Source organism: Sceloporus occidentalis, unplaced genomic scaffold (assembly GCF_023333645.1).
Source record: "Sceloporus occidentalis isolate IW3139 unplaced genomic scaffold, rSceOcc1.0.p SCAF_1, whole genome shotgun sequence".
Taxonomy (NCBI): domain Eukaryota; kingdom Metazoa; phylum Chordata; class Lepidosauria; order Squamata; family Phrynosomatidae; genus Sceloporus; species Sceloporus occidentalis.
The window spans coordinates 187,751,015-187,872,250 of record NW_028316981.1 but is presented as its reverse complement, the minus strand read 5'-3'; the positions used below and the strand labels follow the sequence as shown (position 1 = coordinate 187,872,250).

At 41.4% G+C, this 121,236-nt stretch overlaps 2 protein-coding genes across 4 annotated transcripts; both read right to left on the bottom strand.

The window, feature by feature from the left end:
• Positions 1-4,279: 4,279 nt before the first annotated feature.
• Positions 4,280-67,019, bottom strand: TYK2 (tyrosine kinase 2). Of its 3 annotated transcripts, none has more exons than XR_016272393.1 (25): positions 66,965-67,019; positions 54,181-54,389; positions 52,981-53,104; positions 42,888-43,041; positions 41,909-42,072; positions 40,039-40,423; positions 35,696-35,890; positions 35,239-35,396; positions 34,992-35,109; positions 31,760-31,952; positions 30,249-30,355; positions 29,265-29,441; positions 25,918-26,005; positions 25,360-25,487; positions 21,857-21,992; positions 17,568-17,719; positions 16,428-16,578; positions 15,717-15,814; positions 13,867-14,059; positions 10,760-10,878; positions 10,284-10,456; positions 9,435-9,552; positions 8,861-8,971; positions 6,801-8,049; positions 4,280-4,723 (listed from the first exon to the last, which is right to left on the bottom strand). XR_016272393.1 is itself a non-coding variant. In XM_089487154.1 (24 exons), exons 2-24 carry the CDS (start codon positions 54,362-54,364, stop codon positions 7,915-7,917), a joined length of 3,561 nt encoding a protein of 1,186 aa, XP_089343280.1. In that variant the 5' UTR covers positions 54,365-54,389; positions 66,965-67,019; the 3' UTR covers positions 4,280-7,914. The 3 variants fall into 3 exon arrangements, 1 of the variants encoding a protein (XP_089343280.1); XR_016272394.1 differs by having other exon boundaries at positions 7,672-8,049; XM_089487154.1 differs by having other exon boundaries at positions 4,280-8,049.
• A 4,137-nt stretch (positions 67,020-71,156) lies between these two features.
• Positions 71,157-90,435, bottom strand: CDC37 (cell division cycle 37, HSP90 cochaperone). Its single transcript, XM_089487141.1, has 8 exons — positions 90,078-90,435; positions 83,747-84,028; positions 80,819-80,927; positions 77,654-77,769; positions 74,928-75,050; positions 74,403-74,585; positions 73,378-73,449; positions 71,157-72,456 (listed from the first exon to the last, which is right to left on the bottom strand). The coding sequence occupies exons 1-8, from the start codon at positions 90,177-90,179 to the stop codon at positions 72,304-72,306; spliced, it is 1,140 nt and encodes a 379-aa protein (XP_089343267.1). The 5' UTR covers positions 90,180-90,435; the 3' UTR covers positions 71,157-72,303.
• Positions 90,436-121,236: the final 30,801 nt, after the last annotated feature.

The following is a 121,236-nucleotide window of genomic DNA, read 5'->3' as shown; positions in this document are numbered from 1 at the left end:
TTAGATAATAATTTATATAATTTTTAATAATAATAATAATTTATAAAGCGCTGCAGGTTTACACAGAGCTGTACATAAAATAGAAAATGAATAAATTAAAATAGAACAAAATGAAATACAGTAGAACATAAAATGGTGTACATTCTAGAAAATGGAATATAATCCAGTTTGAGGCAGCTTTAACTGCCCTGGCTCAATGCTAGGGAATCTTAGGAATTGTAGTTTATTCTAGCACCAAAGCTCTCTTGACAGAGAATGCCTCACAAAACTGCACTTCCCAGAGAGCGCTCTGGTGCCACAATGAACTACAATTCCCAGGATTCCATAGCACTGAGCCAGAGCAATTAAAACAGCCTCAAACGGGGTTATTTCTGCAGTGTGTTTTGGACCATAGTTACCAATCCCAGAATTGCTCCATAACATGCAATGGTTTTGAAAGCGGTGTCAAACTGAATTATTTTTGCAGTGCGGATGCACCTTTGTCTAGTTTCAAGTCGTGATATTTGGGAAGATTTGTTCAGAAGGGGTTTGCCATGGCCATCCTCTGAGGCTGAGAGAGTGTGACTTGCCCATGGTCACCCAGTGGGTTTATATGGCCTAGCAGGGATTCAAACCCTGGTCTCCAGAGTCATACTCCAACACCCAAACCACTAAGGCCATGCTGCCCCTGTACTGAGATTTTATTTTATAGCACGATAGTACTCCGAAAGTAAGGGGCAGTGTGGTGTAGTGGTTTGAATGCTGGACTACGACTCTGGCAGACCAGGGTTCGAATCCCCGCTCGAGCAGAAAAACTCACTGGGTGACACACTCTCACACAAGTCACACTCTCTCCGCCTGAGACAAGGTGACAAGGTAACAGCAAAGGAGGACAAGGTGCCACAACATGTAAGCCTTTCAAGAACAATGTAGAACAGAAACACTCATATAAATTCATTTCTTATGGTTCATTTATAGCTATATGGCATAGCTAGACCCAAAACACACTTCAGAAATAATCCAGTTTGCGATCACTTTAACTGCCCTGGCTCAATGCTAGGGAATTCTGGGAACTGTAGTTTTGTGAGACATTTAGCCTTCTCTGTCAGAGAGCGAGCTCTGGTGCCACAATAAACCACAATTCCCAGGATTCCCTAGCACTGAGCCAGGGCAGTTAAAGCAGTCTCAAACTAGATTATTTCCGCAGTGTATTGTGGACCATAAAGGAATCTTGAGCTCTGGGGGCGAATCATGTTTGCTGCTGCTCTGAGGAAAAACATATGTATTTCGAAAGATCCAGACTGTGCCTCTATTTGTTGTGAAGACGGCAATTTCTCCAAAGGGAACAGAAATCGTGGCGCTACTTAATGGGCTTCTTGGTCATGCTCAAAATGGTGGAAATTTTGGAATTCCTCCGACCTGGACAGAAGGCTGAAATTGAGGACATGGCCTGGAAAAGGAGGACCTCTTTGATTCCCAGCTCAGCCAGGGAAACTTCTCTCTCTCTGAATTTAATCTGTGTATAGTATTCACTGTAATTGTGTAGAATTTAAGCCTTAGCCCTTTCTGCAGATGTAGAAAGGAAAACATGCCAGCAGCATGCTACTCAGCCACTAGGCTGACTGACAAGTGACAGCATTTTAATGTTAACCAAAATTATGTAACGCCAATGAGCCATGCTGGCCTGTATTTATTTTGGTGCATGCTATTTCCTGCTGATTCATAATGCACACTCCTCCCATTTTTAAAAAAACTGTAATTCTGTTATATCCCGTGGCTACTGTGCTTGGATAGTTTCCTAAATGTTTTGTTGTTGTTAACTGCCCTTGAGTTGACTTCAACTGATGGCAGCCCTGTGGATGAGAGATCTCCAAGACCCCATTCTCCACTGCTCTGCTTAGTTCTTATAAACCCATAGCCGTCACCTCCCTAATAAGAGTCGATCAATTTAGCATGCTGTCTTCCTCGCTTTCTACTTCCCTCCACGTTTCCTAGCATTACTTTTTCCAATGAGTCCTGCCTTCTTATGATGTGTCTGAAGTACGACAGCCTCAGCTTGGTCATCTTGGCTTCCAGGGAAATGTCTGGCTTGACCTAGGACCCTTTTGTTTGTCTTTTTGTCCATGGGATCCTCAGCACCTTTCTCCAGCACATCTCAAATGAATTGATTTTCTTCCTGTCTTCTTTCCTAACTGTCCAGCTCTCACATCCTTACATGATGTTTTTATCCACTGATATTTTTATCCATGGTAATAGGGAAATCAATGACTTATACGATTCTAACTTTTGTGTTCAGTTGTATGGTCAGCCCTCCATAGCCATGGATTTTTCTTATCCACAGATTCAAGCATCTACGGCTTGAGAATATTTTAGAAAGATATAAATTCCAAAAAGCAAACCTTGATTTTGCCATTTTAATAAGCGATACCATTTTACTATGCCACTATATATAATGGTATTTGAGCATCCAAGGATTTTGGTATCCACAGAGGGTCCTGGAACCAAATCTCAGCGGATACCAAAGGCCCACTGCATATCTTAGCATTTTTGGATCTTTTCTAGTTCTTTCATAGTCACTCTTCCCAGTCAAATCTTCTTCTGATTTCCTGGCTGCAGTCCCTGTTTCTATCAATGTTTGATTCCAGGTATGAGAACTCTTTTACTACTTCTGATGCTTAACGTTTAAAATATGCCTTGTGCAGGAGCCATTTTCTTCTTAGTAAGGAAGGGGTATAATGTTAATAGTGTTAATAGCAGCTTTCTTGGATGAGACCAAAAAAGACACATCTACTCCAGCACCTCATTTCCTGCATTGGCTAGCCTTTTGGAAGCCCAAATGGTGAAACCTTAAGGGGAAAAAAACCCCAAGCAGCTGGACAACCCCTCAGTGCTTCACAATGCAGCTCTTCCTCCTCCCATCCTTCAGTTGACACACTTTCCATATTACCTTCCCTTTCCCCAGACATTCTCTTAGCATTTCTATCCCTTTCTGACCTGGCATCTTTTTTATACAGTTCTCTTCCTTGTAATTCTTCCCTCCCAGCTGATTTGCCATTCCATCCTAAAGGTTCAGGGAGCTTAAGACCCCTTCCTTGTTAGTCTGGGGTTCCCATCAGCCCTAGCCAACACAGCCAATAGTGTGGGATGTTGAGATTTGCAAAACATTTGAAGGATTCCATGTTTCCCATCCCCGCTTTATCTACATTTTCCAATTCAGTCTGGCTGTCAAGAAACATTTGCCTTATCTAAAACTGCAGAAGCTGTTCAGGTGGAAACTTCATTTTCTGACTGATGACATATCTTAATATGTTTAAACCAAAAGCATTAGTTCCATAAGTAAAAGCTGGCCATTCTAGGCAGTTTCAGACACTTACCAAAGATACATAAATTACAAATGACATCTTATGACAACTTAAAAGCCTAATGGATTTATTATGGCACAAGCTTTCTTAGATTAGAGTCCACGTCACTGAGATCTAATGAATTAGATATATAGCCACTGAAAGCTTAAGCTATAATAAATCTGCTAGTCTTTCAGGTGCTACAAAATCTGGAAGACTACAAGTTTAAATATTTTAACAACATAAATGAGCTCATGTACAAGCTCTTGCAATGGAGGATACCACTTTTGGCTGTACATTCTACAAGGCAGAATTCAAAGATATATTAGTCTGTAGAATCAGTATGTAGAGCAATCTTGCAGCATCTTTGAGATTAACTGAAAGAAGTTGGCAGCATGAGCTTTCGTAGACTCAGTCTACTTCCGAAGTCTACGAAAACTCATGCTGCCAACTTCTTTATTTCAGTTAGTCTCAAAGGTGCTACAAGATCGCTCTACATACTGATTCTACAGGGCAGAATTCAAAGCCATAACTGTGTTAATCTGGAAAATCAGTACGCGAAAAGCATCTTTGACACAAAGATCAATATCACACTACACTGTTATAGCACTACTGTACTATTCTACTCTAACTGCTGTGGCTGCCTTCTCTGGGATTCTGGGTTTTATAGTTTAGTGAGGCCTAATAGCTCTCTGGCTGAGCATTTTAAATGCTCCCCACTAAACTGCAAATCCCACAATTCCACAGGAGACAGCCATAGTGGTCAAAATGGAATAATGCCACTCTAACAATGTAGTGCGATACTGTTCTAACTTCTTCCGAAATCTCTGAAAGCTCATGCTACCAGCTTCTTTCTTTCAATTTATTTCAAAGTTGCTACAAGATCCCATTGCATTCTACAAGGCAGTTTTCTAGCACCAGTAGAAATAGCTGGCAATCCACAAAACTCCACAGAGCCATGAAAAGTTACATGGTGTTTATTTAAAGAAAATTTATAGAATATTAGCACAGTATTGTATTACACATAGTTGACTCTAGCTACTGCTAGACTAGAACAGAGTACATTCACATTACAGGTTTCCATGAATGAATTTCCTCAAACACATTCTCACACATGTATAGACTCACTCCCTCTCTCTCTCTTGCACATGCACACAGACACGCACACAGCAGCTTTGGACACAAGATAAAGCAAGGGAGGCTGAGCTGAAGCTTGCCCATGCTTCTGGGGAGGGAGGAGTCCTTGCCTCCATTCTTCAGTGCAGTTCCAGATACAAAAAGGCACAATGCTGTGAAGTTTTCCAGCTTAGCTCTGTAGGCCAGAAGTAACTTGGCAGCTAAGACAGGTGGCACTGTTCCATACTCCAGAGACAGGGCTAGTAGTGCAGGCTCGGGATGCCATTCTGTACCCAGAAATAAAATGTACAGGGGAGGGGAAGAGAAGACTAGTTGAAAGAAATATACCTACAGGTGGTCATGCAGTCCTCCAAAAGAATAAATGTGATTAACACCAAGAACTTTGTAAACATCTATTCATCTTTTATATCAACTGTTTCAATAGACTTGCAAAACTGAAAGAAGTCTTTCTAGAATTAACAGTCCATGTAACAACCACCTTTTTATGTTTTAGTACAAAAACCTCAAAGGTTAACATGCAAAGAGAGCTTGGGTTTGTCCCTACACAAAGTATTTGTCTCCTTTAAACACTGATCCACACCAAACCCATTGCAAACTGCTACCTGCCAAGAACCATGGGGATAGTGGAGGGCACTGCTGCTCAACATAAACAGCTCTTAAGACTGCCCTCTTATGAACACATAGTTACAGAAAACCCTAAAAAATGAGTTAAGCAAGCAGGCATAAGATGTGCAGGATGGCTTTCTTTTGGTGCTTACAAAATTAGTTTTATAGGTCTGGATTCTGGTGTGTGTTGGCCAGGAAGGGGTGGGAGCTGAAATGGTAGCAAACCACTATTAGATGCTATTGATTGACTTTACTAAGGTCTTGGGGCAAAATACATTCAAAACATAAGTGTCCCACTTGCAGTTTATGTACTATTCTAATATGTATTTTGACTCTCAACCCTGAAGAGTTTCAAAGCTATGTTTATGCAGTCAAGCTATATCGAGTGAGAGAGGTAGCGATCCTACAGTTTTTTCTGATAGTTTGTATGCAGCGTTGCCAGGTGCCCTTCTTAAAAATCCAAGCAGTACTACAAGTTCCCTTACCATATTTAGTAGGCATTAAACATCATATCCAGAGAATAAATATGCAACCTCTCCCTCTAATTCTTTCATTTGGTACTCAAGAGCTGCATGTCAGCACATATACCAACCAAGAGTTCAAAGGATTAAACTGTTTGGGTAAAAATGGGCAATAAGCTCAAGACGACTCCTAGCTTTTCATGCGTTCCCTTTCTTAAACTCAAGTGGCCCTCAACCAAGTGGACACTTGGAAACAATACCAAGCCTCTGAAGAACTGAAGCATACAACTGGCATTCACAGCACAATTAACGCATGTGCAATTTTTAACCACCTGTGTTTGTCATTCCTTAATATTTGATCAATCTTCTCAGAAAAAGAACAGAAAAGAAACACTAAGTGAATTCTTACAGTACCCTTTAGTGACATAATGAGCCTTTTGTGGGAGATATTTCTCAAAAACTAACCTTCTCCAAGGAAAAACAGTCTAGGACAAAGCTCATCAATTGCCTGCCATTTCAAATTCACAAAAAAAGAAGTCAAGACCAATCCTCAGTTATGGAGAGGAGATAAGTGACCAAGACTCAGGTTAATAGGGATGCATCTGCACTGCAGAAATAATCCAGTTTGACACCATTTTAACTGTCAGTGTTAGGGAATTCTGGGTCTTGTAGTTTGTTGTGACACCTAAGCTCACAAAATGTCTCACAAATGTTTCACAAAACTACAGTTCCCAGGGTTCCATAGCACTGAGTCATGGCAGTTAAAGTAGTGTCAAACTGGATTATTTCTACAGTGCAGACGCAGCCAAAGGCAGGAAACAGTACTGAAGGTGTACTGGTTGGGGGGGGGGGAGGCAACAAAATCTAGAACCTGCAACAATTTGCTGAGATTTCAAAAACTGAGCTAGCTGTATTCAAAGCAGGCTTGACAAAAAATGAAGTACCGAGGTACTTGGAACAAGTGGAATGAAAACAAGAGCTCCTGGGACTTAGGAAGCAAGAAAACATTTAAAAAACAGAATAGATAAAAGACAATCATGATCAATCTGAGCTGTAGATGGCACCTGTTTTTTCCAAAATGCTGGCTTACCAGCTGGATCAATACTTACAGACAAGTCAAAACTTGATTACATTTTGCTACATAAAATATGGTTATTGGGCAACAGCAACTAAGTCTTTGGCCAAAGGCATTATCATTACTTATGTTCATTTTCAATATGATTTAAGGCTTGTAGCTTTCTTTCCCCCACCCACTTCAACTTCAAAAGACACACACCTCAAAGTTTCTGGATGGCAAGAGCACGGTATAGGAAGGTGCTGAAGAGTTTTGGTATTGGTTGGTGATTCCAGACCAACAACACGATGGAGAATGGTTTGTACAAAACAAAACAAAAAGAGCAAGTCCATTTATGTCATCTAAAAAGCAGTGAGCTCTGAGAAAGTTCATAGAGAAGGAGGAAACTGATGCCTGGGGTGAATTCTCCTAAGTGGAGAGGTATTTCTGAACAAAGCAGAGTATCTTCTTCAGCCGTCATGGGGTAGCATTTTGCAGTGAATCCATAACTGCAATATGGGGATAAAAGTTACAATCAGATATTCACCTCTCTAGCATCGAATCAGCTGAGAGCACCTCTGGTTCCACAGCAGACATCTAATAGATAGACAAATGTCTACTCCAAAGGCAAAGTGCAAAGATGGCTATACCATGGGTGGAGGATGGTGGCATCTCAGAGATTTAAGAGCTCTGAAATACCTAAAAACTAGGTGCAAAAGCTAGTTCATACGTTTTTGTGAGTCCAAAGCATTTCCTTTGAATGAAAGGATTAAAGGCAAGTCTCAGAAAAGCACCTTTCCTTGGAAAACAGATTCAAGGAAAGGGACAGATAGTCTCATGATTATTAAACAGAGGCAGCACTAAATATTCTGCTTGCTACATATCCAGTCCAAGAGAGGAATCTTCTGTAACAAGTTATATCCAGGCTCTCTTCTCAATGACCTTTTCATCCAAGCTGCATATCTTCTGCAGCAAACCATAAAACTGTTTGAAGAAGCTGAGGTATTCACTCACTTTCCTGCACTCGGACATCTGGACCACTAAGACTAAGGGTGGGTAGAGTAGCAGAGATTGTTTCATAAGCACAAGCTACCTGTGTTCAGGAAGAAAAACTGGATGGGTGTTCCCATGAACTTCATCACATTTGAGGATGTGTGAGAGGCAAAGCCTGACAAAGCAGGAGCGTTCTTCACTGGCTCTAGACAGCAAAATGACATTAAGTCAGAATTGCAAGGCATGTCAATACTTGGAAGCAGCTTCCATGGCACTGTGGCTTTCCAGGCACACATAGTGCATATCAGAGTATGGTCTTTGGTTGAGAACCTCAGCATCTTGCTCAACACACATTGAAAACAGATGGGGCCTGGGCCCTGTACTTTTCATGGAAGGCTTTCAAGATGGGTACAAGGTTTGTGAAGGATGGGCGGAATGAAGACTCCAGTTCCCAACAGTTCTTCATCAGACGGTAAATCTGTGGAAGCAAGCACAGGTTTAGAATAGAACCGTTACATGGAATAAAGAAGAGAAAGCTAGCATAGAAAGAATAGTCTGTAGGCCCACAATGCAATTGTGTTGCTGAAACAAAGGAGCTTGGCCCCATCAGTCGTATGGATGGCACCTTACAAAATATTCAAAGCTACTTGGAGGATAGGACATTTACACATCCTAACAATTACATTAAGGAATAAATGACAATCGAACCATTCCACGGTCAACATTCTTGCAGCCATAAGAACTGGGCAACAATCAGACAATGTAATTCTAATATATCTCCATTTCAGGATTCCTACAGTATTAACTGCAACAGGGCTAAATAAGTACATTTAATTGTTACATGCCACATACAGAAAACCACAACTCAGATATAATGTTCAAGCCTTCATTCTTAAAAGCCAACATTTCCAGCATTTTCTGTTCATATCAAGGAAGCAGCTTGTGACAAACTGGGAACATATTGAGATTTTTGCCCATATTTTGCCCATATACAAAGAGAACCTGTAGCATCTTTGTCCTGTTAGTCTAAAATATCAGGATGCAAAGGGATCTTGTAGTATCTTTGAGACTAAGCTAAACAAGTTTCAAGAGCATTTATGGGAAGATTTCACTACTTCAGATAAAGTAGGCTCCTCCCTAAAATGCTTCAGTCGTATTAGCCAGTTAGCTATCAATGCAACACAGAACTGTTATCTTGCTTATTGCTACAGAGTAACAACCTTTGAAACATATACTGTATCCTGTTCTGTAGTTGATATAATAAAGACAGAAAACAGAACCAGACTCACCTCACCAGGACAGTCTTTTGGCATGGGAAGCCTTTTCCCTCTATCCAGCAACTCTATAAGTCTCAGTACTGTCATTTGACCGTGGATTGTTCCAATCATCTCAATGAATTTCTAATGCAAGACGGAGAAATCTATAGTAAGTGCTTGGAAAGAAGGCATAAAGATACCACATGTTACGTGTACCTTGTTTTTCAAGGGTTATGAAAATGCATATAGCACAAGCTTTCTTTCTTCCAGGCATCAATACTAATCGAGACTGTAGGAAACAAACTAGGATAAGGTAGGTATTTTTTAACCCTTGAACAAATTGGTGTATATTGTAAAAAACAAAAACAAAAAAACAGCCAGCACATGTATGGTGTATGTGCCAATCATAGTTGGCTAAACAACGAGCACTGTATGAAGCACATTGGGCAACTAAACTACAGTTGAAGGAGCACATCCAATGCCTTGGAGTACAGTTATCCAGAGAGATGCACTTAGGACTCAGAAACATACTAAGATCACTTCACAACCCTTGGCATTGTTAAGCAAACATTTATCACCCTCTTGTATCCCCAGTGATTGTACTCACCGCTGGAGGGCTCTGACTAGAATCACACCGTGTCAGGAGTTCATATAATGTTACACCGAAGGACCAGACATCAGAGGTGTAGTAGAATTTACAGTCCTTCAGGCACTCCACAGCATACCTGCAGCACATAGAAAAGAGCCAAAGAGCACAGATGAATTGCTAATAAAAAGCCATAAAAGCTGCCTTGCTGGATCAGAGCAAAGTCCATCTAGTCTGGAAATCTGTCTCCAACAGCAACCAATCAGGTGTTTCTGAAAACCTCACAGAGCAGCATAGTCATCAGGCCCTTCTGTTTATCCCTGGTGGGACACACCACAGCACTGCATCATCTCTGGAAAACAGGCATTCCATGTAATAGTCATAGCTTATAAAAACATGAATATTGCCTTGCTGAACTAGACCAAGTTCTACATAGTCTAGCCAAGACAGATTCTTTGGAAAGCATCTGCATTTTATCTGTGTTTGTACGCTGTAAGCCTAGAGCCCTTCTTTTTCAAGGCATAAGCCACAGAAGCTTGAAACTGTTGCCACTCACGTTAGAAGAATATCAATCATTTCCAGACAAGCTGGCAACATTCAGTCAGAGGAAAGGGTAATAAGGGTTATCTGAGTATATAAAGGCATATAGTTCCTAAAGACCTTACTTTTTGCTCTTACGTTTCATAGCTCAAGATGTTTCCTTATCATTCAGAATATTTTGCCGCTCTTCCCACTGAAGCTTTCCAAATGCAGAACACATTGTGAACTTTGCCTCTGTTTTCAACATACGACATTGTCTAAATGAATGGGTTACAATGCAGTCTTCATACTCTTCAAATGTCTGTTAAGATTTTGTGACAGCTTACTTACCAAAATACAGGACTATCTCCATCTTCACAGACACGGTAATAGTCATGTCCCTCAGGGATAGCTTTGGCAAGCCCAAAGTCTCCTATCTTCACTACATTCTCATTCTCCAAAAGGACATTTCTGGCTGCAAGATCCCTATGGATGTAGCGCAAGGAATGGAGATAAGCCATCCCCTAAACAAACAAACAAACAATTTAAAACGGGTTACCTTCCTAACTCTGCAATTAAGAAGGCCAAAAAATCAGAAACTGGGATAAAATCAAAACAAGGAATCCTGAATCTCAGCACATGTTCTTCCAGTTGGGAGGAAAGTCCTCTCCCAGAGCCAAAGAACCATTTTTTATGCAGACCCCTACCCTTGTTTACCCATTAAGAGTCCTTTCAATCCCACACCAGGATACATGATCCCAAATATATTGTATTTTCTGGGTCTGTGCCCAAATTAATTTTTACATCTGCCGGCTGAGAGACATTACCTCACAAATCTGTTGGGCAAAGAGGAGAATGTGGGCCAGGCTGACATTGTGCTTGGGTAGGTAATCCCGCAGGCTCCCCAAAGGCACATATTCCATGATAAGTTGCACAACTTTTTCTCCTAGAATCAAACATTTTAGAAAATTATTTCTCTTGCTCCCAAAGAAGCACTGTTACTTGTCATGTACTTTATGTCATCTATCTTTTAAACCCCAAAATATATTATTATAGCGCACAAAAATATATTATGCTAGGGCCCATGCACCCACTGAGTGCCCCAGCCACCCTTCAAAGCCTTCTCATCCTGCATGTCATTTCTCCCCTCATGTCTTCAGCATGGCGTCTTACATATTTATTTATTTATTGTATTTATACCCTGATATTCAGCCAGAAAGGCTCTCAAGAAAGGCTTACAGATAGTTAATTAGACAGTTCCCTGCCCTCAGGTTTACAATCTAAAAAGATAGGACACAAAAGGAGAAGGGAAAGGCAGTGAGAAGGGGAATAAGTCCAGCTGTTCTTCTTTCCCTCTGAGGCCTGGACCATGGCAGGTGGACTAGAGGGAGGGCGTGTCTTCTTACTTGATGGATCTTGATGGATCTAGCTGGCCTTTCTCTCCCTCTGAGGCTGGATGAGATCAGATGGCAGAGAGGGAGGGATCTTCTTACTTACTTACTGGGGCTACCAATTTATCAATATGCCCTAGGGGCCTATAAGGAACAGCTGAAATTATCCCTCTGAGTATGCATGTCAGCATTTCATCTAGCACAGTGGTTTCCAAACTTGGATTTCCAGAGGTTAGTTTACTACTTTACTAATTTCTTGCCTGCATGGCCTATGATTAACAATTATGGGAGCTTCAGGGTTTGGCAACTACAATCAGAGAGCTAATGGGGATAGAGGGAGGCTATCACTTGGTACTCTATATAACATAGTCTGTTGTAGGGCTGCTGTATCCATTGTTTCTGTTCTTTGGGAGAATGTTTTTCTGAAAGGATTATAAGAACCCACGAGGCTGTGGTGAAGGTCCTGCCCCTTTGTTGCTGTTGTGTGTGCCTTCAAGTCGTTTCTGACTTATAGTGACCCTAAGGCAAACCTATCACTGAGTTTTCTTGGCTAGTTTCTTCAGAGGGGAGTTGCCATTGCCATCCTCTGAGGCTGAGAGAGTATGACATATCCAAGGTCACCCAGTGAATTTACATGACTGAGCCGACAGTGGAACACACTTTCTCAGAGAGTGGTTGAGTCTCCTTCCTTGGAGGTCTTTAAACAGAGGCTGGATGGCCATCTGTCGAGGATGCTTTGATTTAGATTTCCTGTATGGCAGGGCGTTGGACTGAATGGCCCTCTTCCAACTCTATGATTCTGTGAGCCAGGATTCAAACCCTGTTCCCCAGAGTCCTAGTCTAATGTTCAGTTCGCTACACCATGCAGGTTCTTCCCCTTTTCCCTTATTCCATCACTTTTCCCAACTAGATGTAATGTTCTGCCTAAATCTCCCCTGCACCACAAGTGATGACGAATTCCACAAATTCCACTGCTGCTACCAAGACTGAGGCTTTCCCTCATCCACAACTCTGCCACCAATGTAAGGACTGCCTCCTGTCACACTGCTGTGGTCACCAACTGTGGAAATCTATTAGATATCCTGAAGGTTGCTATGTAGGTTATTATGCAACTTCTCTACCCCCATTGGACATCGACTTTCTCTGTGCACTGCTGTCATCACAGGCACCATGTCTGAACCCAATCTTTGCTTCATTAACAGAAGCTGAACATAACAAAATAGATTAATACATCAATACATTTAAAACAAGTACTGTAGTTCACTTTCACTCTTCTTCTAGTTAATGCTGCTTCTTAATTGTTTTAAGTTTTTTAAAACAATTTTATCTTTTAAATTGTTTTTTATTCCTTTAATAAGCAATCTATTGTAATATTGTAACAATTTAATTCTATTTTAATGTACCACTTTTCTATGTTTTAATTGTACTGTTTGTTCTTTTAATATTGTGAGCTGCTCTGGGTCCCAGTTCTGGGGAAAGAGCAGGATACTACTACTATTACTACTACTACTACTACTAATAATAATAATAATACCCCACTCATTAATTCCTAAACTCTCAACACTCATCCTCATTAATTCACTCCACACTCCACTCTACAATCTCCCAAAATAACTGCCTATCACCAACCTTCTTCAAGTCCCTTCAGACTCTCAACATTCTCTCAACATTCCCCTCCTACCATCTCCTTACCTGATTACTTCTGTAGCACAATACATACACAACTAAATTACTTAATTCATAGAACAACATTTTTCACCAAAAGTCCATGACATTGCCCGCCTTGAATCCCATTGTGGAGAAAGGTGGAATATAAATCCTGGAAATCACAGGTAGTAAAAGGATAAGTGGGGAGGATGGGAGCTACAGTGGAAAAGACAGGTGGGCTGTTGGCAGGATTCCAGGAAGGGAGGTGCACAATGGATGTCACAATCGATGCTTGTGTTCAGGGGAGTAGGTGAGACAGAGAATGAATGGAAGAGAAAATTGATGGTTGACAGATGAGGGAAGGAAAGGAGGTGAGAGGAAAGGGGGTACCTTCCTACTTTTATTTTTTGCACTGCAAGATACCACTTACATAAATGTGGTAAGTTCCCTACAATTCATGGTATGCCATTTGTGACTCCCAAAAGGTTGCATGCCACCTCTCTTAGTGGGAATGGTGCCTGACAGCTAGCTACTAGATCAAAGGCATACATTATGGCTAAGCCTGAGCTGGCTATAAAAATCAAGGATTCTTGGAGTTCCAAGTCCAGTCACATACAGATGCAAGAATTCCTAAAAAACATTTCAAGCAGTTGTTCCCTGGACAGAAACAATGAATTACAAATACTGGAAGGGGAGCAGTACTGGGGAAGAGGTAAAAAAAAGATATGTTGCCCGATCTTCTGTTAAAGATAAACAGACCCTGTGAATTCTGGTAATAATTGAAAATGGAGTAGAAGAGAAGGTGTTTCCTCTGTAATCTTCCCTGCCTGAAAGCACCTCTATGCTAAGCCCCCTGACACCCAGGCCTTAAGGTGCCAACTCAGCAGAGCTCATACCTTGCTCACTGCAGCAGCCCTTGTACTTGACAATGTTCTCATGGTAGAGGGTTTTCAGGATCTCAATTTCCTTTTTCCAGCTAGTCAGCAGCTGTTGGCTGCAGCCTGATTTCAATGACTTCACTGCCACCATCTCCCCTGTGCCATCATTGGTGGGATCATAGCAATACAAGCTCACTTTGCCAAAGTGACCCTAGACAAATGAGAAAGAAGGAAACAACAAAGAGATGTGATATTTCAAAAGACAAACATTTTACTTTTATTTATGTTGGAGAGTTCACTGCTTGAATGGTTGTAATGGAAAAAGAAATGATCTCAAGAATGTTCCCATGTAGAAACAATCCTCTGCCACAGGCCAGTACAGAAATTAATCTGATGAAAAGATCACTTTTGCCCAGCATCCCAATCAGCACTAATGTAAGCCAAATAATAGATTTCACAGACAAGTATGAACTGAGAACATTTCACAGTAATAATGACAGAAGACCACTGCACATGTTTCCAACCCAGTGAAGAAATCCCTTAATAAACAGTAGGCATATAATTTATTATGGTAAAATAAACTTGATTAAACAAACATGGCAGTATTGCATTGGTGTTATCACCAAGTATTTTTAAGAATAAAGTTCCCTCAATAAAGAGCTTATCAGAACACACTGAAAATCATATCTACTTGTACCCTTTTTTGTTGTTGTTGTTCTGTTTTTCTACAGCTGACAGTGATTATATTTGTAATCACACTTCATAGCCCATACAACCTATTGCAATGTCTAGCACATTCAATCAATAAGATAATCAACACAATTTACCAAACAGATCGTACTACAGGGGCAGGATTGAGGGGAAGTTGACAGTGGGGAGAACACCTATAAAGTCATGTTGGGCAGCCATTCTCAGCCATGATGATTAATGGACACACAAACTTACCAATTATTCGGTGTGACACATGAACTGATAAATCAATGGTTTGTAATCAGCTAGCCAGAAAGAATAAAAACCAGCAAACCATAATTGGATATGATGTAAATACAAACTACTGTGAAATCTGCTGCTGCTCAGCCTCTGGAGACTACTGCCACTGATAGATTGGAATAATAAACTAGACCAAAAACTAAAGCATCCAAAACAGTTATAAATCATGGTTTGCCCAACAGTCTGGATGGTGAAATCAAAGTTTGCTTCTAATAGGTTCATTAGTATTGAAAAATACACATCTTCTCATCTTTTCACTCTCACTGTACAGATGATCAGACCTTGTCTACCTAATCAATCCAGTAAATACATGAGGCAGAAGCAGAAATACACCTGCTCTGCACATCCCCAAATGTCAACATGATCTCCTAGTGGCTGGACATTCAGCGTTACTCAAATGTAGGAATCCATGTGCATACATCTATACTGCACAGAGGTCTTCATACAAACTACAAGCATGCAACCACTTTGGCAAGGGCAAAACTAGTCAGGAATGGGATCCCATTCATAATTCATGTATTTATATGACTGATTGAATATCTCTTATGAAAGTCAAAACAACATGTCACACTCTCATCTATAACATGTTGAGTTGCAGGTGGACAAGGACTAAATGTTTGAATGCTTCCATATATAACATTCTCTGTAGGCATACAAACCAAGCATCTCCAAAGAATGTTCTGTGCTAGCTATTTCCTGACACACTAATTTTATATGTGCATCAATTTTAACAAGTGTGGAGCAGATTCAAATATTGGTAGAATGAAATCGCACAACATAGAAACAGATTAATCATGAAGGGCTTTTATCTCAATTCTACTTGGTATGAATTGCAGAAACTAGCAATGCTTTATTTTATAAAAACAAAGGCAATTTACCTCACCCAGATCTCTGATCTTCTTCAGGTAGCGCTTCTGGAATACAGTAGGGTCAGATACAGGAAATTCAGGATTCACAGAGGTGATATCAAGAGGGTCTGAAAAATAAGAGGATAGACTTGGGGACCAACCAGTGAGATGTACAAGACATAGAGGAAAACAAAATGAAACTTCAAAACATACAAGGCAAACTTATGAAATCTATAATATTGTGATAGGGAAAGGGTAACAGCATTGTGCATACCACACAACGAATAAGTAACCCTTATTAGAATCCAATAATGGAAGAGAATAACATTTAGTAGCTTTAAAGCTTTTCTATTCCCCATTTAAGCCAACTATCACCTTACCCTAAGCAGTTAATTATTTACACTTTCTTTATATTGTCCTACTAGATCTTATCATTCTGCATTACATTTAATTCTCACTTTTTTGTGTTTGAACTTTTCTGTCTCGCTACTCTGCATTCAACATTATATTGTACTTTATATTTTGATCTCTACACCCTCAGCTCATTCATAAACCAATTTAGCAAACTGTGATTAGGTTGCAAGCACAGCCAGTTAACTGTTACCACATTTTTAATCAGCCTGGTTTACAGTTGTCCTCTTGTAGGGACTGAGTGGCTCAGAGTTAGTAAATAACGAGAATAAGTACATTGTTTCATAGGTTTATGGAACTGTTGCTATCAGCATACTCTAAGATCCTTACTATGTGGTTGCAGCTGGGTAAGATCTCTCAGAATGGTCCGGAAGGAAGGCCGCTCTCCAGGTGCATAGTTCAGGCACTGACTGATTAAAGTAGCTAATTCTTTAAAAGATGGTTCTGGAAGGCGATGTTTTTTCTCATAGAAACGCTCTTTCTGCAGGAAGAATAGTTTTATGGATAAATGTGTATTTCACAAACTAAGTCAAACTTCGCACAAAGAATCTCCAAACATTTATTTTGTTATAAACTCTCTTGTCCTCATCAGCAGTTAATCGTGTTTTAAAATAAAGCATGTGTAACCAAGGCTTCGGTACCCCACTGGTGGCTACTTTCTTATGGTCATTGAGAGACTTATAATAACCATTCCAGGGATTCATCCCTAGCTCCCCATTAATCTAGACCATGCACAAAATGTCTTATATCACGAGAAAAATGCTGTAAGAAGCCAATCTCAACTAAATTTACAACCAGAAAATAGAATGTGAATCAAGCAGTTTTAGACCTCCACTAAAAAAGTACTGAAAGAGCAAATTAGGTTGGAATCTGGTTCCAAACTACCTAGCAATAAACTCCACTGAATTGAATGGGACATACATCTGAGCAGACACATGTAATATTGCACAATTCATAGATAATGAAGATGATGTCCTTTAGCCTCAATAATCCTTATAAGGTAGAATAGTACTACCATCCCCCTAATACAGATGAGACTGAGACAACAGTAGCTTGCCTACAGTTACCCAGTAAGTCTGTATCTGTGGATTTTCCTAGCTCACAACAATTAGCTTCATGGATAATTTCATTTGTATATTGTAGTCAGAGAATATGTTAAGTTCTTTAGTGTAAAATTCTAGATAACACATGTAAGACAAGTAAGCCAGAGTCAACAGCAGACCAGCACCACCATTATTTCCTGCACAACCTTCTCTTCCTCCCAGAGGTGGTCCATGGTTTGAGCAATGAAGACAGCAAAAAAGTGACAAGAGGTGGTGTCAGTACTTCCTTTGCAGCAGATGTATCCCCAAATGTGGCTAGGATGTGGATTAGGACAACCACTTTCTACAGGGCCCCCGTTCTCAATCCTGCAACAAGAGATGCACACATAGGTATTCACAGGCAAAAAAGGAACACAGCAAATGTTACCTCAGAAGGGGTGCGTTCTTTTAGAGGTACATCTGCATCGAAGCATATTTCCAACAATGTGGTACCAAAGCTCCACTTGTCAGCTGCTGTACTGAGGTTGCTCACATCTCTGACACACTCTGGAGCAATCCAGGGGATCCGATCCACTCGCTCTTTGCAAGGAGAGAAATAAATAAAAAATGAGAACCTGTCTAACCACGAACATACAGATGAATGTGCAAGTGACAAGCAGTATGTGTCATACATGTTGTGGATTTCATCAAGGAAGTGGGGAAAACTATTCATAGTTTTCACAAGGCTCTCCAGAGTGGTGTTGGTACTACACATGAACATCTTTGTATGTAGGTTACTTGATTCATGCAATTCCTCACCTAAAAGATACACACTTGTTCCTCCACCATGCAATGATGATTATATATGCTGTTTTGACAATGCCTGTAAAGTGCCATACAAATATATGGTGCTATATAAACAAACATTAAATAATAATAATAATAATAATAATAATAATAATAATAAGGCTTACATTTGGAAACTAAGGCCTGTTACAGACTGCCAAAATAAAGCTGCTTCGGGTCTCTTTGGAGGTATGCTATTTAAATGATGCATGGGTCCTAAGAGTCTGGAGGTTGCACCAAAGCCACATTCTATTCCTAAGCACCGGAGTGCAGCTTTTGGTGCAGCTTCCAGATTCTTAGGATGCATGCATCATTTAAACAGCATAGCTCCAAAGAGACCCGAAGCAGCTTTATTTTGGCAGTCTGTAACAGGCCTCTATTTGGTTCTTAGAAGATACTAAGTTGGTCAAATAACACCTATAAAATTCACTACATTTTCCACATAAGACTGAAGGGAAGGCAATGGCTTGGAAAGCTAGAAAAGGGGCAGCTATAAAATCAAAGAAAAAAGAATACCAAAAAAGTAGATATTTCTCATGCTCAAAAAAATGCTGCTAATTCTCCAGTGCTGAATTGGTTTTAAAGGAAGCTGTCCTGCTGTTGGTTTTAATGTTATCTTATTGCTTTTAGTGTTATTTTAGATGTCACTTGGAGTGTTTTAATGAAGGCAAACAGAACTTTTAAGTCTGATAAATAAAATGAATTAATCCAAAAAGACTATCAAGGAATAGTTTACGATATTGTGTGCAGCTTCCCAACTGTGTAAGGTGGCCTCCCCCCAACTTAAGGACTTTGGCCTAGTTTTCACCAAGGCATTAAACCCAGTTTGAGCTGTACCATTTCAGCTGGGGTGTGTTGTGAGTCACTTGATGAAAACCTCCTGCATGGAAAACAATTGCTTCTTCCTGGAAAACCAGCATGCCAGGGACAAGGCCTGGCTAGAACAGGAATTGGCAACTATCCTGGGGGTGAGGTCCATTTTTCACACACCCTCCAACCCCAGTGGCTCACACTGCCATGCCAAATAAAACCAAAAATAAGATCATATCATTTCCACTTTCAATTCAGATTTTTTATGGTAGGAATGGTGGAAGCATTTGGAGTGGGGATTTTTTTTTTGGCCATTTGGTAGGCAAAGATAACCCTTTAAAAAAAAGGGGGGGGGGAGGTTTGGGGATGTTCTAGTCAGAATTTAAAGGACAACAAAGAATAGGATGCAGCCACATGTGGCCCATGGGCAACACTTTGCTGATTCCCAGACTAGAAATCCTTTTCTCTGGCATAATGTATGACAAGGAATGCTTTGTATAATTTTATAATGCATTGTAACACCCTCCCTGAAATTCTTCAGCCCAGCCACAGATTACCACTTCACTGAGAACAAGGACTACTTGCCTTTCCCACCCCCACCTTAAGGGGGAGGGCAAGATGCTCTAGTAGATCTGATCACCAAACACAGGAAAATTCTCCTGCATAATATGCTTCATGACTGAGAATCTCAGACTAAATGTTTCACCTCTGCTTGGTCAGCAATTGCTCCTTAGAATTTGGTCTGAGGTGTGGCCGTCACTATCTGAGTTGTCTCATCTTATCCTACTGCTGTATTGTTAGTATTTAGCAGCACTGGGTTGTTTCTTTTCAGACAGAAGGTGTATTGCATTCCCTCTGACAGGTGATGTGGATGTGATGGTCAAACCAGGTCCTTTCCTCCTCCCCCTCCCCCTTACCACCCTCTTCTACTATTGTTTTACTGTTGTTGCTTGCTTGGATCTGGTCTGATCACTTGCAGAGCTTTTGAAAGTTAAGACAAAGGCCACAAGAAATCAGGCTGAAGGCTACAGCTAGCATATTCTGCAAAGTTTCAGTTCTGCAGAGGAAGCAGGCATCTTCCCTCATTTACAGATTTGCTGCACTGTAGCAGCCGAAGAAAATTCATGTACAAATCGTGAAATTCACATCTAACAAAACCAACTGGCAGATTATTTCAGGACAAGAGAAAAAAATCACTACCTCAGATAGCATATGATCAGCTTGTGGAATTCACAAAGTGTGATGGGCGACAATGATTATTACAAAGAGTCAGACAATTTCAAATAAAAGATCTATCAATGACCTGTTCTCCAGAGATCTAAATGGAATCTTCATGAGCCAAACTAGATATGAAAGAGGGCAAAATTTATGTCTTCAGTTTTCAAACAAAGAGTAATACAACAACTCTTTTCCTAGCCATTCTTTCCTTTACCATTCACAGCTCAACTCCAATAATGGCAGTGGATTGGCTAGGGGGAAAAGTACCTGATGCAATAAAGGGTTGAAAAGGTGGGATAAGGAAGAGTTGAATTCCCCCTTCCATATGCTTATTTCCTGTAAACAACAGATCCAACTTCTATTCATCCCCAACTTTATATATGAATAGAGCTGATGTGAGAAAGCACATTTTGCTCCTCTCACATCTTGCTTGGCTGTGTGTCTATACACAATATAGTTGTCAGGAACAATGTTGGGAGCAAACAGCATGTGGCACTTCCTAATTATGCTCTGCTCATGTGCTTTTCTAGAACATCTGGCCAATCGCTTGTTAAGACAGAGCCCTCTGGTCTGGTCTGGTCTTAGCTGGGGACACTGTATTTAGTAAGGCTTCATAGCATGAAAACCATATGCCAACTGCCCAGGAGAAAGATCCAAGAGAATCCTGTTTCTCTTCAAAGGTGCTATAGAATCTAGAAGTGTTTTAATGCTTGCATTTATTTTAGGAAGTAGACAAGTAGCAAGGTTGCTTCTGAAATCACACTTGCTTTTACAGGAGCAAATCTGAATCACAACTGGAAAAGGAACGTTAATCCAAAAAAACCAACAAACCATGAGACATACAGGGAAAAGTATTTCCACACAGAGGTAATACAGTGGGACCTTCTAGGAGCCCTGTGAAAGTGAAACAACTGTAAATAAAAAACAACACTTTACCTGAGAGAACACCTCTCTAGGAATCTCTTCCAGCATTTGTAGTGCAATTCTGTGATCAGTGCCTGCCAGATGTTGGCCATGGCCAACATCTGGCAGGCACTGATCACAGAATTGCACTACAAATGCTTAAAGAAGTGTTTTCTCTAGTGTAACTTTATGGCCAACCTTGGGCAGAGTTGGGCTAGAGGATTTACAGATTCCTGGAGAGCATATATTAACTACAGAGCTTAGGTCCAGACTATTTGAGAGATCGTATCTCCCCATACGAACCACCTAGAGCTCTAAGATCCTCTGGATAAAGCTTTCTCTTGGTCCCACCACCATCCCAGGCTCATTTGGTGAGGCTATGAGAGATAGCCTTTTCAGTGGCTACTCCCACCGTGTGGAACTCCTTTCCACGGGATGCTAGGCTGGCCCCCTCCTTGCTGACCTTTCACCATCAAACAAAAACATTTTTATTCCAGCAAACTTTTTAAAATCATGCAGGCCTGATTTTATTGGAGGTGGTGGTGGTTTAGATTATTTTTTAACCTTTGTATGTTTAAATTTCATGTTTTTTTAAAAATTAACTTTTTACTGCTTTAATTAGGCTATTTTAATTGGTTTTAAAAATGTTGTTTTAATGTGTTTTTATACTGTGAAAGCCGCCTTGGGTCCCTTTTTGGGAGAAAGGCGGGATAAAATAAATAAATAAATAAATAAATAAAATCTGCAAATAATCAAATCTGCAACAGTCAAAACCGCAAATTGGAGAACCAACTGTATACTATTTGGGGAAGTAACCTTTGACACAAATGCAAAAGACTGCCACCTTTTAATGCTGTGTAACTTGTAATTATGTGTCAAAATTAATCCCACCAAGCTACATGCATCAAAAGTATCTACGACAAGAAAACAAGCTTCCCAGTATTAAAAGTGATGACCTACCTTCCCGGGAGAGCACAGTGAAGCTGACTCCAGGATCGCTGAGCTTAATGAAAGGCAGCAAGCCATCTTCCAAGCCTTTCCTGGCCAACAGGATGTTTTTGGCACATACATTGCCGTGTACCAGATTTTTGCCTTCCTGTTTCAACAAACATATAAAGGCAATCTGTGAAAAGATCCATCTCTGACATCTGTCACATATATTCCAGAAGGAAGACTTCTGCTCAACAGCAGGAAATGGAGGAAAGCATCACCCCAAATTCTGTGTTAGCAGCTTGGTTGTTCTACTGTTCTAATGTGTCTCAGTTTCCTCATGGGACAGTTAAGCACTAAATAGGAAGCTTCTTGACTACAAAGAAGGACCTACAAATGCCTAGAGAATCTTTTCTCTAAGAATCTCTAGTAAGTAACTAGTTTACTATCCGTGGCTCAGTGTCCTTTCATTACATCAGGTAAAATAAGTCTGCCTTTAAAAACTACACCATTTCCAAGTCAACACAGGCTCAGAAGAGCGTCAAAGAGGGATGTCAGTTCACATCTGTGTCTCAAGTTAGGATCACCATGTCCATACAGTTTTGCAATGAATAGGCATCTCCAGTCCTGTGATGCTCTAATTTATTTGGCTGTGGAACTTATAGGTGCTCCAGTCATATAATTCTGCTACTCCAAGAACATATAAGAATAAGACAGTTTTAGACTGGTTTAACAGTGATTCTTCTCCCCAGGGATAATAAGAAAGGAAAGTTCTAACAGTGACAAAGTACAACTCCAAGAATTCTTTGGGAAATGCTTTGGCAAGTTAAAAGTGGTATAAGACAGAAAAGCGTTTATAAGGGAGATCAAGCCCAAATGATCCAAACACTCCCAGGAAGTCAGTGGCAGCATGACTGGGAGAGGTAGGGTAGAGGGCACAGAACAATAAGTGCAGGAGATCACAATTTGCGCAGCCAAGGTAATGACATATTAAATGGAAAGGAACACTAGGACAAAATAGATCAGAGATCCTTTGGAAACAGATGGTTTTATATCAGAAGCAATCCTCCATTGAACAGAATAAGACCAACCTTTTGCAATGGGAGAAAGAATGGTTTTCAACAGATCTTAAATCTGATCCATCGCACTATTGCCACTGTAAATAACAAATTGTAACAAGCAAAATGCTAGGCCAGAAAAGCAGTCTTCTGTTCCAACCATGGTTCTTTACACTTGCCAACATACAGGTTCCTTCGTGGCCCCTCTTTCCATCAGTACTAGACATCTTCTGTCACTTTCAGGCAGATTCTCCTTGCCTTTCAAGATCTCTCCCTAACATTATCAACTGTTTAGTCTCAGAGTTCTTTCTCTGTTGCCTTCTCTTCTGAGTTCTCCAATTGCCACTGCATCCAGAACTAGTCAATATCATGCTTTTCAACTTAGTCAATTTATAAGTTGGTCAATCTTTACACACACAAAAATCACCAAATCATATCTTTACCTATTTTACTGAGTGCTAGTGACTGATAAAAGTTTTAAATACAGTCCTCCCTCCATTTTCACGGGGGGATCTGTTCTGGAACCCCTACCCCCACGAAAATGGAAAACCGCACATATTCAAGCCCCATTGGCTTGAATGGAGGCGCGCTCCCCCAGGGGCATGCATGCACACCATGGGCATGCACACCATTTTAATTCCCTCCATTCGTCCCCTGTGGATAATCAAGGGGCGCAGATCCTAAGTCTGCAAGAATGGAGGGAGGACTATAGATCCTTCTCAATGCACTTCATTTATGTATATAAACTACACAGCACTGGCATCAAATCATAACTCATGCCAACGGCCTGCGGTGCAAGAATAATGGATCCAGCACTTCATGTTCCACTGTAATAAAACACAGATTCAAGTAATAGAGCTTTATGGTTTTTACACGGAGGACTCCATCGCCAATCTGCTGTCAAATTGCAACATAGTTCCAGCTTCATGGTTTCCAACTTACAAATCAGAGACCATTGCTTTGTGATACCACTATGGCACAAAATTGTTGACCTAGTTCTGGGAATGGCAAATTGCAGTGTTAATGGTCTGTTCTGGTTATTAACAGCAGATATTTTATGCCAGTTACATATACAGTTCTCCTCCATGTTCACAGCATAAAGTATAAAGATGTCTAATTAACAATGGCATTACTGTGGGACTAAAACTTATATGTGCAGGTGAAGGTAACCAATAAGAAGTAAAAAGATCTATGAAAGGAGAAAGAGAAATAGAAAAAGCCATTTCCAAACACAGGCCCTCCTCACACAGTGATCCCTTTCACTTTTAAGACAAATCTTTACTATTCTAAGTGTTTATGATAATGATCATCATTTTGAGACTGTAGACCACAACACAAGACTGCATGTTTTTCTCTCTTCTCCATTCCCTCTCACTATCTTATAATTAATCATGCAGTCTTAAAAACACTTTTGCAGAACTAAGTTCCACCAAAGTCAATAGCTTTTTGTTGAGGACTACCCTCTAAATTGGAAATCTTAAAACTCTTCTATTGGCAGATATTCCTCTCATGCAGTCTCTTGCACACTTAGAAACAGACTGGAATCGAAGCTCTTTTTAGATGCTGTTTGTATTAAAAACGTTTAAAGGACGGCAGAGCAATAGAAGGCACAGGAGCTGCTGCTTTTCTGTAGAGGAATTATTTTTCAATAAAAAAGATGGCAAGGAGATTTTAATTTAGTTGTTAAAATACTTTTGGCTGCTTCTCTTTATCATTTTTGATTAAGATAGGACTCACTTTTCCCCTTCAGTCCATTGCCCTAAAATAGCAGGCTGCTTAGAGTCCTCATGAAATTTCACAAACTCTTCATATTTGTCATAAAGAATAAGAATGGACTTGAATGAAGCTACATTAAGAGAGATCCATTTCTCCTTGGAGTAAGGAAGGAGAATGGGGAGAGAAAGATAAAAGCCGTCAGGATTTCCAAGCAATTATATTAGTTTATTGTAAAAAGTTGTTTTAAAAAAGGGAGGGAGGAAGAAATGAAAGAGGAGGAAAGGGAAGAGCAAGGGAGAGTCTGTTAAAACCACATACTGATTTCCAATATTTGGGAGTCCCCATCAAATTGCCTCATCATCTTCAAAGGCAAAATGGATCAGAATTGAGCTAAATCAGCCAGATAAATCCACTTCTCATTTGAACAAAGATGGAGGAGGGGTGATCACAGTCTGTGTAGTGATCTTTTTATTTTTCATGGACAGCTCCTTTTAAGAGGCCAGTACAGCTCTTGCAAAAAGCATTGCCTTGCTGAGAATGTATCAAAAAGCAAACCTGAAATGTTTTCCACATCAGACTGTCAGAGATAATCTGTACCTGGAACTAAGGAGGGAAGCAACAGATGATGGCATTCTATAGATTAATTATAAAGTAAATCAAGGAAACAAGTGGAGCTACCTCAAGGTTTTAGCAGGGGATGAGGTATATTAGTGTTCCAACTGCAGGAGCTCCCCTCCAACCCAACTCCATGAGACTTACCAAATAACTCAGGGCACTGGCTAACTGTGCAGCAACTGTGAATTTCCATCCCACCATTATCCGTCCTTTGTTTTTTCTTAAGAAGACATCCAGGGGTCCATGCTCAATATATTCTTCCACCATTATATCTGAAAGCATGCAAAGATGGAAAAGTGAGGATCCTGAAGCAAAACAAGATTTAGCATCCTTCTTCTACAAACTATGGGCAGGAATAGGAAAGGGATACTTTAGTTCTTCTAAGAAATCCATCAAAAGGAGGATGAATCACTGGCTGGAAGCGGAAGGAAATTGGCCCACAAAGAAACCTGGCAATATAGAATTAAACATGGGTAAGGCATGTCAGTCTAGCACTGTTTTCTGAGATTTATGGAGGGAGGGAGGGAGGGAGGGAGGGAGGGAGGGAGGGAGGGAGATGGTGCTACGTAAAGGACAATAAACCAGAGAACAGCAATGGTTTAATAATGAAATTTGCAAGGCAGCTTAGAAAGCAAGAAAGCTATATCTCAAAGAGTCAGATGGGCAGGAATGAGCCATTCAACAGTAGTAGTTAATACTTACTCTCTGAGCCCCGTACACAGACTCCATGAACAAAGGCCAAGTGGATGTGGGAGACCTGGCTCATCAAACTGGCTGTTTCAAAAAATGCCTGCAGAAAAGAGGAGAGGCCATCACATGAGGCATACTATCCAGGGTACACAAATGGGGCAGTGTAACTCAAATATATCATTCTAATATTGCAGTAATTAAACTGAGTGCCATAGTACAGTCTGCCTGCCCCTTTAAAGCCCTAAATGGCTTGGGTCCAAGCTATCTCAGGGACCGCCTCCTCCCGTACAATCCTCCCCGCGCTCTCCGGTCCTCTGGGAAGAACTTACTACAGCCTTTAAAATCTAGGCTTGCGGCGACCTCCCAGAGGGCGTTCTCTGCTGTCGCCCCCAAACTCTGGAACGACCTGCCGGATGAGATCCGTCAGATAACATCATTAGACAGCTTTAAAAAAGCGGTCAAGACGGATCTCTTCCGACCGGCCTTTCCAGATTAACCATCCCGGCCCAGGTTCCCTGATTCCCTCATTCCTCCCGTGGCCCCATCTTAGTGATGGTTGAGGATCAACAGAGGGATATCAGGGTTTTTAGTTTTTTATTGTTGTTTTTATGCATTGATATTGTGTTTTAATATGTTATACTGTTTAATACTGTCTTAAGGGGGGGAGGGATAAAGTGTTTTTAATTGTCATATTTTATATTTTACTGTTGTTAACCGCCCGGATTGGTTTGCCAGAGGGCGGTATACAAATAAATATTATTATTATTATTATTATTATTATTATTATTATTATTATTATACGTGAGCTTGCTGTATGCGGACGTGACAAAATGGCACACATGCCTGCAGCACACATGCAGCCATTGAAATCAATGGGACTTCAGGTCCCGTGGTTTTTCCTATACGCAGGTGGTGGTGTCAGAAACGGATCCCCAGCGTATACAAAGGCCCCGCTGTTGCTCTACCTCTTCCACCCACTTTCCATTAATTTATACTAATCTACTGTTGTGCAAAGCTAACAAATGTCATATCCATCTGTATGTTTTTAATCACAAATACATTCCAGAAGATATGATAAAGTTCATGAAGACACATTTTTCAGAGTAAAGCTATTTAATTCTTGTTCAAATCTGTTTTCATGTATATTTTTGAAATGTAATTACAGGCATACCTCAGTTAACAAAGGCTCTGACAAAGAAGCACCTTTTTTACAAATACCTGCCAGCTTCCCCTTTCCTTGTCATTCTTAGTCAGTTGATGTTTGTTGTTTTGTTTTTTAAGCAGCATTGACATTGGATGCTGAAGAAGGGCTGTAAAAGTCCAGATGTTTGGTGGTGGGCTACACCAGCGTGTCTGCAGTAAACTGTACAATCAAGTTTGAGCTGGGAAAGAATGGGATTCTACTGTAGGTGGTATGACTGTGGCTCTATGTGCCTGCCTACAACAGGCAAGGTAAAGAGCAGGTAGCTCCAGACTCCCTTCCTGAGCATGTCTAACCAGCAAAACAGAAAGAAAAGGGAAAGGCAGACACATTTGTTTCACTAGTTATTCCCAACATGTTAAAGAAAAGTGTAGATCTATAGGTTTGGCTAGTAAAATGGAAATCAAAACAAAACTGAAGCCTGACGAAAGAAAAACATGCCTGAATGCATTTTGGAAGAAGCTTTCAAGTGACCTCTAGAAGGAACAAAATGTTTTTGTTTACTTATTCAAGTCTTATCTGAGTTGTTTCATTTCACACGTGCATATTATTAGTATCAAATAAAAAGTTAGCTGAAACATGTTGAACTACTCTTCTGGTTTATGGTGCAGGAACCTCGCTCTGTTCTTACCCTGTTATTTCTGAGCCTTGTACCAAACTTTCTGTTAGAGATGGGATGCCCAAGAACACATACAGTTTGCTAATTGAGGTTTACCTGTACTATATATCATCTCAACTATACATACAGAGTTTCTGTCATGAGTGTTTTATTTAGTTTATTAACAGAAATGCTGCAATAATTAATTTTACAAGTGAACAAGAAATAAAACCAGTTGTCAATGCTATATTTAGCACATAAACCAGTGGTTCCCAACCTGTGAGTCGGGACCCCTTTGGGGGTCGAATGACCCTTTCACAGGGGTCGCCTAAGACCATCGAAAAACACATATTTGCATGTAGCAATGAAAATAATTTTATGGTTGGGGGTCACCACATGGGGAACTGTTTTAAACGGTCACAGCATTAGGAAGGTTGAGAACCACTGACATAAACTAAGAATATTTTTTAACCCAAATATGATAATCTATGGTGATATGGACAAATATGGGATACAGCACCATATACAAATACTATGTCAACGCCTATTTGACCACATAACTAGAAAGATGATTTTGTATTTGTTTTGTATGTGTTTTCCCTCACATGGAGATTGTTCCCATGTCTAGGAAAAATGTTTTGGGTGAAGTAGTTTGTATGGATGACTGTCAAAGCCAAACTTACTTTCAAACATGGTCTGAGATAGACTGTGAGCTGGAAGTACCAAGGTAGAATCAGCACTACTTATAACTAAAGGAGGCTGCTGCCCTAACATATGACATTAAAAAATGTGGGATTAGAATGGCCTGTCTACCTGGTGCAGTAATTCATGGTGTCACCCCCCCTTGACCTCCTTCCATGCCACACCATACAGAATCCTCAGTAATCTTTTTTGCACCAGTGTTACTCATAAATTGCAATTCCTGTATATCATTGAATATAATGGTAATAGTTTTGATATAAACAACTAGCAAAATTAAAATCATACTACAAAATCATGTGCACACCTTAAATGAATTTACATTGCAATATCACGTACACAGCCTAAATAAATTTACGTGTACATAATTTTTCATGTGGCTGAAGTGAGAATTTGGTAAGATGTGATGTTTTTAAAGAAATTTTTTTAGAAATAATTTTTTAAACAAAAATTGCTTCTCATCCCATTCACACCATCTCTTTGGCATTTTAAAGGAATGCAGGTGAATGCCACATCCCATCTCTGCACAAGGGCAGATGTTTGGGGAACAGTGGTGTCATCCCCCTTTAGGGTGTGGACCACCGCCCCCCACCCCTGTGATGCTCCTGTTGTTTAGAAGCCTATTTCCCATAGGCACCAACCTGGAACATATGGGAAGCCTATAAGTAGTATATGAGGGCAATAACTTTTTTTCTATATTCTTCCCAACTGTGGCACGGTGACTCTGTCTTACACAGCCATCAAGACTAGTAATCATTACAGCATGCCCATCGTGAACTGGCAGAGATGGCAGATATGGGGCTATGCTCCCAGAATGCTTCTGACCCGACCCCACTCTGCAGGCTGTATGCCCATACTCACCAAGGCAATGTCCCTGTGGCTTGGGTCCAACATCTTCAGCACAACATGCACATCCCGACTGTTGTTGTTCTGCTCACTGGAGAAGTACTCTGTCTCATCCTCACCACTGATTCCACTGCACACATGCAACACACCCTCATAAATGTTGGTGCGCGTTCCTTGTCCCAAGTGTGCTCTCTGAAGGAAGTTAATACACTTCTGTATTAGATGTTTAAAAATTAATTTCTTTTTAAATATATCACTATTGCCTCATGCACTGCCAGCAGCTTAGTCTCCCATGCATTTTTCACTGTACCCAGAGCCAGTGATAGGATTCAAGGCTCTCCTGTAAATTAATAAATTTTACTTTTGTATTATAAAATGGGAGCATGCGAGACAGTAATCCTTCTTCTCAGGCAATTTATCTTCTTTTAACCCAATCAATTGCATTTCCAAGCCCTTGGGAGCCCCAAAATAGAATGGCAGCATCTAAACTCTTTTTCCAAGATCCTCTAAGCCACGGATGGGCAATGGGGGCCAACTTTCTACCCCTGGTCACAAGCCACATAGACTGCAAAAATGTACTCACTCATCAAAGTTACAAAACAAAAAACAACCCAGGGAGCATAACTAAACCAAGTGGCCAGAGTTCTATTTCTGGTTTTGAAAAACCTTTATTTTTTTTAAGATCAACCAGACATTGTACCCCGCAATCTCTTTAAAATATAAAATCTGTCATTCTTGGGAAGCTTCCTGGAGTGGCAATTCGTCTTCTTATTTTGGCCATAAAAAGCTTCTTAGGCGAGTCTCAAAGTCTTGGAGGAGCTGCATGCTTGGCACACCCTGGTTCTAAGCCAAGGTTTTTGGCATTATATATTGAACTCAACATACCGAGTGACTGAATCTTAAAATATCTTTGCACTGAAAGAAAGCACCAGGTCCCTTCCATGCTCTGACAACCTTATAATCATCATCTTCCAATAGGTTCAAACCAACAGTGCTGACCTGGGTGATCTCATTCTTTCGGATCTGATGGAAACTCAGCTGGGTCAAGTTCAGAATCTGCCGAGTGCTGTCCTTTACTTTTCGTGTGATCAGCAGGTCTGTGATCTCTGTAAAAACAGATCAGTCAAAAAGATCAGTGCTACAAATGTTACCATTTGTAAGGAAATATGTAACAAATTTTGCCACACAGACATTGTACTTGGTAAGGTATAAACAACAAGTTATTGAATCTTGTTGCCCAAGGAGGCTTATGAGCAAACAAGTGCAATCAGCATTCATTCTAAAACACAACTTATTGACATACTGTTGGTAAACAGCGCCTCTTGCAGGACACTTCTGAGCTTTTGTCCTCCTTCACAGCAAAGAATTATCAGGCTGCGAAACAGGCTTAACACAGCAAATGAGATCCTTAAAAGTCATATCCCAGCTGGACAAGTAACCTGGGAGGCACGATACTAAGATAAACAGGATGAGTTTTACTTTTTCATGGCATAATACGTGATAAGTATTCACACAACTGAACAGATGTTTTGCCTCCAGAATACAAGGTAAGAATGAACAAGGACAATCCTGGCTGTACAATGCCTTGATTCAGATGGATCACAACACGGTTTAATTTGAATATAGGAAACTGCATTAATGTAATATCCTGGCTTCTTAACCGTGGTATGTACAAATCACAACTTCCTTAACTGGAATGCTTTTTTTTAAAGGAAATACACTAGTTTGGAAACTTTACATCTATATCCTTCCACATGAAAAGGGGAAGCACAATTCTGATCTTTGCATTTTGCTCAGACTTTTAAGAAGTCATGATTTGTCATTATGGCTAGTGAATACAGTCAAAGTTACTAGAGGTCCAGATTTAAACTTAATTAAGTTCTGCTACTCTCTTCCTCTGACTGGATAGTAGGGCGAGTTTTGCATTAGTCCTGTGCTCTGATTTACTAATTTCCAAGGAGAGTGTATGAGTGCTTGCTGGACCTCTCCCTTGATCACATCCCCACTGCTTGGCTGTTCCCCCAATGAGTGGATGAAGCCCTGCAGCAGGGCTCCTGCTTTACACATGTAGGCTATCTGAACAGGATTCTACAGCACAAAGGGATCTCTACTCACAAGGAAAATACTCCTGCTGCAGATCCCAGGGTCCCAGCACATGGAAGTCAACAGAGCCAGACAAGCGTGATGCAGTGAAGGGGTGGAGGATCAGTGAGCATGCCCTAATATTTCCTTATACAGTACTAATTTGTGTGATGTCAGGAATGCTTCAACAGGGCTCTTAGGTTCAAAAAGCTACCATTTTACACCCATCCATCTTTGATTTGTATTAATCAAGTCTTTCAATGTAGTGCTTTCTGTGTCAGAAAAAGGCGTTATGCTGTGTGGCAGACCCACCTCTCCCAACCTATACTGTGCTGTCCACTCCACTTTCTCCTTTCCTAGGGAAAATTTCACTAGTAGCACACACAATAAGAAAAGGATGTTTCTTTAAAATATAACCTGGTTTGTACCTCCTGGCTTCGGGAGGCAGCACCTCTTCAAAGTGAATATCTCATTTCCAGATCTTAGAGTGCAGCCTTTGAGAGCATTTATCAGTTCTTGGACACTAGAGAATTCCTGCTCCCAACCTTCAAGCACAAAGGTATTTCCTTTCTTCTGGATGCGGAACTGTCTGTAACTCATGCCATCTTGGATTCGGGAGCTCTGGTGTGAATAAACAATAAAATAAAAAGAGAAGGACACTAGCTTGTATAAGACAAAACCCAGAATTCACTCCACTGTATGCCTGACAAAGATTATAAGGGAACAACCCCAGTTAAATCAATGCATGTGTATATAACACAATACTGTGTCAATTACTTGTATCTACCAACAAAGAATTATAGCAGTAAACACTAAACAGTAGTACAGTGCACCCTTGCCTTACGTGAGGATCTGTTTGGGACCCCTCCGCATACAGCAAATAGCGTATATGCTCGAGCCCCATTGAAAATAATGGGGCTTGTGTATGACGCACAGTGCGTGTGCATGCCACAAGCGTGTGTGCCATTGCAACTTCCGTTGTGCGGCTTTCACCATAAGCTGAAAGTCCCATAAAAGGTGCCTGCGTATGATGCAGGCGCACTGTAAAATTCAAGGTTTATCTGTAATTCTTTGTTGGAACATACAAGTAATTAACACAATACTGTGTTATCCACATATGTACTGATTTAGTTCTTACTGGGGTTTTTATAACCTGTGACAGACACCAGCTTGTATAGTCAGACAACAATGTTGCCTGGAAAATGTAAACTGTGGGGCATGCCTACCCCCAAACTAAACTAATCAGAAGCATTTAAAAAAATCTTCTTAGTGTGTCATTGATCACATGCATGTCAAGAGAAGCCAATAACATGCTTCTACATTCTTTTTTGCATGACAAATGTGAGGCCTGCTGTTCCATCTAGATCATTATTGTGCTTCTAGCAGTGTTCCACACAAGAGTATGAAAGTGTGTATTTTACATGTTATCAAGCTGATTTTAAAGAAATTGCCCACTGGACAGAGTTATCTTGAGGATTATCCGGTGCTATACTCTGGTAATATCTTCTGTCATTGTACTGTCCAGTAGCAGTAAAGCAAGCAAGTATGGATGCCCAAATGGCCAGATATAGAAAAATTACCTTTTTAAAAAAATACAATTCCCAGTATTCTCCAGTCAGCACAGCTATCTGACATGCTGTCTAGGGAATTTTGGTGCGACAGTCCAAAACAAACAAACAAACAAAAAACACTTTTCCAAACTGTTCCACTGTCTTATATTAAACAGGATTCTGAGACAGATTACAAACCTCACGCTCCCAAGCCTCATGAAGCTGCCCAGCCAATCACACAGGGGCAGCTTCAGGATGCTCCAGGGGCATGGTGTTAAGATGCTGCATGAGCACCCAGAAGCCATCCTGGGGTTGCAGCTGGGTTGCTTAAGGCGACTTTTTACTTGCCCAAATAGGCGCGGATCTTATCCACTCCCATTTGGTCTGGGTCCAGGGTGGATTGGGCCGCAGGTGGGGTTGCCACAGCTCCAGAGTGACCGGCCCTGTGGTGGCCCTAATCCGCCTTTTCAGGCAGTCTGTTCCACCCCTACTGAGAAAAATTACACATGGATATTTAATGCATAATTCAGGATTCCCCACTGCTTTGTAGAGATATGTGGCTCTTGTACTATGGCACAAAGTCCTTGCTTGTATCAGCACGAGACCAGACAAGATTGCAGCCTACTATTTATGTATGTTCCTTCTAGTCACCTGCTGAATTTTGGTGACCCTATTAATTTCATAGGGTTTTCTTAGTGAAGTGGTTTTGCCAGTTCCTTCCTCTGAAATATAGCATACAGCACCTGGCATTCCCTGGTAGTTTCCCATTCAAATACCGTATTTTCCAGCGGTATAAGATAACTTTTTACCCCCGTCTTATACGCTGGGTTGTCTTTGGTGGCCTGCACAGAGACAGGCAAATGGTGTAGCCACCTCTCTGGCTCCGGGGACCTTGCAGGTTACTATCCTAGCAGGCACCGCAGCTGGCTCTCTCTCGCCGCCACTGCTAGAAAAGGCAGTGGAGAAGCAGTTCCAGAGCTGGTCTGGCGGGAGAGGGATGGTTGGGTCAAGGGAAAGAGCCATCCCCTTATGCCTCGCCGCTGCCGCTGCCCAGGATACATCACAGCTCCAGCAGCTTCTGTGGCTCCAGCGGCGTGCTAGACTACGGGAGGCCCTATTACCACTTCTGACACCCGCCTTCCATGCCTCCACAGAGGCCTCCTCAAGCCAGCGCGTGTGGGCGCCAGACCCCCTTAATTTGGCCTATAGGAGGCCAGGGCGCTGCCTGCATGTGACTTGGGGGTCGTCTTATACGCCCAGTTGCCTTATATGCCGGAAAATACGGTACTAACCAGGACTGACCCTGATTAGTTTCCAAGATCAGATGGGGTCTGGTGCCTCTAGGGTATTCAGACACAGTCTAGCACTTACCTGTCTAAAATTACAAACAATACATATTTGGTTTTCAATTTGTCTGGCATAAAATATAATAAAGTATAATTTATGGTTACAGTTGACCCTCCTTATCCACTGATTTTTTACTCACGGATTCAAGCATCCATGACTTGAAAATATTTTTTAAAAAGTACAAACTCCAAATAGCAAATCTTGATTTTCCATTTTATATAAGGGACACCATTTTGCTCTGCCATTATATTTAATGGGACTTGAGCATCCATGGATTTTGTTATCCCTGGGCGATCCTGGAACCAAACCCCAATGGATAACAAGCTCCCACTGTACTACACAGTAATTATACAAGCTATTAAAAATCTAGCTCATTCTATATCACTACTGTTCTTAAAGTTTCATAGAAACACTCGTGCTAATTAAGGTTTATTAACAGCTGTTTCTCTGTTTGCCTGTGATAAATTGTTCTAAAGTGATGTGGTATGGAAATGTCTCAGCATGTTGTTCCACTATCAACTCCAATATTTCAGACTACAAATGATAGGCAGATATACAACAGAAGCAGATTAATAATTTTAGTTAATCTATTAATGCAACTCTGCAGTGAACTCTTGTGACACAATTCAGACATCAAACCACAGTTTTTTGCTTCCAGGCATACTACAGGAAAGCCATGGTTGAAAATGTTTTCTCTCCCAGTTGCTTAGCACTCAGTTCCATTTCATTTTTGTGTTGCAAGATTCTCCAATGGTAACCTCACCTGGTCTCTGTTTAGAACTGACAAGATCAATCTATTGAAGTCAAGGACACTCCAACGGAGGATGTAAAGGCCATCTTCTTGTTTCTCCCGCTTAAGTTTAGCCAAAATGAATTCCTCCCTAAAGAGAAAGAGAGAGAGAGAGAGAGAGAGAGAGAGAGAGAACAATTTCAGACCATCTGTGGAAATACCTAGTCCAAAATCAGATGTGAAAAAAGAAAGTCTAGCTGCTTAAGTAGATGCCACTTACTGCATGGGTCCATGGATGCCATTCTGTATGCTCATAACCAAGCGTGGTGGGGCTACTTCATGACACAAATAGTGGCTAGAATCAGCTGTCAATCTGAAATAACCATCTACCAGTGAAATTAAGGAGAGGGCAACATCATAGGAGGAAAAAGTCAGCTCCTGGACAAACAAATGCAAAAAGCATGCTATTAGTCCTGACTCATGGTGCTGGGTTAAAAGCCTAAAGGTAATCACATCCTAAATATCTACCGTAAATCATCTCCATTTGCCCCCTTTTATTGCATTCCCTGACCCACTGCCCCATTAACACTGTTTCCCACAAAACCAGGTTTAATTTATTTACAACAGCCATACATCACTCTTACTCAGCTCCTTCCTTGCCCATGTACACTGGTATCACTAAGCCAGATAATAACTGCCAATTAATACATGCAGCAGAGGAACAAACCACCACCTACCAAGCACTTATTGTCTTGACGATGGATGCTGACTTTGCAGTCTTTCATAACAATGTGTGTGATCTCCTGGAAGTCACAAAAATGCACCCATTTGGGTTCATGCTGTTCTGCTGGTTGGTAGGGCCACTTGGACTTGTAGTCTTTCGTCTTCGCCTTCCTCCCCAAATAACCTCTGGAAGGAAAAGTTTGCAATCTCTGCAAGACAAAGATAAGAAGCTAGCATTAGGGTCTTCACCTCGGCATTACCTTCAATATTACAGCTGTGAAAGGAGTAAATTTGAGCTAACTGTCCCATCAGTCAACATACAGGTAAATGTCTACCCTCCAATGACAGCTTCAGGAATAGAGACAGAAAAACGGAGGATGGTTTGGGATACATGGGGCGTCAAAGGTACCATTTACCCTGGTCGTGAGGTCATTTGTGTGATGGACCTTGCTTGGGCCTCTGTTGGTAATAAGGTCATCAGGCTGAGAAGGTTGGTTGGTGAGTCTGTTCTGATGGTGAATTTGGTTTGACAATTGGTGATAAAACTGTACAAATTTGGGTCTGTGTTGGAAGGATGGTTGAGGGAAACCGAACTTTCCTGCTGTAGTGTGCATTTCATGAGTGTGTTTGAGCTTATTGTCTGTGGTGGTGTGGAACAGACCTGTATCATTGATACCTTGTTGGTATTTCTGGCCTATGCGGAGAGGCCAGAGGAATAAAGTCAGGCATGGTGGCGGAGTGCAAGGTGTTGAGCAGTCATGATTTGTTGGTCTGCAAGGAAGGTGGCCTCTGAGAGGAAGGTGGTGGTGATCCTCCTGTCCTCCTCAGGGAAATGGTCCAAGAAGGGGGCCAGTCTTTCCCATAAAAACTGGTGATAGTCTCCCATGCATGCAAGGTAGTTGGCCATGTGGAAATGGAGGGATGACGTGGAGTAGCACATCTTGCCCAAAGAGTTAAACTTTTTGCCCTCTTTGTCGGAGGCAGTAGTGTGTATTTTAAGGAATGAGCCCATTTGGGCGATGTCAACCAAGAGTTAGATTCTGGCTGGTGAGTAAGCCATTGGCAGCCAATGTCAATCAGGCAGTAGACAGTATTGAACCTTCGGGAGGTGGAAGGAATGGTAGCTGGGTTAGTCCAGGAGCAATGTTCCACCTTGAGAAAATGTGGAAGAGGTGGAATGGAGTCAGGCAAAGGGCCATCATTGTGACCGTAGTGGGTCATGGTCTTTCACTGGTTCCATCTGAAAATGGAAGTGCAGGGAGTGGGCCATCCACAGCCTCTGGTCCACAAAGGCTCTCAAATAAGATGTGGGGGTTTGAGAGGTGTCAGGCAACTGTGAGGTATTATCATCCAAAGTTGCTTGGCTGTAGGAGAGATGGCTAGAGTAAGGTGACGTGAGTTGTAAGATGAAGGTAGCAGACCAATGTTGTGTTTTGACAGCAGCAGCTGGGAGAGACATGTGTCTTCTTGAAGGAGGTGGTGACAGAGGAGATTGTTGGTGATCCCAGTCACAGTAAACCAGGGCTGGAGACTGGGCCAACTGAGCCCAAAAAGAACATCATTCAGAGTCACAGAGCCTGGTATATCTTGGAGATGGAGGATTGTCCAAATGGTATGCGCCATTGAACATAATGTGGTCGGTGATATGTGAATGACATGAAGATGGGGGAGCTTCCACCTGGAGGGGCTCTGGATTTGGAAACAATGAGGTGATGGTGGTTGAGATGTTGGAGAAACCAAACAGGTCCTGAGGGCACTTGGCCAGAGACTGACAATCCTGGTGGGCCAATTGGAGAGTTGGGGATCATTCTTGGATGGAGTGTGGCAATGTCTGCTCCTGATCCAGAGGGAGTGGGGAGCCATGGGATCCTGATACAGTGTTGGTCTTGATGGCTTGAGGCTGAGGGGAGGCCAGATGGGGAAGCCACTCAGCCAGAGGTGGTGTTTTGGGCAAGAAGAGAAGCCGAAGGGAAGACTTAGTTTTCATTTTCTTCTTCTTGGTAGATGCTGAGGTGTCGGAGGTGGGTGGACTCCAATACTGTCTCAACCGAGACCAATGGTACCAATGGTTGTCTCAATGTGGCCGGTTTCAGGATGGAAGAAGAGGAAGTGGAGTGCAAGTCCATGGTCAACTGTTGCATGGCGATACAAACTGAAGACCCAAGAGACTTTTGCCCAGTAGACTTGGGCAAGGCCATTGACAAAGCTGCATGCTCAGCCGATGAAATCAAGGCATGGAGGGCTTGTTCCCAGGGGAGGGCCTTGAGTCTGGCAGCACAGTTGAGTTGTGACTGAGGGATAAAGGCCTGGCAATGGTGGCATGAGGTCACACTATGGCTTTCTCCAAGGCAAAGGAAGCACTTGGAATGGTTGTCTTTATCCAGCATTTTACCCCTACACTCAACTCACTGTTTGAAGGAAGTTGAAGCCATAGTCATCCAGAAAATTTTGCCCAAAACACCAAAATTAGAAGGATAAACCAGGAGAATAGTTGTTGACGAAGCTGAGTCAAGACCAAAAGCAAAAGTAGAAGTACCCTGCTCTGAAAGCTCTTATCAACGCTACTGCTATGGCAGACAGAAAAGAACTGGGGTGAGGACACCGGAGGGAGTATAGTGAGGTGTGGAGGGGTGGGGCTACTGCCAAAAACACCAGCTAACTGCTTTGAAAGTTCCGAATCAGTACTGCACAGGTGCATTACATCCCATATGTATAAGGCTCAGAGACCATGAAGAAGAAATCAAGTTTCAAATCTCTGCTTGGCTACAGAAATTTGCTGGGTAACTTTGCACACGTCACATCCTCTCAGCTTCAGAGGAAGGCAATGGCACACCCCTCCTCCAAATAAATTATGTTAAGAAAACCACATAAAGCTTTGATTACATTTTTAACCCTATGCCATCACTGTTGAGGGCAGTGATGTCCCACCCTCCATTTAATTCTCACAACACTGAGTTAACTTATACCAAAACACTGTGATCTTAGGACACTCACTTAGTGAGCTTCGTGGCTAAGTAAATATTCGAATCCAGGTTTCCACAGCTCTGGTCTGACACGAATCATGATACTGCACCAAACCATAGGTTCTAGGACTTTCAAGCTATTTCTGCAAGGATGGACTGTTGTAATGAGCTGTACCTAAGGGTTCTTTGGAAGAAAACCTGAAAGCATCAGTGGCTGAAGCTGCTGTGGTCTACCCTCTGATGGGAGTAGGTCCCTGGGAGCACACAGCACAAGTGTTCCAGCATCGACAAAGATTCTGTTGCATTCCAAGTTCAACCTATTGTGCCAGTGATGAGTAAAATCCTAAACAGGCAACACCCAGTATATCCAAGCATCTTGCCTCTACATTAAGCTCTAAGAATAATCTGGCACACCTTTGATATTAACTGCATGGCATCAAGATTACAAAAACACGTGGAAGGGCATGCACTGTGGTTACTTCACAGGAAAAAAAATCTTGCTGTAACACTCAATTTGCTAGATGGAATCAGATTCGAACCTAAAGACTTCAGCTTCCTACTAGAAGCAGTCAGCCACAGCCATATTACCCAGTTATTTTTCTTCAGTCAATAGCAGTACATTCCTTTGCCACCAGCCACAAGAACAAATTCTGGCTAGTTAGCAACATCAGCCACAATTCAATATCCATAGCTTTTAACTTAAAACATGCAGTCTTGGGCCTGGGACACCACTTCAGAAGGGCAAACTAGCTAAAACAGACTCAAAATATGTAAAAATCTTTATATACTCATGACTGGCTGTAGCTCATGAGTATATGTCAAGTTTTACTGGATCAGATCTATGTTTTGAACATATTTTGTCTTGATTCTTTTTAAAATAGTCTGTTCTAGTTCATGGAAAAGTAACCAATAAACTGAAGTTTATGTTAACATCTTGGCTTAAGTGTTGATCATTTGGAATTTTTAATTTAACATGAAGAACAAAATCAAGAACTAAACAAAATGGAAAAAAAATGAAAAAATGGTTGGCTGGATTAGGAAGGAGCAAATTGTTTAGTTAACAAGCATTACCCCTGTCCCCTGAAAAAAATAATAATATTTATCTCAGTATTCATATCCCACCCTAGAGCTAAGGAACATGGGGGATGGGGGGATACAATAAAATCAATTTTAACAGGTTAAAACCATTTAAAATGTTACAAGTATTAAAAATGGACTAAGCATATAACACAACTTGCTGATTTAAAACAAAACATCTTAAAATGAAATAAAACATGTTTAAAACCATGCATATGTGCAGGTCTGGACTGGACTGGGCGCTCCAATGACCAGGAATGAAAATCTTGGTAATGATAATTAGAAAAAGATAACAATGAACTCACAAATGATCCTACCTCAGGAGAGATGGGCCTCCACTGAATGCCATCAGTGCCTGTGATCAGGACCTCATGGTTGATGGGTCTGTCACTGGGAAGAGACGTGTGAGAGTTCTCCAGGTGAGTATGACCACCATTGATGTAAAGTGGCACCTTCTCACCCTCAGAAACTGTTTCCAAAGAGAGGATTGGGAACAGCTCAGTCCCAAAACGTGGGGCCAAGTTCTCCAAGGTGGCCAGGTACTTGTGCATGATGTCTTGCTCTGTCAGTTTGCCAGTGCTCACTGTATGCCGCTGGAAGCGCTGCAAGAACTTCTTGAAAACATTCCTCATGCGTAACTTTGTCAGGTAATTGTTCTGCTGAATCTGACGGCAAAAGGACCGTGGAATGCACTCCTTGAAGCTACAAAGAATGCATAGAGCCAGTTACAAATTCGGCACTGCATCTAGACATGTGCATGCTATGCCTCTCTCCAAAATCTTTCCAGTTTTGTGTCAATTAAGCCACATGTACTGATAAACATGTGCATAAAAACATATGGTCAAGAACACATGATGACACAACATCTAATCCAAATTTTATTAGGAGATCTTTTATAGCTTTCGCATTCAAGATCCTTTAACTGGAGATGCCAGGGACTAAAACTGGGATTTTCTGCAAGCAAAATATGTGCTCTACCCCTTTCTTTACACTATACAGTGACAAAGCTGAAACCATGCCTTCTAAATTTTACATCAGTGAGATACCAAGATAGTAATCTTTCAAGTATTTGGAACAATAGTGCTGCTAACACCAAGTATGATTTATTTCAAACATTAAACTGCATTTCTGGAATCTAGACAAATGCTTTACAAAGCTAGGTCTATATGGTAGAAAATTCTACTACAGTCCAAAGGTCTATATTCTCCAATCAGCTCTTTGAAGGTATCTAATAGCTACAAAGAACTGAGTAATGCTGAAAACTTGGGTAGCCACAACTTCATTTGGATCATGTTGGCAATATATCAACAATGATTTTAATTCTCTTCTAAATTGCTTAAGCTAGGAAATCTAAAAGCTACTTCACACAACAGCTGATTAATGAGTGTACATAAAGGGTTATGGGAAGATACAGTCTGGGACATGCAATGGGGACCTATGATTTGCTGCAGTTCCTTGCAGTGCACTCACTACGTACTTGAAATCCTCCTCATACTAAAATAATTCTAGCAAGACTATCCATGACAGCTAAATATCATGGTTCAGTGGCAGTTTATCTTCAAGTACCAATTGCTGGAGATAAACAACAAGGACTGCTGTCCTTAATCTTGCTTGTGGGCTTTCATCCTAGTGAACCAGTGCTGGAAACAGGTAAATGGATTAGATGAAGCCTTACTCCAAACCTGGCAAGCAGCTCTTAATTTTTTTTTTTAAAAAAGGTGGATCTTCACTGTTGAAATAATGCAATTTGACACCATTTGTGTACTGTAGTTGCATCCCATGGAATCCTGGAATTTGTATTTTTACAAGGTCTTTAGCCTTCTTTACCAAAAAGAATTAGTGCCCCCAAACACTACAAATCCCAGGATTCTTGTAGGATGGTGTCATGGCAGTTAAAGTCATTTCAACTGCATTAATTCTATAGCTTAGATGTACATTTAGAATGACTACATATAACAGGCTGGGAAAATGAAATGTTCTACCATATAAGGCACAATGGAAAATACTTCTTCAACTTTCTTTAGTGAAGTGCAACTTCAGACAGCGGAACAAGGCTGTCTGTTAAATTGGTACACACGTGACACTTTCACCATGAATAGGACCTGCAGCCGTCTCAAAAATAACTTTAGTTTAGCTAGTTGGGAAGCACAGTATTCACATCTCTTTGAACATCACTCTGGTAATCACCTGGTTCTCTGTGCCACTTCTTCAAGGGAAATGCCCTTCTTGAGGGCAATGTGACAGAGGTGGAGGACAGCCATTCCAAGGCTCTCATTTTTAAACTGGTGAATCTCCTGTTCTGTCCGGAGGTCTTTTAAAGAGGCAACATCATTAATGAAGTCATATTTCCCCTGGAAAAAATAACCAAAGGTAATTTTGAGGAAAGTACATTTCCAAACTAGAAGGTCTCAGAATGGATTTTGCTTACAATTAGGCTCTGAATGAGAATAAAAGGAAATTAGAGTGCCTAGTAACTTGGAGAGAGTACCTTTTCTTTTTCTGTGGAAGGTTAGATTACTTGGCATTCTCACAAGATAAATATCTAAGTCACAAAAATAGGGCTGTATGAACCACATGCAGGAGGGGACATAAACTATGACCATCAGCTGATGGTCATCTTCTAGCACCAAACAAGTCCTCCAACCATGTCTTGACAAACCCTGTTTAATTATATCCCTTGTGGTGGCTTATTTTCTGTAAAACTCAGCAACAAATTCCATGGTTAACTTTACTGCTTCTTACCTAGTCACCTTATCTTGCTATCTGCTTTCTGATTCCATATGCCTGAACTACTGTTTATAATTGAGCTTGATCTGGTATCTAGGCTTCAAATGCCAGATGCTGTACAGTTCTTTATTCTGTGAGCACTTCATTGCAGCACACCTCTTCAGTGTTTGAGACACACTGTGGTCTGGATCACTTAAGTTAATCAGAAGGGAGCCAAGTTACAGAGAGCACCATTTCCCAATGCAGGGTTGGCCTTTATGGCTTCAGAACCCTATTAAAGAGCTACTTAATGTTGCCACAGTCATTTGGAGTATTCCAAGGAATTCAAGTCGCCAGGGAAGAAGGGAAGGAAGGAAAAAGGGAGAGAGGAGAAAAGATATGGTGCTACATTCATAGCAAACTTGACTTAAACAGAACAATTATCAACAAATCTTCATACTTGCTCAAAGAGGTACTCAAATGATGATTTATCCAGTAAGGCACTGCCTTGTTCACCCCTCTGTGGCTTTTCCTCAGAGTCATTTGAGCGAGGAGTACTGCGATATACAGCTGGCTCCTTGTCATTTGTCCCAAGCCAGTTTCGGAAATAATACCTGAATGAATGATAATATTACAATTAGTACAATGGTTCCAATACAGTGATGAAGGAATAGTAACTCCAAACAAGTAACAATCTGCACAAGTCACATTGATAAAGCATACTCACATTCATCTTAGGAAGATCAGATAGGCAAACCAGATGCAAGAATTGTGACAAACTGTTCTAGCTTGAAGGGTATTTATTATATTCAAAGCTATATCAAAAGAAGTAAGATATATCGACAAAATATTGCTTTGAAACCATTTCCAGTTTTCTTATTTGTGTTTAGATGTAATATTAAGGTGGCCCACAAACTTTGTTATAAGCACAAAGTGAAAATAATGGTCATTCAGGCTGGGAGTTAGCTCAGCTAGTTAGCAGCAGTTGCTGAGAGCTAAAGGAGGCACCATCAAAAGATGATTAGCCTCTTCAGACACTTCTAGAAAGATATAAAGGCAAAGAGCCCTTAAGAGTCCAAAAAGATGGCAGCATTGAAAATAAAAGGGACAAAGCAAACTTTAGCAACTTTAACTGGCCATAGTGTAGCTTGGTAATTGATACTGCCACTTTTCTCAACCTACCTAAAAAATACACACCACACATTTCTGCTGTTAATAGCTTAAAACTGGTGATCATAAAACAATCTCATGAGAGCTGATTTAGCACAGTGATAAAGTGCATGACTCAGATGGGTTCAGCTATGAACTCACCAGGAAGGTTTAGGCAAGCAATTATTAGACATCTCAAACATGTGAGATTCAAGCATTGTAACAATTACTGAAATAATGGCTGTGTGAACGTTAACTGTTAGTGATGCTACACTGATCACTGTTGTAACTATTCGCAATAAATAGCATCAGGAAATTGCCAGGCTACTTCCCCACACAGTTGGATTAAGATTCACAATAGCTATGATCAAAGCTACCCTAGCAGCACATACAAGCAGAGCGACACCTAAATTATGTGGCCACGTTTTGACTTTTCCAAAAGGCCTTGGCTCAGTGAGAATGACTGAGTGTGAAGCATTTATTTTATTTATTATTTTTTTTATTTATTTATGGTATTTATACTCCGCCCTTCAGCCCTAAAGGCTATCAGAGCGGCTTACAATTATTATTTTTAATTAGACGGTTCCCTGCCCTTAGGATTACAATCTAAAAGACATAACACAAAAGGAGAAGGGAATGGTGGTGAGAAAGGGGATGAGGTCCAGTGGTTATTCTCTCCCTCTGAGGCTGGAGGGAGGACTCTCTTTCTTCAAGCTAGCCCTGATGGAGCTGGGCCTGCCTGTTCACTCCCTCGCAGACAGAAGGATGACAGTTATCATGGAGGGAGAGCTCTCTTTCTCCAAGCTAGCCCTGATGGATCTGGGCCTGCCTGTTCACTTCCTTGCAGGCCGAAGGATAACAGTTATCATGGAGGGAGGGCTCTCTATTTTCAGGCTAGCCCTGGTGGAGCTGGGCCTGCCTGTTCACTCCCTCACAGGCTGAAGCATGCTCTATGTCTGTGCATGTATATGTAAGTCAGCCAACAAGCAATGGAAACGCTTTGATAGGTGTCCAGCCAGCCTCACTATTATTGCTGTGATATAGATGGCAAAATGCCATCTATTGATTTTTCTGGGGTTGGCAAGTGATGAATGCTAGTGACTCATTCTTCTAGTAGTCCTGATGCTGCAGCAAATGCTAAGAGTGCCTTTATGGGTAAGATTCAAGTGAGCAGATGGATAAAGCTATTTCCACAGTCTTGCTTAAACCAGACAGTAATAACAAGCCAGTTACTGCAAGTTAATAATACAGCCACGTATTCCTTTCAGAAAGAAGTCAGTTCCTGCATTCTAAAGCCATGTAGCTAAACAAAGGAACAGTCCATGTAAATACTCTCTGGCCTTTGGTAAAGCATTGACAAAGGTCCAAGGAAAGATGGGCTAAACACAGATCACACCTCTTTTCAAGATCAGTGAGCTTGTCTCATAGTTGTCATGGCATGGAGCAAACAAAAACAAAACAAAACACTGACTCTGAAATACATTCTTTCAGCAAGAAAATTTGGGTCGCACCCAAACACAAATAATAAAAAAAACCCCGAATATTTTATTTCAGAAATATGTTATGTCCTTTGTCACAATGAATTCAGGACAGAGAAAATATAGAATGCATTCATTGCATTTAGCACCAGTTTGTGGGGAAGGGGAAAGAAACTGCTGCTTTCTTGCCTAAAGTCACTTTTCTACAGAACCAGTAGCTACCATGAAATAAGTCCTCATTAGCAGCTCATTAGTAGCAGACACTGTCAAATATATCTTTCTTTGAGGAATTTATAGTGAGCAATGAGAATTGGAGACTGGGAGGCAGGAACATCTCCTGAGACAGCTGCTCAGCAGTGGCAGCCATGGGCAAGAGGAGTAGTTAATGATGCTATCTGATTCAACAAGTGCACTGCCACATTACTGCCTGCTGAGTTACTCACTCTAGGCATTTAGCGAGCAGTGATATGGGAGCCCCAACTGCGGTCTGACTACTCAGCTTTGCATATGATCCATAGCATGAAAATGTTAGGATTCAAAGACACAGCCGTTAGTCTGGACAATCAATTAGCAAAGGGATCTAGCAGCACCTTGAAACTAAGGAGATTACTACAGTACACTCTTACTGTGCTGCTATTCTATTTTTACTGCTCTGACTGCCCTCTCTTGCATTTTGGGATTTGCTGTTTAGGGAAGGGCATTTAGAATTCTCAGCCAGAGAGCTCTTAGGGCTCACTGAACTACAAACCCCAGAATGCAACAGGAGGCAGCCAGAGCAGTAAAAGTGGAATAGCAACACTATGAGTGTGTAGGAAGCAGTGTTGCCAATTTCGCGACTTTCACGCGAAAATGGGGACTTTTCAGAGCTTTTCATGTGATTTTCGTGCCTGGCTCTATTTCAGTGCCTTTTCCGTGACTTTGGCCCTTTCAGCTCCAGACTGCTGCAGAGCAACCAACCCTTTGGAGTGAAACAGTTTTCAGCCAATCAGAGAGAGGGATGGAGAAAAAACTCTCTCTCTCTCTCTCTCAATGACTCCCTCTGAGAGAGCGAGGACAGAGCAAGAGCAAACCAATCAACCAACTGTTTGGAGGAATCACACTAACAGTTTTCAGCCAATCAGAGAGAGGACAGTGATGTTTATCACACTATACTCTTAAAGTGCTACTATTCCACTTTGACTCCTCTAGCTGCCTCCTGTTGCATTCTGGGATTGGCAGTTTTAAGGAGGGGTATTTAGAATACTCAGGCAGAGAAGTTATCTGCCTGAGAATTCTAAATACCCCTCCTTAAAACTGCCAGTACCAGAATGCAACAGGAGGCAGCTAGAGGAGTCAAAGTGGAATAGTAGCACTTTAAGAGTATAGTGTGATAAACATCAGTGATTGCCCCCCCCCCAGGCATTCTCAGGCTCCAGGGCAAAGCAAAGTGGCTGCTGTGTGATCATGTGAATGTGATGTCCCTGAGAGTGTGTGTGTGTGTTAGTGATTAAATATGCCTCTGAGCATGGGCAGTGCACCTGGTCAGTTGGCACCCCTGCTGCCCTGTCTTCCCAGAATTTTGTTTTGTGGCTCTCTTTTTCGTTCTCTTTTCCATTGCCATCCATACTGCAGAAATAATCCAGTTTGGCACTGCTTCTAACTGCAAGGCTCCCTGCGATGATGGGATTCTGGGCAGAACAAACCACCAAGCCCAGAATTTCATGCATGGAGCCCTGGCTGGTAAAAGCAGTGTCTCAACATGTCACAACAAACTACAATTCCCAGGATTCCCTGGTTTGACAAGGGGATTGCCTCCACACTTCCAGATCCCAGCCCCAGAGAATGAGTCTACAGGATATCAGTGTTGCCAGTTTAAGTCCACTTCTTCAGCTGCATTTGGATTTAATAATAATAATAATAATAATAATAATAATAATGGTGATGATGATAGAGAGATCTTGTAGCACCTTTGAGTCTCACTGAAAAAAAAGTTGGCAGCATGAGCTTTCCTAGACTTAAGCATATTTCCTCAGATGCATGGGAACTGTAGTTCATTGTGGCACCAGAGCTCTTTCTCACAGAACTACAATTCCCAGGGTTCCCTAGCACTGAGCCAGGGCAGTTAAAGTGGTCTCAAACTGGATTATTTCTGCAGTATGGATTGGACCTTGAGCATTTTTAATAACGAAGGTCCAAAACACTGCAGAAATAATCCAGTTTGTGACCGCTTTAACTCTCCTGGCTCAGTGCTAGGGAATCCTGGGAATTGTAGTTTGTTGTGGCACCAGAGCTCTTTTTGATAAAGAAGGCTCAATGTCTCACAAAACTACACTTCCCAGGGTTCCCTAGCACTGAGCCAGGGCAGTTAAAGCAGTCTCAAACTGGATTATTTCTGCAGTGTGTATTGGACCCAACTCAGGCTGCATCTTCACTCCAGACTCCAGAGACAATCCAGTTTCATACCGTTTTTTCTGCCATGGCCCAGTGCTATGAAATCCTGGGAATTTTAGTTTGTTGTCACACCAGAGTTTGCTGAGAGAGAAGGTTAAATGTCTCCGAACACTAGAATTCCCAGGATTCCCTAGCACTGAGCCATGGCAATTAAAAGGGTGTCAAACTGGATTTATTTCTGCAGTGCGGTTGCATCCGAACACATTTCTATTTGGCACAAAGCTTCCTGAACCCCCTTCATGTCAAAATAAATATCTTAAAAGGACTGAAAGATTCTTTGTTTGGTTCAATGGTGATTTTGAGAGTTGAAATAAGTTATAATTATTTTTATTCAATTATGTTTACGTTTATTTGCAAAACATCTGCCATTTTAACATTATGGGAATTTTCCGGGAATTGTGACTGAATATTCCATGTGATCTGGGGGGATTCAGCGGGTTTTGGACAAACATTTTCGGGAACTATCTTCGAGGCTTGTTGGCAACACTGGTAGGAAGGTAATCTCCTGCCTGAAAGACAGAAGTTGACTGCATGAGGTTTCATAGACGTGACCCTACTTCCTGAAATGCATTACCAGTTTGTTAGAGACATTTGTAATGGCTAGACTGCCATGTTCTTGAGTACAGGTGCATGCATTTGAGGAAGTAGGCTCAAGTCTACAAAAGCTGATGCTACCAACTTCTCTCTTTCAGTTAGTTTCAAAGGTGCTGCAAGATCCCTTTGCATACTCAAAATGTTAGGAATGCTTATTACCCTACCATCACCTCATAGCAGACCTATAAACTAACCATAATTAATGCCTATTGACAGCAAAGGAGTAAGAGGGCCACGTCCAAACACAAATTAAAAAAAAAGACTATTTTATTTCAGAAATGTGTATTCAATATAGAATATATTCAAAATGTTTGGAAGTCTGATATTCTTCAAACCAAATGAGTTCACTGTCAGGTAAAATTTAATTACTAGGAAACCTGAACTCAAGACCTGAATGGGAGAGGCGGGCTAATAATAATAATAATAATAACAACAACAACAATAACAATTATTATTATTATTATTATTATTATTATTATTATTATTATTATTATTTAGCCATTACAAATGTCTTTAACAAATTGGTAACTGTCCTGATGCTAAACCAGTACATTCTGGTCATCTTTATTTGGCAATACAGACAAGCTGAGCCAATAGTCCAAGCTCAACCAGATTTTACAAGCCACCAAACTGAAGCAGATTTTCTCTGTTGCTAAGCATCCTTCCCACTCTCCTTGCACATATACAAAACTGACCCATTGCATAGGCCAGCACCATCATTTAAATTTAAAGAAAGGTCTTCTGCTTGCCAAGATTTACTTGGCCTCACATAATGACAGAAGACAGAGCAAGATAGATGCAGACCTTGATTGGCAAAGGAAGGAGAGGGAGAAACATTTGAGAAAAAAGTGTTCTTGTAGAAAGGGCAACCACAGGAAAATAGGTTATTCTAACCTGCATAACATTTGGTAGGTGAGCATGTTAGCCCTAAACAGTTCTCAACACAATTCCACCAATGCAATGGTTGAAAAGAGAAAATAACTTTAGGCCTGCAAATGGGTTCTATGCAGTCTAAAAACGACGTGGGTGAACATTTTCCTTCAACGGTGTCCAATATTCCCTCTAGGTGCTTCATGGCCCCACAGTTCTGCCACTGTCTAGATCCAGAAGTAAGTGCAAACTGCCAAATGCCCTCATTAACTGTAGAAAACACTCTGAAATAATGGCCTTGACAAAACTGACTGCATCTCTAGCAGTATAACAGAATCCCTAAGTCTCCAAAGTAGGACATTATAATGACTCAACCCAGCTAGTAATGAGATAATGATCTTCCCATGACAAAACTACTTACCTCAGTCACTCAATTCACAGATAGCCAGAATGGTAGCTTGTTGTTGTTGCTGTCATGTAACTTCAAATCATTTGCAACTTATGGCAATCCTAAGGCAAACCTATCACAAGAGTTTCTTGGCAAGGTTTGTTCAGAAGGGTTTTGCCTTTGCTTTCCTCTGAGGCTGAGAAAGTGTGACTTGTCCAAGAACACCCAATTAGTTTCCATGGCATAGTGGGGATTCAAATCCCAGTCTCCAGGGTCACAGTTCAGTGCTCAAACCACAACACCATGTCAGCTGCTAGTACAAAGTAAATACAGATAGTATATAAGACAGCCAGTATGATGGAGCGGTTTGAGTGTTGAACTAGGACACTGGGAGACCAGGGTTTGAATTGCCACTCAGCCATGGAAACCCACTGGTTGATCTTGGGCAAGTCACACTCTCTTAGCCTCAGAGGAAGGGAAGGGCAGACCCCCCCTGAACACATTTTCCCAAGAAAACTCCATGATAAGTCAGCATTAGGGTCCCCATAAGGTAGAAATAACTTGAAGGCACACAAGAACAATTTCTTTGCCCTTTTTATGTGGATGAAAACTGGGAAGAAACCACTTTACAGAGCACCACATACCTAGAGGTATAATGATTGTGTATCCATGGCCAAATCAGGAGCCTTGAGCCATAGAAAATTAAGATTTTTTTAAACCTTTAAGATTGTTTCAGATTCATCACTGGATAATAACCAAAACAGCGCTTATAGTCAAGTCAAAGATTTATTCTCAGGTTCCATCAGAGGATAAGTAATGATAAAAATAAACTTTTTAAGTCTTTTTAGGGTGCCAAGTAGTCAAATTAAAATATTCTTCCAGAATTAATTTATTTGCTTATCAGAGCATGTTATCAAGAGGTAGAGTTGCTTAGTACTTGGTAGCTCAATCTAACATACTGTAAGACTGCACTTTCAACACAGAAGCACAATTAAAAAAAAAAAGGATTTCGGGGCTTGGAAGCAGAAGTTGTAAAACAAAACATAACAAAAACATACCCACAAGGTTCAGCAAGGGAAGCTGTGGCGTAAAGATACAAACAGCAATGCAACACTCCTAAATTCCTTTTGAGACCTGTGAACTTTCCTCTGAACCCCCAAGAAGTCAGTGGTAACCTGCAATAAGTCGCGTTCTGGTTTTTGCAGTCTTAGCATTCAGATTAAATCCCACACTCTATGAAGCAGTTGCTCTACCACAAAACAGCTAAATGATCAAAAATTCTTTATATCTCTTAATTCTGAACATCCATGAAAATTACTTGCCTCACTTTAGACTACCAAACAGCTTCAGCACAAATGGCTGAGGACTGGAGTGTGTTACTGGCAGGCTACATGTTGTCTACTCCTGCCTTCAGACAGTCTCATCTGGCACTCCAATTTTTTCAGTTAGTGCCATGCTGATGCCAAGCAGGTTCCAAAATCTGAATCTGAATTCACAGTTCCATCAGGTACATATGAATTGTCCCTGTACCTCACAAATTCTCTTCCACCTTAGGAACACAGTATAAATGCTATGCATATGAGATGAACTTCTGCAAAATGAATGAGTTTTCAAGCTGATTTGTGGTTTGGTGTAGAAAGATTAGAATAGGTTTAGGTCAACCAGAGTTTCTAACTTGAGTACCATAGCCCATGAAGTTACATCCAAAGAATTTTTTTTAAAAGACACCACTAATAATGTCTAACTCCTAACCCAAAATTAGGTGTTTTCTCATTGGAAAAGCTTGGCTGAAAACTAGACCGAAGATACTAGAAGACGGGTTTGAAGTGGGGGAGATAGGTTTTCTCACCAAAGAATAATAACTTGCACACATTTTGTCAATTCTGGTTCAGATCACAAGGCCTGAAAGGGCTAATATATGTACTGGTGAGGTTGTCTCTGACATTTTCTACGATGCACAGCATGGTCATGCAAAGCAACACGTGATGATAGGCAGATCTGGGAGAAGCCTCTCTTTGGTGCTGGCTCTTTTGGCTTCTCGTGCAGCAGAAAAGTTGCTTAGAATAAACCCTGGCAGGTTCAAGTCTATGCAGTAAGTTTAATTTATTTAACTAATCAGGGCCTATATAATTAATCTGCCTGAACATTTGATATATTTGCAAGCAGTGGCCAGTGTATCTCATCTGAATAAAAATTTACTATTTGAGAACTGGTAAAACTCACTGAGTGACCTTAGGCAAGTCACATGCTCTCAGCCTCAGGGCAAAGCAATGGCAAACTGAACCTTTGAACCAATCTTGCCAAGAAAACCTCGTGATAGGTTCACCTTAGAAATGACTAGAACGCAAATTCTAGTAATTTATCCCTTTTGGGCTAATTTTAAAGAAAAAAACTGATTTTTACCACATGGTCCTCTTGTCATCTTCCCACCACTTTAAAACCTATTTTTAATCTACTGGCACACACCAAATCTAAGGTAATTTTAAAACAAAACTACAGGAAAGTAGGAAACGCAAAAAAATTTATAATAATAATAAATAATAAATGGTTTATTTATATCGCGCTTTTCCAATTTTTGATTAATTTTTGATATTATAGGCATATAGAGGAGAGATAGAGTGATGGTTTGAGTAGTTGGACTAGGATTCTTAAAAGATCTGGGTTGAAATTCCCACTCAGATATGGGAACCCATTGGACACTGGACACGTCACTCTCTCAGCCTCAGAGGAAGGCAACGGCAACTTGTTCTCTCAATAATTCCTGCCCTGAAAACCGTAGGATAAGGTTATCATAAGACGGAGTCAACATGAAGGCACATAACAAGATGTATGGAGTATGGCTAAGATCTGTAAAATAAAAGGCCTATTTAGGCTGTGATCCTATGGTTTCTAGGAGAGCATCTCAGGGCCATGAGATCTCTAGATCTCCCCTTTGATGGACAGAAAGTAAGAAAAGTCTGCCCTTGAAGAGGAAAATGTGGTCACACTTTCCCAGAAGCTTCTGTGATACTTGTTTCTGATATCATAGTTTTGATATTGGTGTTCCAGAGATGTACAATGGGTATTGCATGAGAGGTTATGGATCCAATGAATCCACAGTCCTCTCATGCCAATAGACCCTTTGAATGGGTGGGTGGGTTATATTCCCATTAAAGGTAGGGATATAGTTTAAGAATAAAAGGGGGAGGGGGACCCACAAACAAATAATCCACAAGAAGTTATATGCCACCCAATCCCTGCAGAACAGAAGTACTATGGCCAATATGGGCAAAGATGTAACAGAAAGATAGTATTTAGGTCTCTGTCTTAGGTAACAACTGGGCCCTTTTTAAATGCATGAGAGAAAGTATTCAATTATGCTGCCTGAACACTGAATATAACCCAAACCACAGAAAAGGAAGAATTCGCCTCCTTTTATTCTGTGGTGGTTTTTAAGTTTCAACCAATTAATATTAGGTAATAATTGCTTTTTATGCACAACATCAAGTCAGTTCAAGAGCAAACAGATTCCAAGCACACAGATTCTCCAATATCCTCTACACATACATGTTAGAATTGTTAATGAATATTCTGCAATGAGATTCTAAATTTGAAACTTCATGAAATAAAAGTACAACATTTGAAGAACTAGAGGATGTTCTCACCTCATTCGAAAATGCAGGAGCAACTTGATGCCACTATCAACTTCAAACACATGATTGGGAGGAAACCAAATTTGGGCCTGGGGATCATAAAGGGCAAACAAGCTATAGCAGATTGGCGTAATACCTGTGGAAAACAAGAAGGCTATTGAGAAAAGAAGAAAGATAACATTTCCCCATAAGATTTCCCTCAAAACATATGAAAACCCCCTTTGGATCAGATAAAAGGCCCATCCAAGAAAGCATCCTGCTTCCCACATTCCCTAACCTAATGACTGTGCTAAGTCGCAAGCAGGATATATTGCAACTGGTATACAGAGGCATTTCACTTCCCATCTTGAGGCAAAATGATGATCAGTCATAGTCATACCCCTTCATGCATTTTTCTAACAAATATATTTTGAAAAGCCATTTACTTTGGTAGCCATCATGCTCTCCTGTGAAATGAATATCATAGGTTAACTATGAACTATATGAAGCATTTCCTTTTGTCTGCCTGAATCTCCCACCATTCAGTCTCACTGGATGACCAACAAATGGATGAGATGAATTGGATGAGATTCCACCATCATAAAGAAGAACAAGTTCTCATTGACTTTCTCCACTCCAAGCATACTTTTATACACATCTATCATGTTTTCCCTAGTCTTTCCCCCTAAACTCAATTGTCCCAAATGCTGTATTGTTGCTTTATCAGTCTTCTGATCTTGTCTGCATCTTTTCTAGTTTCTACAGTACCTCTTTGCAGATGCAGCAGCAACAAGAAGAAATGTACACAGAATTCTGTGTCCTGTTATTTCTTCCTTCCTGGCCTGAATCCTGTTATTAAAAACATCAGTTCCCTATCCTCAAATATGGATACTAACATTAGAGGCAAAAAAGACATGTTTAGGAAGATCAGAGACTTCACATTTCAGTTGTGAAATCAACATCTGGTCCCAATGTCTTCTTAACTTTTAATTTCGCAATAAAGCCTAGAATGTAATCTCATCACTATTATTTGCTTCAGTTTAACTCTTTTTCTGCAAACATCAGTTGAGATCACAAAAACAGATACAGATAATTCATTCAGCTTCTCTGACAGATCTACCATACATCCTCCAGCCAGACTCTCAGCATACCTGGTTCCCTGCTTCTGATACAAGAGTTATATATTTGCCACAACTAGACATTTAGATAATCTGAAACCTGAAGGCTGCTTACCGATTTTCTGTGCAATATCGATGCAGATTTCTTCAGCACAAAGAGTCCCTTGCATGTAGGTCTGATACTGTTCCTCTTCCTCACCCTTCCAGTGGAGATACACCCTCAGCCCTCCAGCAAGTGAAAAACGGCATCCTTCCATGTCTGATTCACTGTGTTGTACTGCACAATGACACAGTGGCATTATGCCAGTGTTCTCAAGTCTTTAGCTACAGGGAAAGCAAGGAACAAAACACAAATTCAGAACATTTAGAACATTTTTAGAACTAAGACTTCACGGACACCTTAAATACATATGCTTAAGAGACTCACACCCATAAACACATATCCCTTCCCTTTTCAAGACATAAGAAGTAACCTCGTTCAAGAAGGTGAAATAGTACAAACGAAACAGATCACTGTTCAGTTTGCAATTTCACACAAGGCCAAAGATCCATACATTTTGTCTGACCTGACTAGCCAATCACTGTCTCAAAGGAGCCTGAAGTGAGAGGGCCTCTCTGTATGCAGTGCCCACAATACTTTAGAACAGGAACAGGGACCTTCTGGCCCATAGACCAGGTTTAACCTATCAGGCCTCCCCACTCACCCTACAAGACCTACTACCTTGCTCTGTCCCTCAACCCCTAACACACCACACACACACACACACTCTCTCTGAGAAGGGAGAGGCAACTGAACTGCAATATAGCTGAGGAGCTTTTCAGGCTAGTAGTTCAACATGCTTCATTCCACATTGACTTTTACAGTCAAAGGAGTGGAGCCAAACTGTCTCCCTGACTAGAAGACTACTTCTTCAACCAGTGCCTCAATCTCTTTCACTTTTCCTGGGGTGTCCTTGGCTAGAGAATGTTAAGGAGAAGCAAAGCCATCTTTATGACTTGAGGCAATAACCGAATGAACATTTCTAATGAGCCAGAGAATAGTTTAGCAGTGGGGTTTCAGGGGAGCTACCCACCCACCCCTTGCAATTCCAGGCAAGTGCCAGAAGGCATCATGAACAGCAACCAAGCCTGTAAGGGCTTGAGAACAAGATTGAGAACATTCCCAGTGTTATTGAGTGAGGCAGTCAGGCGAACACTGCCCACTACAATGAAGACTTTGTACCGCTTATAATGTAACAAGAGGGGCAACCATGGCACAGACACAATGCCTCACTTTGCAGCAAAGGAAGCTCTGTGCTAAGAAACCCAGATCCAAAATCAAAACAATTCTACAAATTCTGCATTCAGGATTATTTATTTATTTATAATTATATTTTAAATTTCACTTTTCCACTATAAACATTTTTACCATCTTGGCTTCCAGGGAGCTATCTGGCTCAATCTGTTCAAGGGCCCATTTGTTTGTCTTTCTGGCTGTCCATGGGATCCACAGCACTCTGCTCCAGCACCCCATCTCAAATGAATTTATCTTGTTCCTATCTTGTTTCTTAACTGTCCAGCTCTCACATTCATACATGATAATAAAGAAAACAATGGCCTTTATGATTCTAACCTTTGTGTCCAGTTGTATATCTTTGCATTTTAGAATCTTTCCTAGTTCTTTCATAGCTACCTTCCCTATTCTTAATCTTCTTCTGATTTCCTCACTGTAGTCCCCATTTTTATCAATGTTTGACGCCAGGTACGAGAACTCTTTTATTACTTCTATTTCTTCACTGTCTAGGATGAATTTATACTAACTAACAAATTGACTTAATTTGTACAGTATACTTATTTACTTATAATTTCTTTGACTTTATCTGCCTTTCTCACAAGACTCTAAAAATACAGATAAAAACAGATGAAACTTGTATAATGTCCGAACAGACCTAAATTATAATACTAAAACCAGACAGAATTTAAAAGCATGTTTAAAACATATCAAGAAGAAAAAAAGCAAGGCACCATTCTGCTAAAAGTTCCTTCCTCATCAGACAGTCAATTGCTGAAAGCCAGCTTAAATAAAAATGTCTTTGTTTGCCTGGAGAAGGAGAACAGGGAGGGGCCAGCCTATAATAGCATGCATTTTATTATATATAACACACTGTTCTAAAATCTGCCTGTCTTTCCCTGAAATTGGAAACCTTATTTCTTCACAAAAGAAGATGGGATACGAGAACATCGGTTCATCATGGTAAACCTCATTTTAGTTTTATTCTATGTTGTGTGTCACCTTGGTCCCAATATTGGAAGGAAGGTGGTACAGTATGTCAATAAACTAAATATGTAGCATGTGTATTTACAGATATTCAGAACCAAACAAACAAGACAAAAGACTAGGTTATAGCGTACAACTACATTGGCTTAACTCATCATCTTCTTTCTCTGTAAGCCCCATCTTTTAACTTAAAAGGTCCCATATTAAGAGCAATACAAATAGTCCCTAAGTCCTAAAAACCTGTGTTTTAAGAGACACCACACCTTAAGAAATCCACAGGCAACAACAAGTCTATTTCCATGCAGCCTCCTATGCTTTTTAGCCATGTGTGATTTTCAGTAAACATCAGCATCACGTGGAAGATAAACATCTGGACCTGCAGCTGCTCAAATCCCACACATCAGCCATAGATTCATCAAGCTGTTATGGCTGGACCTGTGAGATCCATAATGGTCCCAATTCCTAGCGTCAATTTGCAAAGGAAGAATGAGAATGGATGCCATCTTCACCCTTCCCTGATAGGAACCCGAGGCAATTGTTCAGTATTAAAAGTCAAAATTTATTTCTCTTATTTATCCTTCTGAAAACATACAACATATCTGTAGTAGCAATAGCGGCTAGGTTCAAATCCCTACTCAGTCATGATGCTTGCTGAGTAACCCTAAGCCAATACAAGGATAACATATTTGGGGGGGGGGGGGGGGGAATCAATGTATACTTCCATTTTACAGGAATGAATGTATATATGTATGTAACAATAAAAACATATGGTTAAAACTGATTTACATAGTGAAACAACAGGAAGCCTGTCACAATAACACAGTGACTTATAGCCAAGTCTTCCATACTGAACCCAATATACACTATTTAGTGAGACCCAATGTGTGGTGTAGTGGTTTGAGTGTTGGACTATGACTCCAGAAACCAAGGTTTGAACCCCCGCTCAGCCATGGATACTCACTGAGTGATTGTGGGCAATTCACACTCTCTCAGCCTCAAAGGAATGCAAAGGCAAACCCCTTCGGAATAAATCTTGTCAAGAAAACCCCATAATAGGGTCGCCATAAGTCAGAAAAACCTATGAAAAACACAACAACAATGCTATCCAGTAGTATTCAAGGATACAGTCACTGTGATAATCTATTTCAGCATAGAAAGGTAACAAGAAATCTTGTAGTACCTTTGAGACTGAGAAAAAGTAAATGCTAAAAATTGTTTTTCTCAGATAATCTTAAAGGTATTACAAGATTTCTTTACATTTTTAAATGCTCTATCCAGTGCAGTATACATCAGTTCAAAGAAATGCATCTGGGCAAATCTCAGCAAAATTAAATCATCTTCCATAAAACAGAGAAACACAAGTGTCTATGTAACCACCATCCGTGTTTGTTATTACAAGTCATGGCATAATGTCTGAGTGCCAGAAGGAACAGACAAGGCCTTGCCACAAAGCACTATCATTCAGCATCTGTTACACTGAAAAACATTTGCCTAATCACTTGGGGAAATATTTAAACAAAAAGAGAGCCAGAGCATCCCCCTCCTTGACTCAGATAAATAGCTGGTTTGTGGGCAAATCAAGTTATGTTTGCTTTTGGGGGGAGGTCAAGAGTATAAAACAAGATGTTCTTTCAGACTGAAACAAACATGGACAGAAAAGCAGGAATCCTTCCTATGAATAATAGCAAAATATGCAATACTTCTTTATCCACTGCTTTGTTATTTTCATACACAGATGAAGTTCATGATTACCTGTGAGGTGCTGGATTCATGCATAAATGAATAAAGAAATGTGATATGCACCCAACTTCCAAAATTTCAAATTAGGTTTTGGAAGACACTCATCTGGAAATGTGGGTATAGGATGTAAAGCCAAAAGTCAATTTGAAACTTTGGAAGTCAGGTGCATATCCCATTTCTTTATTCATTTCTGCACACATTGGCAACTTGCACATTCCCACCAAGAGCATCTTCCAACAAAAAAAGATTTTGCATTTGGGACAGGCCAGACACAATGCTAGGTCATCTTGTACTCTCTGGGTGGTACAGATGCTTCATAATAGCTGGAGGCCTATACCATATTTTGGGGTCTCTTATTGAGACATGCAGACTGGGATCATCACATTCTAAAGCAGGCTACAAAAACTGTTGCTGTTGCAAAGAGAAAATGAGTCCGTGTCTCAAATGGAATAGGCCTGTATGTTTGTATAGGCTTGCCTGTATATATATTATATGCGGTGACAAAACCATATTTTGTAGGACTGTGGCATATAGGCTTAAATTTAGACATGGAGTTGCATTTTTATTTAAAAATCTAGAAACTATTTACCAACTTCAGTTGTGTTTCCTAACTGGGAATTTGTGCAAGACAAGCCCAATAAGCCCATAATGTTAGCCCCCTTAAGAAAGGAGTGGGGAACATGTTATTCAGAAGCAGATGGAGTTCAACTGCCATCAACCCAAGCTGGCATGACCAATGAAGGGGATGGTGGAGGCTGCTAATTCTACACTCCTGCCTTTATATGCATATGAAATACATTTGGGGCAGTGCTACTTAAGTGAGGGGGCATCAAGCTTCTGAAATAGATTTTCTCTACAAAACAGGTTTATACATTGAGTGCAGATTTCCTAATATTATGCGGCTGCCATAATTCTTCCCTGCTGCCCAGAAGCCAGTCTTCATTCCTCCAGCCCTCCATTTCAAGATGACTGCTGGCCAGATTAACTGAACAAGTCTACTGGGCATGCATACTCAAAGAAGTTCTCCAGGGAGATCAGGCATCAGCCAGGCAGCACAACTAAAGCAGAAAAGAAAGCGCAGTGGCAATTTTAATGCTTTTGAAAATGCTCAGACTACTGTTAATATGTAAGGGGATTCTACGGGCCAATCAGGAAGATTAAAGCCTTCAATGCACTTGTGCATAGTGGCGCCAGGGTCAACTTCCATACCAATCAACTGAGGCTGTGGGAAGAAGATGGACACACTGGGCAGACCTAGGGCCCGAACAGACAGGCCAAAATAAAGCTGCTTCGGGTCATTTTGGAGGTATACTGTTTAAATGATGCATGCATCCTAAAAGCCTGAAAGCCACGCCAAAGCTGCACTCCAGTCCTAAGGACTGGAGTGCAGTTTTGGCACAGCTTCTGGCCTCTTAGGAGTTGTGTGTCATTTAAACAGCATACCTCCAAAGTGACCTGAAGCAGCTTTATTTTGGCCTGCCTGTTCAGGCCCTTAGTTTCCTGACAGCCAAACATAGTTTGGACTGACTATGACAGAGGGGCTGCCAGGGAAAAAGTAGATATAAAAGGCAGGACTGAGTGACTGAGTTCAGACGATGAGAGTTTAGTTCTGTTCAGTTCAGTTGTCTATGGTTGAGGGGGAGCTTAGTGGGAGTTTAAGAGAAGAATACTGAATGGGAGAGAAAATGTATTGAACATTGTAAAGAAGAAACTGTGAAATGCCTGCAACTGTTATATCTATAACTATTGTAACCATACCACCTTTGCACTATCCTACCTAATCTACATTCTCATTGAATGTTATTCAACAAAGTCAGTGTTTGTTATAACAGAAGACTCTATCTGAATGAATTTTAACCCATAGGCATATACAAACATGCTGCCTAGGATATTAAATTAATGAGGAAGATGCTTGGGACTCTAGCCTTTATACATTTAGGAAACGTGTATAAAGGATAGGTGTTGGGCAGGTGTCATCAAGGAGGGGCCTTTTATAAGTTAAGAAGTAAAAGGTAGCCTCAAGGCATAGAAAGGAGGTTATGCGACACAGGAAGGGACTGATAAGGCAAAACAGGAGGCAGAGCTGAGTGGGACTGAAAGTTTAATTTATTTTTCTGACTCATTCAACATCACCCTGTAGGTTTCTATGGCTAAGCCAGGATTTGAACCTTGGTCTCCCAGAGTCCAATGCTCATGCTATCTCTCACACTTCCATTAAACAATAAGAATTCTTATTGTGATGTCCTGCCAGGACTGATTGAATTTCCCTCTGCATTTTCTTTCACATTGGTTCAGGCCATAGTATGTTTAGTGTAGAAAAGTTCTTTGTATTAGTTATGGGAGGAGCTGTAGGATTCCCCTGCATTATTTCCAGGTTTGGTTTGCCCTTTCCCAGCATGCTCTGTTGTAGCTGGAAGCCTTTTAGTTGGGAGCAGTCTTTGCTGTGAGCAGGCAGAAAGCTGTCTTTTTGGTAGCAAACAGGCCCAGACAGCCGGAAAGGGCATTTCTTACACCTTAGCCATTTTAGTTACCAAATTAGCCGAATTAGTTACCAACAGCAAGTGAGTAAAGGAATTCAGGAGCTGAAAGACCCTGCACCAGCTTCATTGAGTGAGGAGAGCAAACCAACATCAGACCCAGAAAGATGACATCCGGAAGATTGCTGAAACTGTAAAGTATCTTTTATTTAGAGCTGGGGAGGAGAAAACTCTATTTTTGTCCTTTAAATTAAATTTCCCCCCTTTTGAACTTTACATTCAGCTTCAGAGCCTTTTTGGGTAAAGAGTTTGATCTCACCAGGGTACCAGTGTTGCACACCCAAACCTGCCACCACCTTTAGTTGGATGTGTCCTCACACTTATTTTTTTTTAAAAAAACCTGACCTCCTTCAGCAGATCTTCCTGGAAAGACCTTTTCCACCTTGGCACTTTATGCTAAGCACTCTGGGGAATGGAAGAAGGTAGGTCTCAGACTTGACACAAAAAATAAATTACCCCCAGTTTCCAATACAAAATATTTGAATCAAGCCAACAGGCTTCAGAAGTAATGTCTGTGGTATCTGCTGGGTTTTGGTTCCGGGATCCTCTGTGGATACCAACATCCGTAGATGTTAAAGTCCCATTAAATACAGTGGCATAGTAAAATGCTATTCCTTATATAACATGGCAAAATCAAGGGTTGCTCTTAGGATTTTAAAAAAAATTCAAACCAATGCTGATTAAATCTGGATAAAGAATCCACGGATATGGAGGGTCAACTGTAAAATGAACAAACACCCATTTTCTTACTCAGCTTATCAGTTTCCAAAGACTAACTCACCCAGACAGTTTATAGGTGGGGGAAGACACCTAGGTCTCACTTCCATCATCAACCAAGAAAGAATTGTACAGGTACAGATTCTGGTATTGTCAGTAGATTGAGATGGCTGTGCATAATTCTTTGTTTAGATATTGCTAATGCATGATGGAGCGGGAGGGGGAGTTTGGGTTTGTTATACTGCCAAAAAGATATTATTGCAAGGCCATCTCACAACACATGCATTATTTTTGCTTTCTCTTTCTCATCCTCATCAAGAGTTCTCTGTGTTTCAGACACACTGGAGTCCAGGATGCTATAAAAGCATTTTCTGTCTTTCACTTCTGCATTTCTGAAAGGCATTTGCCTAATAAGCAAGGGAAATTATATCCTGAATCCCTCTTTCTAGCAAGCAGCACTGAATTGTCAAACATACAATTTACTAGGGAACACATCAACTTTTCATCTCTCCCCAGTATAATTTTTAAAATGTTCATATACAAAGAAAGTTGAACAGTTGGCCAACCATACTTTGACAATAAAATGTACCTTCAAGACATAAACATTTGTCTGAAATGTTTATGTTGACCATAGTTCTTTCATGTCACTCAAACATTAAAATACTCCCCAACAAGTACTGTAATTCCCTGAGCCATGTATTCATCAAGGGAGAAATTCAAGAGGAAAATGCATGCCAAGTTACCAAGAGCAATTACACTTACAAACTACAGAGCAGGCCACACTTTGCTGGCTAAGCCCTTTATAGTAAGTGAAATAACAACTTCAAATCATGTAAAACAGAGAGCAAGTGTGCCTGGTCCATCCACATCATTCTCTTCTCTCTCCCCAGATTCGCCTTCCAATGTTCCTAATGTATCCCTTTTATATCTACCCCATTAACATTTCTAGCATCACTTACAACTATAATTCTCCAAGCTGCACCCTACTTCTTTCAACCCAAACAATCTGATATGACACGGTATCTGTCAACTTTTCAACTTGTCTCTTATCAATTGACACAAGACATCCGTACTCCACAGCCATAGGTAACCTCTTCTATTTGACTCACTCTTGCAGTCAAACCATACTTTTTCAAATAGGTGCCGTCCTCTAGCTACTTTTCTCAGACAACATTCTACCAGACAAACCAACTTCTCATTGCATAGTCCCCTGAATTCAAGAGCCAAAGACCTTCACAAAATCCACCTGCTTTAGACCTCCTTTCAGCTCTTTTATTCTGCAACACTACCTAGTATCACCAACTGGCCAGAAATATTGTGCTGCCCCAAGCAGCTGTACCACAGAAGACCCCAGAACCTAATGTAGTTTAGTAAAGAGGATGCTGTGGCGGCACTTCCCAAATGTGTACAGCTAGCTGGGTTCCAAGAGCAGCTCTCTAATGTGTTCTCTAATTCTGAAATGATAGGGACAGCTATCTACTGAGTGTCAGCTTACAACAATGTGCATAAAACACTTGTCAACTATCCTAAAGCACACTGCCAAAAGCAAGAAGCATTTCCTGTCCTGTCTGATTGAGAGCTGAAGAGTGGCAAAGTTTTCCACAGCCCTTGATCTGGGAACAGACCTATCTAGCATTCCATCTATATTGCCACCTTATGCAATTCTTTGCACAGGTGACTTAACCTGCCTAAGTACAGTCAGCCCTCCACATTTGTGGCTTTGACTTTTGCGGTTTTGATTACTTATGGATTTGATTATTATGTTCTCTCTAGGAATTCCTAGATCTTCTGAGAAATTCTGCTGGAAATTGATATAGAGTTATGCTGGAGAATCTATAGATTACAGTGGACCCTTGTTATATGCTGGGGTTTGGTTCCAAGATTCACCTGTGGATTACAAAATCCATGGATGTTCAAGTCCCATTAAATATAATGACATAGCAAAATGGTGTCCCTTATAAAAAATGGAAAATCAAGGTTTGATATTTGAAATTTATACTTGTTTTTGAACATTTTCAAACCATGGATGCTTGAATCCGTGTATAAAAATCCATATATAAGAAGGACCGACTGTACTAGAGAAAACACTTCCCTAGGCATTTGTAGGTCCTCTACCATTATTCTATGGCTCACTTTTGGGAGATGTTGACAACAGAGATGTGTCAGAGAACCTAAAGATTTCTATGGAGGTGGTTTATCAAGAAAAAAGTGGTATTTTTTTATTTGCAGTTTTCCCACTTTCACAGGGGTCCTGTGCTCCTAACCCCAGAAAATGTGGAGGGTCTACTGTAGTGTCATTTTACAGTCATTTCATCTGACATTATTGAAGAGAATGCAGTTAGATCCCTCTTTGTTTTTTTAACAAAGCCAAGTACCCCTTCATCTAAAGCTGCTGAAGAGAAATAGCTACTATTTTTAACTAAAATCCAAATCAAATCTATTTTGCATTATTTGTTGGATTGTTTTGTATACTTGTTTTTGTTAAATAAAACAAAATGCAATACCACTTGCTCTGTTTTAAATATCCGGTATGCAAAACAGTAAGCAAAGATGTCCCTGGTTCACAATCTGTCTCCACCGCATTCTAAATATCCTTTCAGCCTCTACACCTCTGTCTGCAACATGGGATAACTCTATGGCTTACCTTACATGGCTTCTAAATGAACTGTTGACCCTGTACATACAGTTGGCTCTCCGCATTCACAGATTCAATCATGCACAGCTTGAAAATATTTATTCAAAATATAAGTTACAAAAAGCAAATCTTGATTTTCCCATTTTATATAAGGGACACTATTTTCTTCTGTCACTATATTTCATGTGCTTGAGCATCCGCTGATTTTGTTATCCACTGGGAATCCTGGAACCAAACCAAGGGCCCACTGTACAAAGTATTTTTAAGGATAGTCATGGTGGCCATACAGCAAAGTACAATAACATCCAAAATCCATAAGACAGCACTGCTTTATTGGACAACCAAAATGCACAAATACAAAATGGCACTGTGAAATATTAAATTAAAAAGCTTCCATATTAGTGTTGTGTAGCACCAAGTAACCACTGTTCAGTGTGATTGTTGTGTAACTTCATAAAGGGAAAGCAGAAGGAAAAAGGGAAAGGCTACATTATAAATAGTTGGATTCAATAAAATGAAAGAAGCCGATGCCTTGAATTTGGAAGATCTGAGCATGGCTATTGATGACCAGGGCTTAGGGAGAGCTCATGTTTAATGGCAAATAACAACAAAACATTTAGTGTAACCTTCTTGAGAGGTTCCTAAATAAAAAATCAATCATCATAACTTGTTCCTTCAAATCATCTACACTCGCCCCTCCTGATTTACGGAGGATCCATTCCAGACCTCTCCTGTGAATCGGAAATATTGCTGAATTTCGAACCCTCTTGGTTATATAATGGGGGCATGCTCCCACACACACCCTGTTTTGTCCTTTCCCGCTTGCTGTCTGCAAAGGGCAAAAACCGCACATCCCAAGTCTGCAAATGGGGAAGCCTCTGTATACAGGTCACTTACTTCTATTGAGAATGAGTGTGTGTGGTGTAGTGGATTGATTGAGTGTTGGGTGATGACTTGTGGAGACCAGGGTTCGAATCCCCACCCAGCCAAGGAAACCCACTGGGTGACCTTAGGAAAGTCACACTCTCTCAGCCTGAGAGGAAGGCAATGGCACCCCCTCCAAAGGAAACTTGCCAAGAAAACTCTGTGACAGGTTCACCTTAGGGTTGCCATAAGTAAAAAATGAGGCACACAACAATGACTTTTACTATACAGTAGCCCTGCCTATACCTCCACTATAATAATCTACCTATTGCCCCCATAAAAACTATCCTCTTGGGTTAGGCTAAACACTACTGTGGGCCCTCCACATTCACTGGGGTTAGGGGCACAGGACCCCCATGAAAGTAGGGGGGAAACGCAAATAAACATTTTTTTATCTGAAGGAACACCTCTCTAGGAATCTCCAGGTCATTCAGCACAACTCTATGGTCAACATCTGTCAGAAAGTGATCACAGATTTGCGCTGAAGGACCTACAAGCTCCTGGAGAAGTGTTCTCTCTAGGTCCTCCAGAACAACCTCTGATGGACATTGACCACAGAGTCACGCTGGACGAAGTAGAGATTCCCAGAGAGAACATATTAATCAAACCCATGAACAATCAAATCCATAAAAATCAAAGCCACAAATGTGGAGGGCTGACTGCAATTCAATCCAGTTCAAAGCTTTTGCCTTCCAGACTTTTCAGACTTCAGCTCCCATAATTCCTGACTGTTGGCCAAGTTGGCTTGGGCTTCTGGGATCTGAGGTCGTAACGAAATGGAGGACTAAATTTGGAATTGCTCGCACTATTACTTCTGCAAAGCTGACAAGCATGACTTGTTTCCAAAGAGAGTCTGCCTCTAGTCAACAAGCATTCAGAGCCACACAACTTCTGCACTTATCGGTTCCATTTTGCCATCTTTCTTCTCCTCTCTCATTAACTTAGACTTACCTCCCAACCTCAAGCACAATATTAGAAAAGGTTCCAGACTGGTTGTGTTCTGTACAAACACCTCCTTCGCTGTTTGCATTGCTCTGTCAACATCTTTTCCCCTCCCTTCACGCAGTGTCTCCATTGGCTTAGATAGATCAATAAGTGCAAGAGTGCAGTCTATTTTAGATGCTTCGTTTTTGTGTGTGTTAAAACATCTGGCCACGTTATCCTTTACGGCTCTCTTGGGCAGATTACTACACTAGACAGAAATCTGGCATGCCATTAGGGGAAGGTTTACAGTACCAGAGGCTGCAGTTTTAAAAGCGTTTCTCCACCAGTTCTCTTTCTCTAGCCGCTGCATTAGTCTTTATTTGTAAAGGTGTTTCTGCCAAGGTGTTTGCTGGCCCCAAAGCCACCACATCCTGTGGAAACGTGGTCTTCGTGATGACATTTTCTTGACACCTTCTAGTTGTCAGAGGGGGGTAGTGGTTCGAGCGTTGGACTCCGGAGACGGGGGTTCAAATCCTGGCCTGGACATGGAAACCCATCTTGGGCAAGTCACACTCTCTCAGCCTCTGAGGATGGCCATGGCAAAACCTCCTCTGGAGAAATCTTGCCAAGAATAATAATAATAATAATAATAGGACCTATGAAGAATTATTATTATTATTATTATTATTATTATTTCCTGGCTCTCCTCAATGCAATAAAATACAAAACCCAATTTAAAAAAAAACTTTGATGCCAATTTAACTGCCATGATGACTCAAAACTAGGGAATAGTATTAGCATATTAAAATAACAATAATAACAGTAATAATAATAATAATAATAATAGCAAACCCTCCTCTGACGCAATCTTGCCAAGAAAGCCCCAAAACAGAGTCGCTTTGGGCAAGAAGTCACACTCTCTCAGCCCCAGAGGAAGGCCATGGCAAACCCTCCTCTGAACAGATCCTGCCAAGAAAACCCCATGATAGGGCCGCCATAAGTCAGAAATGACTTGAAGGCACACAACAACAACATCAACAACCACAACCACAACACTCCATTTGTGAAGCATCCAAGGACATGTCACTGCCTGCCTCCCGCTTCCTTGCTTCCTAGCCCTTTCCCTCTCCTCCTCCTGTGGCCATTCCCTCCCACAGCTGCCTACCTTGAGGACGAAGGGAGCGGAGCCCCGCGGCCGCAGCTCCCCTCCCTCCGCCTCCCGAACTGCATCTGCCAGCCTCCCCTCCTCTTTCTCCCCTGGACTGTCTCAGCGCTCGCCATTGGCCCCCGTGCAACGCCCTTTCCCATTGGTCCATACCCTCGACCTCTGGTCACGCCGCAGACATCCGTCCTCTCGTAACGTCCCTTTCCTTCTCCCTCATTGGCTGGAGCGGGTCGAGGGAGAGGGCTCTGATTGGCTGACCATGAAGGTGCTGGAAGGGGATTGGCTCCTCGAGGGGGGCGGTCGTCGGTCGTTAGCAGCTGTGGCCTCAGTTGGTCTGAGCCAGCGGCCGAGAAGGTGCTGCGTAGCGTAGGTGGCAGCGGCGGAAGCTCCTTTGCCTCGGCTCTGGAGTCACGTGCTTCTCCCTAGATCTCTGTCCTGTCTCTGTGGGAGCTGCCACTGATAATGCAGTCTATACCACTGTGACTGCCATGACTCAATACTAGGGAATAGCATTAGCATATAATAATAATAATAATAATAATAATAATAATAATAATAATAATAATAGATAACAATAATAGAACCTATGAATAATACCTATGAATAATAGAACCTATAATAATAATAGTAATACCGGTTAATAGAACCTATGAATGATAATAATAATAACAGAACCTATTATTATTATTATTAATAATAATAATAATAGAATCTATGAATGATAATTATTTACTGGCTCTCCTCAGTTCTAGATTGGGGGAGGTATAACATATAAAATACAAAACTCAGTTAAAAAGAAAAGTTTGATACCACTTTAACTGACATGACTCAATATTAGGGAATAGTATTAGCATATTAACGAATAATAACAATAGAATCAAATATTCTATTATTGTTATTTCTTTTCTGGCTCTCTTCAAGGCTCAATGGAGGGAGCAGAAGATATAAAATACAAAACAGAATTAAAAAGAAAACTGATCCCACTTTATATACTGACCCTGAACCGATACTAGAGAAGATTATTAGCATATTATTATTACTACTATTGAATATATTATTCTATTATTATTATTTCTTCTTCTTTCCTGGCTCTCCTCAAGGCTTGACGAGAAGGGTATAGCATATAAAATACAAAGCATAATTAAAAAGAAGTGTCTCATACCACTTTAACTGCCATGACTCAATATTAGGGACTTGTAAATATGTTTGTATGTATATATGTATGCATTTTAATCCAATAAAATAAAAATTAAAAAAATATATATTAGGGAATATTATTACCATATTAAAATCGTTATTATTGGAGAAGTGTGGGCTAGTTATGAAATCTAGTATAACCTGGCAAGAAAGAGGAGACATGGCAGATTCAGTGTTAGGAGTTAGTTAGATCAGGATTTCTCAGGCCTGTTACAGACTGCCCAAATAAAGCTGCTTCAGGTCTCTTTGGAGGTATGCTATTTAAATGAGGCATGGGTCCTAAGAGTCCGGAGGTCGCGCCAAAGCCACACTCCATTCCTAAGCACTGGAGGGCAGCTTTGGTGCAGCTTCCAGATTCTTAGGGTGCATGTATCATTTAAACAGCATACCTCCAAAGAGACCCAAAGCAGCTTTATTTTGGCAGTCTGTAACAGGCCTGACTGGCAAAGGCATCTTCCTTGTAGATATGGATGAGTGGAAGGCAACAGACAGAACTGGCCAAGGCTATCCAGAATGCATGGGAAAGAATCCTAATGTATGGAAACCAACCTTCGCTATGTGCAATCGGAGAGCATTGCACTCTCATACAGAAATATACAAGTATGCAAGGCTGAGACAAACTGGCTTCACCAGGATGATAGCAAGATCCATTCCTATTGATGAAGGGTTGGGGGATTATGGTCCCACAGCTGTTTTGAATTACAGCGTGCATAAACCTTTACTGTTAACCATGTTGCAAGGGCTTGTGGAAGTAGAAGTTCAAAATACCTGGAGGATCAGTACAGGTATACCTCTGTTAGCAAAGTATGTGTGTTCTTGAGCATTACTTCTTTGATAGAAAATCTGGTACCAGATTCACAAATAATGTGCTTCAAATCCTGGCCTGGCCATGGAAACCCATCTTGGGCAAGTCACACTCTCTCAGCCTCAGAGGATGGCAATGGCAAACCCCTTCTGATGAAACTTGCCAAGAAAACTCTGATAGCTTCACCTTATGGTTGTCATAAATCAAAAATGACTTGGAGGCACACAGCAGCAACAACACAGTGCCCAAACAACATCTCCAGCAGGTTAATGCTGCACCCATATATCACGAAGCCAGTGTGGTGTAGTGCTTTGAGTGCTGGACTATGACCCTGGGCATCAGAGTTTGAATTCCCACTCAACTATGGAAACCCACTGGGTGACCTTGAGCAAATCACTCTCAACCCCACAAAACCCCATGGTGAGTTCAACTTAGGTCACCATACATCAGAAACAACTTGAAAGCATACAACAACTTCCATATATCATGACATCAGGTGTCAGCAGTTTGTCCCAGAAAAGTTCAGAGCAGAGAAGAGGAATGTGTGGCTTTCCACTATTGCTGGGACTGCAACTCTCATGATCCATCACTGTTTAGAATGTTTCAGCAAGCAGAAGTTGCAGCTCAACATCTGAAGATCACACATCCCCACTCCTGAGGCCCATTCACACTACACAGTACAGTTGGCCCTCTGTATCCACATATTCCACATCCATGGATTCAATCAAGCATGGTTCAAAAATACTCACAAAAATTAAAAAGATCCAAAACAAACAAACTTGGATTTTGCCATTTTATATAAGGGGCAAAATTTTACTACCCCATTGTATATCATGGGACTTGAGCATCCATGGATTTTGGCATCCATGGAAGGGGGAGGTCCTGGAACCAAATCCCAGGTAGTTGCTGTTGTATACCTTCAAGCTGTTAGTACTAATTTCTTAGCAACCCCATCAAGGGGTTTTCTTGCCAAAATTTGTTCAGAGGGGGTTGGCATTGCCTTTCTCTAAGGATGAGAAGTTGCAACTTGCCCAAGGTCACTGAGTGGGTTTCCATGTCTGAGTGGAGATTCTGCAGTCCCACTCCAACACTCAAACTCCTACTTCACAGTGGCTCTGTAACTATACAATTATAGTGGTATTATTCCACTTTAACTGCTGTAGATCCATAATATTAATCTGCACTAGAGTTCTCTGGCTGAGAATTCTCAATGCCTCTCCCCAAACTGCAAATTCCAGGATTCCCCAGGATGTTGGCAGGGCACTTAAAGTAGAATCATAGTGCTATAATTACACGGTGTAAATGGGACCCTGAGAGTCAACACTGTGTAGTGGTTTGAATGCTGGACTAGGATACTATGGCGGGTTATAAACCGCCGCTTTGCGGCGATCTGCCGCCGCCGCTGTTTGCTCCGTAAGGGAGCCGCTGCAGCCAAACCGCGCGGCTCCGTTATGGAGCAAAAAAGAAGCTCCAAAATGGAGCTTCTTTAAGCGGCGCCTCTATGACGTCACGAGGCGCCAGGGGCGGACTCGCGACGTCATAGACGCCGCGACACGTGCGGATGCACAGCGTCCAATACATAAATATGGCGGTGGCCATGTGGAACGGCCGCCGCCATATTGTACGTACAGAATACGTACTAGGGTTAGGGGGGTGCGGAAGCACCGCCCCTTCCTAACCCTAGTACGTATTCATTACGTACTAAATGGCGGTCTGTAACCCGCCTATGAGACCAAGGTTTGAATCCCCACTCAGTCATGGAAACGAATTGGGTGACCTTTGGCGAGTCACGCTTTTTCAGCGTGAGAAGAAGGCAAGGCCAAACCCCTTCTTAAAGCCCGTGACAGGTTCGAATTAGGGTTGCCGTAAGTTGGAAACAATCTGAAAACACACAACAATAAACCAATGGTTGAAGTACATATAGAAGGAACACAGGGCAGCACTGTTCAATCTCAATGATTGGGTTTACACATATAGGTAAGTTAAAGCTGGTTTGTTGTTGTGTCCAAAGTCATCCTTCCAACCAAACAGTTGGTTAGCCAGCTTCAGAAGCCACAGCTAGTTTTTCCATCTGAACTTAAAACTGCTCTTGGTTTGTTTTACCAGTAGCCCACCCTGAAATAACAGTTCCCCACAATGGAACACAGACACAGTAGTGCTTGAGAGGCATGAATATTATTACACGTTAGATGACCTAACAATTCTAACAGGAAAAATTTATTTAAATCAATTCTCACCTTCCTCCAAAATATCCAAGACAGTTTACAATATGTTTTGGTTTCCAAAACAAAACAAAAAAGCACTATTTAATTCCCTGTGCTGTTTTAACTGGCCAGTCATTTACTTACAGATACTTGCAATGGTTTCAGGGAAGAGTAAAAATGCTGTGGGCTGATCTGGTTCACAAATTTTATAGAATGCTAAAGGAAGTACTTGTACCAGTCACAAAACACAGCAACTTGACTTGTCGAGAGTCAGAGCCCATTACTGCTGAGACCGATTAGCAGTGGATCTTTAGCATTTCAGGCACATATTTTTCTGGTCCTACCTGGTGATGCCAGGGGTTAAACCTTGGATTCAAAGGAGATACTCCCGTACTACTAAGCTATGGCCTTCGCAGGCCATATAGCAAGACCATAATTTATTCCAGTGAAGAACAGTGAATAGGAACTGGTCAGGTATAAATATTAACACTAGATTGGGGGAGCAGAGAGAAAGAACAGCTTTCTAACTATTTTAGGAAGGTTTTTTTTTTCCAGCTCTCTTAACCAAGACCCATTAACCTGAGATACTTAGGAAATAATTGGGACTTAACACCTGCATTTCATGTTCTCTACTACCGGACTAGGCACCCTTTTCTATTCCATGCAGCCAATTTCCAAACAACAAAATTAATGGTTTGATTCTCAAGTGAAGAGACAGCTTGCACCTATTGATTCCATTCCAGCTTAAGCTATTTCAGTCTTTTATTTGCGCAACAGCCCTAATTGGTTGCCAAACAAAAAGACAGATATAACAGCACATTTGTAACTATGACACCAACTGGCATGGCCCTGGGAAGAGAGAAGGCTGAACTGCCATGCCAATCTCTTGTGAAACTGCATCGTGTTGCATGACTTCCCCTAAAATGCTGCTTTTCAACAGGTGGCAATTCTGCAGGACTTAGGAGGGGGTGTTTTGATGTGGTGAGCAAAAGAGCCAGTCAAGAAGCAGCTCATACAACTTAGGAAGTGTCTAAGTGGGTAAAGCACATCATCGCTTAACAGTTTGGTAGGAAAGAAAGAACAGACAAAGGTTGACAGGGGCTATCTGCTTTACAGATAATCTGGCCAAAGCTTCATGGGTTTCCTTTTTCTTCCTCACAGCTCTCCTTCTTGCACTCTTCATAGACACCTTCCAGTTTGTCACTCTTCTCTGCTCCTTCTGTTGTTCGTGCATTTGGCACCCACAGGCCAGAATCAATGCATCGCTGCATGTGGCATTTTGCTTCCTGCAATGAAACACAGAAAAAACATCTTGAGGGCTATAAAATACTGTATTTCAAATCAGTGCTTCTCATGCTATGTGATGTGAAGAACTGGCAAATATTTTTTTTCAATGTGCCAGAGACAGGCATTTTATTTGTTCTCATTGGGTACAATTGTTTCTTTCATTCAGGCAAACTGTCCAGGGAACTGGCACCTAGTCCTGAGACCACCACTTTGAGTAGCACTGCTTTAGATGACCTAACAATTCTAATGACTTCCTTGGACTCATTTTGGATTTTTCAACATTAAAATTAAATTACTGTAATAAACCTAAAAGCCTTGAAGAATGCTTACAACACACCTGGCTGTAGCTTGATACCCACTTATATGGAATCAAGCACTACCAAAATGAATGGGACTTTTTCTGTTGGCATGTATTGCATTGCACTGTAAAGGGCTTTCTTGTTTTTAAGACATTAATAGGACCAGGAAGAAAGGTAGTAATTACAGAAACAGACAGGTGATAAAACCAAGGTTCGTAATACCCAACTGAGTGTTTTTGCATTTCCTTAGCTCATAATGTTTAGACATATTGTTTGAGCACTATTTCAGCCCAAAATGTTAGGCATGCTTCTATGTGGGCACTGTCAGCATTAAACTGATCAGGCAACCAAAACCAGTTCTTCGTACAGAAGCTCCCCAAAATTCAATCTTTATTCTTAATGAAACTTTTTGTCTAATGCTCACAGAGAGGACCACTTCTGTTTGCAGAGCCTCTGCAATCTAGGCTAACAGATCATGGGAGAATGGAGAGGAAAGTACATGTAAGTGAGACGAGCATACATAAGAAAAAAGGAATCGGATCACTTGCAGCAGTTTGGACACATTATTCCAGGGCTTGAAAAAGGGAAGGCAGTTCATCACCCAGTTCTGATGATACTCACAGCTGGATCCATTTTGCTAATAGCATCCTGAAGCATTGACACATCTTTCACATCAAAGCATTTTTGGAGTTCCTGGGAAGAGAAAATGACGGCATGGTTAGCAGAGGAAAGATAATCTGTTTAGTTGAACAACCTCTGCCATGCCCTAGTTGATTGCTCAGTAACACATTCAAAGTGGCATGCCAGTGCTGTCAAGGAGCACTTGCTGGAGAAAGTACATCAAGGCCTTTCTGAGGGCATCTGCCCAACAACCTTTTTCTGATTCAGGCCTGGGGCTTTAGCTTCAAGCCATGCTTCAAGAAATCCCCTTCCATAGATTACACTCTATATACAAAGGGAGCGGGGAAAGGAAGAGCCCTGTAACAACATCTTGTACTGAAAGAAAAGCATATGCTTTGCAAGCAGAAGATTGCCATTTTAACCCAAACTGGAAAAAGCATCTGTCCTGGAATTGCTAGTTATAGCCGGCGGCAGCATGCTTAAATCGACTAAGGCAACATACTCTACTAAATGTGAGACCTGTCACTTCACCAAAGAGTGGCCAACAGGAATCAGGCATACTGCAAACTTGACCTCTCAAACAGAATGAAGTCTGCCTTAGCTATTTTCAAAAAAGAAGATGAATGAAAAGCGTCTTGGGGAAGAACAGTTAGATTAGGGCTCTTAGTAGCTGCATCACAGAGACAGATAAGAACACAAATTATTTTATCAACATGATAAGCCTCAGCACTGAGTACTTGTTATAAGAAAGCATTAAATAACCAATATATACTGATCAATATGCCATCCTCACTCTCTCACCCAAGTATACATATACTCAAATGGTTCATTTAGCAAAAATTTCATTTCATTTAGCAACAATATCTTCAGTCAGCACAGGAAACTGTCCAAATATAGTTGGGATTGCAGCTTCCAGCAGTTGCCTATGCTGGCTGGAGTTGCAGTTCAACATCTGGAGAACTGCCATCTGTAAGTCAGGGGTTTCCCATAATCAACTGCTCTGCAGTTGTTAACACATTACTCACAGCTGGGAGTGATTCATACACTTCCACAGGATCAAGGCCACCTGGACCCAGACGTTTCTGGCGCTCTTCTTCCTCATACTCTTTCATGGCTTTTTCAATGCGTGCTTTAGCTCGGCCTCGCACCCTCTCCTTGAACGATTCCAGTTCATCATTAAAGCCTTCCATGTACTGTTGATCAGCAGTCTGAGTGACATCAGATAAGGGGAAGGGGAGAAAGATAGCACAATATTTGAGCTGATATCTTGCCCTTTTATATAAAATCATGTTGGAAATCCAACATGCACTGTAAAAACAAATTTGACAGATTTACCCATGCCTAGCAACAGACTGGTTTGGCTTATTCAGCAAATCTGCAGAATACTAAGCACTAAATACTGTGGACTTCCCTCCTCAGATGTCATTAGCTGCAAGACAGATTCATCTATGAGTTTGCTCTGCTACCTCTATACTGTCTTACAACCACTTAGGTAGTTGCTATTTAAGGGAAGATCCACCCACCCCAAATTACCTGGGTAGTTGGCTTACCTTGATTTTAGTGAAGAATTGCCTGAAACAAGCTCTAGGGTCAACCTTCAGGCTCTTGGCCAGCTCCAGGATGAATTGCATCACTATAGTCTGGTGAGCTACCTGCTCCATCAGACCATGTTTCTGAATAAGAAGACAGAGGAATAGTTGAAATTTTTAATACATGGGCACACACACACATATACCCCTCTGTTCCCAATAATACATTTGTTTGAATCTACCACATAAATAAGCGATTTATTTACGTTTCTGCATACCTGTAAGGCGTTGGTGAGCTAGATGGGTGGGAGTACCAAAAAAGGCCTTCTCAGTGGCAGCATCTTATCTGCGCAAGTGCCACTGGTCTCACCTACATTGGTTTTAGATGGGTAGTAACACTTTTGCTCTTTAACATTTTTTTACTTTAAACAGTTTTCTAGATGGGACTCATTTTATTCTAAGTCTTAATTACTGCTCTCCAGTTTATTTGTTTTAATTGTTTTAAATTTGATTCTAGGAGACCCCCCATGCCCTCTTCTGGGCCAAAAGCAGTTTATTTTGTTCATGTTTTTATCTTCTGAAATTTTTAAGTCTCTCTCCCACTGAGCCTTCAGGAACAAGTTACCAGCTGGCCCAGAACTGTAACTATCAAGTTCACAACACCCTGCCTTCCTGGCCACTCTGTTCTCCTCCTGCCAGAACTATATCAACCATCAGCATCACCTTTCAATAAATTCAAGAGGCCACCTTTGACGTCCATGTCCTCTTCCGGACATGTAGCTGGCCACGAGACAGCAACAGCTGACTCAGCAAGACTGACTGCTACAATACAGACATGAAATGACAGCTGAAATAATTCCACTGGCACGGGAAACCAATTTGTTAAAAGAGAATCAAGCAATATGTTCAGTGCAGAAGAACCACACTGGCTGTTTGTGAGGAAATCAGCTGTTAAAATGCATCAAGTGTTTATACAAGGCAATAAAGTTGGCCCTTCTTATGCACAGATTTTTTTATACACAGATTTAAGCATCCAGAGTTTGAAAATGCTAAAAAAAAAGAATAAATTTCAAATATCAAACCTTGATTTTCCATTTTTTATAAGGGACACCATTTTGCTATGTCATTATATTTAATGGGACTTAAGCATCCACAGGTTTTGTTATTCACCGGGGACCTTGGAACCAAACCCCAGCGTATAACAAGCGTATAACTGTCTGATTAAAAACAATAATTGTAAGCCACCCTGAGAGCAATTAGGGCTGAAGGACGGGATATAAATACCTAAATAAATAAATAAAATATAACAAGGGTCCACTGTACATTGCTATTAATTGTTAGCATCCACTTAATGCCAAAACAGCGTAAGTGTTCAAAGTCATAACCTGGAGCCTTCAATGTAAAATGTGAAATATATATGAAATGAGGGAAAGTCTTCAAAAACTTGCCTCACAGTAATTCAGGTTTCTCAAGACACATTTTCCCCCATTGTTTTGAGCAATATATTAACAGACAGGAAAGCTTTATCCTTTTCTAACAGAACGAATGGCTTCATCTTGAGCAATGATTCCCAAAGTGGGTGATATACCCCTCTGGGGGGTTTGGAAAGATCAAGGGAGGCGGTGAGGGAAAAGGGGGTTGGCGGGGGGGGGGCTTAGGTCCTGTTTTCTTTCATTGGACAGGCTGAGAGAAGATGTAACAGAAGAAACAATGTTTATGTATGTAAAGGAGAGTGCTTGAAGCTGTGTAGGGAAGATATGTCTCTGGGGAAGGAGAGGAAAAAGTATCTGAGGTCAATTCTTGGAAAGAGTCCTTCATCTTGGAGCAGCTCCTGTAGTTAAAATCTTTTCCTTTCCCTGTCCACTCCAGTCTCCAGTCCAGAGCATGTGGCTTCTTTAAACCCTCTACATAAACACCTCTCCAACCCAATGAAGATGGATTGAGAGTTCTCTCTCACCAGTGCAAAGCTTCTCCCTTTGTACCTGGTCACCCTGAAACAACAACTGAGCAACTGGCTGAGCAGTGACCAAGAGGCCTCTTGCCTGCACTGACCTTTGCTGGAGGGTGGAATGGGTAAGAGGCTTCTTGTTTGCTGATCTGACAGCTGTTGGTTGCTGCTCCCAAGGTGCAAAGGTAGCAGTAACTGAGCAGCCAATTCAGCAGCAACTGAGAAGACTCTTGCCCTGGCTGGCCTTTGCTACACGGATGGCCTGGGCACAAAGCTTCTCAGTCACTGCTCAGCCAGCTGCTCTGTTGCTGCTCCGAAGATCAATGGGTGGAAAGGGAGCAGTGACTTAGACTGATTGTTTTGAATTTGTAGTAGAATTGTAGAGCTAGTATCAAGAAATATGCACGTTAGGGAGCTAAAGTTGTTGTCCAAGAGGAAAGTAGGTGGTAGGTGGAAAAAAATTGGGGACCACTGATCTAGAGCTTGGAAAAATTACCCTTTTGGACCACAACTCCCATAATCGCTCAGGTACCACTGGTCATGTTGCCTGGGGAATTCTGACAGTTAGAAGTCCCAGCATGATTGCAAAAGAGATATCTATGAACCCTATCAGGTCTTTTTCTGTGGGGTAGCTACACAAAAAAATGGTTATGGAGTAGACAGAACACCTCAGTCTCCAGGAATTACAGCTGCCATTCACACACTTTCATCAGTCAGACTGATCTATCAAGATACACCACCAGTAGTGTTTTGCCTTTTCCTCTGCAGCTTTCAGAGATGTTGCATCATCCTCACTCACCTCTTCTACTTCCAGATCGATACACCAGATGACTAAGTAATTGGCTGTCTCCTCACACACAAGATGTGGATTATCAGACAGATATTTTTGGCTGTCATCCCAGCGCCGCAGCATTCCTTTGGAATAGAAGAGTATTACCAAATTAGATTTCTCCCTGCAGGCCCCAAAGGCCAATTTTCCCAACCAGGGCTTTGAATTCAGAACTTGACATACTGCTGATCACAATATAAGGAGATGATGGCATCATGTAGCAGCATAACATTCAACATATTAAAACTTGAATTCAGGAGAAGAAGCAATTAGGGCAGCTAGGGTAATAGGCGTTGAGTAGATACTTTTGTGTAGTAATATGCATCAGGGATAAATATGAAAGATATTCAGTCTTGTAGTGAGTATTAAAACAATAATGCCAAAGGCAAGTATGACTTTGCACAGAAAATGAGAACCAGTGCATGGAACATTAACCTGATCTAGTGATCTGATTTGAGGTCTGCAAGCACAAAAAAGCCAGATTTGACTGTTTTCTACAATCCAAAACAGCAATCCAAATGTTGTTCCACTAACCAGGGCAGGCAACTTCACACACTTTAGACATTCGAATTCCCATAAAGCATATGCTCCCATAAGCCCCAGCCAGAATAGCTAATGGTAATGACAGTTGCAGTCCATGACTCTGAAAGCCCCAAGCGGTATATAAATAATAATAATAATAATAATAATAATAATAATAATAATTCATGCTGCAAATACTGGCCACATTTTATCCCAGTTTGGCCATGGGGGGGGGGGGAAGCAACTGATCTACACAGAGCCATGTTGGAGAAGGGACTGCAGAGCTGATGAACATGAGGCTGCTGTGCACTGGTTAGTGTTTCATACAGACCAATCTTTGGCAAATATTTGAGCAAGGTCCCTTTATCTGCGCTTCACATGATGGAACAAACCATTAAAGCTATAGTTCAGAAAAATCATTACTCATGGGTGGTATTTAGATTATTAAAACTTCTGTCAAGGTTTATAGCAAGAGTGGGCAATTGCCAGTGATAGGAAATCAATTACATTATGAAACTGAAAATATGCCTCTGAAAAAGGCATCTGGATTGATTGTACTTTCTAATTGCTGTGAATGACTTTAGTTGCAATTTCAGTATCAGTGTTTCTCCAGCACAAATTAATTAAATCATAAATTAAATGAGCCACAACGTTGAAGGGCCAATATATTTTAATATATCTGATTGATTCTTTACACAAAGCATAGCACTTTTGGATTTTTGCAACTACTTTTTTGGGTTTTTTTTACAGTCCTTCATAGTTGGGGAAGCACAAAATTTAGTCCACACAGATTGAGGGAAGCTTGAAAGGGGAAGGTATTTGAATCCAGATAAACATTGGCTTCATCAGCACTGCACTGAGATGATGATGATGATGATGATGATGATGATGATGATGATGATGATGATTATTATTATTATTATTATTATTATTTATGGTATTTATACCCCTCTCTTGTTATATGAAACTGAGCCCTAAAGCTCTTAAACCTGAGATATTTGCTGAGATTCACTTGCAAATCAGTAAGCTAAAGAAAGAAAAACAAGAAGGGTTAGGAGATGAGATTATAAGGGAACAAGAGAGAAAAATACAAGAGATGGGTTTCAAAGGAATGGGTGAGCAGTGGCCTTCCTGAAAATTCATGCAGCTGTTCTCTTCAAAGCTCAATGTATATGGAAAAGGGCAATGTGAAGGGTAAAATAATAAATAGATCCTTTCACCTTTATTCTGGTAAGGTTTTTATTGTAGTAATTAATGCAAATTTAAATTCAAATTTAAAATGAATGTAATGGTTAACAATGGCACCTTCCAAAAAACCCTCTGAACATATCTTGCCAAGAATAACCCATAAGTTGGAGACGACTTGAAGGCACATAAAAGTAAAACCCCTTCAAATTCAGTTATACAGTAATTGAATTGTCTTTGAAAAAAGCTTTCCAATGAGTAACTTAACAGGCTTTTCCCCAGTAACTTCCCATCTCTGACAACTTAATGAGGTCTGGCGGATAATGACTTGTGGATAGCTACGTCTCCACACGTCACCTTAACTTTTAAATTCAAAATGCATGCTATGCTATCTAGGAGATGTGGAAGGAATTTTACAACATTCTGGAAAGCCCAATATATTTTAGGCCCAGGAGAAGCCTAAAACATAAAGGTGTAAAGTAATGGCTGGTTTCTAAAATAGTCTGGGATGGGATGGGGGGGAGGGGGGCAGTCAAACTACCACCATGTTCACTAGATGGTGTGGCACATTTATAGTCAAAATGAAAAATGAGGTTGACCTTGCTCTCAGCCTCAGAGGAAGGCAAACATTCTTCGAACAAATCTTGCCCAGAAACCCTATGACAAGTTGACCTTAGGGTCCCCGTAAGTTGACTTGAAGGCACACAATAACAACATCCTTAAGGGGCACAAAAACAGTTCAAGAACTGTTTGCAATGTGTGAGCTATGTTTTTGCACTGCTTTACACACTGAATTAAAAACACCAAGGAGCTGAACTGGATATCTGAAGAATAACCTACTTTGGCCAATGTAAACTGATGCTAAAATTCAGCCATTCATGCTGAACATCCACTCAAAGAAAGCACCCTTTGCCCTGTCAGGATATTTCAGTTTTGAAATTTGAAACCCAAGATGGAACACAAGACTCAGGACTAGTTAAGTACTAAACAGATTCCTTACATATCATACTACTGGATCCAGACAAGCAATGTTGCAGCAGCTCCTGGAATCTTACAATGCTATGTCTTTGTTTTTAAGACACATTCTCCAATGCATTATTTATTCAACAGCAGCTAGCAACTTGCTTTCCCTATACAACAAATGAACACATCAAGGGCAATCACACTAAACCTACCCATGAACATCAGTCCTTGGCAGTTGTATCTGTAATTGCCCACACTGACTCATCATGCAGTTGTGATCACAGATAGAGAAAGCATGTAAACTCAGAACTCTTATCACTGAAACTTTTTCATTTGCAAACCTCCTCTTCAAAAATAGAACCCTAGTGAATGAGAACATTCCTATGGGATCAGAATTAAGGGGTATTCATCCAGTCATAGAAGCAAGGGATCTTCAAACCACCCAAGAAGATGTATTTGACTCACCAAAATGTTTGATTTGCTTCTCATATTTCTCCACAAATGTTTTGTGTTTCTTCTCTTTCTGTTCTTCAGACTCCTCATCCTGTTGTTCAGGCTTGACATTGAAGACACTCTGCAACAGCAAAGGAAGTCTTGTTAGTGCCACTCCTGTTACCTCACTGGAGTCAAAGTTGGAAGAACTTTCTTAGGGCTGATGAGATATTTCTAAACAAGACAAAGCAGAAAGGGGACAACCCAGAAAATAATGAAGAAACAAAGCAGCAGAAAGAACAGAGGAAAATGCTACTCCAGTCCTAGAAGCATTGAGCCAATGGCTCAACTATTTTGGTATGATGAAACCAATTCAGTCAGCAAAACCTAGGCCTTAATAGTTTTTAATTAAACTTTGATGCTTCATTGCACACTCACCTCAGGATATTTCTAGGGCCAGTTTCTTATCTTTGCTTTCATTACGGAAGCAAAACCTAGCATGTGGGATGCTATCTCAGAACCTGTATATTTGCAGCACTTGGTTTCCAACACTAAGATGGAGGGTGGGGCAGAGAGATCAAACTAGATACAGTGTTTGTTTGAGGACTATGCTCCCAGGTGTATTTACATTATAGAATTAAAGCGGTATGACACCACTTTAACTGCCATGACTGTCCTACAGAATCCTGAGATTTGTAGTTTGGTGAGGCACTAGAGCTCTCACAGACCAGGCTGAATACTTGACCAAACTACAAATCCCTGGATTATATAGGACAGAGTCATGGCAATTCAAGTGGTGTTAAACTGCTTCAATTCTCCAGTGTGGATATATTTCCCAGCAGACAGGGTCCTAACCTCCTGTATTCTGGGTTAAGCTCCTCCTATTCGCTCCTGTAGGCAGGGACAATAAACAAAAGACCGGCCCCTATATAGGGAGGAGCTAACCCCCCTGGGCCTCAGTCTTGTTCCTGCCTAAGCTCCTAGCGGGATGTGTCTCTTCGAGCCAGCGAAGTTTTTCCTTTCTCTGAAAGCGGTTTGAGTTTTCTTGGCCTTCCCTTCTTCTCCTCTCTCCTGCTTTAGAGTAGGATTAGGCAACCTGATGCTCTTTAGCTGTTTTGGACTACAGATGGGAATTATGGGAACTTCAGGCCAGGGGTTGAATTGTACAGACTTATTATAATGTTGAACTTTAGTTCTCATTAGCCTAGTGAGAACAGCCAATGATGAAGAATGCTGGGAGCTGCAGTTCAACATCTGGAGAGTACATAATTATCATCCCTGTTGTAGAACAAAACATCCAGAGTGCATCAGATTGCTCAACCCTAACCTAAAGAAGAGTTACAAGTTCCTTTCCCAGCACCCCAGTACATCATGTGTTCTTTTTCTCTTCCCTATCATTCTTGTCCCTCTTTTATCCCAAGACATGCAGTGCAGGGTAGAAGCAATCCTTTGTGCTTCAGCAAGATTTCCAAGATTGTCTAAGCATACGATTTTGAAGTTGTTTGTGAACCAAAGCAGGACTGCAAGGACACAGAGAGGCATTCTTTATGGCTGTCCAGAGTTGCATAATCATCCCCTTTCCCCTACAAACATGTGTTGCATTTTCCAGAGGTACACTTGCTTATGACTATCTGGACCAGCTCTAGAGAACTAAGTTAAGCCAGCTGGTATCCTGGCAAGGATTCAAACAATTATTCAGACTTAGACATAGGGACTTTGCCAGCTCAATGTGCTTCACTTTTTTCTTTGATCAGTTAGCTCTCCAATTTATCTCTGAAGTATCCCCAACATTATATTTTTTTGAAAACAGTAGTGTGTGATCTCTGGGGAGGGGCTGCACTCTAAGGACAAAAACAATCTGAAAGCCAACTGGGTTTATAAAACTGGGGTCACAATTCTTTGACTTTTAGCCCTGGCTGATCTCTAGAATAGGGAAATGGCTAGGGCAGTGAGCACAATTCCCCCTTGTTATCTCCTTCCACGGTGGAGCCAAACAAGCCCACTACAAGGGAGCTACTGGTGATGAAATGAGTAGGACATCACATAGACTAGAACAACAATGGTGGGAGCCTTTGGGAACTTCAGCGGTTCAAAATGCTACAGCCAGAATACTGAACAAGGCCAGTTATAGGAAGCATGTAATCCCTTGTTGAAACAGCTAGTAGTTCATTTCTGGGCACAGTTCAAAGTACTGGTCATGACCTACAAAGCCCTATAGAGCGTCTGAAAGCCGCATATACCCATACAAACCTACAAGAAGTCTAAGATCTTCAGGGGAAGGTTTCTCCTGGTCCCACCACCATCGCAGACTTGCTTGGTGAGGAGGCTAAACTGGCCCCCTCTCTGCTTTCCTTTCACCAGCAGGCAAAAGCTTTTCATTAAAGCAGGCTTTTAATATATGATCTCTGTCAGGCAGGCTTTTATACAGAGGCATGCTCATTTGTGCTTTTTAAGTTTTGTATGTTTAATACTATTTTATATTACTTTAATAAAATGATTTTAATTGTTTTTAAATTTTTATTGTGCATTTTTAATTGATTTTATCTGTGAGTTGCTTTGGCTCCTTTTCTGAGCGAAAGCTGGTGCATAAATGAAATAAATGAATAAATACATTTTTATCTGTAAAGTATCTATTGTTTCTTCATGGGACACCATTCCAATTGTTTTAGTTGCTTTGATTAAGAGTTTTGTATTTGCTTTTCAAACAATCACTGTGAACTCTGAGTTCTGGGAATGTGGCAAGATTTCTCACTATTACAAAGGAACAAAATAGCCCTCCTAGAAATTACTCCAGTTGGACGTGTGCCTTGCATATAAGTACACAGTTTAGCTCAGAAGACAGTCAGAAGCCTATGTAGTCTTCCTAATTGCAAATGAGCACAAAACCATCAAAACTGGGAAACAAAAGACACACACACACACACAGAATGAGCCCAGCCCAACATGAGCAATTCAACCCACCTTACTGAAACCATCTTTGCTGAGAGTGTCCACATTCCATGGCATAGTCTTTTCCTTCTTCCTGAGATTCTCTGCTTTCTCTTCCCAGCTCTTTTCTTCTTTCTTGAGTTGCTGAGCCTCGGTCTGCAGCCGTTGCAGCTCACTTTTTGTGCCTTCTGTGCTGGCCAATTCAAGTTCTTTCATCTTCTTCTGACAATCATTTAACTTTCGCTTGCACTCCTTGTATCCTTTGTCCACCTCCTCCTTTTCCTTATGGAACTGCTCCATCCTTTCTACCCGGGCCTGGAAAATAAGATTCACTTCAATCAACAGAGTCCAGCTGAGACACATTACTACCAGAAGCTCCCTGTCTATGGTAGGTATGTACAGCTTCAGTACAGAATGCATTTCTTGATATAACCCCGAATGCCTTTTAATGGGGGAGAAAAATGATGATGATTTTATAAACATTGCATCTTGCCTCCCCCTCCTTTCAAAAAAAATATTCTTAAACAACCAGATATTGAGAGGACACCTAAAGGTTACATAGGCCTGTTACAGACTGCCAAAATAAAGCTGCTTCGGGTCTCTTTGGAGATATACTATTTAAATGATGCATGGGTCCTAAGAGTCAGGAGGTCGCGCCAAAGCCACACTCCATTCCTAAGCACTGCAGGGCAGCTTTGGTGCAGCTTCCGGATTCTTAGGGTGCATGCATCATTTAAACAGCACACCTCCAAAGAGACCCGAAGCAGCTTTATTTTGGCAGTCTGTAACAGGCCATAGTTTAGTATCAGTGAACTTGCCTTTTACTGTCATTTGAGAATTGGGCCCCCACGACCAGTACTACCAACAGCATGTATTTTCTACTCAATTCTTTCTAAATTGCAACAGCAGCTTACACCCTTGATATCCCTCAAACAGCTAACCTTTTATGTGATTTTAAAAAAATCTCCTTCTTTCCTTCTTTATTGGGTACAATGAAAATATAAATATATATTGTGCAAAGGCAGCAACAACTGCTATAGGTTCATCCTGCTCTTTTATACCTTGAAGCAGCCAGAATGAGATTTCTTGAATCCTTTGCACCAATGAGACTACCTTGTCACTTGCTTTAAAGCCATCTTCATTACTCTTGCCTGGAAGAGGAGAAAAGGCAACATCCTTGCAGAAGGAACTGGGACACCACTATTGTCATGGGAGGCAATAATAACACAAGAGCACATGGAGTCTGCTCACTCACCAGCACCCAGCCATCTGCCATCCCAACTGCAGTAGTCTGCAAAAGCTAGGCACCTCCCTAAGAACAGGCTGTGGCAATGTCTCTACTGAGCTTTAACCTTTTTCTCCTCCTAAAACAAGTGACTAACATTCGGAATGTGGTGTGTTTGCCATTGAGAAAGTATGGAGCTGGACCCGTGAGAGTTGCCCAATCCAACCAAAGAGTGATGCTCTGAGTGTTGCTAGCACAAGTTTGGCATCAAAGGCCTGTTACAGACTGCCAAAATAAAGCTGCTTCGGGTCTCTTTGGAGGTATGCTATTTAAATGATGCATGGGTCCTAAGAGTCCGGAGGTCGCACCAAAGCCACACTCCATTCCTAAGCACTGGAGTGCAGCTTTGGTGCAGTTTCCGGATTTTTCGGATGCATGCATCATTTAAACAGCATACCTCCAAAGAGTCCCGAAGCAGCTTTATTTTGGCAGTCTGTAACAGGCCAAAATTAGTGATGCCTACACTTAGTAATGTCTACAAATATGTTCAACTCCTGACTTTATCAGCATATTACATACGGAGCAATTCAGATCTTCCCACCACAAAAAGTAAAATAGGTGTTATGTAAAAGCAATATGAGATTGACTACTATTGGGAATAGGTCACTAATTCTCATTCTCTACACACAGAAATGTGACAAACTTACTATCATCCTTGTGGTGCACTCATATGAAAGTACGTCAGTTATGTACCAAATGAGGACAACACGTCACGCAACATATAATGCTTCATAAAATCTTATACACAATCTATTTGGGCCCCTTTATGGCTTATTCTTTATGCTGTCAAGTAATATGTTCTGCCTGTAGAATTACATCTCTGCTGACAACAATAGAGCAGCCAACGAACTAAGGTGTGTCTGTGTAAAGTGTATTTCTTTCAGTACTTGGATCAAGCCAAGTATGACTAAAATGAGATTGAATCCAGAGTACTCTATGCTCCTTTGCAGTGTCAAAGAGAAACTGACAGTGATAAGGCATTTTCATGCCCATTTTCTCACTACTGCTTTAAATATTATTTTTTTGCCAGAGTCCTCAGCATACCAACTTTGGTAGTTCCTGAAAAAGAATAAGGCTACTGTTTCTAGCACAGTGCAGAGCAAGGAAAAAGACAGCACAAAAAGTTATACCCCAAGGAAGTGAGTTAAATATAACCATGGGAACAGCATGAGGTAATTGTTTCTGGAGATCAGTTATCCACTTTTTCCCATGTAATAACCAAGGCACTTTTTGCCTTAACCAGTTCCTCCTTCCAAATCCCTGGTCCTTTAACCCTGACTTTAGCAAAGGATCCTGTGTCCAGTAGAAAATATACTTTAATCCCACTAGGCTCAATTCCCCAGCCTACATACAAGGAGGTCAGAGCAAATGACCTGACCTCATAAGCTATGAATAGTTTAAGCTGGAATCTAAGCATGTTTGGTATGATCTCGCCTCCATCAATCATTCTGTTTTAATCTGGTTTGCTTACTTCTTAAGACACTGGCAAGTACATCTGAACCTCAATACAGGCAACAAAGAATGTGTGCTTTCTGAAGCTACTTGAGGGCTAGCTGGAAACTGCTGAAAGAGCCAGAGATGAACTTTGGGGCATATAGCCCTTATGGCTGTACACATATTCTTGTTCAACCAGGGATAGTCCTAGGCATCACATGGACCAATTCATCCTCTCCAAATGGGGGGGAATGCTAGCTTTTAAAAGCATATTGAAAAACTTCAAAACAAAAATAAATATAGAATTCACATTTATGTAATTTACATCTCACTTTTCTCCCAGCATGAAACATATTTCTTGGGGACAGATGCTAACTATGGTAGGGCAAGATAATTTCCAATTCCTTATCTGGCTAAAAACCATTCGTGCTGCTCATAAAAGAAAAGAGCCAATGGTTTCAGGAGATGATGGCCTCTTACATGTAGGTTGTTCTTTGTACAATGTTTGAGAATTGATAAAACATCTTCAATATCAATTGTTTTTAAGAGGCCTCTCAAGTTGCTTCTTTTGGATATTTCTTGTGCTAATAATAAACATTGTTTGAAGATATATGAAACAGCATTCGTGAAAGAGACAAAAGTACAGTAAAAATTTTTTATACATAATTCTGTTTTAACGACTAAAAACAGTACATTATCAATATCCCTTGGCATAAATTTTGGAATCTCTTTTCCTATAGCTTTCATCCATTGTTCCAGGTCCTATTCTCTGCAGCAGTTAGCATGTCACCTCTTAACTGTCTCTTCCCCAGGCTTAACATACCCAGCTCCCAAAGTCTCTCCTCATAGGGCTTTGTGGTTTCCAGGCCTTTCACCATTTTGGTTGCCTTCCACTGGACACACACCAGCTTAAGTCAGACCATTTGCCTATCTGGTTCAATCTTATCTCCTCTGACTGGTAGTTTCAGACAGAGACCCTTTTCCTTGCCCTATCAGTCATATATAAATCAGCAGCATCCTTTACAGTAGTTAGGTTTTTGGAGTTGAGCCAAAGCAATATCCAACTACACTGTTACAGTGTTAGTATTCCATTTTTGCTGCTATGGCTGCCTCCTGTGGTATTCTGGGATTAGTAGTTTAGTAAGGCCTAAGAGCCCTCTGTCTGAAAATCCTAAAACCCTTTGTCTGAAAATCCCTTCCTAAACTGCAAATCCCAGGATTGCACAGGAGGCAGCTGTAGCAGTTAAAGTGAAATAATAGCACTACAACAGTGCAGTGTGATATTGTCCATTATGAAAGGGGGCAATGGAATCTGAAGGAAAACAAAACCGCATGGCCTAGGTATCTGCACAATTAAGGCAATAGAGAAGAAAGGGTGGAGTCTTTGGAGGAAGCAGGCTGACTTTCAAAAGCAAGATGGAGGCGACAGAATAGAGCCAAGGCAGGAAATTACAAGAAGTGGAGGTCAGCTCTTGCCTTACAGTCTGTACAACAATTCTCCCACCCCATGGATTTTATAGGGGTGGACTAGAACAGTAGTGCCTGCCAGCTAGGTGTAATGATTTTGCAGTGGACCAGGGTTTAAACCCACTGGGTGACCTTGGGTCACACTCTCTCAGCTTCAAAGGATTGCAATGGCAAACCCCCTCTGAAGAAACTTGCCAAGAAAACCCCAAGATAGGGTTGCCGTAAGTCAGAAATAACTTGAAGGCACACAACAACCTGAAAAACAGTTATGGAGAAAGTGCAGCAGTCCAAGTGCTGCTGGATTGTGACAAGGGTCCTCCTTTTCCAGGACATGCCCTGTGTGAAGTGAATTTATATTACCATAAGTGTTTTGAGCTTGTGAGTCTGTAGAATCTGTATGTAGAAGCACCTTTGAGACTGACTGAAAGAAAGAAGTTGGCAGCACGAGCCTTCGCAGACTTCAGTCTACTTCCTCAGATTCATTTGGTGGAGTGGAAGCTAGGGACAGACATATATATATATATATATATAAATATATATATATATATGCAATTGGTGTGTGGGAATATAAATTCAAATCAAAATCCTTTGTGTATGGAAATGAAGCAGCATGTCCAGTTTCACCATTGGTGAACAAAGGCAGAGGAAACTAGCCTGTAGGTGAAGAGAATAGATGACTATGGGAAACAAGAGAGTGATGTGATGAACAAGACAAGGCTGCCTCTGTGAGAATGGGGGTTAGACAATGCTGGAATGTGAGTAATGTGCCACCAAACCATTTGGGTGTTCATGGGTGTGCTGGGGATGATGGGAGATGCAGTCTGATATCGGCCAGAGCTCTCACCACTCCCAAGGGTTCAAAAGGGATGTTTAGAAGTGAAAGGGTGACTAAAATGTTGAAGGGTCTGGAAACCATGAGACTTAGGGAGCTGGGGATGTTTAGCCTGGAGAAGAGAAGGTTAAGAGGTGATATGATATCCTTGTTTATATATTTGAAGGGATGTCATATTGAGGAGGGAGCAAGCTTGTTTTCTGCTGCTCCAGAGAACAGGACCCGAAGCAATGGATGCAAGCTACAGGAAAAGAGATTCCACCTCAACATTAGGAGGAACTTCCTGACAGTAAGGGCTGTTCGACAGTGGAAGACACTCCCTCCTCAGAGTGTAGTGGAGTCTCCTTCCCTGGAGGTCTTTCAGCAGAGGCTGGATGGCCATCTGTCAATAGGGGTGCTTTGATTGAGAGTTCCTGCATGGCAGAATGGGGCTGGACTGGATCAGGGCCCTTGTGGTCTCTTCCAACTCCATGATTCTACAATGCTATGAGACCATTTTAAAAACATATGCCCTGATCTGATGGACAAATAAGTCAAAAAGGAGGAAGGGCCGGATGGTGTGAAGGGTGTTCGCACACTAGTGCCATGGGGATGCTAGCCAAGAACTTGCACAGACTTGTTGTGAAATTGTCTTAATCCCTGACACCGCAAAGAAAGGAAGTCTGAAATGCAAGGGGTATGTAAACACTCTGTTCTCTTGCCATCTGTCACTGGGAGTAGTTTGATTGTGAGTTCCTGCATGGCTGAAGGCGGCTGGACTGGACGGCCCTTGTGGCCTCTTCCAACTCTAGGATTCTATGAAGATGGGGGCTAGGCAGTGGCGAAACGTGTGCAGTGTGCCAAAAAAACATTTGGAGTGTTTACATGTGTCCTGGGGATGAGGGGAGCTGCAGTCCAACACCAGCAACGAGAGCTCTCCCCACTCCAAAAAGGGAACTTCAAATGGTGTGATGCTGCAGCTAAAAAGGCCAATGCGATTCTAGGCTGCATCAATAAAAGTATAGTATCAAGATCTAGGGAAGTAACAGGGCCACTCTATTCTGCTTTGGTCAAGCTCCACCTGGAATACTGTGTCCAGTTCTGGGCCCCTTTAAAAAGGATGTGGAGAAAGTGGAGCCATGTGTCCAAAGGAGGGGGACTAAAATGGTGAAGGGTCTGGAAACCATGCCCCATGAGTAAGGACTTAGGCAGCTGGAGATGTTTAGCCTGGAGAAGAGAAGCTTAAGGGGTGATATGATAGCCCTACTTTAAGTATTTGAAGGAAGCCATGAAGCCCTATGAGGAGACACTTGGGGATGAAGGGCCCTCCTCCTCCTGGCCCTGCCAGACTTCGCTGCTGCTCTGACCTGGTGCCTCCATCGGAAGAGGCTGGGAGTGTCGATGTTGGGGTGAGTCTCGTCCTCATCGTCCGAAACCTCAATGTGATCCCAGACGCTGTAGTCCACCATGGCTGAGCTTCTGCTCCTTCTTCTGCTGCCACAGCCCACCTCTCTGCTCACTTCCGTTGCCTTTCCAACGTCACTTCCGCCAGCTTCTCTTCCTACTCCCGTTGCCTTTCCGACGTCACTTCCGCCAGCTTCCTTCGCACTCTCGTTACCTTTCTGACGTCTCTTCGCCCTCTCGTTAACTTTCCAATATCGCTTCCACCAGATCCTCCTCGAACTTTCCTTCCCTCCCCGACATCAACTTCCGCCAGTTTCTCTTCGCACTTCCGTTACCATTCTTACGTCACTTCCGCCAGCCCTTTTCCCTCCTCCTTCCTTTTGTAGAAGCTTCTTCTCTCTGTGACGCCCCTGCCCCCGCCCCCTAGGGAGAACAGAGAGATAGGAAAAATATTAGAGTCACCTTACGGCCCTAACTTCCGGGTCTCGCTTTCCAAACTTGGTTCCTTCAGGGGTTGTTTGGTCTTTTGGACTTCAGCTCCCAGAAGCCCTAGCGAGCTTGACCAGCAGTCATGAATTCTGGGAGTCTAAAAATCTGAAGGGCCTAAGTTTAGGAGTCACTGTTCTAGAGGGGGGAGAGAAGCAGACACTGAAAGAGGGAATACACACTCGTCCCTCCATGTTTGCGGCTTTGACTTTTGCGGCTTTGATTATAGTATGTTCCTCTCTAGGAATATTTAGGTCCTCCAGCACGACTCTATGGTCAACTTTAACCAAAAGTCGCAGTGAAAGACCTAGAGATTCCTAGAGAGAACACTCCATACAACAAGAGGCAAGTCACACAAAACTTCTATAGTAATGAACTCCAGAAGCTGGAAGGATGCAGACATTAAGAATGGGAGTGGAATAAATCAGACATTAAGAATGGGAATATACAAAAACCTGTGGCAGAACATTTCAGTCTCCCTGGGCCTTCCATCTCAGACCTCAGAACAGCAGTCATTGAACAAAAGCACTTCAAAGGTAGACTGGAAAGATAAACAGCAGAGTTGGAGTTCATCCATAAATTGATTAAACAAAGATCATGTTTTCCTGGCACACTACCCAGAATTCAACACTATCTGGCCCCATCCTCATGGGTGCCCTTGACCCATTTATCCACTCTCATTACCTGCAGGCTACAGCTTCCTTACTCCCTTTGTTCACCAATGAAAGTCATTAAAACTGGACTTGCCACTTCATTTCTCTACACACAGGATTGTGAATTTGAATTGACATTCTCACAGACAAATTATTTATACAGGTCTGTCCCTGGCTTTCCACTCCACCAAATGCATCTAAGGAAGCAGACTGAAATCTAGTCTCAAAAGTGCTACAAGATCTTTCTACATACTGATTTTACAGACTAACATGGCTGTGACACTAAATTCTACCACACAGGATGTATGAGTCATATAAAATAAAATGGCATAAAATGTAATGCAGTAAATTATTTAAAATTCTTAAAATTCCCTTTTAGTAATAGTAGTTCTAAACCTAGTTATGAATGATCCCTTGTGTAAATCAAAGGGCGTTCATTATCTAAGTCCATGTGAAAATTCCACTCCTTTGCAATTTGCATGGCTAGCTGTTTATTTATTGCTGTTCTCTGAGACCATGGAATCGCCATCTGCTGAATTCTGCCAAGCTGAAGGGCAGGGTTTGAACGTCTGCAAAAGCCTGTCAGACAGTGGTTCCCAAACTTTGGTCCTCCAGGTGTTTTGGATGTTCTTGACTATTGGCCAAGGTGGCTAGAGCTTCTGGGAGATGAAGTCCAAAAACCTGGAGGACCAAAGTTTGGGAATCACTGTGTCTCCCAGCAGCACTGCTCCCATCTGCACAGCCGCTTGCCTCACAAGAGCACATAATCCCACCACCGTGGAAAGACAGTGCTATATAAAAAATATAACCCTAGTAACACCAATTTTATGCTAACAGATCTGAAATAAGTAAAATACGATATCAAATTATTTAAGAATTAAATAAAATCCTCTTCAGAAAACCCCTAAGAGCCTCTGAGTATTCAAGCAAGTCTCAAGGTTTTTCTTTTAAAAAAAACCATTCAGTACAAAGGATAAAAGCACTGTTATTTTCTGTAGAGTCATAGGGAAGTATTTCCTCCCCATGAGAATAACAGAAAAACACATAGTCCCAGAAATAAACATTATTAACCGAAGCTTTTTTAAAAGGGGGGAAAAACCCTCCAAATATGCAGTGCTAATGGATGTTCTGATCAAAGATGCTAGCAAGAGTGAAATGTAATACTAGATGCAAAATTTTATATACAGGCAGCCCCACAGTAGTAGGAACATACTAATTTTGCATTTTTAACTCAGTTTGCAGCAACTGAATGTACGTAGCCAAGGACAAAGGGAGAAAGTGGGAGGAAGAGTGAGAAACTGGAACGTTTTACAAGCAGCTGACAAAGTGAGACAACAGAAGCTATTTGGAATTGTCCTTGCCAAATCAGGATAACTAGAGGGTATAAGCTTTGAGCATGTGCTGGCATATGTATTGGCCTTGAAGAAGATCCCCCATCACTGTTTACAAGCAGAATCAAACATAATATTCTAAATGGGGTTGAAGCGGAGATACAATAACAAAACAGAGAAATTCTCTAGTCACAAAAATACACAAGAAGCAGTTTCTCCAATCAGTCATAGAGGGCAGTGGCATTCCTAACTATAGAATCATAGAATCATAAGATTTGGAAGAGACCACAAAGGCCATCCCTCTGCCATGCAGGAAATTTAAATGAAAGCATCCCCAACAGATGGCCATCAGGCCTCTGTTTAAAGACCTCTAAGGAGACTCCACCACTCTCCAAGGGAGTTTGTTCCACTGTCGAACAGCCCTTACTGTCAGGAAGTTCCTCCTAATGTTGAGGTGGAAGCTCTTTTCCTGTAGCTTGCAACCATTGTTCTGGGTCCTAGTCTCTGGAGCAGCAGAAAACAAGCTAGCTCCCTCCTCAATATGACATCCCTTCAAGTATTTAAATAGGGCTATCATATCACCCTGCTGATAACTGGTGCGGGAAGGGCACATGTGTGCCCCTTCTGTTGCTCCATTCCCGTGCTTCCTCCCCTGGGAGGAAGCCAGGGACTCAGCAGACAGCAAGGGCATACACACACCCCTCCTGCTGCTCTGCCCAAGACATGACAAAGTGCCTGGTCCACCTCTGGCTTCCAGAAAGATTTAAGGCTTGATCTGTTCAAGGACTCGTTTGTCTTTTTTTGGATGTTCATTATATTCTCAGCACTCTTCTCCAGCACCACATCTCAAAAGAAATGATTTTCTTAACTGTTTTTTTTCACTGTCCCACTCTCACATCTGTACATGGTAATAGGGAATACAATATAATTCTAACTTTCATGCTCAGTTGTTAAAGATTTTCTATACCTCAGTTCAGTCATTAATCATAGTGGAGACTATAGTCAAGAAATCCAACAAAGACCAACTTAGAAGGCCGGTGATGAAGGAACTAGATAAAATCCTGAAGAATAAAGATATATAATTAAATTCCAAAATCAGAATCTTTCACATTTCTAATTTTGAAGTATGGTTGTGAAAGCAGGACAGTGAAGAAAGCTGACAGGAAAAAACTACTTTTAAGCTTGTGCTGGTGGAAAGTTTTGCAGATACCATGGTCCACCAAAAAGAGAAATAAATGTAATATGCTACAGTTGTCTTAACATATCAGCCTCATAAATCTCACAAATAAAATAATAATTTTGAATAACACTGGCGCCCTCTTTGAATTCTTTTATCCTACACAATTATAGTGCTATTATTTCACCATTATTGATGTTGTTGTTATTTCTGCTGCTGCTGCTGCTATTTATCCCTCCCTATCCCCTGCACTCCAAAGTTATCTTCTCCAGCCCTAGGATGGACAACTTGTGTCTCTCCAATTATAAAGACTGCAGCTTTCATCATACCTCATCACTGGCTATGCTGGTTAGGTGTTGCTATCTCACAACATCTTGAAAGCCACACAAGTTTTCCACTCCTACAGTTGGCTTTATTACAATAAACATACTTGTGTTTTACATTATTATTATTAAGGTGGCTTGTCTAGTAGGCTTTTAACCTCAGACGATCACTGCAAGCTTTATGGTCCATTGACAAAGAGCTTAAGATAATGAGTTGTGAGCTCAGCCAGCCGAAATTGTGGAGTGATGTAGGCCTGTTATAGACTGCCAAAATAAAGCTGCTTCGGGTCTCTTTGGAGGTATGCTGTTTAAATGATGCATGCATCCTAAGAATCCAGAAGCTGCACCAAAGCTGGACTCCAGTGCTTAGGAATGGAGTGTGGCTTTGGCGCAACCTCCGGACTCTTAGGACCCAGGCATCATTTAAACAGCATACCTCCAAAGAGACACAAAGCAGCTTTATTTTGGCAGTCTGTAACAGACCGTAGTCTGCACTCTAGGGATCAGATAGTAGTTTGGGATTTGGCCAGTTTCTACAGGAAGAAAAAGGCCAACTCATTAACTTTGCTACTCTGTGCTGTTTAGGACCATTAGTTACCTATTTGTTTTCTGGTTGTTGAATAGGTACAGTACATTAAAAAATGTGGTTGACTCAGAAGCCACTGGAGGTCTCACTATCACAACAAAAAGGATAGCTATAAACCCACTTCCCTCGTAACTCTCTGGCAAGGAACTTCAGGTGTGGATATGGGAAATCACAGAATTTGCCCATGTGGAACCCAATTATATATATATGCTTACTCAACAACATGTCTCTTTACACTCAATGTAGTGTTTTCTTGTTGTGCCTTTGAATTCCAGTTCAAGCAACCCCCTCGTGGTGTTTTGCTTAGTAAGATTTGTTCAGAGGAGGTTTGCCATTGCCTTACTCTGAGGATGAAAGAGGATAACTTCTGGGAGGTTAAGCAGTGGGTTTCCAAGGCTGAGCAGGGATTTGAACCTTGGGAGATTATCATCCCAGGGCCAATTCAGCAATAATCATGGTAGTGAAAGCTAACACAACAGTAGCACTATATCACTCGATATTTTTGCACAGTTGCACAATCGCGTGATTATAGCGACACATATACCAAATAATATTGTGGTCATGTTCTGCACATATCCATTAATGAACCATTAGTACATTAGAATTTATCGTTTTACGCACATGCCATTTTGGTGTTACGGCGCATGTCTGCAATTTATGTTTCCATCCCACACAGAATAAAATAGAATAAAATAGAATAAAATAAAATGTATTACTTCACCACATTATTTTAATCCAGTGTAAACAAAATCTTGCCTCTTATCTCAAAAGAAGACTGAAATGCACTGCAAAACCGATCCTGACAATGAGAACAGATTGCCTCCACCAAAATGCAGTCTGGGTAAATGTCCCTGGTTGCTTCCCCAGTAGTGCAAATGAAGCACAATTACTTTTTCCACCCTCATGAGCATGCTTCATTTGTGCTATTGAGAAGCCATTCATGGGACTTCCACATGAATGGTTTGCTGAAAGAGCATTCTGCGTTCTTCATGGGAGAAGTCCTGGATGACCGTGGTGTCATCTGAAAATCTTCAGCACGATCGCACAATCATGCCTTTTATTCCTGTTTTTTTCTCTGTCTGAAAATCTCCTTGGTTTTACAGAATCCTAATTCAACTCTCAGACCTATATCATGCTGTCTTTCAGTGGGATAGAGATGAAGAATGTGTATTCTTCCATATGATGTTGGACATCAACTTCCATCAACCCTCACCATTATAGTCAATGGTGAGGGACAGTAGGTGACATAGTCCCAGTACCAGCTTCTAGGCTTCATCCTGCCGTGGGGCATACTCCATACTAAAGATTGTTGTATGAAGTCGTAAACTTATATTCAGTTGCTGATAAATTTTGAGTGGATATGTATGGTATTATATTGTTAGATTACTACTGTAATACAAAGGCTTGCAAAAGTGCTTCACGTTACTGCTAGTAGAATATATTGTTCAGGTCATCTTGAACCTGTGGAAACTGCTGCAGGCAATGGTTAGGCAAGTCAGACAGCAGCCAATTAAGATTTTAAGATTAAAGAAATCTGCCTGATATAGGGAGAAGGGCTCAACAGGCTTCAACTTCCATCTTCAACAACAGCTGTTTTATAGCCTGCATAATTCAATTTGCCATTGACAGAGTGCATTTGCAAAGGAACATTCAGAGCTTTTTCACTCAGAGAGAGACATTGGTGCTGCTCCCCTGAATTATTATGAGTGTTAGACTTTTCAGGTTTTATTCTCTCTTTTCAGACACCAAACCTGACAGCTCTAGGACTACAATGATTCATGGGAATAGCAACTTGCCAATTCGATATGAAAACAAAGAATAAACCCTTTCTTGCCAGGTGTCCCAGAATATCCTATGATTCTCCAAAGAGGGCAGTTGTAGTGATCCAGGTGGTAACTCAACACCCTAGTACTCTTCCCTGCTGCCCAAAAGGAGTGGGATCTGGTGTCTTCCACACCAGAAGGGTGATGAATCTGCCCCCGGTTTTAGAAAAGATTGTAAAGTTGCTATCCACGTTGCTGAAGGCTATCCTCCAAAGAGGTCCATCAATTTGGAACTCTCCATTAAATTTCCAACCAAAACCCAGACTGGAATCTCTTGAGACTGGAGTTAGTACACATGGCACCTCCTTGTTTTGTCTGAACATACAGTTGCTGCAGAGGAAAACTTCTGAAAAGAATTCAAATCTTTCCTGCAGAACAATCCATTTATTGGCATACTGGCTCTTTGGACTGTCTTCCATTAATAGCACTATGATACCACACTGTCTGTCTGTCTGTCTATTTACTCACATATTTGCAAGGTGAAAAAAGCTCTCAAGGCAGCTATCAATAATAACATACAGTGTTAAAAATAAAACCTTAAAATGTAACACAAGCCAATTAATTATATATTATAAAAGAAAACTAAAGCCAACATCCAAATGATTAATCCATCTTCAACAACAGAGAAGTTTACATGCAAAAGCCCTGTTTGAATTTTTTAAAAATAGTCTATGGTCTAATCTGCAATGCAGAAATAATGCAGTTTAATACCACTTTAAATTACACAGCTGTATGCTATGGAATTCTGGGGTTTGTAGTTTGTGAGATATTTAGCCTTCTCTGTCAGAAACCACTGGTGCCAATAACAAACTCCTAATCCCAGGATTCCATAGCATGGAGCCATGGCAGTTAATGTGCATCAGACTGCATTATTTCTGCAGTGATGATTAGACTTTTGTTTGTTGCCAGAAGGACAATGAAAGAGAAACCCTAATAACTTAAGTTCCAAAGATGGGAAGTTTACACTGAGAATGACCAGGAAGTAGCCATCAGTTTCTTTCAAAACATCCAACAATGGTTCTTTTTGTTCTCCAGGGAAGAGAATATTGAGATCATGGTAGTGTTGGAGCTAGGTGGGTCTTGCTTAGGGGGCATACTATGGAACAGGAACCACAACTAGAAAAACACTCTTCTTTGCCACCATCTTCTTTTCTTTTTTTAAAAAAACTTTTAATCTTCATTAAAAAGATAGATACATACCGATACATTACACATACATTTTGAAAACACACACACAGACTAGATAACACAATTACAACCATCCATACAACAAACACAACAAGTAAAGTGCCTTCCTCCCCTCTACATCATGGATATACAGTCATGGATCTGAGATCCGCAGAAGGGTGACCTCCGCTATCTCCAATGGCACGTGCACCTGACGGCATACCCCATTGAACCCTATGAGGCTGTAATATGTGTGAGCCTCTGTTTTTAAACAGAAGCTGGATGGCCATTTGTCGGGGCTGCTTTGATTGTGTCTTCCTGCATGCAGAATGAGGTTGGACTGGATGGCCCTTGAGGTCTATGATTCTGTGAGACCATTTTATGAGTAACAGGTTGTCATGTGGGGATGTGTGAAGCTGGGCAAGCCTGGATGTTGTTGTTAGCTGCCCTTGAGTCAACCTCACCTCATGGCAGCCCTGGGGAGGAGACATTTCCACGAACCCCTGTCCTCTACCTCTCTGCTCAGGTCTTGCAGGCCCAGACCCATGTCCTCCCTGGTCACGTTTTTTTAAATGTTCAGAGCATAGTAACCAAAGATTAGTGGGGCTTCTGAAATGGAGGTGGTATTAGTATTTTATGAACTTTTCCCCCCCACATGCAGCTGTCCCTCTGTATTTGCAGGCACTGGGGCACCCAGCTGCATATCTGCTCCTCACCCATTCACTAGCTCACTCACTCAGCTGGCAGGGGGATGAATAGAGAGCGGGGTATCCTATCATAAGCTCCATTAGCTCTGATACACCATGGGGAATGAAGCTGCCCATCTATTTCACTGTGATTTCTGGCAATGGAGTACTTTACCCTGCTTGCTGCTGTACCCTTCCCAGCCAAGCTGAGCCACAAGATCAATGGTGAGGAGATAAATTGGGTCACCTACTCACCATTGCTTTACTTCAGAGCAACTTTGCCAGTAGGGTTCTACTGGGAAGGAGGCAGGAGCAACTGGGGTGAAACACTTAATCTCTGGCAATTGCAGTGAAGATGGGCAACTTACATCCTATGTGTGTGCATGCGTGTGCATCAGGACATATTAAAAAACACAGATAGTCAAGGCTGGGGGGAGACATTTAGACATCCCTCCTTTACTCATGATTATTCACTGGGGTGTGAAGGGGGTCTTGGATGGGAAAGGCAACCAATGAGAGTGAAAGCTGGCAAATTTGACAAGTAAATAATAAGGCTATTGGTTGATAGGTTTTGGCATGCTGGGAAGAAAAAAAAGCTCATCCGTTTTGTACTGATTTGAATTTGGGCATGGGAAATATGTGGTGGTCATTACAATGTGAGTCTGGTGTGTTTTGTGTACGTGTGGCACTAATGGGGCCACATTGGTTTTACTGTGGACCAGGAAAATGAGAGATGAAGCTGATTTTTGTGTATTTATTTTGGTCAGTGCAGAAAACTCCTTAGGGGACTCTCATTCATAGGGTCACCATAAGTCAAAGTGTTTGTTGCTGTATGCCTTTTAGTCATTTCTGACTTATGGCAGCCCTAAGGTAAACCTATCCCTGGGTTTTCTTGGTAAGATTTGTTCAGAAGAGGTTTGCTATTGCCTTCTCGGGGCTGAGAGAATGTGACTTGCCCAAGGTCACCCAATGGGTTTCATAACTAAGCAGGGAATAGGACCCTGGTCTCCAGAGTCACAGTCCAACACTCAAACCACTAGACCACGCTGGCTCAAAATCTACTTGATGTCAATTAACAACATCAAATTCTCAACTGCTTCACTGCAATGCACACTTTATCTGTGTGTGTGTCCCCCCCCCCTTCACAACACAAACAAGCAAAGCTGTGGCATTTGCTGCCAAAGGAAGAGAAGTGGTCCTGCCAAAGAGCTATGCCCGAGGGCATTTTGGCTGATTTCAGTGTCTGCATTAAGAGGCCAGATTTAAACTCAGGCTGCCTGTCATCTCTGCCTAACTGCTCTTGCTCTTGGAAGACACCACAAGACCAGAACAATGTCAATCAAACCTGTTTTTTAAAAAGAGATAAACGAACAAACCTGGGAATAAGGAGGTCCCTCTGTCAGCATCAGCCACCAGGCTGTCAAAGCCATACCAGTGAACTTTGCTTGAAAGAAAGCAACCTGTTATCCATAGCAGGCTTTGCAGCCATGCCTGGCATAATGATCAGACAATTTTACCTAGCCATTCAGAGCTCACTTTGTTTATCAGATCCTTAGCAACTGTTGCATGAAATAATTTCCTACCTGGCCAACATTTAACTGGGATACAGGCTGAGGGTGGGGGAAAGATGCTTTAAAAAACAACAACATGGCCCTTTTGCTTTTAAAGTTTACTTTTTGGGCTACAAGTTCTCAAATCCCCCAGCCAGCATGAGAGTTTGTGGACATCGTAGTCCAAAGAAGCTTGGTTTTACTTTTAATTGAGATGCTAGGAGAGAAGCGAATCAGTCTGGCACAGAAAACATCTCCTTTCTGTCTCCATGAAGGACAAGGCCTGGCCTTTTGACAAAACGTTCATCTTGTATTTATACAGTAAATAGCTGTATGGAAAGACAAGGCTGCTAGAGGATGATTGAAGAGAGTGGTGGGAAGAAGGGGCAAGAAAGGTTGCATCGTGTATATCTGATGGTTTGATTTAATACAGCAGGCATTTGTAGAGCTGCTGCTAGTTAATATAGAAAGAGGAATGAAACTGTCAGGGGGAGGACAATCATATATCTCAGTTTCATCTACAATGTATATTCTACATCCTAAAATGCCAATAACAGAAGCCCAATTAATAGTTCCTTAACCAGAAATATGCATAACATGAAAATTAATTCATTAATTGCTTTCACTGTCCATTGGATCTTTCCCGAAAGCACAGTTATGAAATACTAATCAAAACTTACAAATACAAATGAGTAAAACAGCCTTTAAATCTGTTGTAGTGGAACCAGTAGTCAATGTATCAAATCACCAGGGATTTTTTAATTAGCAGAACCAATGGCATCATCTATTCCCCTTCAGGCTTCACTGTTCCTTGTGAGCTCAGCTGCAATCTTCATATTATGTTTTGCATTGTACCATTCAGAATGGGTTTGCATGACTAAATGTTCCTGCAGATAAAATACATACATATACACAAACAACTTTTGTTGTGTGCCTTCAAGGCATTTCTGACTTAGGGCGACCCTAAGGTGAACCTATTACGAGGTTTTCTTGTCAAGATTTGGTCAGAGAGGGGTTGTTTTTGCCCTCCTCTAAGGCCGAGAGAGTGTGACATGCCCAAGGTCACTTAGTGGGTTTCCATGGCTGAGCAAGGATGGGAATCCTGGCCTCTAGAGTCATAGCCCAATGTTCAAACCACTACACTATGCTGGTGACATAGAAAGCTAGTATATCCCTATCCCTTTTGTAACATGGTGGAGAGTACTCCTTCTGTTGCACATTTGGCTGCACAACATTGACATTGCATATAAGGCATGTACAACACAATTAGCATGAACTCTGCATGTGATTTACACTATTCGATCCAATGTAAGAACTCAGCTACAGAGTACTACAGCACCTTCACATTCTAGCGATAGGCCATCTAAGGTCAGGAGTGGAGAGAAGGAATTTTCCTTACTGAAATCCCTCCCAAATTGAGCAGGATGATTTTCTCTCACAAATGGGAACAGCTGCCATTCATTCTATATAGGGGGAAGTTAGACATAGTTACGGTATAATGCTTGAAATGGTGTAGTGGTCTGAATGTTGAATTACAACCCTGGAGACCAGGGTTCAATTCTGAGCTTTGCCAGAATTGGGTGATTTTGGGCAAGTCACATGCTGTCAGCTTCAAGGGAAAGCAATGGCAAACCTCCTCTGAACAAATCTTGCCAAGAAAACCTCATGATACATTCGCCTTAGCGTTGCCATAAATCAGAAATGACTTGAAGACATACAACAGCAACAAATAGTGCTTGAAAACTAATCCTGCTCCTCACCCGTTTCACTGTAAAACCCACTGTTGCTTTAATGTTCATTCATTTACACCCTTTATATATCGCCTTGCAGCAGGGATGTTTGCAAAGAGGGTCACATACCATAGTACCACAATAAAGTATGCTTGTACCGGAACCTCCATTTGAGTTAAACATGCTAAATTCTACATTGGAATCCATTGTTGCATGTTGTTATTGTGTACCTTCAAGTTGTTACCAACTTTATGGCAACCCTAAGGCAAATCTGTCATGAGGTTTTCTTAGCATGTTTCTTCAGAGGGGGTTTTCCATTGCCTTCCCCTGAGGCTGAGAGCATGTAACCTGCCCAAGGTCACCCAGACGGTTTTCATGCCTGAGCAGGGATTCAAACCCTGGTCTTCAGAGTCATAGTCCAGTACCACACTCGAATTTGTTATATTTTAGTAACTTACAGCATGCTCATTTCTTGTCCTCTCCTTATTATTATTATTAACCTTTATTTATGAAGCGCTGTAAGTTTACACAGCGCTGTACATGCAATCTTTTTAGTTAGACGGTTCCCTGCCCTCAGGCTTACAATCTAAAAAGACATGACACAGAAGGAGAAGGGAGTGGTGACGGGAAAGGGTAAGAGGTCCAGCAGTTCCTCTCTACCTCCGAGGCCTGGACCAAGGCAGATGGACTGGAGGGAGGGCTTGGCTCCAAAATGGAAGGTTAATCATTATCCAGGGAAAATACATACTCACAAGTAGGATAATACATATACAGTACATAGCAATACAGGAAATGGATCGATAAACAGCCAACAACAGAACATCAGATAGTAAGCGACAATTATGCGATGCCTGGGAAGGCTTCTCTGAATAGGATGGTTTTCAGCTCCGTTTTGAAGCTGGTTAAAGAAGTGATGGCTCTTGCTTGTGGAGGAAGAAGGTTCCAGGAGTGAGGGGCAGCAAGTGAAAAGGGGCGAATCCGGGATGGGGCAGAGGAAATCCTGGGCTGAGACAGGAACCCTTGACTACCAGAACGGAGGGCCCTGGTGGGAAGGTGAGGAGAAAGAAGGTCTGATAAGTAAGGAGGGGCCAGTCCATGGAGGGCTTTGAATGTCGACAGCAGGAGCTTATACTGAATGCGGAAAGGGAGAGGGAGCCAGTGAAGGGATGCCAACACAGGAGAGATGTGGTCAGAGCGGTGGGTGGAAGTGATAATGCGTGCAGCTGAATGCTGGACAGAGATTAAAGGCCGGAGGTGAGAAAAAGGAAGCCCAGCCAGGAGGACATTACAGTAATCGAGTCGTGAGACCACTAGGGCATGGACCAGGATCTTGGCAGTAGAGGCGGAGAGATATGGTCGGATTTTGGCAATATTGTACAAAAAGAATCTACAAGCCTTGGCTGTGGTCTGGATCTGAGGGATACACGACAGAGAAGAGTCAAAGATAAAACCAAGACTGCGGGCTTGCTGGACTGGTTGAATGGAGATGTTGTCCACAGAGACAGAAAAGGAGTGTTGAAGGTTGGGCTTAGGAGGAAAGACAAGAAGCTCCGTCTTGGACATGTTGAGCTTCAACCGCCGATGGCGCATCCACTGCGAGACAGCTGTAAGGCAAGATGAGACTTGCTGTTCAAGCCTTGGAGAAAGGTCAGGGGCAGAAAGATACAGCTGGGTGTCATCGGCATACAGATGGTAGGAAAAACCAAAAGAGCTGATGAGTTTTCCTAAGGACAGTGTGTAGAGAGAAAACAGAAGGGGACCCAGAACAGAGCCCTGGGGAACTCCAACAGATAAGGGAACAGGAGAAGAAGTCTGACCCCCTGCAACTACAGCAAAAGATCTGCCAGACAAGTAAGATCTAAACCAGTCAAGAACAGAGTCTGAGAACCCAAGGTCAGAGAGTATGTCAATTAGGAGACAGTGATCAACAGTGTCAAAGGCTGCAGACAAATCGAGAAGAATGAGAACAGAGTAAAGGCCATTAGCCTTGGCCTGTAAAAGGTCATTCGAGATCTTAGTGAGAGCTGTCTCTGTAGAATGCCTTGGGCGGAAACCAGACTGAAAGGGATCGAGAATGGAGTTGGCTTCAAGAAACTCAAGACAGCGCGAATAGACAACCCGTTCCAGAACCTTAGAAAGAAAGGGGAGAAGAGAAATCGGACGATAGCTAGACAAAGAGGTGGGGTCAAGAGAAGGTTTTTTCAGAATTGGGGAAATGAGAGCATGTTTGAAGTCCGACGGGAAGGAGCCTGTAGAGAGAGAGAGATTGAAGATATGGAGGAGCGAGGGCAGAAAGGAGGGAGCTATAGAGATTAGAAGACGAGTAGGAATAGGATCAAGAGGACAGGTAGCAGGTTTGGAAGAGTTCAGAAGTGTAGAGAGTTCATCCAAAGAGGCAGGAGGAAAGACAGAAAATTTGTTAGGCGAAGGCGATAGAAGATTAAGAGCAGAAGAAGAATCAGGAGGGACTATCTCAGAGCGAATAGTGGTAATCTTAGAGATGAAATAGTTAGCAAAGTCATTAGGAGAGAAAGATGAAGAGACAGGAGGAGAGGGAGGTTTAAGCAAAGTATTGAAGGAGGAGAACAAACGCTGCGGGCACCTCTCATTGGCAGAGATCAATGATTTGTAATAATTCTGTTTAGCCATAGAGAGGGCGCGTGAGAAGGACGAAAGAACAAATTTGAAATGGATAAAATCAGCCCACTCTTTGGACTTTCTCCAAAGACGTTCGGCCGCTCTAGAGCAGGACCGGAGAAACTTAATGTTGGGGGTAAGCCAGGGCTGAGGTCTAGTCTTGGAGGAAGAAGTGCGTACAGAGACAGGTGCAAAATGGTCAAGAGTTGAGGAAAGAGTGGAGTTAAATAAAGACATAGCTGAATCAGCAGAATCCCCGAGATTTAGGGAAGAGAGAGATGCCTGAATATCCTGTTGCCTGAATATCGGGGACTGAAATATCAAGACAATATTTGATAGCTAAATCAACAGGGAGTTTTCTTTTCATTTCAGCTTCAGCTAAGCCCCATAAAAACAACCCACCGGGTAAAGCAATCCTGTGTCAAAGGAAGATGTCATTAGCTGGACCATGTTGCTCTCACTTCTAGACTAGTGGATAGCAAGCTCAGCAGGAAATTAAATTCTCACTAGTTCCTGCAGGTAGCAGGCTGAATCAATGCATCTGAAAGCTTAGCCCTTACTTTCTTTAAATGCAACCTTGGCCAAGTAGTCCTGTACAATGCTAATATGGTTTTGCCAGGGCAAAAGCTGCCATATCCCATAAGCATTCAGCCTTAGAGAGAAAGAAAACATGGAACCATAAAATCACTAAACAGTGCAAGAATAGCATACACATGCACATACTACCAAAGTCTGGCAGTTAGGGGGGTATATCAGCTGTGCCACTCCAACAACACCCATACATGAAGGAAGTCAATGAATTAAAGTTGATGGAAATAGAGAGACAGAGCAGAAACAATTAGAAGTATTGCTGCATGGAACAATAGCCCAATCCTTGTGGAAGCCAACAAAGCAGGGGTCCTTCCGCACTACACAGTTATCATAGTATGATTTGCCCTTGAATTGCCAGGGTTGCATCCTATGGCATCCTGGGCTTGGTAATTTGAGGACTGAGATTTCCTGTCTGAGAATCCCAAATGCTTCTCCATCATCAGCCAGTCCTAGGATTCCATAGACAAGAAGCACAGCGTTAGTGGAATCATAGTGCTCTTTCACACTGTGTAGTGTGAAAGAGCAGAGAGTAGGCCAACCTAGCCTCTTGTGGGAGGGAATGCCAAAGAGTAGAAGCAGCCACTGAGCCTCATGGGAGGACCAGGCCTGCTAAGTTCTATAAGATGGACATTGTCTCCTGTATCATTCCAAAACCAGCTACATCCCTTAGGCAGGGCAACTGATTGTGGATGGTGGCCACTAGGCTTGCTTGCTTGCTTGCTTATTTATTTATTTATTTATTTATTTATTTATTTATTTATTTATTTATTTATTTATTTTACGGTATTTATACCCCGCTCTTCAGCCCTAAAGGCTCTCTCTTTGTTCTTCCCTGGCAAGAGGAGGTTTAGCTGCAGAATACCCTCTCTGATCTAGACATTTACCCCCTCTCAGCCTGGAGGGACTGGTCTTGACTATGGTTCAAATCGGCATGCCTGATTGTCCACATCACACCATGCTGCAGCACTCAATATCGAAAGGGAGCAACATTAACTGAGACGCAAGCAAGCTACACATGTAAATGACTAACCACGGGGAATGTGCTGGAGAAAGAGTCAGTCCCTGTATGCTCCAGGAGGTCCCCGTAATGATGCTTAGTAATACCTTAATTGTATTATTGATTGCTGGTTCATGCAGTAAGCCATTTGATTAAGAGCGCTTTTTCTGGGACGTAAGCTCAGACTTTTTTTTTTTTTGCCTTGACAACTTGATCAATTGCATTTTACACACACACACAACCCACTCCTTTGGGTTTCCCTTTCTTTTTCCTGAGCAGTGGATGTGGAGAGCTGCCTCCTCAGAGTCATTTTCCATTGATAGGAAATGCAATGGAAAGTTAAGGTGTCAGTGTCAATATTTACTTATTTGTAAGGGAACAGGTTGAAAAGGATGAGAGGGGAGGTGCAGAAACCAATATACAGAAGGCAGCTCATGAAATCTGGATGCCTGAGATGAACATCCCAGCCCCCTTCCATTTAGAAAAGCAAACTGGACTAAAAACTGAATTTTCCTTTAGCATGGATGATGAGACATTCTCTCCCACCACACCTAAAGTCTGCATGCGCCCAAACAGACAGGCCAAAATAAAGCAGCTTTGGACCACTTTGGAGATGTGCTGTTTAAATGATGCATGCGTCCTAAGAGGCTGGAAGCCACACTAAAGCTGCACTTCAGTCCTAAGGACCAGTACGCAGTTTCAGCATGGGTTCTGGCCTCTTAGGAGGAATGCATAATTTAAACAGCACACCTCCAAAGTGGCCCGAAGCTGCTTTATTTTGGCCAGTCTGTTTGGACCAAAGAGAATGAACTTCAACAGGGTGAAATGTAAGGTACTGCACTTAGGGCGGAAAAATGAAATGCACAGATATAGGACACCTGGCTTAAGGAGACAACATGTGAAAGGGATCTAGGAGTCCAAGTAGACCACAAGTTGAACATGAGTCAACAGTGCAGTGCTGCAGCTAACAAGGCCAATGCGATTTTAGGCTGCATCAATAGAAGTATAGTGTCTAGATCAAGGGAAGTAATAGTGCCACTATATTCTGCTCTGGTCAGGCCCCACCTGGAATATTGTGTCCAGTTCTGGGCGCCACAATTCAAAAAGGATGTTGAGAAACTGGAACGTGTCCAAAGGAGGGCGACTAAAATGGTGAAGGGTCTGGAAACCAAGCCCTATGAGGAACGCCTTAGGGAGCTGGGGATGTTTAGCCTGGAGAAAAGAAGGTTAAGGGGTGATATGATAGCCCTATTTAAATATTTGAAGGGATGTCATATTGAGGAGGGAGCAAGCTTGTTTTCTGCTGCTCCAGAGACTAGGACCCGGAGCAATGGATGCAAGCTGCAGGAAAAGAGATTCCACCTCAACATTAGGAGGAATTTCCTGACAGTAAGGGCTGTTCAACAGTGGAACAAACTCCCTTGGAGTGTAGTGGATCCTCCCTCCTTGGAGGTCTTCAAACGGAGGCTGGATGGCCATCTGTCGGGGATGCTTTGATTTGGATTTCCTGCATGGCAGGGGGTTGGACTGGATGGCCCTTGCGGTCTCTTCCAACTCTATGATTCTATGATTCTATGATCCCATGTTAGCTAACAAAGTATAGGGCAAGCCACATGGCACACAGCCCTCTCCTCTAATACCCTACTGTTGTCTCCCATGTCTACCAGTTAAAGTCACATCACCACTCTGTCTAATGTTAGGTCTGGTGCTGGAACAGACCTATATTTCACAATGATAGCACTACAATTCCACTTGAACTGCCATTCTTCCATCTTTGGTATGGAGTTGCAGTCTGATAAGGTACTCAGACGCCTCTACTGTAGTTTAGGATAGGAGATGAGAGGTCTGAAGCAGAGGGATTTAAGTACTTCAACAAACTACAAACACCAGGATTCTATATGATAGAGCCATGGCAGTTTAATAGTATCAAACAGTTATATTTCTATAATATTATGGCTAACACACATAATTCCCCAGGCAGCATGACTGAAGCAGAGCACCACCCCTTTAAACTACTTACCATTCTTTTCAATGGAAATGTATCTCTTTGACAGTAATAAGAGTCATCTGATAAAATAAAAGTTGAACTGTCAGGCTGTCCTTTTCTGTGAAATAATGGCAATGCTCTGTACAGGAAGATCATAGGCAGCTGTCCAAGGTGCTGTATACCTTTGATGTGTGTGTATGTATCTGCCTTCAAGTTGTCTATAGATTCATGCCGACCCCCTGAATTTTATCGACCTTTCTAAGGCAAGGATTACTCAGACGTGGTTCCCTCCTCTGAAATATAGCCTACAGACCCTGGTATGCATTGGTGGTCTCCTATCTAAGTACTAACCAGGGCTAACCCTGCTTAACTTCCTAGATCAGATGTGGTCTGGTGTCTTTAGGGAATTTAAGAACAATCGTCTGAGAAATGGCTTTGAAAAACAACCAATCCAGTATCCAGTCAAGTATCATCTCTCTCTCTCTCTCCAAATCTGTCATGCTATTATTGTGATCCCTACAGACCTGAAAGCAAAAACAATATTTTTACTATAACTGGTCTTAACACATAGCATTGGAAACTGCAATTGACACCACTGGTGAAGATTATTTTAAATACTGGGAAGGTTGGAAGGGGAACACAGGCAAATAAATAGCCATCCACCACTTGTCCCAGTAGAGTCATCACCGCTGTTGATTTCTACCAGACTTAAAGGGGTAAAATAATTTAATCTGCAAACAGATTGATGATGAAGCAAGACTCTACCATCATTCCAGTGAAAAGAATGTCTGAAATTCTCTCCAACAGACCCTTCATTACTTGAGTGTCCCGTTTTAGGCACAACTAATTTGTAGAAGGAGTCTCTCAAATTAAGGGCAATTGCCTTTACATTTAAATTCCTCCGATCACAGCAAACTGAAAGAACAAGGAATGAAGTGTGAGGGAGAATAGCTACTCTATCAGCCTCAGAGAACAACAATGGTAAAAAGCTTCATAAATCTTGCAAAAATTAGCCCCAGTTTCAGTAGTACACCCTGTGCATGACCAGATATCTGTTTTCCTTCATGCTAAAGGTTTGCAGGGTTGCTTCCAAGTTGAAAGCAACAGCACATGGAAATATAGATCAGCCACCATACAAGCTTTGTTTTCTGTTGTTGTTGTTTTCCACACGGAAAAGTAGGTTGGTGGTGGCAGAGAAGACCTCATCCTCACCTGAGGTGACCCAGAGGTAGAGAAAAATTTGTGCAGGCTCATGCCTCCTATTAGGCAAAGTGAGCTGTATGCCTCAAGTCACAGATCTGGAGTGTCATGAAAGGGCAGCAAATTGTAAGTTATGTAATGTAATCCTGCTATAGGTACACCTTGGGTAATGAAGCAGATGTATTCCTGAGCAGTAGTTTTTTAACAGAAAAATTTGGTACCTGAAGCAGAAATAACATGGAAAGAATAGAGACAGGTTCCTATACTGGCCAAAAGAAAAGCAGGTGAATATGTTTCAGCAAACTTTTAATTCAAAACTAGCAATATGTAAATGTGAAATGACACAACCAGGTCAGGAAAATCTTGTATATGTAAACATTCTAGAAACAATTGAAGGTTTCTTCCAGAATCCATCTTGTTGTTGTTTCAAGATTCCCTGTTCTGCTCTGCTCAGGCCTTGCAGGCTCAGGCCCATGGCATCCCTGATCAAGTCTATCCGTCTGGCATGTGGTCTTCCTCTCTTTCTACTGCCCTCGACTTTTCTCAGCATCATTGTCTTTTCTAACGAATCATGCCTTCTCATGATGTGGCCAAAATACAACAGTCTCAGTTTAGTCATCCTGGCTTCCAGAGAGAGCTTAGCTTTGATTTCTTCTAGGAACCATTTATCTGTCTTCAGTCTTCAGTATCTTCAGAACTCTTCTCTAGCACTGCAACTCAAATGAGTAGATTTTCCTTCTATCTGCTTTCTTCACTGTCCAGCTCTCATATCCATGCATGGTGATGAGGAATGCAATGCCTTGCACTATTTTCAGTGTTCAGAATTATATATTTGCACTTTCATATCTTGTCTTTCATATCTGTCCTCTGCTGTACCCGTCTTCTTCTGGTTTCTTTACTGAAATCTCTGTTCTTGTCAATATTTGATCTAAGGTATGGGACCTATTTCAATATTCTTGCTATCTAGGATGAATTCTTGTAGATCTTCTATAGTCATTATTTTTGTTTTCTTAATGTTCACCATTAAGCCTACCTTGGTGCTTTCTTCCTTAACCTTCTTTAGTAATTGTTCCTTGTTGGTTTTCGCTAGTAGTACTGTGCTGTCTGCATATCTTAGGTTGATAATGTTTCTTCCACTGATCTTCCCACCTCCTGTCTCTGAATCTAAGCCTGCTGTGTGTACAATGTTTTCTACATACAGCTTGAATAAATAGGGTGATAGTATGCAGCCTTGCCTGACTCTTTACCAGTTGGGAACCATTGTTTCTCTGTATTCTGTTCTGATGGAAGATTCTTATCCTGAGTTCAAATGAGCTAAATAAAAAACAAATATCTATAGCTGTATACATCATGTGTTGTATAACATTTGCATTGAATCTTATTTTTGATACTGTTCATCAATTTTTTTAAAAAAGTAAAAACTCATTCCTATAAAAGTAAAGAGGAAGGCCACTACATATAGTAGAAGGTGCCTTTTTTCTCCTCACACTTCCAGCAATTATCATTTGACATTTTTGAAATGTTTGCAATCTTTTCTGGTGTTAGGTGCCACCTAAAGAACGTCTTGTAAGAGTTGTAGGTTGTAGCCTTTTATAAATTTTAGATTTTTATTCCATATTTTCTTTCACAATTTCTAGCTCCATCTCCAATTTTATTAACATTTTATATAATTTTGTTATCTATTTCCAGAGCAAGCCATAGCTTTTTGTGATCTATGCAGACAAAGACATTGCTATAGAATCCATCCCTAGAATACATCTAGTTCTCTTATGATTTCCATTTTGAGGGCCATACTTCTAGATCTGTGCTTTTTGTTTTTAACATGCTTGGGGTAGCTAGTGAGGCAGGATTATCTGTTCTCCCCTTTACTCACTGTCTTGTTCTTTATGTGTGCTCAGGAAGAAATTCTAGAGTCAGCTGCTGTTTGTTTTCTGGGACACACATTACCACAATATGATAGGCTATTGTACAATCTCATTCTTTCCCATATCAAGCTTTATTGCACTGTTTACTACAGACTCACTGTTGTAGTACCAAAGTCTGTGTTTCTCTAGCTCTCCTTTGCCATCTGCCAGTGTTTATGCCGCAAAGGAAATCCTCCAGTCAAGCAGAGGATGAGGAAGGGATTGGAGACTAACAGGTATAAAAAGAAGCTTTGTTGTCAGAGGCTTTGTTAACTGAGGCATGCCTGTATAGTTATACTGTCACAGATGGAAAGCATTGTCTCCAGTCTCACATGTCTAACTAGCCTGCTCAGATTTGGGGCATAGGACAGCCTCTTCAGAGGCCAAAAGTTTGGTTTTAATTCACTGCCTCATTGATATCAGAGCTATAAGGGTCCACTGTCTGGGAATGTGCAAGAAAGTATTACAATTGGATCCATGTGGAAATTGTTGGCAGAATCAGCAAATACAGTTTCAGAAGCTGCAGGTGATAGCGAATCCTGTTGTTTTTTCTTTAAGAAAGGCTATCCACTATAGCAGCAAACAGCAAGGCTTTTTCTTTTTCAAATTTATGTCCAACATTGAAGTCTAGCAAGGACCCTTGAGGCAGTTGCTTCCATTCCTCTGCAAAAGCAGCTCTTCCCCAGCCCTGCCCAGTCTTTGCAGGGCTTGCAATGTGAGTGAGCCCCCCTCCTACGTTTAATTTCCTTTGACACGTTTGTTCTTTCCTGGGCTGTTAAATGGCCCCTGTTTAACCGCCTTGCCTTTAGGAAACCGTTTATGAGTTTGTTCATCATTAAGCCAAAATACAATTACTGTGAGTTCCACCTGCTGGGCATCAACTTGATTTTGTTTCCAAAGGGAGCAGAGAGAGAGAGATTTGTAGAGATTGTGCATACACCATGGAGAACATCACCTTTCTTCAGTACTGGACTGGAGCAAGGGCTATTTCTCTCATCATCCTACTATATAATCCCCCTCCCCCAGCAAAGAAATTTGTGGCCCACCTGCAGACAAACTTAGCACTCTTGTTTCCTGGTGATAATTCCAAGTCTATAATTTCAGCACCCTTCTTAACCATGCATGCACACAGCATCTTTTAGGGCTGCTATTCTCACTGTAGATTTACAGCACAGATGGGAACCATGTAGCCTTCCATTCAGCCCTCCAACTTTGTCAAAGTGCAGATCCTAGTGGCCCTAGTGACCACAGTGAGTGGAGAGGAGTACTGGAACTTGCAGTCCAACAAAATCTGAAGGGCTGAAAGACTCCCACTCCTGATTTAGAGTATGTGCCATGTCAGTGCTGAAATCTCATCACCCCTGGTCTCAGGTCTGGCACTGCACCCAGCACTAGGTGTTGTGCCTTACCTAGACGACCCTCCTTAGATGAAGAATGAGAAGACAACCACCAGCTGGAGTCAGAGGAGGCTAGCAGCCCTGTTGTGACAGTAATTTAGCCTAATCCACTCCAAGACGTACCTAAAGATATGATGGAGGAAAAGTAATCTCTGCACCCTGTCATACATCGATGCCAGGACCAGAAATGCTTTCTCCCTTAAGTAAATTCACCCAGCTGTGTAATTTACTGCTGGCTACAAATGGGCTCAGCTAAGGTCATTTGGGGCTGCAACCAAAAGATGCAATGCTTCCGGGGGACCTTGTGTAATTTCCCCAACATCGTGAACTTTAGTTTGAAATTGGACTAATCTCTCTGGCAACTCCCTTTCCAGTTTTGGACTCAGATCAGGACTGTTTGCTTCATTTGACTTTGGACTGTTTGGATTATGCTTTTGCTTCTGTGGATATGTGTATCACCTTGCAGGGGGGTGGGGGTGGGTGGCTATCCTGCCTTTCCCCTAGTCAGCCTCTGTGGGCTGGAGGTGTACCCCCATGGGGACTGGCACACTTTAAAACAGACACTAGCGGTGTCATGGAGGCAGATCTTGTAGGGTGAAAGCATTGGGACTTTTATTAGAAAGGACTACCATGTAATATGCCACCTGCCTCTGGCTCATCCTATTCCCACTGACCTGAGATACAATCATTACAATTGAGTGAGGAGGGATGTGTTTTCCCAGCCACATTATATATATATGGCTATGAAAAACTTTTGGAGTGCTTTGGTCATGAATGGGCAATTAAAGAAATCCATGAATGGGTTTACGAAAGACCTACTCCTGTTGGAGATTTAAAATGTCAGAACTGGCTTGTTGTTACAGATCAAAGCAGCTATGCACAATTCTTTTTACTCTCCTTTGCATGGATTGCAGGGATGGAGCTATGGGGACTATCATAATAAGTTGCTGGTACTTCAAAATTTAGCATGGCACCATCAACTGAGAAACCCACAAGTGGCAAGGAAGGGCTGGAAGCAGATGATTCCACCACATTCAGGCCAAAGATCAGGATCCAAATGATAGAGGCAACACTCAGACCAGATAGAGAGCAGACTCCTGAGACAAGACAGTCCATTTTCCCTTTATGATATCAAACAAACAAACAGCTTCATTTATATAGCGCTTCATACTGAACTAACAGTGTCTAAGTGGTTTACAACTGTAAAATGTGTGAGTTGGCTTAGCTTCAAAGGGTTTTACAGATGGACTCAGGTGGCTGCATGAAAGCTGGGGATAGTGGTCAAATTATTGTTTTTAGATTGGAACTTCAGGATCTCTAAAGCCTATGCTGCTTGGTCTATCAATGCTGCTAGTGGTGACACAGGAGGTAAGGGACTTGCTTATTTGGTTGCTGGTCAAGGGGCCTTTGACACCAGTAGGTTCTGTATCTATATGCATAGCAACAGTGGCAAGGAAAAAGAAGTGAAACAGTGGGTTCAAATGCTTTGAGACGCAGAAAGTATAATTTGCAATAATGACCATTCACAACACCAGTACCTGCTGACACAATCCAGTTATCCCAGCTTTGCTGTGCTAAGAAACATCGGCAGTAGTAAAAGAAACAATGGGTCATCTTTGTCTGAGTCCAGACACTTTTAAACCAGCGAGGAAAGCCTATCATGATTAACAAGCTCTATTGAGTTCAGTGAGTCTGTTCCAAACACGATAATCAGTAAGTCTGAATCCATCCCATTACACTAGACTCCCCATACCTAAAACATTTTCCTCTGCAGTGTACAATCTATATCACTATACAGATATACACTACACACATATATTTGCTACCCTGGATCATATTTTGGGAGAAAGGCAGGATATAAGTGCAATAAATAAATAAATAAATAAATAAATAAATAAATAAATAAATAAATAAATCTCCTCATGCATTTGGTAAATTGGTCTCTAGTCCCTGAAAGCTTATTCTGTAGTAAAACACAAGTACCTGAATACTCTTTGTAATTTGAGACATGACAGACCTTTCTATTTGAAGTGGTTAGTACCATGGTGTCTAGCCCTCCCTCCAGTCCATCTGCCTTGGTCCAGGCCTCAGAGGGAGAGAAGAATGCTGGACCTGATCCCCCCCACCATTCCCTTCTCCTTTTGTGTTGTGTCTTTTTAGATTGTAAGCCTGAGGGCAGGGAACCGTCTATTATCCCCTCTGTTGTAAGCCACCCGGATTCCCAGGGATTGGGCGGCATATAAATAAATCCTATTATTATTATTATTATTATTATTATTATTATTATTATTATTGGAATCTGGGGGTTGTGGCACCAAGGCTGCAGAAACAATCTAGTTTGACACCACTTTTACTTCCATGGGTCAATGCTATGGCATTCTGCGAACTGTAGTTTGTTTTGGCACCAGAGCACTCTGACAGAGAAGGCTAAATGTCTCACAGAACTGCAGTTCCCAGAATTCCATAGCATTGAACCATGACAGTTAAAGTGGTGTCAACCTGGATTATTTCTGTTGTGCAGATGCAGCCACCAAAAAGCAATATTTCCAAGCTCTGGCTATACAGTATATAGTTGATTCCATGCTTTCTATACGCTTACGTGGATCTACATGAAACATCTAATCATTCATGTCCAGTGAACCAGTTGAGGGTTCTCTTACTGCATAGGATTGGACTGAGCCTGGTGCACAATGCTGCATGGAGAGGTGCTCAAGGAAAGATATGGTTTTGCTCAAGGAAGATCTCAGTTGATGTTTTACAGTTTGGAAATATTCCCAGACTAGAAAATGGGAATAGGGTAATGAAGAAGACGCATGGGAAGACTCCAGTTGCTTCTCACTCCTGCTTGGCAGTCTTGGCAAATCCTTCCACATTAAAGTATTCCTCAGTTGCTATCAATCCTAGGTTCAGAAAGAGATTGATGGATCTGAATTCTAGTGTAGTCATGGTCGCTCACAATCTCTTTCTTATTTCTTGTGCAGAAGCAAAAGTCATCTACTTAGATCAAGAGACAGTTCTCCCTCCCTCTCTCCCTTGATTTGTAGTCAAACAGCAGCACGTACAGAGATCATGTACCTCTCCCCTTCAAAATACATCTTGGTTTCGAAGAGCAGGCTGATGCTTCCCTATGTGGTCTGGATCATTTTCCTATTAAGTTCACAGCCACAAAACCCTGTGAGAAATCTACCAATGGAATGCTGCAAAAATGAAAGCTGGTATCCATATCTAAACTACAGCAGGGTTGGAATGCACATTGGTTATCCAAATGTTTTGAACTCCAGCTTCCACAGTATCATGCCATTGTCTCTGGTGGCTGGAACATCTGGCAGGTGACCCCCTAAACATCTGGATGATTCAAAGTTGTAGATCTCCCTTTTCAAACTGTATGGGTTTAATATCCTAATACCTCATTATTCAGTGATCTGAGGTCTCCTGGGAGAGATGAGAAGGCTCAGGTTTGTGTTTGGGGAGAAAATACATATTTAGCGATAACTACAGTGATGTAACATTAAGATTTTGTATCAAAATTGGTTTACTTCCCCTTTCTTCCACATTCCTTTACCTTTTTTAAAAAAACATGTCTGTCAAATGGTAATCCATCCCGCAGAAGCTGTTCTGTATTTTAATCTCTGTACAGTGCTTAGAATATTTCCGGCATTTTGTACTTTCATCCTGGTTTCAGCAGGCCTGCAGAAACCCCCAAGGTTTGCAAAAGTACTAAAATTAATTAACCAGCAGGAAAGAGGAATGTGCCTAATTACCCTGAAAGCACTAGATCCTGTTTAATCTTGGAAGCTAAATAGGATCAGTCTTGGTTAGTACTTGGATGAGAGACCGCCAGGGAATATCTGGTGCTGTAGGCTATATTTCAGAGGAAGGAATGGGCAAAAGCACCTCTGAGTATTCCTTGCTAAAGAAAACCCTGTGAAATTCATAGGTTTGCCATGTGTTGGTGACCTAAAGGCATATATACACACATACAGAGGAGTGGATATGGCTGGCTAAAATCTTAATCGGGTTCACTTTCTATTGCAACATTTTATTGAAGATCTCCCATTTTAAATAACAATAACAGTGCTGAATTTTCAGGATGAGGTTGATTTAAGCATGATTTCTTAAAATATAAACATGGGTCCCCCCATTTGCCAGGAACATAACATTCTGACAGTCTGAAACGAACAACAACAACAACAGCAGTTAGCTGTTACTTACCCTTTTTTTCAATAGAAATTATTCCAGTTAATCTGGAGTAGAGTTTCTCAACTAGGATTCCACAAGAAGTTACTGGGCTTCTGTAAGAAACAGTGACTGAAAAAAAGAAGTCAACATTTTTGAGAGCTGTAGATATAATAATTTTTATGCAGGGGTTCCCTCAGACCTAAAATTTATTTCAAGGGTACCTCCAGGGTAAAAAGGTAAGAAAAGCTGATCTGGAGTCTAAGCTGTTGAGGACAGATACTGCAACTCTCAAAGGTTTAATGACTAGTCTTGATTTCTGGGCAGTGATGGGAGTTGTAGTCCAAAATGACTGCTCCATGGTCTGCGTTCTCGTCCACCTCCCAGGATCTATCTGCTCTGTTTTTCCTTGTTCTCCTGGCTCCAACCCCGAGTCTCTGTCCTAAGTAAGGCACAGTACTCTTTTTACTGTGCATGCAGGCAGATTGTAATAAACCTGCTTATAGTTTGTGGATCCAGAGGAAGAAACCAATATGCTTTGTTTCATTGTTGGTTCCAAGGAGACAACTCCAGAATGTTTATCCAGAAGCAATGATAATTGCTAATGTTTTCTCACTCCATTCTGGCAACACTTTGCTAAGAGAAAAAGTCTCAACTACTGAGAAGAGCAGGACTGATACAAACATGAACATTTGCCGACATTTCAGATAGATTAGAAAGAACAATAAAGAGTCCCATGGTGGCCATTCACTGGCTAGGTAATATATTGTACTATAAATCTTCATAGGCAACATTAAAATCTACTTCATCAAATACATGATGTCCACTATGGATGTGCTAGGTCTAGACAGCCCTGAAGTGAAAATCAAATAATCCAGGTGGAAAAAGAAGTTTTCAGTATAAATCCTAATTCATTAACAGGATTACTGTGGTTTCAGGTTCTATATTTGAGAATGACTGAGAACCGGTTCTTGTGGTGGGCTGAAGTTTATTTTACAAATTTAGAACAACCAAATTTCAGCCTTCAGTATTTCACTAACCTGACAAGTCACTCCTAACCCTGGAGCACTGTTGCCACTGTTCTATCTATCTAACTACTGTATCATCAATTGCTATCAGCCAATTGGGAACCTATTTTACACATGGTATAACAAAATTTTGCTACCTTAAGTACGTCACTTGGGTTCTGATTATCCAGCAAATAACGCATTTAGTTATAAGAGGTTTTTTTAGTTATAAGAGGGGTAATCAGTTGATGACGAATATCCTTATAGAATTGACAGTACAGAAGAACATGAGCAGTGGTTTCTATAACTCCAGCCTCACAAGAACAAAGCCGAGATTCATTATTTTTCTGTATTTCCCTTCTAATACTGCTGTTGGAAGGGCATTAAGCCAGGATAATGACAAAGCTCTCCTAAATTTGGGTATGTAACATAATAAACTTACATTTGTATTTGCTGTTGTTAACTGCACATGAGCTGACCGCAACTCATGGTGACCCTGTGGATGAGACATCTCCAAGGCCCACTATCCTCTACTGTTCTACTTAGGTCCTGCAAATTTAGTGCCATTACCTCTGAATTTCCTCTACCTTTTCTAGCACTATTATCTATTCTAATGAGCTATGACTTCTCATTATATGACCAAAATACGATTGCCTTAATTTGATCATCTTGGCTTCCCTTGAGATTTCAGGCTTGATCTGTTCCAGGACCCATTTTTTTGGGTGTCCACAGTATCCTCAGCACTCCTCTCAAGCACCACATCTTAAATGAGTTGATTTTCTTCTTATCTGCTTTCTTCACTGTTCAGCTTTCACATTCATACATGGTGATGGGGAATACAATGGATTGGAAGATTCTAAATTCAGTGGTTATTTGTATGTCTTTACTCTTTAGGATCTTGTCTAGTTCTTTCATTGCTGCCCTTCCCATTCCTAGCCTTTTTCTTATTTCTTGGCTGCACTCTCTGATCTGGTGATTTATTTTCTCCAGTTTCTCTTATCACTGCTTCCACTTCTCTTTTTAGAATTTGGCTTCGTACACACTTTTGTACACAGTTCAAAATGCTTTATTGTTCACTTCAGCTTCAGATCCCCTTCTTTCTATATTTACAGCAGTGGACTCCCAGGGTGTAACAATTGGGAAGAGCAAAAGGAAGGCATTACCCCCCCAATAAAAATTCGGTTTCCCAAATCATATTTTCTTTCAGTCTCCAAAAATCTAGCATGGTAGATAATGAGGCATTTATCTTTATAAATATCTAGGTCTCTTATTATATGTGTTGTGCTTTCATTCCCTTGGTAACTCTACCTGCCTCTTTTCTTTGGCAACTATATTTCTAACGTGAAGTCGAAGGCTTTCATGGCCGACATCCATAGTGTTTTGTGGGTTTTTCGGGCTATGTGGCCATAGTCTAGAAGAGTTTATTCCTGATGTTTTGCTGGCATCTGTGGCTGGCATGAGAATGCCAGCCACAGATGCCGGCAAAATGTCAGGAATAAACTCTTCCAGAACATGGCCAAATAGCCCGAAAAACCCACAAAACACTGTATTTCTAACGTTCAACTGAAGTGTTGAAGTACTATGATGCTAGAAATTTGGAGAACGAAGGAAAATTTCATGGAGGGGCATTTGGGAGGCAATGCTCCATTCAAGTGGAGCCTCTCCAAAGGAAGAAGGAGATAACCAACCTAGTTTTCCTTAAAAGGGTGTTCCACTGTATGGAACAACCACCAAGATGGTCTTCTCCCATATTTCCAGCCAATGTGCATCCATGGCTGGTTATGCATATCCTTGCTGGCCAGATAGGCTTCCAGGCTAACCTCATTCTTTTGTTTAAAAAAAACCCCAGCTTCAGCCAGTGGCTGCTCTATCAGTGGAGTTCCGATTCCTCTCCAAGCTTTATGTTCATATTGTAAAGGAGTTGTCCAAGGTTCTGTATTATATTCACAATTTAGATTCAGCACCTTGGATACAGTAGATCGCCTAAAAATCAGAATAAAACTGATAAGCCAATCCCCTCTCATGAAAGCCATCATCTACCACTGACCAAAAGGGTACAGAAAATCTACAGTCTCACACACAGCCATCTGTCTCCACCTCTTGAATGAAAGTTGCAATCTATGGAGGAGGAATGCTGTGTGGGTAAATAGAAGCCATTTTAGTATCCCCTCACACATCTGCCCTGCACGATGATATCTGACTCTTTCCCTGGATCCTGTACAAGGTGAAAGGGGGAATAAAAATGAAATGGAGCCCATACAGACAGGCCAAAATAAAGCTACTTTGGGTCACATTGGAGGTATGTTATGCTAGTTAAATGATGCTTGCGTGCTAAGAGTCTGGAAGCCACGCCAAAGCCACGCTCCAGTCTTTTGGCACAGCTTCTGGCCTCTTAAGAGTTGTGTGTCATTTAAACAGCATACCTCCAGTGATCCGAAGCAGCTTTATTTTGACCTGTCTGTATGAGCCCATAAAATAAATACTAATCGTGGTAGTTCGTACAGCACCCTGCACTTTCTACCTTCACCCAGGGGCTGGAAAAAAAAGGACACAACTGCTGCTCCATTTTAGCTATAGTGCAGAAGAGGAAGCACCATTGCATGACAAACTCTGTCCGCTGGAACCTCCTCTTCTAGACACTCTAGCAAGAAGTCCTGGTGACAATGCCACTAGCACTAAAGTGCAATTCTGTACATGTTTATTCAGAGATAACTCCACTGAGTTCCAGGAGAGTGTCTATAGCAGGGGTAGGCAACCTGCAGCCCGCGGGCCGGATGCGGCCTGGCAAGGCCTTGGGACTGGCCCCAGCCTGGTCCTGCCGCCGATTGCCGCCGGGGCCTTTGGGGGGCAATTGTCTATAGAAGCCTCAGAAACATGCATTTATATTAACATTTTTTAAAAAATCAGCAAATTTTTTCGTGTGTCCTCCATTTTTTAAAAAAAGTGTCTTCCATTTGAAAATTTTGTCCTACATTTGTCCTGGTTTATTTATATATTTAATTTTAAATATATATATATATATTTAATTATTTATTTTTTGGCTTCGGCCCCCCAGTTGTCTGAGGGACAGCAACCCGGCCCCCGGCTCAAAAAGGTTGCCTACCCCTGGTCTATAGGATTGCAGCCTTCATTTCTTTTCAGACAGCACACTGCAGCCTAACAATATCTTAGGAATGTATCACATGGGGAAAAATTGGAAGTTGGAAGTTTAAACAGGGTTTATCCTATGAAAACTGCACAATTACTATTAGAGCACGATTAAGATTTTCACACACAGCTGTCATTATTCTGGGAATAACCAGGGAATAACCAGGTAATAAACAGCAACAAATCATTCACAAGATTTTCCTGTGAATGATTTGTTGCTGTTTATTGCCTGGTTATTCCCAAGTTAATGGCACTTTAATTGTTTTTGATTGCGACATTGTGTGAAAACCTTTATCGTGAATGTGCCTAATTGCACCATTTTCATGGGATATTCCTAGGATAATGGTATTTTAATCATGATGTCGTGTGAAAACCTTAATCACTAATGTGCAATTTTTACAGGACAAACCCTGTTCACACTTCCAATGGTCCCCGTGTGATAAAATCCTTAATATTATTCGTACAAGGAGAACATAGCTGAGACTGCTGCCACACTGCAGAATTAACGCAGTTTGACCCTGCTTTAACTGTCATGGCTCCATCCTATGGAATGCTGGGATTTGTAGT

Bases quoted from the DNA above. Each gene is read 5' to 3' on its own strand.
- CDC37 (XM_089487141.1), bottom strand. From the start codon at position 90,179: ATGGTGGACTACAGCGTCTGGGATCACATTGAGGTTTCGGACGATGAG. The intron at 80,928-83,746 runs GTGGGTTGAATT...TTGCTGTTGCAG, and splicing joins GCAAAGATGGTTTCAGTAAG to AGTGTCTTCAATGTCAAGCC. The intron at 75,051-77,653 runs GTGAGTGAGGAT...CTTCTTATTCAG, and splicing joins TCGATCTGGAAGTAGAAGAG to AAACATGGTCTGATGGAGCA.
- TYK2 (XM_089487154.1), bottom strand. From the start codon at position 54,364: ATGCCACTGTGTCATTGTGCAGTACAACACAGTGAATCAGACATGGAA. The intron at 17,720-21,856 runs GTAGGTCATCAC...CTCCTTGCAAAG, and splicing joins CACTGTGCTCTCCCGGGAAG to AGCGAGTGGATCGGATCCCC. The intron at 10,457-10,759 runs GTAATGTCTCTC...TTGTTTGTTTAG, and splicing joins TTGCCCAACAGATTTGTGAG to GGGATGGCTTATCTCCATTC.